General features: G+C 42.5%; 3 protein-coding genes and 9 long non-coding RNA genes across 21 annotated transcripts; 1 reads left to right on the top strand and 11 right to left on the bottom strand.

Moving 5' to 3' along the window:
- Positions 1-31,122: 31,122 nt before the first annotated feature.
- On the top strand, positions 31,123-68,503 carry LOC105358390 (acyl-coenzyme A thioesterase 5-like). 4 transcript variants are annotated; one of them, XM_078934196.1, is made up of 5 exons: positions 31,134-31,394; positions 31,586-31,760; positions 50,164-50,625; positions 64,194-64,381; positions 67,318-68,503. In XM_078934196.1, the coding sequence occupies exons 3-5, from the start codon at positions 50,169-50,171 to the stop codon at positions 67,903-67,905; spliced, it is 1,233 nt and encodes a 410-aa protein (XP_078790322.1). In that variant the 5' UTR covers positions 31,134-31,394; positions 31,586-31,760; positions 50,164-50,168; the 3' UTR covers positions 67,906-68,503. The 4 variants fall into 4 exon arrangements, with proteins under 4 accessions (XP_023821045.1, XP_078790322.1, XP_023821046.1 ...); XM_023965277.2 differs by lacking the exon at positions 31,586-31,760 and having other exon boundaries at positions 31,123-31,223; XM_023965278.2 differs by lacking the exon at positions 31,586-31,760.
- Positions 54,086-56,270, bottom strand: LOC111949069 (uncharacterized). Its single transcript, XR_002875098.2, has 4 exons — positions 55,165-56,270; positions 55,007-55,086; positions 54,587-54,683; positions 54,086-54,459 (listed from the first exon to the last, which is right to left on the bottom strand). It is a non-coding gene; the product is annotated as an uncharacterized LOC111949069 (long non-coding RNA).
- LOC144986635 (uncharacterized) lies at positions 56,526-63,586 on the bottom strand. The gene is made up of 2 exons (XR_013650467.1): positions 56,695-63,586; positions 56,526-56,577 (listed from the first exon to the last, which is right to left on the bottom strand). It is a non-coding gene; the product is annotated as an uncharacterized LOC144986635 (long non-coding RNA).
- Positions 68,504-74,521: 6,018 nt separating the features above from the next.
- On the bottom strand, positions 74,522-83,535 carry LOC144986634 (uncharacterized). Of its 5 annotated transcripts, XM_078934195.1 has the most exons (8): positions 83,450-83,535; positions 82,634-82,739; positions 82,402-82,472; positions 82,297-82,323; positions 80,295-81,017; positions 80,043-80,213; positions 76,497-76,589; positions 74,522-75,691 (listed from the first exon to the last, which is right to left on the bottom strand). In XM_078934195.1, exons 5-8 carry the CDS (start codon positions 80,905-80,907, stop codon positions 75,459-75,461), a joined length of 1,110 nt encoding a protein of 369 aa, XP_078790321.1. In that variant the 5' UTR covers positions 80,908-81,017; positions 82,297-82,323; positions 82,402-82,472; positions 82,634-82,739; positions 83,450-83,535; the 3' UTR covers positions 74,522-75,458. The 5 variants fall into 5 exon arrangements, 3 of the variants coding, with proteins under 3 accessions (XP_078790321.1, XP_078790320.1, XP_078790319.1); XM_078934194.1 differs by lacking the exon at positions 82,297-82,323; XR_013650465.1 differs by lacking the exon at positions 83,450-83,535 and adding an exon at positions 76,712-76,738 and having other exon boundaries at positions 75,466-75,691; positions 80,295-82,323; positions 82,634-82,829.
- Positions 83,536-83,920: 385 nt separating this feature from the next.
- On the bottom strand, positions 83,921-84,843 carry LOC144986632 (uncharacterized). The gene is made up of 3 exons (XR_013650463.1): positions 84,758-84,843; positions 84,287-84,364; positions 83,921-83,998 (listed from the first exon to the last, which is right to left on the bottom strand). It is a non-coding gene; the product is annotated as an uncharacterized LOC144986632 (long non-coding RNA).
- Positions 84,844-85,697: 854 nt separating this feature from the next.
- LOC144986633 (uncharacterized) lies at positions 85,698-86,723 on the bottom strand. The gene is made up of 3 exons (XR_013650464.1): positions 86,638-86,723; positions 86,167-86,244; positions 85,698-85,775 (listed from the first exon to the last, which is right to left on the bottom strand). It is a non-coding gene; the product is annotated as an uncharacterized LOC144986633 (long non-coding RNA).
- Positions 86,724-87,106: 383 nt separating this feature from the next.
- LOC144986631 (uncharacterized) lies at positions 87,107-88,132 on the bottom strand. Its single transcript, XR_013650462.1, has 3 exons — positions 88,047-88,132; positions 87,576-87,653; positions 87,107-87,184 (listed from the first exon to the last, which is right to left on the bottom strand). It is a non-coding gene; the product is annotated as an uncharacterized LOC144986631 (long non-coding RNA).
- Positions 88,133-88,517: 385 nt separating this feature from the next.
- On the bottom strand, positions 88,518-89,545 carry LOC144986630 (uncharacterized). The gene is made up of 3 exons (XR_013650461.1): positions 89,460-89,545; positions 88,989-89,066; positions 88,518-88,595 (listed from the first exon to the last, which is right to left on the bottom strand). It is a non-coding gene; the product is annotated as an uncharacterized LOC144986630 (long non-coding RNA).
- A 385-nt stretch (positions 89,546-89,930) lies between these two features.
- Positions 89,931-95,813, bottom strand: LOC144986629 (uncharacterized). The gene is made up of 6 exons (XR_013650460.1): positions 95,674-95,813; positions 94,407-94,527; positions 91,122-91,284; positions 90,729-90,921; positions 90,559-90,636; positions 89,931-90,008 (listed from the first exon to the last, which is right to left on the bottom strand). It is a non-coding gene; the product is annotated as an uncharacterized LOC144986629 (long non-coding RNA).
- Positions 95,814-115,552: 19,739 nt separating this feature from the next.
- Positions 115,553-120,999, bottom strand: LOC144986628 (uncharacterized). Of its 2 annotated transcripts, none has more exons than XR_013650458.1 (7): positions 120,898-120,999; positions 119,227-119,445; positions 118,988-119,156; positions 118,216-118,272; positions 116,961-117,028; positions 116,763-116,806; positions 115,553-115,705 (listed from the first exon to the last, which is right to left on the bottom strand). It is a non-coding gene; the product is annotated as an uncharacterized LOC144986628 (long non-coding RNA). The 2 variants fall into 2 exon arrangements; XR_013650459.1 differs by lacking the exon at positions 120,898-120,999 and adding an exon at positions 119,577-119,963.
- A 10,531-nt stretch (positions 121,000-131,530) lies between these two features.
- LOC144986626 (uncharacterized) lies at positions 131,531-134,078 on the bottom strand. 2 transcript variants are annotated; one of them, XM_078934190.1, is made up of 10 exons: positions 133,898-134,078; positions 133,733-133,820; positions 133,283-133,630; positions 133,084-133,201; positions 132,928-133,019; positions 132,729-132,843; positions 132,433-132,522; positions 132,180-132,341; positions 131,893-132,072; positions 131,531-131,817 (listed from the first exon to the last, which is right to left on the bottom strand). In XM_078934190.1, the coding sequence occupies exons 1-10, from the start codon at positions 134,050-134,052 to the stop codon at positions 131,618-131,620; spliced, it is 1,548 nt and encodes a 515-aa protein (XP_078790316.1). In that variant the 5' UTR covers positions 134,053-134,078; the 3' UTR covers positions 131,531-131,617. The 2 variants fall into 2 exon arrangements, with proteins under 2 accessions (XP_078790316.1, XP_078790315.1); XM_078934189.1 differs by having other exon boundaries at positions 133,084-133,630.
- Positions 134,079-135,028: 950 nt separating this feature from the next.
- LOC144986627 (uncharacterized) lies at positions 135,029-141,944 on the bottom strand. Its single transcript, XR_013650457.1, has 3 exons — positions 141,898-141,944; positions 135,574-135,669; positions 135,029-135,139 (listed from the first exon to the last, which is right to left on the bottom strand). It is a non-coding gene; the product is annotated as an uncharacterized LOC144986627 (long non-coding RNA).
- Between the last annotated feature and the right edge of the window lie 2,235 nt (positions 141,945-144,179).

The following is a 144,179-nucleotide window of genomic DNA, read 5'->3' as shown; positions in this document are numbered from 1 at the left end:
TTGAGGTCCCTCGCCGAGAGCCAGACCTTCTGACCGGGACGGCGGTCAGCAGCCATTTTGACCCTGTCCTGCTGTCGAACCAGGACCTGTCGAGCGCCCGCCCAGATGCGATGGCAGCGACGGACAAGGCCGTGAGCAGATGGGATGGCGACCTCAGGTTCCAGAGCAGCAAACAGAGGAGGCTCATAGCCGTAGAGGGCGAGAAGCCCGTGGCCGAGGTGGGTAAGGTGTTGTGGGCGCACTCCACCCAAACCAGGTGCCTGTTTCAATGTTGAAGGGTTCTGGGAGACCAAGCACTGGAGGCCAGTTTCCAGCTATTGGTTGAGGCGTTCAGTTTAGCCTTTGGATTCCCAATGGTAGCCTGAGGTCAGGCTGACCTTAGCACCGATGAGCCGACAAAACTTCTTCCAGAACCGGGACACGAACTGTGGGCCCCGGTCCGACACAATGTCCTTCAGGAAACCTTGGTATCTCACTATTTGGTTCAGGATTATGTCAGCCGTGGCCTTGGCTGAAGGTAGTCTAGGCAGGGCGATGAACCTGATCATCTTCGAGAACCTGTCTGCGACCGTTAAAACAGTGGTGTGACCACGTGAGACGGGAAGGCCTGTGACGAAGGCCTGTGATGAAGTCCATGGAGACGTCAGCCCACAATCTGGAAGGGATGGGAAGGGGTTGTAGGAGTCCCATGCGACGTCTGATTGATGACTTGTTCCGGGCACAGACTGAACAAGCGGAAACGTACTCCCGGACCTCCTGCTCCATACGTGGCCACCAGAACCTCTGGGAGATGGCATGCATAGTCCGCTGCACTCCCGGAAGACAGGAAAGAAGTGAAGCGTGGGCCAAGTGAATCACTCTTGAGCGTAGGTTCGGAGGAACGAACAGGCGATTCCTCGGGCACCCACTGGGCGTCTGCACCCCACTGTTAGCCCGCTTTACCTCTGATTCAATCTGCCAAGATACTGCTCCAACCACACAAGTCAGCGGGAGGATGGGTACCGGTTCTTTGGCAACAGGCGTGGGGTCGTACCAACAAGACAGGGCATCCGGCTCGATGTTCTTGGACCCCTGCCTGTAAGAGAGGGTAAAAGAAAAACGATCAAAAAACAGTCGCCAACGGGCCTGGCGAGAATTAAGTCTCTTCGTGTTCCGGATTTACTCAAGATTTTTATGGTCCGTCCAGACGATAAAGGGGTGCTCTGACCCCTCCAACTAGTGCCGCCACGTCTCCAGAGCCACCTTGACCGCTAGCAGCTCCCGGTTGCAGATTTCGTAATTGCCGTGGAGACAGGCTCCACAATGAACTGACGGTGCAGGTCAGGCACAGTGAGCAGCGGAGCCGATATGAAGCTCGGAAGTTCGGAAAGCGGCCTCGGCCGCAGGCGTCCATTGGAACTGCACACATGGAGACGTGAGGGCATGGAGGGGCGCAGCAATGGAGCTGAAGCCCCGGATAAAGCATCTTTAAAAGTTTGCAAACCCCAGAAACTGGTGGAGTTTCTTTTTTTTTTTTTTTTACTTGTCCTGACCAACAGCTGGGCAGGCAGATGAGAACTGAGGGCCTCTTGTGTTGGACATATTTTGCTTTAGCAACAGGGGTTATTAATCTTCAGACAAACCAAAGTTATGTCTGAATAAACCCCTTTTGTAATTGAGGCCAAACTTTTTTAATTTCAATCATGTTTGAAAATCTTTGGTGTTGGACCGAATGGAAAAGGAAAGAAGGGAAGAAGAGAGAGGGATGTTAAAGAGGGGGGGGGGGGGGGGGGGTAGGAGGGTGATAATAGGAGGGGAAGGGGGGTGAAACCATGAAGCAGCATAAAGCAACAAGTTTACTGGTTGTTTATCATTACGGTAAGGTTCAAGTGTAGTACAAATCTCCAAGGGCGGGGCCTGTCCACACACACACTCAAATGTTATCAACACACCTGCTAGCTGCAAAAATGTCCACATGTCAACATGTACACAAAACAGATAGTGTTCACACACATACTTATGCCTTAAAACCAACTAGTGTGAAATATTTCATTCATTCAATCATGCAAACTATTAGTGCAAAGGTGAGCTAACATCTGTGCTCAGGTGAATGTTTATGTTCTTCTAAAGTGGATGGAGGAATGTGAAAAGAAGGAAGGAGAGCCCAACGCAGGGCCCCACCAGAGAAGGGCGCCCACAGCCCCAGACGAGCGCCCCATCACCACCCAGGAGTTCCGGGCATTCCCCCGCCCCAACCCCAGGTACGAGCCAGGACCCCCCAAGGGAGACCCGCTCCGCACTCCAGGCAGCCACCCACCCGGCCCACGGTTGGTCCAGGGAGGAGCAACGCAGGGGCCCGCCGCCCCCGCCCAGGAGGGGGGCAACCCGGGGAAAAAAAGAAAAAAGAAAATGGCAGTTGGCCCCTACAGCTTCACTTAATATAACTATAAACCAAAAGACTAAACAGAGTGGGCACAAAACCACAAAAACTACAAAGAACTAATACAAAATACTTAACCACAACACTAAAGTTCAACACAACTAAACAGGTGGTGAATTACAAAACAAAATGGAGAAGAGGGTCAAGCTGCAGTGGAGACTGTTGCTGCAAGGCTTCCTTCTCACAGACTGGAGTTCCAAGTAGTGCTTTAAAGTCTGCCTCCATCAGCTTGTCCAAATGGAGGCCACACACTTTCATGCACCACACCTGCAAATAATCATAGACATACAAACAAAGATCCACAAAAAACACAAGTCCCACTCTGATACAGAAATAACACGCAAAACACAGAACAAACAAACAAAACAAAACCAAATACGGCCACAGACGTAACAGCGCCTCTCCTATCGGAGATTGAGCAGTTTCCGGGAGGAGCCGTGGTACTTTTCTGGTGTTTCAAACACTTGTTTGAAATGCCCCGAAAAGGCTTGAAAATACAATGGAGCGGAGCTGCGATTAGCAAAGAAGGGTTCTGCCCATTCTAGAGCCCGACCGCGCAATAATCCAACTACAAAGGCAATCTTGGCTTCATCCGAGGAATACATGGCAGACTGTTGCGAGAAGACCAGAGTACATTGCAGAAGAAAAACATGACAGTGATCGGTTGTTCCGGAATATAGATCTGGGTTAGGAAAACGTGCTTCATGGACGGGTGAGGAACTCACAGGAGTCGGCTGAGGAGGAGGACCAGCTGAAGACGTAGGTAGGTGCGTGGCGTCAGCGATTGTTTGAAGCAGGGACTGGAGTTGAGCTAATTGCTGGGAGATGGTCTGTTGATTGTTAGACAGAGCGTTAATCATCTGTCCTTGTTGGTCCAGGGTGGAGGCATGGGTAGACAGAGTCTGGTTAATGGGGTCTGAGCCTGCTGGGTCCATATTTGGTCAGTCCGTTCTGTCAGAATTAATGAGGCTGGACCCAGAAGCAGGACAGAACAGAGAAGGTTGAAGGGAAAGTGTCTTTATTTAGTCCCAGTGGTGGTGGAGAGTTCTGGCTTTGACAGTTTGTGGCTTGGACGTCTGAAGGAATGAAGATCGACTGGTCTTGAGGGGGTTTGTAACGACTGGGAAGTCTTGTGGTGTCTTGCTTTGTGTCCTGATCCTGGAGAGCAGATGAGATCAACGGTGAGGATGACGCTAGAGGCAATTTCTGAAGGAGCAGACAAACAGTGGATTAGGGTTCTTGGCACAGGCATAGAACTTGTCTTAGACGTTGTCTAGAGTTTAGCGTGGGTCAATACTCTACCGCTGAGAGCAGACGGACTGATGTCGGATGGAGGGTGAGCAGTCCATAAATAGGCCTGCTAGCTGCAAAAATGTCCACCTGTCGACATGTACACAAAACAGATAGTGTTCACACGCATACTTATGCCTTTAAAACCAACTAGTGTGAAATATGTCAGTCATTCAATCATGCAAACTGTTAGTGCAAAGGTGAGCTAACACCTGTGCTCAGGTGAGTGTTTATGTTCTTCTAAAATGGATGGTGGAACGTGACAAGAAGGAGGGAGAGTGCCCAGCCATCCCCACCCCAAGACCCCCACCGCAGCAGCAGCGGCAGCCGGAATCCCCTCAACGCCACACGGGAACCGGCAGGGAACAACCCACCCCCGGAGGCGCCGACACCCCAGGCCCAGCACCACCCACCCCACACAGAGAGAGAGGAGCCAGAAAGCGTCGCCCCCCCCCCCGGAGCAAGCCCAGGCCCCCACCCCCAAGCGCCGGCCTTAGAAGAGCTCTGGTCAGGCCTCGACGGGACCGAGGCAGCCAACCGGCCGGGGAAACCGCCGATGGCCTCAGCGGAGACCCCGACCCGTCAACCCCCCCTGCCCCGTACCAATAGTGCCCCGCCCCCAGAATGCCCCCCCACAGGACAGGGCCGACAAGACCCCCCCCCCACCCCACCCCAGACCCCGCAGCCGAAGCGGATGACACCCAGAGCAACCGGGGGCCCCAAGAGGGCTGTCCCGTCCCGCCCCAGAGCCAGGGAAGGGCCGATCCCAGCCCCAGGTGTAGATGGACAGCCCATCCGGCGCCGCTGGGCCCCCCCCGAGCAGGGCCCCCCGCCAACCCCCCCAGCACAGGCAAAGGGACCACCCCCCCACACCCAAGCCCAGAGGACCACGCAGCACTCCAGCCCGCCCCACCCAGGCGCCGGACCCGACCCCCCGACCAACAGAGCCCCCACCACCCCCCGCCAGGCACCGGAGGCCCCGGCCCCCACCCCGGCCCACGGCAGAAGGGCAAGGAGCAACGACGACCAGGCCCCCCCACCCCCTAAGTCATGGAGTTAGCTATGGGAGACCAGAGAGACCGAATTCTTTCAAAGTTACTTGAACCTTGGGCTGACATTTTTTTTCCCAAGCTGATATGATCAAGCCGCAGATTTCTGTGTTGACTTATATTTATATTTTTCTTGCTTTTCCAATTTATTAAAATAGTTTTTTTAGCAATGCAAAGAGAAATGAAAATGATAGAGCCTAATCCTCCTTCTACATCGATGGCACTCATGTCACCAAGCACACAAAGTGACGGTGAAGCCGTGATTGAAACCTTAAGCCAGACTGATAGATCGGCACATACCTGCTGCCAGAGAGCCTGGACAGGCGTGCAGAACCATAGTGCATGCATGTAATTGTCGGGTAGATTACTGTCACAGTGCTGACAAATGTCTGAGTTGCTGAAACCCATCTTGAAAAGCGCTGAGCTGAAGGTTCTTAATGTTATCTTTTGGAAGACAAGCAAGCAAAGCGTTGAAGTAATCAGTTTTACTCATGATAAAAGCGTGCATTAGCATCTCCATATTGATAAATGATAAAAACCTGTTTTGACCACCTGTTTTTATATGAGGGAAAAAAGTTATCTGAAAGTCGAAGATAACACTCAGCTTTCTGACTGTCAGGACTTGCAGGTGAGGACACAAGCGCAGGACGCAGGAGATCATAGACAAAATTGTTTTAATGCTCGTAGCTGAACAAATCACTAACAAAGTAAGCAGAACAATCCCGTGATGAGGACAGGGGAAACACAGGTTAAATACTTTCAGCGTAATTTGCCACAGGTGTAAATAATGAAAGAACGTAAAGACAGCAAAACGAGAACAGCACGAAAACCGGAAACGTCAAAATAAAGCCCAGTAAACCCGGAAGTGCAAAAACAAAAGCCTAACCAAACCGCCCTGGCCCCAGTACCTGACACTAACTGTTTCTGAATAGCTTAATGAAAGTTCTTTTAGCTTCAGAAACTTTTTCTCTCTCTCTGGGCTTCAGGTCCGATAACTAAAATTATTGTTTTTTCCTGGTTGAGCAGCAGAAAATTGTTTGCCATCCATAATTTCACATCTGAAATACAGGTAAAGTGTGCTTTTATTGGTCTTGTGTCATCAGGAGACATAGCTATGTACAGCTGGGTATCATCAGCATAGCTATGAAAGCTGATGTTGTGGCTTCTGATGACATTCCCGAGTGGAAGCATGGAAATGGTTAAATAGCAAGGGGCCAAGAATGGAACCTTGAGGCACACTACAATTAATTTCATGGACCCCAGAAAAGTGTGTGTCCATGCTTACCATATATTTTCTCTCCTTGAGATAAGATTCGATGCACTTGAGAACAGTCTCTGAAAGGCCAAGACATTTAAGTCTGTTTACAAGAATCATGTGATCAACAGTATCAAAAGCAGCACTTAGATCTAGTAGAAATAGTACTGACATCTGACCTGAATCCAAGGCACACCTGACATCATTAACAATTTTTAACAAGGCTGTCTCAGTACTGTGGTTCGTTCTAAAGCCAGACTGGTTTATCTCAAAAATGTTGTTTTGTAAGAGAAGCTCATTCAGTTGAATAAAAACAAGTTTTTCTAAAACCTTGCTTAAAAATGGCAAGTTGGACACAGGTCTGTAGTTATTAAAAACTGAACGGTCTAAATTTGTTTTCTTGAGTAATGGTTTCATCACTGCCGTTGTAAACCTTGTGCTATCTGTAGGAAAGAAATCTTCCGCTTTTCAGTTCTTTCCATCAATGCGTGTTCGGTATTCGAGAGTGGTAAAGCAACCAAGGATTCAACCGGATTAAAAATACACAAAGTTTATTGATCTGACAACAGTTCTAACACAGATTAAAAGATATCTGGATTCTCAAGTTAAAAGACCTACAGACGCATAAGTTGCATGCGAATTACTCGTGGGGTATTTCTGAGAACAATGGAAAACTATCAAAACAGTCCTTTTAACATGTGTGTTGAATCTCCTCCTCTGGTTGCTTTGATTCGTCAGCCGATAGCCCGCCTGCTTCCTCTGGCCAATTAGTGGAGTATCAGCCTCTGGATTCGTTCCGCCCTGCCGTCGCACCACATACGAGGGTGCACTCGGTTCAACGATGAAAAGAGTCCCCATCATTCATTCCTGGATAACGTTAGGTTCCATTACCGGCATCCAGAGCAAAGGTCAACTCCAAACTCCACATGAGAACACGAATTTGAACACTTTCCCAAGGATAAGATGTTCAACCCAGATGGTAGAAATGTAGTCCATGGCATATTTATTGCTTCTCTGGATAACTCCTAGATTTGCACAAAGAACATCCTATTTCTTCACAGGGGTTTGCAGGAGGAAAGTTTACTGCTGCAACCATAAAGCATAAAGGAATGTCACAGGAGTATAAGTCTTAAGAGTTCAAAATGAGTTCACTTCACACTAAAGATTAAGCTGCAACCTAATAATGTATAAGACATAAAAACATACATTTCCTATATATCTTAGATGACCCCACCCTTGTATTGACGTGTTCTCCCTACCATGACAAAGGTGGATAAAGGTGGAAAGATTTCATGTGATCCATGGACACCATTGAAGATCACAAATCATTGAAGAAAAAAGGTTCAGAGCACTGTCTAGTAGGTCTAGATGACCCAACTCCCAATGTTAAAGTGCCTAAGATAGCACAAGGGTTAAAGGCAGCAGGAAAAATACCCGTCTGTAGAGAGGAGTTCATGACATTTAAGATCTCACTCTCAAAAGATCCGTAAAATTATTTAAAAAGTGATGTGTGGATGGGATCTAAAAAACAGGTTGTTGGATTAACTTAGGAGAAAACTCGACCAAGTGTTGCAGCTTCAACCAGATCTAAACTGTCCAGTGCTTCCTCAGGTAAAATCAAGCCATCATTACCAATAAAAAGGCTTTTCTGTCCATTTATGATGTTAGATCTGACAGAATTGATCTTGCTCCTGAAGTGGTCTGCAAAGTCCTCACACAATGAGGCGGAGGGATGGTCCGTTTGACACGATGCTTCGGCGCGCGTTTCACCTTCATAAAACAGAGTGGTTCGGCACAATGTTTCGGGGCGTGTGTCAACCAGCGCAGATCACGTGATTGATGGCGTGTGAAGCGCCAAATGTGCTGTTTGGTCGAACCACGGTTCAGATGTCACTTGTGTTCGATTCTCAAGCAGTTGGGTGCACTATTCTCTAGGAATATGAAATGAATCCCGAACGTTTCCCGACCAGTTCTATTTTTTCCCCTGCATCGGAATCAGCTTCAGTTCATTGCACTTTACCATGACTCCTTGTAAAAAAAACGTACTGTGGCTCAGGATCGTTTCAAATCGATTTCTCCTAATAAAACAATACTTTATGAACGTTAAGTATGACAAAAAATATTTCAATGAATCTACAATGGCACTGCACACCAGTTGCAGTAGGGATAGCTCAGTGGAGAAGTCAGTGAAATGTGCATCATGAGGTACAGGGTTCAAGACCAGCATATCAGTATTCCTTTTTCTTTTTGCTTTGCATTTATTTTCTTCATGTGATGTGTGTTTTGCTGTGTCAAGCACTTCTCACAGAAAAGGTTGTTTTGTTTTACATTTTTTCATCATCATTTTCACATTTTGAAGTGTTAAAAGGGTTTTCATCCGATCAATACAGAGGGCCAATTCTACTGGCAGTATGCCCTCTAAAAGATCGAGGGCATCAGGTGGGAAGCCAGTGACTGGATGAAAATAATCAAGAGTGCTTCGCAAAATACAGTCCCCTTTAACACCACACAGACTGGAATGATTACCCCACATCACATCCTGTACATCTCTGTCATGGGTGGGTTTTCTCCTGGGACTAAAGTCGCCCTGGAAAACATCAAGAGACTGAATCTGGTTGTGTGTTTCTTTGCACAATCTACACACATAGCCTACTCTGAAACACTGGACAGCCAGCTAATGAATGAGCAGCATGATTATCAGAAACGATACACAAAACAGTGCCATGAACAGTACAACCAAGGGGCTCAATATTCAGGCTGTCATGGTTTTGAGTTTGTTGTCTTGTTTTTCGTCTTAGTTCTTGTTCTGTCTTGTTTTCTGTTTCCTGTTTTATTTTGAAAGGTTCCCTGTCCTGTCTTGTTTCTTGAGTTTTACTTCCTTTGGTCCCCATCTGCCCTGATCGTGTTCACCTGTGTCTTGTCTGCCCTGTCTGTATTTAAGTCTTGTCTCTGCCTTCCTCCTGGGCTGGTCCATTTACCTCTGTTATGGTGTTCATGTGCTGTCTAGTTCCATGTTCCTCGCCACGTTCTCGTTTCATGTTCCTCGCCACGTCAGCGGAGCGGGACATGCTTCTTCTTGAGGCCTCCTGCCGGGAAGCAGAAAGGACTAGAACCTTTTGGATTTTCGATCAGGCCCAGTTTCCCTCATCTCCCTGGAGTGGGAGCCGCCCGGACTACACTGGGAGCCGTCTCGCCATGAAGGGGGGTCGACGTCGCCGTCGCCCCCGCCGTCCCCTTCCTGTTCCAGAGGTGGTCCGGCACGCACCACATCCCTTTCCAGTGGTGGTGCCGGATGCACCCCATCCCCTTCCTGTTCCAGAGGTGGTCCGGCACGCACCACATCCCTTTCCAGTGGTGGTGCCGAATGCACCCCATCCCCGTCATGTTCCGGTGGTGGTCCCGGATGCACCACAACCACCTTCAGTGGTGGTCCCGGACGCACCCCGACCCGTCCCGGCTCCCAGGGGGGTGCCGCCAGCGCCCCGACCCGTCCCGGCTCCCAGGGGGGTGCCGCCTGCGCCGACCCGTCCCGGTTCCCAGGGGGGTGTCGCCTGCGCCCCGACCCGTCCCAGCTCCCAGGGAGATGCCACCTGCGCCCCGACCTGTTCCGGCTCCCAAGGGGGTTCCGCCTGAACCCCGACCGACCCCCGCTGCCAAGGCCACGCCTGACCCGCCAGAGCTCGGCTCCACGCCTGACCCGCCAGAGCTCGGCTCCACGCCTGACCCGCCAGAGCCCGACTGCTGGCCCGACCCGCCAGAGCCCGACTGCTGGCCCGACCCGCCAGAGCCCGACTGCTGGCCCGACCCGCCAGAGCCCGACGACTTGCCTGACCCGCCAGAGCCCGCTGACTCCATGCCTGACCCTTCAGCTGCCTCCAAGCCTGACGACGCCTCCAAGCCTGACGACGCCTCCAAGCCTGACGACGCCTCCAAGCCTGACGACGCCTCCAAGCCTGACGACGCCCCCAAGCCTGACGACGCCCCCAAGCCTGACGACGCCCCCAAGCCTGACGTCGCCCCCAAGCCTGACGACGCCTCCACGCCAGATCTGCTTCGCCGGATGGCACGGAACCCCGGCTGTCCTCCGGACCTGCCTCGCCGGACCGCTCGGCCCCCCGGCCGTCCTCCGGACTCTTTGGACCTTTATGCCCGTCGAGATTTGTCCTCCGGGCCCCCCCCCTTCAGTTGACTTTTGGAACCTCGGAGCGGTTCCTTGAGGGGGGGTACTGTCATGGTTTTGAGTTTGTTGTCTTGTTTTTCGTCTTAGTTCTTGTTCTGTCTTGTTTTCTGTTTCCTATTTTATTTTGAAAGGTTCCCTGTCCTGTCTTGTTTCTTGAGTTTTACTTCCTTTGGTCCCCATCTGCCCTGATCGTGTTCACCTGTGTCTTGTCTGCCCTGTCTGTATTTAAGTCTTGTTTCTGCCTTCCTCCTGGGCTGGTCCATTTACCTCTGTTATGGTGTTCATGTCCTGTCTAGTCCATGGTCCTGTCTCTTGCCTCGTCTACATTTCATGCCTCGCCAAGTAAGTTTTTGTTTTTGTTCTGTGAACCTGCTCTGCAGCGCTTTTTGTTTGTTTTCTTGTATTAAACCCACTAGTCCCTGATCCTCGTGCCTCCGCCTCTGCTTCTGGGTCCAACCGGCTGTCGAGCCACCCCCCACGTCGTGACACAGGCCATCTTTTTCAAGAGTACACAGAAATCCCGCCAGAGGCAACAGTTTCTAGCAAAATGGTCACAAATGGCTTGTTGGCCTCTCATCGTTTCAGAGATTTTAACAAAGGTTGACAACGTCAAAGACAAAGACGCACAGGCAGTGACGGTCATTATTAAAACTGCCCAATATGATTTAAAGGGGAGTGTTAATGCCTTAATAGAGGAGAACAAATTACCAAAACAAAGAGCACTCCGGAACTTGGCCCCATTTCTTGACAAAGATGGGCTATTGAGGGTTGGTGGCCGTATTTCCTCGACTTATATGACCTTTGATGAAAAACACCCTCTCATCATTCCCAACACACATACTGCCACACTCTTGGTCAGAAAATATCATGAGCAGTCAGCACACCATGGACGACATTTTACTGAAGGCACTGTTAGAGCAGCTGGGCTATGGGTTATTGGAGAAAACTTGTGTCCAGTGTTATACATAAATGTGTAGTCATTAAAAGACTAAGAGGTAGGTTGGAAGATCAGAAGATGTCAGAATAGCCCTCCAACAGGCTGTCTATGGAACCACCATTCTCTCATGTTGGCTTGGATGTTTTTGGACCATGGACAGTTACAGCTCGGAAAACAAGAGGAGGATAAGTTTAGAATAAGCAATGGGCTATCAGGTTTACATGCTTAAGCACCAGAGCCGTGTACAGTGGCGGTTCTACACCAACTTACTCCCTGGTCGAGTAACCCCATCAGCCCCCCGCACACATACAAAATTTGACAACATCCCGTTGTGTTCCCTATCTTCTATTTAGCCATTTTACACAAAAAATGCATGAATTTTCTAGACTCGTATTACAGGGGGGTCAAACTCAGTCACACAGGGGGCCTAGATTAAAGACACGCTTAAGGTTTGGGCCAAAGAAGATAAACATTAACTGAATACACTAAAGCTAAACTTTTAAACCTTTTAAACTGAACTTTTTGAACATAAATATGAATAGAAACAGGAACATTAATCCAGAGTAACTCAAGTTAAACCTTAAATAAATTATAATATTTTGCTCTCCATAGAAATATATTCTGTCAAAATTATACAAATATGAACATGCTGCAGAACAAAACAAAGAAAGCCTGGAAATAATAATAATAAGAAATAACAGATCAAATAATTCTGTTTTCTTTGCTCTTTTATCATTTTTTAGAGCATTTTTTTAGAGCTGGACTCCTGCTTCATTTTTAGCAATAATTTCTTAATGTGTGACGTCCTGTGTGTGTTTTTGAAACATATCAGAGGGATGAGATCTAAAAAAAAACTCATTGTGATTAATATGTTTAGGTCTTATAAAACATTAAAAACTAAATCATAGAACTCATCAGTGGGATTACTCCAAAAATATTAGGCATTTCCCTAAATTTGTGCAACACCAACAGCAGAAATCCTCCAAAAAAACTCAATCCATAAAAAATGGTCTGCGCCCACCACCCCTCCCCTTCCCTCTGACACACGCAGCTCCGTCTCTATGACGGGAGGCGCAGCTGCAGCCCAGAGTTGATTGTCAGATAGAAAAAGACTCCCAATCACCTGTTAGTGTGATTCACCCAGCCACCGGTGAGTTGCGCCCCCCTCTCGAGTTTTTTGACTTGTTATGTTCCAAAGACTACCACAAAGAGGTGTGGGCGCAAGCGTCTTGCAGCAGAGGGCGGTGGTCACGTGCGCGTCGGGTCTGCTGTGTCGGAGCAGGGAATTGTGGGAAATAATCCCCATTGCCTGCTTTTGTCGAAATTGGGTTGAGCACGGGTGTTTCTTCTGCCTAATTCCTTTTCATGTGCCTGTTATTTCATCCTTTTATTTTTTTGCACCATAAGTGTGAAGAGGGAATAGGATGAAGACATTGTTAAGAGTCTGATGTGTCAAGATAAGAGCGCAAAGTCTCGGCAGCTGCAGGCATGGCAAAATAAAAGCTCAAAGCTGCCTCTTTGAATTTAGCAGCACATTATGTGTAACGCAACGGGCACGGAAAATGCCGCCGCCTGGGTCCACCGCCCACTTCGCCCATATCAAAAACCGCCACTGGCCGTGCACATTGAGGTAATAGCGACAATGACACCTGTAAGCTTCATCAATGGCCTCAAACGTTTCAGCGCCATAGGGAACCTGTCATAACACTGAGGTCGAACCGAGGCACAATTTTCATTGGAGCCTGCAAGGAGCTTAAACTCAACACAGGGGGAATGTGAAAATAAATGTTAGGTTTGAATTGTAAACTCCCCATCTGTGCGCTTTCATTCCAACAGAATCTCCACGCTTCACCACCAAAAAAGCAAAAATATCTGCCATGTTTTTTTGTTCAGGGAAGAAACTCAAAAGTCACGTGACCCTGCGAAGGCTCATAGAAGATGAATGAGAAAATGAAATGTAGCAAATCACACAATTTAAGGCAGTGTTTTGTAGAGTTGCTACCTTTGTCCCTATAGACAAGTAGCTACTACTAGTAGCCGATCCTTTGCTTGGAAACAGTTCTCCTGGGAGTTCTACTGTGTCCAGCAGCTCGCTCATGCAGAGCAGCCAGACAGATTGCAGTCCGAAGCACAGCATTACATTTTTTGTCTTTGCATGAAAGCCAAAAACTTAAATGCTTAAAAAAATGGGAAATGTTTTTAAACAGAAATACTTTTTTCTTTTTTAAAGGAAAAAACAGGATATTCACACAAAGGAAACTCACCTCCCTCCCCCAATACATCCCTCCACCATGCCCACAGTTCTCCCAGTTTAACCCTTATTTTAAAACTAAAGAAAGACTTAAAGCTGCAGCTCTAAAGAAACAGACTGGCTTGGTACTGCTTTGATGTATTTTGGGGATCCATTCATTCCCGGGTCTAACCCAACCAGAGGGGCCATCGCTGTACCACAGGCGAAACAGGGAAGCGCTGGAAAGAGGGGGGCGCCAGCCACTCGCAGCTCTGTCCAAACTCTGGGTCATTACAATATGTTTATAAAAATTTATACTAAAACGCTGTGTGGATACTAAACTAAGGAATACTTGTTATTGTTATGGATTCATTGTGCAGAACACCTGCCAAGATGGCTGCCACCACTGTGTCTGTGTCCACCTCCACTGCCGTGACTGCACCAACAAACCCTGACACACAGATCACTAACCTAAAAAAGGACATCCAGAAACTCTCTGATGAGTTGAGGTCGAAGAATGATCTGTTGAACTCTTTGCTGGACCTGGCGCATCAACAGTCTATGCATATCGCCTCTCTGAAAGCGGCTGTGGAAGACGGTTCACTGGGACCGTGACACCTCGCCGCGGCCTTCTTCGAGCTCCACACCAAAACTGCTTTGGTCTGAGGTGGTGTGCCGCAGGAAAAGACCCTTGGACCGTGATGGGCTCATTCTCTCCAACCGCCATGATGTTCTGTCGGGTCCAACATCTGACGATGTTCTGGAAGCTGCTCCTCCACTCAGCGGAGAAAACCATCGCCCTGTCGCTGATTATCGGCCCGAGAAAGAAAGCCGCCTGGCATCTGGAGGATCATCGTCCGCCAAACGCCGACAGCTACTGACAGTCGCAGTGAGAGGATGCCCTGACAGCCGCCGCCGCTCGAATGTAACCCACGTCCTCGTGGGATCAAACAATGCGGGGTTTCCATCTGCGGTCGCGACCGGGGCGTCAGGGTCAAAGTCCGCTGCATCTCCCCCCGCGGCAGGTGTCGCGGTGACCGCCACCTCTCCTCTTCCTGGTGGCTCGCCCCCCTTATCGGCTGCTTCGCCGGCTCGCGCAACAGGTGTTACGCCAACTCCCGCCTATCCTCCTGCTGCGACGGGCCCGCTCACTTCGGCGGCCAGATCTCGCGGCTGTGGGGACCCCCCTGGTTCCTTCGTCATGGGAACATCTATGGTCAGGCATGTCCGCGTTAACGGGAGCCGCACCTTCTGTCACCCAGGCGCCCTTGTCCGAGACATCACCAACTCTGCCCACCAGCTCTCCCTTCGCAACCCCTCCACACACACAGTAATAGTCCACGCAGGAGTGAATGACCTAAAGTTTCAGCAATCTGAGACCCTCATCACCCTCATCCACTCCATCAAGCGGTTGGAAAAACAATGCATCATCTCCGGTCCGCTTCCATCTCCCCGCTTTGGAGACATTAAATTCAGCCGTCTCCGACAACTTCACATCTGGTTAAAAGGACACTGCATTTCTAATAATATTCCATATGTTGATAATTTCACCGCCTTCTTCAATAGACCAAATCTCTTTAAACCAGACGGCATCCATCCAAACCAAACAGGATCTCAAGTTCTATCCATGAACATTGAACTCACACTCCGCTCTGCTAAACTGCTCACTGACTGACTGGACCACCTGCACCCATCCTTAGTTAAAACAACAGTTATCACACAACATATCCCAGTTCACATAACAACCAGATCTCACAAACATCCCCAGCTCAGATCCACCAGCTCCACAGTTAGATATCTCCATCACATTCACACATTACCGGACAAAAAAGATAAATCGATCCATCTGCACACACACGGTTTTGAACTTTGCTGTTTTAAACATTCGCTCTCTTTTAAACAAATCTTTTATCATGAATGAGCTCATTTTAGACAACAATTTAGATTGCCTTCTTTTAACAGAGACTTGGCTGGGTACTGATGCTCCTGTTGTTCTCACTGAAGCTTCTCCACTAAATTTTAACTTTTTATTTTCTACCATGGGAGATAAAAAAGGCGGTGGCACTGCATCGATTGCTCGTGGCTCATTTGCAACCAAAACAATCACGCTAAATAGCTACTCTTCATTTGAGCATCATGCATTTTCTTTTATCGGCCTGTCTATCTTATCTGTTACTGTTTACAGACCACCAAAGCCTCCCTCCTGTTTTATTCAAGTATTTCTGAATTTTTATCAATAATACACTCCAAATACAGTAGAGTTTTAATAACTGGTGATTTTAACCTACATGTTGATAAAGATAGTGATGCTCATGCAAAGGGGTTTCTCAACCTTTTGCACTGTATGGATTTCACACAGCATGTCACACAGCCTACCCACAGCAGGGGGCGCACTCTAGACTTGGTGATAACCTATGGCCTGTCCTGCAGTGTGTCCTCTGTTGTTGACATGGCTCTGTCAGATCACTATTGTATATTTTTTAATATCACCAGTTTTACTCAACAGGAAGCTCCAGCGAGAACTGTGAGGAAAAGATACATAACTCCTGATGTGGCTGCTAATTTTATTAATATTTCACATCAAACTCCTGCTCAGATTTTACCTGCATCATGTGATTTTATGGTTGAACATTTTAACAATAAACTACAGTCAGCCATTGATGCTGTAGCTCCACTTAAAACTAAAACATTGAAAACTAAAGCTACAGCACCATGGAAGAACGAACCAATCAGAGCCTTGAAACGTGAATGCAGGAGAGCGGAGAGGGCGTGGAGAAAAACAAAATTAACTGTACATCGCGACATTTTTAAAGAACAGCAAATGATGTACAGTCATGCAATAAAAAAGCCAGAACCCTCCACTTCTCAAACTTGATTTTACAAAAAAAAATTATCCTAAAGTTCTCTTTAAAACAATAGACTAAAAGAGATTCTCAAAGGTCCTCCATAGCAGCCTCAGATGCTGTATGTGAGAGTTTTGCAGACCACTTCAGGAGTAAAATCAATGCTATTAGATCTAGTCTCTCAACTCAAAACGATGTTGATTTTAATGAATCTATAGCATTGCATTTATCAGAGGAAACACTGGAAAGTTTTGTCCTAGTTGATGCTGTGGCACTTGGTCAGGTTTTCTCCCAGTTAAAGCCAACCACCTGCCTTTTAGACCCAATCCCCACATCGTTGTTGAAAACATTTTCTGACTTCTTTGAGTTTGAGCTTTTAAATATAGTAAATTACTCTCTTCAGACAGGTGTCTTCCCTGCTGCCTTTAAAACGGCAGTGGTGAGGCCTCTTCTGAAGAAGAGTAATTTAGATCCAAACAACCATAACAATTATCGTCCAGTATCCAACTTGCCATTTTTAAGTAAAATGATTGAAAAAACTGTTTTAATCCAATTTAATGAGTTTTTAAATAGAAATAACATCTTTGAAAAATATCAGTCTGGTTTTAGGACCAACCACAACACAGAGACGGCCCTTGTTAAAATAGTAAATGATATTAGATGTAACCTGGATTGTCAGAAACTCTCAGTTCTGGTACTACTGGATCTCAGTGCTGCTTTCGACACTGTAGATCACAGTATTTCACTCAACAGGCTGAGAGGTTTGGGCATCTCTGGTACCGTACTAAAGTGATTTTATTCCTATCTCACAGATTGAAGTTTTTACATAAGTATGGATACTTGCTCCTCAAAGGTCTTTGACATCAACTGTGGGGTCCCCCAAGGTTCAATTTTAGGCCCACTACTTTTTAATCTATATATGCTGCCACTGGGGGATGTCATCAGGAGGCATGGCGTTTGTTTTCATAGCTACACTGATGACACTCAACTCTACATCGCTGTGTCTCCTGATGATGAAGAGTCGGTCAACACACTCTTAAAATGCATTTTAGACATTAAGTCATGGATGGCAGAGAATTTCCTACAGCTAAACCAGGAATAAACAGAGGTTTTAGTGATCGGTTCTGAGGACAAGAGAGAGATTGTTTTATCTAAACTAAACATTTACAAAACTTCTCAGTGTGTGAGAAACCTGGATGTCATTTTTGACTGAGATGAATTTCATCCCACAAATTAAAAATGTCACGAAAACAGGATTTTATCATCTAAAAAATATAGCCAGAGTCCGCCCATTTCTCTCTCTTGCCAGTACAGAGGTGCTAATGCATGCTTTTATTACCAGCAGACTAGATTATTGTAATGCCCTGCTCTCTGGTCTTCCTAGAACAAGGATAGCAAATCTTCAACTGCTGCAAAATTCAGCAGCACGCGTATTGACGAGGACCAGGGGGCGGGAACGCATTACACCAGTTTTAAGATCGCTGCATTGGCTCCCTGTGCAATTCAGAATTGATTTTAAAGTTCTTTTATTGGTTTATAAATGTTTTTATGGTCTCGGGCCTTCATATTTATCTGCCATGATTTTAAAGTATGAGCCCTCGCGGACCCTGAGGTCCTCTGATACAGGCCTTTTGGTTATTCCAAAAGTTAGAAGTAAAACATACGGCGAGGCCTCATTCAGTTTTTACGGACCTCGACTGTGGAACAGCCTCCCAGAGAGCCTCAGGGCCGCAGAGACAGTTCATGTTTTTAAAGGAAGGCTCAAGATCCACTGTACCTTTTTAATTTAGCTTTTAGTTGAATTTTAGGAATTTATTTGATAATTAAATTATTTATTTTCTCTTCTTACTAGTTTTATGTGTGTATGTACATACTTAGATTTATTTATTTGCATTTATTTTATTTTTAATTTTTTAGTCACACCTACCATTTTATGTCTATTAAGGTTTATGTAATTATTTGTTTCTTGTTCATGTTTTAAATATATTTCAATTTTAATTTTATTTATTTTACATTTTATTTGTAACTCCAATGTTTTCCTCTAAGGGATCCTCCACATCAGTGACTGACCCTTCTCAGTTAACGGCGTCACTGCAGCGGGATCTCGGGTCTGACTCTTTTGATCGGATCTGGGGGGATCTGTGGTAGTGTTCTCCGTGAACTTTGGTGGGGGTCACTGATGTGGAAATGTCCCCAAAATATCGTTTCCCCACTTCAGGAGGAAGCCAGGTCTCTACATTCCATCATTTTATCCCTTTTTTATCATGGTGTGTGTCTGTGTGGGTTTGGGGGGGGGGTTGTCGGCACTGTTTGTCTTGTTATCTTCTTTTTAAATTTTATTGTATTTTATGCACAGCACTTTGACTGACATGTGTTGTTGTAAAAGTGCTATATAAATAAAGGTTGATTTAATTTGATTTGGAAACAAAGAAGGCCAAAGAGTGGGACCCCAACCGCTCCAGTGAGGACAAGTGCTGCAGCAAACCCCCCCCCCCCCCCCACACACACACACACACACAAACACACAGATGGAGCTGCCAGTGCTCCAGAAGAATGGTTCCCCATGAGGAAGCACCAGAATTTAAAAAAGCATTAAACAGGATAATTAAGGTCTTTAGAGAAGGCTGGACTAGACTGTGTGGCCTTCATGCAACACGACTAAAACTACCATGAAAATCTTTCTTTATTTCCTTTCTGTCAGTCTCAGCAATGGTGATTAAAAATTGTGTGTTTTCACATGGTTTCCTTTAAGTGAACAATACAATGATTTTGTATTCATATTTAAATAAACTAAACCCTACACCAAGGAAAGAAGGGTAAAATGCCAGAAAAAATTCAGAGGACTTTGAAGTGGTGCATGTTTTATTGTAACTACCTTGGCTGACAACTATTCCTTTATTACATACTTGTTGGTGAAAGAGCAAGAGAAGTTAAACATTAGAATGATTTTTAAATTGTTATCAAGTTGGAACCAAATTAAACTGCTGGACATTGAGCTGCATCTGTAACAAGAAACCTCATTAAGGTGAAGGAAAAGAACAACCTGTTCTTCAGAGTATATCACATATCAGTACATATCAGTACACCGCGATCCCAAAGTTTAATGTTTAATAAGATGATGTCAGATGAAGCTCAATTTAAAAAAGGTAGGTGCGTAGAAAAATCCAGCGATGCAGTGGCTAAAGCTCTTATGTTAAAGGGTTGAAGCCTATTTTAACATTATTTCTGCCACATAAACAATGTTTTTTTTAAAAAGGACAGAAAATATGATATGCAGGATTTTTAAAAATAAAGATTCCCCGATCAGTTTCTTTGGCCCCAGTCCAATTCTGAGTCATTTAATTTTGAGTATCTACAGAATCTGAAGGACAAAAACTATTATATATGTGATTAAATAAAAACAGGATGTACGTAAATATGAAATGTGTGGGAATAATATCAGCCTTCATTTTGTCTGGACGCGATTGGAAAATTTCACGATCGTTTACAATGTTTGTCAGGACTGCAAAGTGGCACATATTATTTACACACACACACACACACACACACAATATATATATTATGGAAAGTGGGCTACTGGAACACAACAGAAATTGAATAGATGTGACAACAAAGTTCTGTTAGAATGCTACTACTCAAGTAATCCCACCCAGAGTGGTTACATGTGGAATGAATGGATGCTTCGAGGTGACAGTGGTGCCTGTGGTAATTGGAGCACTCGGGGCAGTAACCCCCAAGCTGGAGGAGTGGCTACAACAGATCCCTGGAAAGACCTCAGACCTCTCAGTCCAGAAAAACGCAGTGCTAGGAACAGCTAAGATACTGCAGGACCCTCAAGCTCCCAGGCTTGGCCCAGGAGGGGCGTTTATATACAGTATATATATATATATATATATATATATATATATACACATATATATGAACAGAATTAGTAGCAAGTCAAGTGCAACTGCCTAAAATACCTGAAAGAATCGTAGAAGAAGATATAGGGAGTTCTGTTGTGAGAGATGATCTTCTAAATATGCTTTTATTATTATGATTATTATTAAGTCTCTGTTTCCTCATAATTTTTATAGTATCTGCACGTTCACATGTGGGAATAACATCAGCCTTTATTTTGTCTGGACACGATTGGAAACACAAATTCACAAACTCACATTATTATTTACACAGTTTCTGTGCGGATTGGCTTTTCTGCCTTCAACAGCCGCCTCCACCTGCTCACACACTGTGCCGAAGCCGCTCTTCTGCTTGGAAATAGTTCTCCCAGGAGTTCTACTGATTCCGGCTCCTCGCTCATGCAGAGCACCCAGACAGACTGTGGTCTGAAGCCTCCTCCAAAGCTCACATAAATAAAGCACCCTCCCCTGCTCGAAATACAAACTACGAGTCCAGGTGCATTGCTCAGAGACATGGTTTTGCTCGCACGGAGCAGCCAGCCAGTCCTGTTCGCGTTTCAAAGCCTCCTCTGGAGCTCCACACCATCTATGCATGACATAACAGCCAGTGCAGTAATGATTCACAATCTGAATAAATTGTTTACATGCACCGCGATTTGATCAACAATCGGCATAACCCACCTATCTCGACTGGAAGGAAATTAAATGAGTCTGATCGGGGCAGAGTATTCCGAATGCCGTGTTTACATGACACATTTTTTTTCTGATAAGGTGTTTAATCCAATTACTTTTGTCCATTTATTCCAATGTTTATCCGATATATTGTTTGAATTTAGTATTTGGTGTATAAACTCAAGAATTTGTTTAGACACATCACTAGAAGAAAGAAAAGGAACAGTTGCAGACTTTAAATGAAAAGTAGACCACTGAACATTATCTGTGTTTTACTCACGGGTTTTCCTACCTACAGCCGTGTATGCAAACACATACATGTGGCTTTTTCAAAACACTAACTGTCAGCGCTCCTCAAAACGCTTTCCTTTTTCTCTCATTCACGCTGCTGCCCTGTGCACTCCAGCATGATGTCAGTCTTCGTCGACGGCGCTGGTTCCACCTGCTGGCCATATCCAGTACTACAAGATTTGTAATGAACCCACAAAACAATAAACAGCTTTTAAATTAAACAATTGTAAAACAACTAACAATGAGGTAGCCTATTTTACTGTCCTTACAGTAGTGTTCCTTTTCTAAGCACTCCTGCGCACCAAGGGGCCCTCCGTCGTGAAGCCAGCATGCAGTCAGGCCAGCAGAGGCTCTCTGATGGCAGGCAGAAGGTGTACTCAGTGTAGTTAAACACTTATCTGCAGTGACGTTTGTGTATCATATGTTTGACTGGCTTTTCTTCATGTTAATCAAATGACATACTTCATGCAGTGACGGCAATTTTTGGTATCTGTCAGTCAGTCTGTCTGTCTGTCTCTGTCTATCTATCCTTTTGTTTTTGTCATGGTTTGGGTTTCTTTGCCTTAATTTTTGCTTCCTTTTGTATTTCAGTCATGTTTGAGTTCTGTTTCCTATTTTGAAAGGTTTCCTGTTATGTCATGTTTTTGGGTTTTACTCCCCTGGTCCCAATCTCTCCTGATCATGTTCACCTGTGTCTTGTCAGTCCTGTTTGGATTTAAGTCTGGTTTCTGCCTTCCTCTAGTGCTTTTTTTGTTTTTTGAGAACAAATCTTTGGCCCTGGAACCGTGTGCTTCCCGTCCCTTCATTGTGGGTCCTTCATGCTCATCAGCCTCGAACCTGACAGGTTTTTTTATTTCTGAAGGCCCACGATCTACCCCCACATGCTTCAAACGCGATCGACATCCCTACAGGCATGAAATCCTTCTAATTTTACTCTATAGACTAACTGATAGTGATCAACATTTGTGTTAGTTCTCATGGATACACTTTATTTTATTTTCCTTATTGCATGAACAAACACTAAACAGAGGGAAGAAGCTCATTTGCTGTATCAAAGAGATGTTTCTTGTGTTCACACTGATGCCAAAAGAATTACGGAGAATTTTCAAGAGTTGCATGTTTTATGGTTTAAACTAGGAATATCCTGATCAGGATTTTTTCTCCCATCACTGCACTCTAAAAAAAAGAGTTGATCAAATTTAAATGATTCACTTCAATTCATTCATCCAACTCAATTTAATATGTTGATCTAACTTAATTTTTTTTTGTTGATACAACTTAAATCATCACATTTTTCTAACTGAATGTCATACATTCATCCTACTCAATACAATGTATTTCTTGCTTTGGTTCTTATTTCTTCATTTTTTCACTATGATTTTATTGATTTTACATGCGATAAAGTTTAGGCCAATAGTCTGTGGCTACGTTCACACTGCAGGGCTTAATGCTCAATTCGGATTTTTTGAAAAAATCTGAATTGTTTGCTAGACCGTTCACATTTCCAAGTAAATCCGAACTTTTGTGATCTCCAGTGTGACCGTGACACGACCCAAACGAGCCCCGCATGCGCAGAAGCCAGAAGAATACTCAACAGTGAACGACGTCACTTGTTGTTTGCGGAGCAAACGTTAACAATGGATGTCAACAACAGTGTTGTCAAAAGCGGAGCTCTTTTTGTAATATTAAATTTATTTTCACGAAGAAGCAGCACAATTACAATCTTCTCATTTTAAGAAGGCATTGGAGTCGGGATCGTCTGTACCCACTGTAGTGGAAGAGGAATGTGTATGTGTTGGGGCCGCGCCCCCGCGTGTGTGTGTGTGTGTGCAAGCGCGTGCCGCAATAGATAATAGGGGGGGGGGGGGGCAGTGTGGGCGCGCATTCATGTTGTGTGTTACGGAGGACGGTAATAAAAGAAGGTTCCCCCCAGAGTAAATGCTATGGACTCTTTATTAACCCGTTCTGGAGAATCTAAGGATCAGAACAGGGAAGAGGAGGAGGATCGCCTCGGGTCCCCTGCGCTTGAGCACGGTCGGAAAGGGGAGAAAGAAAAAAAAGTTATCGCGGGAAATGTTCAACACCACGCTCAGCCATTTAGCTGGAATTTTTTCAAAAACCGCCCAGTTGCGATAAGAGCCCTGGAGTTTGGCCTGAAAAGAGCGATCAGCCCAAATAATAATCCAATCAGTGACCTCCCTTCCCTTCCACTGACTGGTCTCAGCAGCATCGTCCACCATGGTTGATGTTTACGTTCTCGTTCCCGCCTACTTCAACGCAAAATGATGACGTTTGTTGCGTGTCGATGACGTACGGTTCGGAATCAAGTCGCCTGGCCGGTCAGACGGCGGTCGCAATTGAAAAGAACGGCTACAATTCGGAATCAGGACGGCAAACCCACGGGGCCTGGGTCGCAATTGAAAAGATCGGATCTGTGTCATTCAGACTGTCATGAAAAGATCGGAATTGGGCCGCTTAGGGGCAAAAAATTCGGAATTGGGTCGTTTCAGCCTGCAGTGTGAACGTAGCCTCTGTAATTTCCAAATGAAAGACATGAATCACTTAGCAATGTCTCACATTACAGGACAGGAGGTCACATATCATGAGCTCTGTCTTTAATATTTGGACATACGGTGTCTTTTTGCACAAGGGGCTTGGTCATCATCCTGTCCTACACTCTAACTCATGGTGCAGAAAGAAAGAAATATAACAGTTTAAATTACAAGTTAAAACAGAGTAAAACAGCTAGCCAACAAAACACATGGACAAAAGCTCACACTGAAACCCCAATCTGCCCAGACAGGAGAGGAAAATGGTATCCCACAATTCGTTGCACCACCTTACATTATGGCTGTGTCCGAATTCCTACCTTAATCCCTAACTACTAAAACCCTATATAGTGCGGCACTATATAGTTCCCATGATTTTTAAAAGCAATTCGGACACCCATGCTCATTTCTTTTCTCTTTTGGGTGTTGTTCATTTGGCGCTTGACCAGAAAACAAAGTGGAGCATTACCGCCACCACCTGGTCTGGAGGCGAACTACTTCTATTTAACACCTATTAGGACAAAACCAATTTTCCAAAGTAAAAACCCAATAAATATAAGCATTTTACGAAGACTATTTTTGAATCTGCTGTGTTCTGATGATGGAAAATGTGGTTTAGATTTTATGTATTTGTTCAGAAAAACTGAACCCTTCACTGTCTCGTGCAAGGAGGCATTTGTTCTGTGTTTGTCTCCTCCACCTTACTGAAAACGGCGAATATTAATCTGTCTGTCTTCCTGTTGCCAATTATCCGATTGGTTTTTGTGAGATCAATCTGAAACGAGCTGATATACAGCAACCTAAAGAAAGACTCAAAATGCAGCTCTAAAGAAACAAACTGGCTTGGTACTGCTATGAAGAATCTGTATTTTGGGGATCCATTCATTCCAGGGTCTAGCCCAACCAGAGGGGCCATCACTGCACTGCAGGCCCAAAACAGGGAAGCGCTGGAAACAAAGAAGGCCAAAGATTGGGACCCCAGCCGCTTTCTCTGAAATTCTAAAAAAATATCTGAATCATGTGTTAATTGTATTTTGTAGATGCATACTCATTAAATTATTCCAAATGGATTGTTCATTGCATTTTTTGTGTTTATGATGGTTATGCTGATTCCTTTCATCCATCCATCCATCTTCTTCTGCTTATCTGGGACCGGGTTGCGGGGGCAGTAGTCTAAGCAGAGATGCCCAGACTTCCCTCATCCTGGCCACTTCCTCCAGCTCTCTGGGGGGGGACCCTGAGGCGTTCCCAGGCCAGCCGAGAGACATAGTCTCTCTAACGTGTCCTGGGTTTTCCCCAGGGCCTCCGCCCAGTGGGACATGCCCGGAACACCTCTCCAGGGAGGCGTCCAGGGGGCATCCGGACTTGATGCCCGAGCCACCTCAGCTGGTTCCTTTTGATGTGGAGGAGAAGCGGTTCTACTCCGAGCTCTCCGCGGGTGACCGAGCTTCTCACACTATCTCTAAGGGAGCGCCCAGCCACCCTACGGAGGAAGCTCATTTCAGCCGCTTGTATTCAGGACCTTGTTCTTTCGGTCATGACCCATGGCTCATGACCACAGGTGATTATTGGAATGAACTGGAATGAAAATTGTTTTTATTGGATTTTAGAACAGCAATATGGAACACGTGATATGGAACAATACATACATTTATTTTCCTCCCCCCCCTTTTCACACGCATTAGAACCAAAAACAAAACTAAAGAACCCCAACAGAAAGGTGATACACATCCCATCACCAGTTTTCCAGAAGAAAAAAGGGAAGTACAATAGATGTGATATACCAAGAGCAACTCTCCAGGGACGAATGTACGAATAGGAGATGAGTAAAGCGAAATAAAATAAAAAAGATGACTAAAAGGACATTTTTTGGGAAACTGAGAGCCAGCTTAGGTGGGTATGTTACATGATTGTAAAGTTTTAACATGTCCAAAAAAGTGTTTACAAATTTTTAAAAACATGCCCGTGGCGTCCGACCGGTAAATTGAGAACTTTGCTTTTTGGGCCAGCTCTCTCTTCACCACAACGGACCGATACAGCAACCGCATAACTGCGGATGCTGCTCCAATCCGCCTGTCAATGTCACGCTCCTGTCTTCCCGTACTCGTGAAGAAGACCCCAAGATCTTTAAACTCCTCCACCTGGGGCAGGGACACTACACCCACCAAGAGATGGCAAACTACCTTTCTCCGGTCGAGAACCATGGCCTCAGATTTAGCGGTGCTGACCCTCATCCCAGCCCCTTCACACTCGGCCGCGATCCGCCCCAATGCACGCTGGAGGTCTTTGCTCGATGAAGCCAACAGGACAACGTTATCTGCAAAAAGCAGAGAGGAAATCTTATGGTCCCTAAACCAGACCCCCTCCGGCCCCTGGCTGCACCTAGAAATTCTGTCCATAAAAACTATGAACAAAACCGGTGATAAAGGGCAGCCCTGCCAGAGTCCAACGTGCACCGGGAATAAATCTGAGTTACTTCCGGCTACGCAAACCAAGCTCTTACTCCAGTCATACAGAGACCGGACAGCTCTCAGTAAGGCTCCCCGGACCCCATACTCCCAGAGCATCCTCCACAGGATACCACAGGGGACGCGGTCGAACACCTTTCTCCAAATCCACATAACACATATGGACTGGATGAGCGAACTCCCACAAACCATCCAGCACCCTGAAGAGGGTTTAGAGCTGGTTCACTGTTCCACGACCAGGACGGAAACCGCACTGTTGTTCCTGAATCTGAGGTACGACTATTAGACAGACTCTCCTCTCCAGTATCCTGGCATAGACTTTCCCAGGGAGGCTGAGGTTCCCCGGTAGTTGGAACACATCCTCCGGTCCCCCTTGTTAAAGAGGGGAACCACCACCCCTGTCTGCCAGTCAAGCGGTACAGTTTCTGACTGCCAAGCGATGCTGCAGAGACGTGTCAGCCAAGACACTCCAACAGCATCCTGAGACTTGAGGTACTCATCCACTCCCGGAGCCTTGCCACTGAGGTGCTCATTGACTACCTTAGTGACTTCAGCCCGTGTGATAGTCAGCCTCACCCCAAAGTCCTCATTCTTTGCTTCTTCAAAAGAAGGTGTGTCAGTGGGATTGAGGAGATCCTTGAAGTATTCCTTCCACCGCAACAACAATGTTCCCAGTTGAAGTCAACAGCTCCCCACCTGCACTGAAAACGGTGCCTGTAGAGAACTGCTTTCCCCTCATGAGGCGCCGGATGATTTGCCAGAATCTCTTGGAAGCCTACCATAGTCCTTCTCCACGGCCTCGCCAAACTCCTCCCAGGACAAAGTTTTTGCCTCTGCAACACTCCGGGCCACAGCTCGCTTAGACTGCCGATACCAATCATGTTCATACCATATCAGCTGCCTCTGGAGTCCCACAAGCCAGCCAGGCCTGGTAGGACTCTTTCTTACCACCGCGACAGGCACCAGAGATCTTGCGACCACAGCTCTGAGCAGCAGCAGAGACAATGGAAGTGCAAAAGATGGTCCACTCGGACTCAATGTCCCCAACCTCCATTGGTACCTGTTTGAAGTTCTCCCGGATGTGGGAGTTAAAGACTTCCCTAATGGAGGGCTCAGCCAGACGTTTCCAGCAGACCCTCACAGTGCATTTGGGTCTTCCAAGTCTTTCTGGCCTTCTTCCCTGCCATCAAATCCAACTCACCACCAGGTAGTGATCGGTGGACAACTCTGCCCCTCTCTTTACCTGAGTGTCCAAGATACAAGGCCGAAGGTCTCCTGAAACAACTACAAAGTCGATCGTTGACCTCCTGCCTAGGGTGTCCTGATTCCACGTGTATTGATGGACAACCTTGTGCTCAAACATGGTGTTTGTTATTGTTGTAGTATGATGATGAGTTTAAATGCCTCGCTCATAGCAATGTAACAATTTATATATTTGGTTGTTTGTGAGCAATTATGGATTTGTTATGTTTTCATCATCATCTTCTCCCTTTGCAGTCGTCTCTTGCTGTCTCTCTGTCAGCAGCAGGAGAATGCTGTTCTGATTCAAAAAACAAAAGCACAATTCTTTTTCTCTGGAAATGCCTTTTTTCTCTATTTTGTTACTCTATTAAAGGTCTATCAATAGTGTTCTGAAAGAAATCCACATGAAGAGGTCTCCTACACATCTACTTGTAGCCATCTAATCTTTGGATATTTTCAATGTCTTTTAGAGTAATTTTCAAACTTTTACTATTTAAGGCAAAAAAAGTGACATTTTACATCCATCCACTCTGGTACTTCAGAACTGCGTTCCCCAACCTTTATGTGGCTTCGGTCCGGTCAACCCCTGGAGATTTTACTGCGGCCCTACGGAAAGGTGTGGGGGTTGCCGGGGATGCCTAATTTTGGCCTGGTTTTAAAAAGAAAAAAACCTCTGATCATCACAAAAAACAAATCTTTTAATAATAATAATGACAACAGATAACAACAGTGGAACATCAATCTCTAGTAACATATTCTGCCAATGAATGTTTTGAGTACTATATAAACTGGCCCCGTCTGTGGGAAATCACCTGTTGCAATAAATCCATATTTTAAGCAGAACTCCTGGTGGCCTACTGTTGAATTATTTTTTGTCTTGAAGTCGTAGCCCGTTCCTCCATCTGTTCTTCTGTCCCTGCACTAATTCCTTATCCATTTGCAAAGAAACTGACTTTTTTTGTAGCACGCCTTCTAACTACTTTTTAGTGCTCTAGTGACTGAAATGTAACAAACAGAACCCTGTTGACCTTTAAAACCTTTTTTTTTCTCAGAATAAAAGATTGTTCAAATGTAGTCATTTTTCCTCCCCTGACCAAACTTTACAGCTCAAGTGATCGAAGGTGTAGCTGAGAGCATCCATCCATCCATCCATCCATCCATCCATCCATCCATCCATCGGTTATGTTTCAAAATAAAAGATCTTTTAAAGTAAAAGATTGTCGAAACTTAAAAGAAAAAAAAAAACAGAACCAGGCATAAAATATTATTCCTTCTGCGGCCCGGTGCCAATTGATCCACGGACCGGTGCCGGTCCACTGTTTTAGAACACTGTTTTTGTTTCACAGGGTTTCTGGTTCTAATCCTGCAACTGTTGGGCAAGGTGGAGTACACCTTAATCAGGTCACAGGTCTGTCACAGGGGACACTCACACTCAGGGGTAATGTTTCATAGCTTAACAGCCTATAAACCTTTTATATACCCTATAAAACATGTTTTTATACTGAGGGAGGAAGCTGGAGAAAATCCTCACGTACAGGATGAATCTGAAAACTTTGCAAAGAAAGGTGCCAGCTGGAACAAGAGTCTCTCGCTGTACGGCAAAGTTTACCACTACGCCGCTTAAAGTAAAGAATTACATTTACATGGATAGATTTGAAAAAAAGTGGAGTCTACACCAATGTTGTCATGTTTGTTTAAATTTGATAATAAAAGGAGAAAAAGGATGACGGCACGCCAAAATCACAATGATAGAAACATGTTTGACTTGGCTTTTCTAACTGTTTTATTTCAAGTTAATTTGCTGCAGCAGGAAAATCTTATTTGGTACAATTATTTGGCTGTAATTTATTTTAAATGAACTTGAATATGCTGTTGTTAAAATAGAAGAACCTGTAATTATTATACACTGATCAAAAGATGAAGGGAACGCATCATGTACCTGAATTAATTAAATACTTGTTTTCTTTCTAAATGCTCTTTAACAAACATTTTAGCTAGCAGTTTATGGAAAATAACAATTTAAATCTAAAGGACTGTTCATCAGCTGATCAACAATTAAAGACCCCAACCTTTAAAAGCCAGAATTTGAGCCAAAATTGACATTCAATAGTAATGTCTAATTAATTAATTAATCACCCTGTTAAGGTCTCCTGATGGGAAAAAAGCTTAATTTCTTTGAATGTGACAGAACTGTTAAGTTACATAAGCAAGCCCTCTCACAACGTACCATCGCTGATGAGGTTGGATGCTGTAAAATGGTCATCTTGAATTTTTTAAAGATTTTAATGAATATATGAATCTTTATTTATATAGTAATTTACAGCTTTGTTAGGAGTGCCAAAGTGCTTCACAATAAAATGAAGACTGAAGAAAGTTAAAAAGTTAGACAAACTAAGAACAAAATTGAAAACAGCATAAAATTACAAAAAGCAGTCAGTAATAAAATCCATTAAAATAAATAAGAATGCAATAAAAACAAATAAAAGAAAACAAAAATGCCTCCTACTACTGAGCATTAAAAGCCACTCTAAAAAGCTAAGTTTTTATTTAACATCTAAAAGTGGCGAGATCAAATATGATGCACAGTTCTGCAGGACTGTTTTTCCATAATTGAGGACTGTTCAGATCATGAAAATAAGTTACCAACAAGCTTTTTTGTCCATTCACGTCTTCATTTCAGAATGTTCTTGATGTTTAAGGAAAAACAAGGAAGGGGGGGGCAAACGCAAACTCCGGTTTGATCTCCTGTGGTCGTTGTTGAAGATCAAAGGAAGTGGGTCCACTATCGGCACAGGACCTTAGTGGAGATCCCAACCCAGCAAACCACCGAGAATCGGTGGTTGCCTTCGGGATGTGCAAGCGGGCTGGAGGAAGAGAGCAGCAGGAGGGGGCGTGTCAACGGCGGTGAACGTGGAACAGAGTCTGTTATGGGATGGAAAGTTCTTCTAAAAAGGCAGTACATGTTGAATGAAGCTGAATGAGAAGTAAATAAAGGCCTCATCATGCAGAACCTGTCCAGGTCGTCTGTCGACCAGCTGTTGTACTTTTGTGAGCAGGTCTGAACCGGGAGCGGGTCAGAACCAGGCGAGCTGCTCGTCCCTGGAGCGGCTCCCCTGTGCTGACGACTACGGTTGGCAAGCGTTAAGCAGGAGAGGTTCATAAAAATGATTTTAAAAAACAAAACTAAAACCAACCGGCTAAGAATTAGGTTTAAAAAGAAAATCTGAACATAGACATTTTCTCAGAAAAGTTCTATGTGACTATCGACCTGCGTCACCGCCACGATCCCGCCGGCGTGTAATCCCTACAATGTTTCAACCCAAGTAGGAAAACGATGGAGAACTTCCAGAAAATTGAAGTTCCTGAAGAAAATAGTACGTTTAATGGCACCTGGTGGATTTGTCTGCCTCCAAAGGCTTTCAGGATCTACCTCAGGATCTACCTCATTATTTATCATTACAAGACTGTTTTGTTTTACTTTATCTGCCCTAGAATGAGGTGCACCTAAAAAGACTGTTTATTCTGTCTTTTTTGAAATTGTCCATTGTAATCTGTTGTGCCTTATGCATCAAATAATATGGCATAGTGTTTTTGTGTGTGACCCGGAGCTAGGTGACCCATAGACCGGGGCCGGTATGAAGATGTGTGTGCATATGTGTCTTAGAGTTTTGAATTGCTTGGGTAGTCACTGAGGAATGATCTCTGCAGGGAACCGCAGCTGCACATGGACCCGCCTCCTGCACCTGACACTCAGGATGTCATCCACATAGACCAATGATAATGGATCCAGGGCAATATAAAAGAACTTATGTCCCTGCATAGGTAAGGACCTTTGTCACACCATTTCTGATAATCAGTTTGCTCACAAAGCTCTTGTCCTCTTTGCTGTGGATTTTGATGTAAGTGTGACAAAAGACTGGATTAAATAGTTTTGGATTGAAGTCTGGGGCCCCTTGTGGCTACACAGTTTAGGCAGCAGCGTGAAAGGACTTGCTTAGGGTCCCAAACTGGATTGAGCTCATGGCGCCCTGTGGGAACCCAGATTTCCTGTGTGCCAGTTACACTATGGGGTAAGGAATATGTCAAAATGAAACGTAAGATAAAGTTGTGCAAATTCATACTTTGTGCACAACTTTGCAGACAACTGTATAAAACATTTACTTTTACGTTTAACATGTCTGTTGTGAATATGATTTGTCACTGTTTTGAATACGACTTTTTTTTGTCTTGAATGTAAAATTTACACGTGCTAATTGTTCAGATTTGAACAAGGTACAACTGAACAGGGGCGAGCGAGCCCGTCCTGCCTGTACAGGGAATAAAATGGCTGGCGAAGCAGGGATTCCCCACCCCGCTTCCCTGCGGCTGCCCCCACCGCCAAGCAGATGGGAGAGGAGTTAGCAGGGAAGCAGACAATCCCTCAGCCGCCTACTCAGGTTTCATTTTGTTTTATCATTCTCTTATTATCATCTCTTTTTCTGACAATGTTGACTTTTTTACACTTAATAAAAGGGATGTCTGCTGCTCTTTTTTCCCACCAATTCTTGGTCCGGTGCATTGTTTATTCTATCAGCTGTTATCGCCTGGTAACCAAAAATGTACCAAGACGTTGCTGTTATAATCTCTTTTTTTAATTCAGCGGTGCTAAAGATATTTTCCCTTCCTGGGGATCAATAACATTCTAAATGGTTTAGTTCTGTTTGAGTTTAATAAATAAAGCCCAAAGCTCATGCTCACTCAGTTGAATCTATGTTTCGGGACTCGATGTAAATGTCTGTGACCACATGACATATTTCTGACCTTGAGTTAACGGGGAAATTTCAAACAAAGACAAATCCTCTTCAAAACAGACATGTCAAATGTAAAACTAATTGTTGTATTCATATTTTTTTGTTTGATTTGTGCACAATGTTTGAATTTATGCATACGTTTCTAATTGACAATTATCTTACCCCATGCTACATCCAGCCAACTGAGCCATTCAGCTGCTTGCTACAACAGAATATTAATGTAAATATCAATTAGAAACCTGCATGCCTTTTTATACTTACAATTAGTTTATTTAAAAGTGGAACAAACTCATATTACCTAATCTCTCAAAGTTGATTCTAATCTGTGGAGATACTCATTCATTCAGGGAGAATTCATAGCAGTTCCTGTTAGACAGTAGCTGTGCCTAAAATAGAAGTTGTCAGACAGTAATGTGCAATGACTTTTATTAGACACTTAAATTAGTCACATTTGACATTTTAAGAGCTAAAGAGAGGATTTTGCCTATTTAACAAACGACTGGAAATAAACAGGGATTTTCTGGCAAATAGGAAAAGTTACAACTGGTCAGAAAAGTTCCAGGACATTTAGCATGCATATCTAAATGTGGCATTAAATATAAATTCATATCAACTTTATTATCATATGTAAAAAGAACAGCTCAAGGTGCTATCCATAAAAACAAAAACACCAATCCCTGCACATGCAATAAAATAATGCCCCCATAATAAAATACACAAAAACATACACAAATAAAAGAAAAATAATTATAAAAAGCTAAAGAAGAGATAACCCAGACATGTAAAGGGTCAGCAAACAAAAACTAGTTGACATGTTTGTCAGATATAATGACATTTTCTTATAATTGTATGGTAGTTTTTCTCAGATTCTGAATTTTTTCAACCTTTGCATTTTGTTTCTGAATTTTTTGAAGCCTTGATATTCAAACAGCAAAATGTTATGCCCCGAAATATTATTTTCCATCTTAGATTTTTCCGTATTTTTAATTTCGAGACTCGAGAAAAATGAAATGGGAAAGAAGTAGCTTTAATTGTCTCACTAGAACAACTAGAACACATCGATATCCAGCCAATCAAATCGTGACGTCAGCGTTTGCTACGTTCTACTGAAGGCCAAGAAGGCAGCAAACTGGGCTGGTGGTTCATTGGTAAGTAAATAATGCTTTATATCACTCTATTATCTTCTCATTGACATCGTTTAATAGAGCACAAAAACGTGCATCTTTTGTTGTTGTTTTAGTTTTTTACTTTCCATGCCATGCACTATGTTTTTGTGGTAAGATAATAATCACAGTCATCACGGTGAAACTGTGCAGCTTACTTCACTTGGTCACATTGGCCAGACATTTAACTCTGGTGTGTGTAAAAGAAACAATACGTGTGTCATTCGTTCATCTGTTTTTCAACTTAAGATCAAAAATAAAACAACGATTTACATATCGTTCATCTGATGTTCAAATAAAAAAAAAAATGATAAAGATTTTTTTATTTTCCCGTCGCGTTAGCTTTTCTGCTAACATGATGGGAGTGACCCCGGATAGCCAGATAGCAAGTACCATCTCCTTATTTACATTTTTTAATTTATTTATTTTAACTGGGCAGACAGATGAGAGCTGAAGGCCTCTTGTGTTGGACATATTTTATTTTTACAACAGCGGTTATGAATTTTCTGACAAACCAGAGGTATGTCTGAATAAACCCCTTTTGTAATCGAGGCCAAACTTTATTCGTTTTAATCATATTTGAAAATCTATTGTGTTGGACCAGACGGAAAAGGAAAGAAGGGAAGAGGGATGTTAGAGAGGGGGGGTAGAAGGGTGATTATAAGGGGGGGGGGGGGGGGTGAAAAACAAGAAGCAGCATAAAGCAACAAGTTGCTGGATGTTTATCGATACGGTCAGGTTCAGATGTAATACAAATCTAGAAGGGGCGGGGCCTGTCCACACACACACTCAAATGTTATAAACACACCTGTTGGCAGAAAAAATGTCCACATGTCAACATGTACACAATACAGATAGTGTTCAAACATGCACACTTATGCCTTCAAACCAACTAGTGTGAAATATTTAATTCTATCACACAAAGTGTTTGTGCAAAGGTGAGCTAACACCTGTGCTCAGGTGAGTGTTTATGTTCTTCTAAAATGGATGGTGTAATGTGAGAAGAAGGAGGGTCAGCAGGGTTTATGACATCCACCCACGATTCTAAATGTTCTCCTTAACTTTGCCATCAACAACTACTAATACAAAGAAATACAAAAACATTTCTAATAGATCTGAAATGTTGCTGAACTCACAAAAAGCAGATCAAGTATCTATTTCATCAGTAGGATTGGATATGTAAAAAAAAAATAAAGATATTTCCAAGAACTTCACAACCATCAACATGAAAAAGTAAGTTTTTTTTTATTTTTTAAATCTTTTGTTAAATATCAGACAAGAGCCGGTTTAGCTCGTGCTGGTTTGCAGCGCCTTCCGTCCGTGAAACCAGGGTTCGAATCCGGGCTGCTCCCTGTTCCCTTTTCTACTTCTGTGCCGGTCCCAAGCCCGGTTGCTTTGAGAAGGTTGCGTCAGGAAGGGCATCCGGTGTAAAACATTGCCAAGTTTACTATGCGACTTGTTCGCTGTGGCGACCCCTGTTGGGTAAAGCCGAAAGAGAAAGAAGTTAAATTATGAGACAAGACCTGAATAACTTAATGCAAGTACATTCTGTGACAGGGCTTTTATTGCATGTACAATTCTATTAATATTAGTTTATTTAATTATGGTCATTTACATTTTTCCACTATTGAACAGCGTTGTGATCAGCTGTAATATTATTATCAACTTTAAAACTTGTTCACAGTTCATATTGACATTTGGCAGAAAGGAAAGTAAGTCTGAGTTGAATTTGACCTCGCTTGGTTATTATTCAACAAACTCGACTTGTAACTTAATAAATGTCAGCCCAAAAACAAGACCAAAAAACCTGCTCTACGGTCATAAACATGTGCAACAGCTTGTGGATCAGCTTGGCACTTTTCCACTCATGCATGCACTCACGTTCCATTCACAGACGCTCATGTCATCCCACTCAAGTTTCAAAACAAAGGCTCAATGCTGTTTTGTGTCACCTCTGGCAAATTACGTTTTTTGTCGTACTTTTTTGTTCCACTGTTGTGGGGACAGCATTCATTTAAATCACCAGTTCATGAAGGCTGATGCAAAAAAAGTGGCAGTATTTAGATAGGTGGGTGGGGTCACAGTAACAGGGTTGTGTGAATAGACCCTTTCTTTATAACGCCACAGGGTAGAAAAGATCATTGTGAGAAGAGCTGATCACTCAAACCTGTTTTTTTTTCAAATTCTAAAAATACTAGCAGGCGACAGATCAAGTGCTTATTGTTGTTAAAACCCCGGATACCACTGTCTTTCCCTCCACGTGCCAACGGTGGCAGGTTACCGACTCCTAATCTAGACATTTCCATTCACCATTAAAAGTACACATAATTAGTTCATTCAGGAGAAAATGATGTATATGCCCTTGTACTGTTGTGTGACAGTACCTCAATTTCATTGTACTTTGTGCTAAGTATGGTTGTGCAATGAAAATAAAGATTTGTCTTAAGTTTTCACTTGTCACTATTTTGTGGTTTGCTGTTTATGGCACCTAGAGTTTACTAAATTGGTCTATCATTTTTTAAACATTCCTGTTTGTGTGCAGGTCATTGGGCTTGTCACAAGGCAAATTAAGCAGCTGAGACAAGGACTTAAGGAGACTCCAGTGTGGACAGTGCTTACTAAGCGACATGAAACTGCAGCCTTGATTTTTCCAAGTGAAGGAACAGGCGAGATTTGTCCTGAGGTACATATTTACCAGAGACCTCAGTTAGGATTTGTACTTCTACCATGTTCTAAAAAGATGCACCTTGTTGAGAATTGTCGTGCTTTTTACAAAGTAAATGTTGTGGTGAAAAAGGATTGAGGGCAGATGTGATCAACAGTACAGTGTTCCCCTGCATATTCTTTTGCGTCCGAAGGATTTGCTGCTGGAGAGGAGGAGAGCGGAGATGAAGAGCACGCCGGCCCATTGGCTTCATTGCAGGCTGCTAAAGAATATTTTACAGCTATTTCCCACCCGCTTCCTGAATCACTATAACCAAAGTTTGTGCTCCTGCAAGGAGAAATGGCATCAGCTGACTCAGAAATGGTCGGGAAATATCCTGACCAGGGGCCTCATTTACAAACATTGCGTACGCACAAAAGAAGGCGTACGCCACTCTCTACGCAATAATTGAGATTTATAAAAAGCAAACTTGACGGGAAAATGTGCGGTCCTTCACGCAAGCTCTGACCCAGGCGTACGCACAAAAACGGGTGAAATGAGAAACGGCGACACCGTCGGCAGATGGAAGAAACACGTGAAAGTGAAAATGACAATCCTGCCTCTCAGAAATAACATGAAGACTTCACAAAGCAAGTCTGACAATTAACAGCTACACGAACACCCGTTTGATCGATCAGCAGTGAAACAAACAAAAAAATCAAACGAAAATTACAACAGAAATTCAAATGAACACTTATTTGCAGAAAGAAAAGTGAAACATGTTCTGCAATATTGGCATGTTGTGCAATTCATCCTCATAAATAATATAGTCAACAGAACGAAATAATGTACAAAACTGATATTCTCGTCAGTGTGTCCGTCTGGAGGAGCAGACAAAGGTGCGGGCGTGCGGACGGACGGACAGACGAACTAATTGTCCACTGGGGAAAGTTGTTTTCATATTAAAACATTTCTTCATAAGCTATGGAATTATGGTATTCATGCATATGTCTTTAGTTTTTTTATTTTTGATAAAACAATGTATGGCGTATGTCTCAACCATTCAGAAAGCAACAAGAAATTACATTTGCGCTGAACAATTTCCCATTTCCACGTGGATTATTCCCGACATCTGTAGCTTGTCAGATGTAATTAAATGGAGGGAAATAAAATGCCCCATCACAATGCGTAATGACACACAATGGCTGATCTTACGCTCTTAGAAGATGTGGCAAATGGAAGAATTCGGAGTGAACGCAACTTTAGACAGCAAGAAGACTTGCTGGCAAACAAGGACAAGTGGCTTATGAGCCGGTTCCGACTTCCTCGAGCCGTCCTCTTGGACCTCTGCTGGCTTTTTATTTCGGCCACGGTCCGAGGTTGTGAGGCTACAGCATTTACAGTGTCTGCCACCGTTTGCCACTCAAGTGCCTTTTTGGCATTAGTAATGCCCACACTGTGCCCTCCAAACAACATTTTTCTCCTCTTTTCCACCTCGCCAACGATAACTTCTACTTCACATTGAGTGAAGTTACGTTTTTTTGATTTCCTCTCGGTGTTTGCCATGGTTTCGCAATCAATGAATATTCATTTGTGGGCGTTTCACGGACTATTTATTGGCAACTATGGGCATGTAATGAAGCCGCAAAAGCTGCGCTGCATTTAGAATTGGTTGTGATTTATTAAGGGAAAGATGCGTAGGATGTGCGTGCGCACGGTTTTATAAATCTGAATATTTCTGTGCGTACGCACGTCCTATGTTTCATCCGTACGCCACTTCTGACGCAAATCCTACGCAAAGTTTTATAAATGAGGCCCCTGGTGTTTAATGCCCTTAACTGATGATGGAGGAAGCACAGGCTCCTGGTTTTAAGGCACAGAGAGACAGAGACACACTCCTAGCGTGCGTTATAAAGTACCCTATTGCAGTGTATTGCTCGGAATAAAAAAAAAACGTTTTGCGTTGAGCAATATGCTAGTGTTCTTCAATAAATGTTTCACGAAGCATCAGAAAATATTTCAGAGGGGTTTTTGTTGAGTAAGGATTGGTGACAGATTCTTCGGCTGCGGGTGGGGGGGGTCTCCTTATTTGGGTATTTGCGGGTATCTCTGGTCCCTCACCTCTGAGAATAAGGGGGGGAATACTGAACACTAAAGTTAAAACGGCCCTAACATGTTTAACACTTTTATCCTGTTACTTATATTTGTTCAACGCATCAATTGGCCAAAGGAGGAGGAAGATGATGATGCTGCTGAAACCAAAACCCACATTTTAGGGTATCTTCAGGAGTTCATTAAAAATGGTAAGTTTACCTTTCATGTATGGAAGTGCTATAAAAGTTGTGTTTGGCTGTTACTAAATTGAATTTATACAACAATCTCAATTCCAGGAAGAAAAATATAATTATGTTACTCTTATCAGTTGAGTAAGTGTGATTACATCAGTTAAATACATACTTGTCCAAACTAGCCTTAAAGCTAGACTGACATTAAGTTGGTAATCTGGTAAAGTTACTTTTGTTTTGTTTGACTAATAAACTGAAACTAATTTACTGAAAAGTAATCCCTTTTCTGGATTTTGCTCTTTTTAATCCTCACAGGAACCGCAGGTGAACTGATGAACCTGGCAAAATACTGGATGGGATGGGAGATTTTGACGAAGAGCCTTTAGAGATCGTCAGAAGCAGCTATCCCACAGCCTCCACCTGCTATGAGACCTAGAAAATTCCAGGTCATTACAAAGACTACACATCTTTCAGATGTGATCTCCTTGCCTGTATTGGGACATGTCATACAGGATTTGGGCTCCTGTGAATTCATGGTTTTATTTTACTGTTCTTGTAAATACATTGAGTTTTCTGCTCTCAAATAAACCACTGATGCAAAAAGATGTTTATGTATTTTTATTTTATTTATTTTTTGGTAATGAAAAGGTTTTGAAGTCACACTGTGGTCGTTTTTTTTGTTTTGTTTGTTTGTTTTTTGTTGTGTATGGAAGTTTTCCACATTAGTGTTCATCTAAAACTCTGGTATATTAAAAATACACTAATAACTAATTTGTATGACACATTTTTAAATTATTTCTCAGGTTTCCTCACTAGCCTCTTCCCAGAATGTTTCTTTTTTCTCTTATTGAAGACAAAATGTTCACAAAACTAAACAGCTGCAATGTAAACATCACAGCCAAAGGAGTCTGATTCAGCTCTTGGGTCAACTGCACTTCTTAACCCTTGTGCTATCTTAAATGACCACCCTTGCATTGACGTGTTATTCCTACCACAACAAAGGTGGATAAAGGTGGAAAAATTTCATGTAATCCATGGAGACCAGTGAAGATCACAAATCATTGAAGAAAAAAGGTTCAGAGCACTGTCTAGTGGGTCTAGATGACCCAACTCCCAATGTTAAACAGCCTAGGATAGCACAAGGGTTAAAGCTGCCATTTGTTCATCTGTCAGTGGGCAGTTGATGTTTGGCCCAATACATCTGAATAGTCCTGATGTGGAAGTCCACTCTCCTCCCACTCAATATGGGGAATCTTCATGTCCTGAGGAACACAAGCCACACAAAGAAAAAAATAGTAAAGAGCAAACAAACCAACATCATAAACTATTCGATATATTTGTATATACCTCCATGTTCTCTGGTTCAGGAATAGAATGACGTGCACAACCCAGGACCCACAGCGGGTCATGTTACTCTGGGTTCTTGAAGGACGAGTATCCCAACAGTGTCCAGGTCATCCTGTAGATGTGACAAAAACACATAATAATAATAATAATAATAATAATAAATTTTATTTGTATAGCGCTTTAAATGGCACACAAAGACGCTTAGTGGCAGCAGAAGAGGTGTTGAACGCTGGAAGCCCTCTTCCTCAAGTTGGTGGAGAACATTGTAGTAGATGTTGGTCACAGCAACCCACAGATCTCTCCAAAGCAGCTCAATCTTGGTACATTATGAAAACAGTGATTCAGTAAATGGTAAGAGCGTTTCACTACAAGCCTTGTAGGAAATTGGGTTATCTCAGCGTCGGCATACAGGCTCATTACAAACACACAAACAATGGGCGACAATCAGAAAATCAGTTTGCATAACGGCTCTGGAAAAACATCAAGAGTTTATCAGCAAATGGATATTGAGTTATAAAGTCGGATGGAGTGAGGTAGGAATGAGCTTCTTATATAATATATCTCATATTATATATATTATATACCTCCTTATATCTCCTTATATATGTAATGATGCTTAGAATAAATTGCTTAAATGTCAAATTAGAATAAAAAAAAAACACCTCCTAACGTCAGAGGAAAACTAAACTTTTCAACTGCCCCTTGGAAGAAGGATAGTGTTGTTGCTGCCAGATTGTTGGATGCTGTACCAAGATACATTATCTGAAGAACAGTAAAAACACCATCATGTGACATAAGCATCTAAACTTGTGCATTCGTATTGACAAGCGTGCTTAACTAAAAAGGAACCAAAAAAAGTTGAAAACAACTAAAATGTGTTTTTCTTTGTGCTGCATGTTAAGTAACATGAAGAAAGCACATGATCAAATAACATGCATATCATTTGCAACTGTATTTCGACGCAAACTTTGTATTTACTTTCAGATTTTTAAGAAAAAATAATTCCGATACAACATCCCGAATTAGTTTGTGGTTGGTCTCTATGTGCATCAAGGACTTGGGGCCTTGAACAGAGAACGTCCGTTGAACAATGCATCCTAGATGGACCATACGTAACAGGACCCTGAGGTGTCTAGACAATGTATGGATGCTCTGACTATCTTGTACTGCACTCTCTGTCCTTGGGCTAGCAGCAGAGCCTTCATCATTCGATACCCAGAAATAGGCTGCCTGGATTTTACTTCTCTGACACACTGATCCAGGTCTTCATCTGACATGGTTCTATATAGTCCTGTCACCGAAAGATCAGATTCATTCATAGGTCTGTGAACTGTGCTTTTGCACATACTCCAGAGCAGGGATGTCCAAAGTTTTTTTGGTGAGGGCCAAATACAGAAAAAAAAAGCGAAGGCCCGGGCCACACACAAGAGGTGACATATTGACACATGATTACTGTGTGTGTTTCTAACTCATCTAAAATGTGAAAACATTGGTCTCAGTGGGAGCAGTGATGCTGTGCTTTGGATTGAAGGATGGCTGGGATGTCAGGGGTAAAGTTTGGTGGTTGAGACACGAAGGACTTCACAGATATGGCTATCAGTCATTGTGGATCTCAGTCTGCTTTTGTTCTGATTTAACAGAGAAAATGTTTGTTCACATATGTATGTTGAGCCCAACAGGCTAATCATTCTTTTTCCGTGGCGTCTCATCAGAGGAAACTTGGCATGATCCAAACTCTGATAGAAGTCAGGGAGGGATAGAAGCTGATATTGACTCTTCAAAGAATCATCACATTGCATTTCAATCAGCTCTAACTGCAGACTCTCTTCCACTTCTTCTGCATCCACCAGGAAGGGGGTCGAGAACAGCTTGATTTGTTTTTCAATGACAGAAAAATCTTTAAAACGCTGGTTGAATTATGTCACGAGAGATGTAATTACAGAAGCATATTTCTCCTTTTTAGAAGAAATGTCTGCCTTTGGAAAAGCAGACTTGATTTCAGAGGAAGTGTGCAGCATTAAAGCTTCGTATTTGTGTCTCAAACAGGCGGAGCTTTACACAGAAGGCTTTTATGTGCGCATACAGGTGTGACACCAGCTGTTCTTTGCCTTGTAGGTTCTTGTTCAGTGTATTCAGATGATGAGTGAGATCAACTACAAATGCCAGGTCTGCCAGCCACAGAGGGTCACTGAGTTTATGAAGAGGTCGACCCTTCTCTTTCAAAAACTTGTCGATTTCTGATCTCAGCGAAAAAAACTGCTTCAGCAAAGAGCCGCGGCTGAGCCAGCGCACATCGGAGTAGTCGAGTACATCCCCCGTATTCAGCATCCACGTCAGATAAGAAAGCTTGAAATTCCCTGTGGTACAGTCCTGTAGCTCGAATTATGTCGACAGTTTTTACAACAGTGTTCATCACATCGCCCAGCTGGACAGTCATGGCACACAGGGCTTCTTGGTGGATTATACAGTGCATCCTAACAGCCTCACCTCCACTCTTTTTTACCTTGATGCACACCATGGATGCCATTCCTTTGCGCACACCCGTCATGGCTGGAGCTCCATCTGTTGTTACTCCACAGAGCTTGTCCCAAATATTTTCAAAATATTTTCACCTGTCATTCTGCTTTTTAGGCTCATCATATGAAGCAGCTCCTCCGTACAGAAAAAATTATCGACTCCCCGCAAAAAAATTAAAAGCTGTGCGGTGTCTGTGTGTGTCTGTCTGTGCTCTCATCGCATGCTATCGGGTAAAAATCAAAAGCACAAGATTTTTCTCTTAGCTAAAGTTTCAGGTTAGCTGACAAGTCCTCAATTCTCCGCACCACGGTATTTCTGGATAAGCTCACGCTGTTGAAATCCTGCACTTTTTTGGGGCACATTAATTCTGTGACTTTGATGAGGCGCTGCTTTATGAAATCACCGTCTGAGAACAGTTTGCCATGCTGGGCAATAAGTTGTGTGACTTCATAGCTTGCTGCTGTGGCGTTTTTCTGTATTTTGTTTGCATGAAAAAAAAAAAAAAAACTGTTGTTGAGCTTGCAGGCTAGCTGCCATTTGCTTGAATTTCTGTGCTCGTTTGGCACCTGTGTACGATGCGTAGCTCTGATGCTTGGTCTCATAGTGCCGACAGACATTATACTCTTTCATCAGGGCAACATCTTCATTGCAAATCAAACAGACAAACTTTCCGTTGATTTCTTTAAAGAAATATTCATTTTCCCACAGTTTGAAATCTTCTACACTCACTTGCTATTTTGCGTTTCATCGGTGCTGCCACTTCTGGTGACTCATGGTAAATATTCTTCTTTGCTTAATTTTGTTTGGTGGAGAAGCACCTTTTCTGTGACTGGCTCTATCTAGTGTTGAAACTAAGAAGTGTAACACAGTTGAGCTCAAGTGCCATGTGCGGGCCATATTCAATTATATTTTCAGAATTTAATAAAAACTGACCCGTGGGCCACAGTTTGGACACCCCTGCTCTAGAGTTTGGCTATGCAGGTGACTGGAATATTAAGTTCCAGAAGGCTACAAAGGTAGTCTGAAGATAATGCTATTTGTTGTCGTCCAGCATGACCCTGCTCCCATTGCACAACAGCAATAGATTCATCTGTTCTCTCTTTTTCAGAACTAATAAGTTTTTGCAAACGTGTCAGTTCATCTAAAGTAGCAGGAAAGACTGTTAATTGACTAGACAAGGCGTTAAAAAAACATTCTTAAGTAGAACTGAAGTCTAGAAGTCCAGATTTGATTTGATTTGATTTGATTTGATTTATTGATTTATTTCAAGCATTGTAGATAAAGCAATAAAAACAATTACACATATTTATCAAACTCATTACAGAAATGATGAAATGCATAGATTAAAAAGACAGAAAACAAAACAAAAATGTCACTTAAATCACATTTGCTTAATTAAATACAGTGATCATTAACTGAAATATAAGTAGAGTTTGATATATTGCTTGAAAAGGAGTGGGAAGAAGCAAGCTTATATAATCCCACCCCTACTGAGTTCATTCATTCTATAGTTTTACAGAGTTTTAAATCCGGTTCTGATCAGATAGATTCTCTTCAAGTAACAAAATCCAGTGCGTAGAAATGATTGATGATCTTCAGAAAACAATCATTCATGATTTCAGTAAACAGTAACGATACCGATATGTAATAATAATTGATTATCATTAGAACACATGATAAGATTAAACCAGAAATTATTGCTACACATTGCAGATCAAGTAAATAAAATCAATAGCTTATTGATTGTAATTTAAACATTTCAGTAATCATTATTGCACATTACAATGTAACACTCATTGGTTGTAATTAAAAGAGCTTTGATTATTTCACCACAATCAAGTTCACATATGTATTTGGAATTATTCAAGCACCTGTTGATCCTTGAATCCTCTTATCTTCATATCCTGAAATAAGAGTTTCTTTATACATTTTCTTGAATATTTGAATATTTGAACATTGTTTGAGCTCATTACTTAAACTGTTCCAAAGTTTAGTGCCACACACAGACACACAGAAACTTTTCTTTGTGGTTCTTATCAATTTGATCTTGAAGTTCCTACATCCCCTCAGTCTGTAGCCTCCTTCATTTTCAAAGAATTGTTTTTGGATATTGAATGGTAACGATTTCCCACTGGCTCTGTATAAAAGTTGCGCAGTGTAAAAATCCACAAGGTCATACAGTTTTAAAATTCTAGATTGATAAAATAGTTTCTTTGTATGATCAAGATATCCGGCTTTATGTACAATTCTGACGGCTCGTTTTTGAAGTAGACAGAAAGGATGTAGTGAGCTCTTGTAATTAATCCCCCAAAGTTCTATACAGTAGGTGAAATATGGTAATATTAAAGAACAGTACAATAAATATCTACTGTTGTATCCTAATATATGTTTAGATTTATTTACGATTGAAATACTTTTTGAGACTTTAGTTTGTATGTGTCTGATGTGTGGCTTCCAACTTGTCATCGATACAAACCCCTAAGAATTTGATTTCTGTAACACGTTCAATCGAGACATTATTTATTACAATTGAGGGCTCTTTATTTGTGTTGTAGTTTCCAAGAAACATCACTTTGGAGGTATGTGCTCAAGAACGTGTTCCGAGTGAAGTCTCTCAAAAATATGCTGTAGAAGTTCCTACAAGAGAGATAAAGAAAAAAAGACAGAATTAGAGTCATGTTAAATCTGACAGATATTTTCAGATTCCCAGCTTCCACCATCAATAATTCCTAAATATAGAAATAAAAAATAAATAAAAAAAATTCTGCCTTATCTGAAAGAGAAACTTGTGGCACATTGTTTTGGGGTATGCCCCCACCCCGCAACCGCAGGCAGTGTACATCAACAACAATCCGTGTATCCTTCGTTTTTGAAAATTAAAATAAAAAAAGAAAAACTATTTGTTTTTATTTTCCTATTTGCGTAATTTTGGTTATCCCATCCGTAGGTCTCTTAGTCTCCGTTTACAGTCGCAAAAAGAGACTTCTGACTTTAGTCCATCCGGCTGCTCTGCGTGAGTGAGCTGCTGGACTCAGGAGAACCGTGTCTCCGAACAGAGGAATGCAGTAATGCCACTCCACACAGTCCTGAGAAACCATGTAAGCAATCACGTGAATTTGTGTTTCCAATCGTGTCCAAACAAAATAAAACCTGATATTATTCCTACATGCAGCCAGATGCACGTTGCAGCATTGACCACATACATTTTAAGTACATTAAAGGCAAGACGTTGTTGGGAAATATTAACCTAATCCTAACCCTTCTTCCGGTTCCGTTCCGCCAATAATAAAGCACTGGCCGCAGAGATTTAGAAAATTATGAGCGAACACCCCTTAATAATAATCATAAAAGCTATACTATCCTATACTGTTCATAATTAAATAACTAATCAACCAAAAAATCTCTTATAAATATATAAAAAGATCATGAAATTGTGAAAAACCTGGACACCGATTTTAAATAAGCCATTATATTATTCAATATATTTCATTTTGCTTTAAAAACCTGTTCATTATTTTAAAACAGCATTTTAAAATATTCATTTTTAATCATGTGGAATATTATTATAATAAAGTCTTTTTTCAGAACCTTGGATTTCAAAATCAATATTTTCCAAAGTAGCTTTGTTTTTATTTCATGTTGCTGTTTTTCACAATGGCGTATTTATTTCATGGAGAGCTTTTTCAGGAGACTGTGTCTGTCTGTCAATCAAACTAGACAAGGCGGAGACACTTTTGTGATTGGCTACTCATTTACTCCTTTACATGAGCAGCAGCAGCCTAACTACATCCATCGAAGATGCTTCACCAAACGTGACGGCGCAATGCCACCCCTCACAACTAGGGGGAGTATGCACCTCAACACATCCACAGTGTTACACGAAATTGGGCAGTTTTGGTTCTAAATTTGCGGATAAATGTGGCTTTAGGCGAGTTTGCATAATTCAGTTGGTCTGTGGTCGGTTGGGCAATTTTCATCTTCTCATTAACATCTAGTAGTGTTCTAAATTAGGCTGGGTGGTTGTTGGAGTTCCACAAAGCTTCTATGAACTCGAGTTCCATGAACGCAACATGCCGCGTGTGGGAGGGGCTACCAGCTAATGCTTTAGCCTGATAGCCACATGGAGCGGTTGCCTGTGCTTATCTCAGTAACAATGCATGGATGCACAATGTACATGGAGTGTTAAAAGATTAGGTTTATTTATTTTGAATAGTTCCACATGATAACAATGTTTCCATGTTTGAGTTCATGAGATCATCCCAGAGAGTCTCTGCTTCAGCTCCTGCAGTCAAACTACGTCTTGAATTACGTGTAAATCTGAGCGCCCAAGCAGCGCGAGAGTGAGTGTGTGAGCGCAAGTTAAGGGTCTGTTGCCCTGTTCCCCGGAAAAGTAATAATATAAAAATGTTTCCTCCAAAGTACAGAGCCTGATTCTTGGAGTAAACCCTGGCTGCAGAATTGCTCAATCAATCCCGGATCTCCGCTGCGTTTTCCGACCACGATCAGAAACGTCATCGCAGGAACTCCTGGGTGGTGGTGGGGTGCTCGTGTGGGGCTGTGGGCGTCCTTCTCCGGTGGGGCCCTGCGTTGGGCTCTTCCGGCGCGGCAGGGGGGCTGCTTTCCTGGCTGTGCTGGGGTGGCGCTCTCTTTCCCTCCGCGCCTCCCTGCTCTCTGGCTCTGGGGGCCTCGTGGCGGTCCTGCTGGCCCTGGCCTGGGTGGCGGTCTTGGTCGCCCGGGGGGGAGTTGTTCCCTGCCTGTTCCCATGTGGCGTTGGGGGAATTCCGGCTGCCGCTGCGGCGGGGGTCTGGGTGTGGGGGTGGCTGGGCGCTCCTCCTCCTTCTTTTCACATTCCACCATCCATTTTAGAAGAACATAAACACTCACCTGAGGAACACCAAACACCAAAGATTTTCAATCATGGTTGAAATGAATAAAGTTTGGCCTCAATTACAAAAGGGGTTTATTCAGACATACCTTTGGTTTGTCTGAAGATTCATAACCCCTCTTGTTAAAGCAAAATATGTCCATCACAAGAGGCCCTCAGCTCTCATCTGCCTGCCTAGCTGTTGGACAGGACAAGTTAAAAAAAAAAAAAATAAATAAAAGAAACGTCATCGCAGAAAAGGTTCAACATATTCCCAGTAGGGCAAAATAAAATCAGATGACCCGATTATAATCATTGTCTCAATTAAAATAGAAAGTTATCATAAGGTTCAGGAGGCCTGAGCAGGCTTGTCCCGCTTTGCGCAGCTGCCTGGTCTGACTCTGTCGGTCCGCCAGCTCACCTCCTGTGAGCCAACACAGTGTGAGCTCTGAGTGAATGGCGTAAGAATGAGGAGTGTTTCAACGGGGGACTTATAGACGTGGACGACAGGAGCTCCTCCGTGGTTTGGTCCACACAAACCCTCAAACTACAAAAATAGAGTCGTCCATGTTTGCTGCAGCAGACAGATAGTTTGTCTCTATTTGATCTCTAATGTCAGCAAAGCCGCGCGGATATCGCTGAAACATGTCACCTATCTGACTGGCACACCGCTGAGCAGGTATCGAGGAATAAGAGTCGATTTCCATGGATGAGCCAATGAGCGTTTCGATCCCGCCCACTTTCACTGATTGACAGATAGACTCATGAAAAAGCTCTTCATGAAATAAATCAGTCATTGTGAAAAACAGCAACATGAAATAAAAACAAAGCTACTTTGGAAAATTTTGATTTTGAAATCCAAGGTTCTGAAAAAAGACAGAATTATAATAATATTCCACATGATTAAAAATGAATATTTTAAAATGCTGTTTTAAAATAATGAACAGGTTTTTTAAGCAAAATGAAATATATTGAATAATATAATGGCTTATTTAAAATCAGTGTGCAGGTTTTCCACAATTTCATGATCTTTTTATATATTTATGAGAGATTTATTGGTTGATTGTGTTTTTGCATGAGGCCATATTTAGTTATTTAATTAAATATTTATTTATTTAATTATGAACAGTATAGGACTCCATATAGGAGATCATCTCGCTCTGTGACGCAGCACTGTTCGTTTACAACGCGAGTTTACAACTCGCCATTTCTTCTTCTACTGCTGTTTCCGGTATTTAAGATAGTTCTGCACATGTCAAAATGATTAATTGTGGTTAAAAGTGTAGCATATGTAAACGTTTGTTATAATGGGATAAAGTTTTTCTGGGCCCATGTACACAGTTCAATTCTAATCCGATCGTTGATCCGATTAAAGACATTTTGTACATGTAACCGCAGCTAGTGTGACCAGGTGCAGTAAGCGCCAGACTGACCACAGTTTCACAGTGATGACTGTGATTATCATTCTACCACAAAAATATACTTCAAATATACCACAACAAAAAAATACAAGTTTTTATATAAGGGTTGATGGCCATTGAACTGTGCGTTATTATATTATACGCCGTGGAAGCCTGAACCGTTCGATGCGAAGGGGAAGACGGTTGCTTTCACGAAGTGCGTTAAAAAGTAATAATACACACTTCAAAGGCCATTAACCCGCTTATACTATGGTCACTTACAAAAGCAATAGATATTAACAAGTTTTTAGTCCTTAATTATTGTTTTTTTTCCGATTTGGATCGCTTTTCTCACAAAAGGCGGACTTTTTGTTACGTGATGCGGCGCGAGACAAATAGTCTGCGTCGCGCCTCACCACCCATGCAGTCAAGATTCAGCGATATATATATGCTGATCTTTCCGATGGGTTGAATAAAGCATCAGTTCACCTCTTACCGCTTGTTTTTGTCCAAATAAGGAAAAGGTTGTTTTAAAGAAGCCGGAGCTTCTTTAAAACAACCTAGCTTAAAACCTAGCTTAAAAACAATTAAGCTAGGTGACCGGAATTTCTTTTTTCACCGTGCGGTTATCAGGTTTTAATGCACACCCAGCAGCCATTCAGAATCGAGTTTTCACCCGGACCATGGAATAAGCTCTATTAAACGATGTCAATGAGAAGATAATAGAGTGATATAAAGGATTATTTACTCACAGATGAACCGCTGGCCGTGCTTGCTGCCATCTTGGCCTTCAGTAGAACGTAGCAAACACTGACATCATGTCTGTTTCACAATTTTATTGGCTGGATATTGATGTGTTTGTAGATTGACTAGCTTTTCCAGTGAGACAATAAAAGCGACCTGTTTCCCATCGAATTTTTTTAAATCGAATTTCGGAGCCATCAAAATGTTGAGTCTCGAAATTGAAAGTACTGAAATATTTAAGATATTAAAAAAAATTTGGGGGGATAAAATTTTGCTGTTTTATTAATTTAGGCTCCAAAAAAATTGAGAAAAAATGCAAAAGTTTAAAAAAGTCAGAAAGAAAATTCAAGGTTTAAAAAAGTCAGACAGAAAATTCAAGGGTTAAAAAAATTCATAATCTGATGGAACAGAAAAAACTTCCATATAATTGCTACAATTCTCTTTACCCTTATGCTAGAATTTGCCACAAACAATTGTGCAATACATCTTAGAAAAAAGTATACAGATTTAAAGACTGAATGTAAAAGTAAACACACATGTTAAACATAAATACCAAATATTACAAATAAAAGATTAAATTGTTCACTGTTTAAAAAAATGTGAAAACAATTTTTTTAACCTTTTGTTTTTTTAAATAAACTATTCTGTTTTTTTCTGCTTGTTTACATTAAATAGAAGCTTTGTAGACTAGTGCCAGTGGGTGCTGTCCATTACAAACACACATGAATGCGCACACAGAAACACACACATTATGAAAATATCACATTGGAAACTTACTATGAAACAGAAATGGTACAATGATCCATTTTGTGAGGGTTCAGGCACTGAAAGGCAATCAGGTGAGGTTTCTGCTTTACTTTGGGTTTCTCTAGTTGTTTAACAATTTAACCAGTAAATCCAGATAATTTTAAAGAAAATATCCAAATTCAGCAAAATCCTCCATGACACAGATCAATGAACAGGGAGGAATGTTTAATGAAAGGGATCATTTTTAGAGTTTAATATTTTCCTGAGAGGTGTGGTAAGACTGTCTCACTTTCCTTCCCTGACTGCCACATGAATGATCCAAATATGTTTTTCCTCAGACAAGATGAGCTCTCAAGTCAGACTGAGGCTGCTCCCAAGTGAAAGGTGTTTGTACGACAAACCCATTCAGGTAAAAGTGTCACATCTGAAATCCAGGCAGGTGGTCAGCATTAAAGCCAGCTCGACTGATGAAAGAGGAGTTCTGTTCAGCTCTTCAGCCACTTACAGGGCTGATGGAAATGGAGAGATTGACCTGGTCAGAGACGCCTCACTCAGCGGGAGCTACGTTGGAGTTGAACCTATGGGTCTACTGACGACACTGAAACCAAACATTGTTAACAAACTTTTTGTTAAGGACAAAGCTTTAGAGCCACACATGGTGAAGTTCTCTGTGCACGATGAGGAGGAACAGGACCGGATGCTGGCAGAGGCGACCAATGAGAGGTATCTGATGGCAGACGGGGTCAGCCGAGTTTCTGTGGAAGAAGGGAACTTTCATGGAGCTCTGTTTACTCCCCCAGGTATGGATAGTTACCTAACTCACATAACGTTCTGTTGGGTTAAAGGAAATCAGTAAAAGGCAATAAAAAAATGTTGTTTTGGGGCTACACGGTGATACAGTGGTTAGCGCTCCTGCCTCACAGAAGTGAGAAGGTAAGAAGGCTCTGGTTAAAATCATGTATCTATGGGACCTTTCAGTGTGGAGTTTGTATGTTCTCCTTGTTACTCTAAAAGTGCTCATATGGTCTACATATATTAAAAGAAAAAACGTCCCTCTCACCCTTCCGCCGGTGGTTTCTCACCCAAGCTCGGGTCCTCCACGAGAGGCCTGGGAGCTTGAAGGTCTTGCGGAGTCTCTTAGCTGTTCCTAGCACTAAGCTTTTCTGGATTGAGGGGTGGCCGAAGGAGGTCAAGGACTAGTGGGCATGGAAGCCACTATCCAGGATGAAACATCCAAGATGCATGAATACAGAAAGCTCAAGGCCCCAAATGACAGTGTGCTCAGTGAATGTCTCAGGCAATGGAGGGCAGAGGATACAGTGCTGGAGGACAGATCCTCATGGGAGGACAAACTCCTGCATGGGACGTACCACCGGACCATAACTGAAGTGGCTGATATCAAGAAGTCCTACCATTGGCCAGAAAGGGCTGGCCTACAGGACAGCACTTATCCTGGCAGCTCAGGAACAAGCCCTGAGCACCAGAGCCATAGAGGCTCAGATCTACCACGCCAGACAAGACCCAAGGTGTAGGTTGTGCAAAGAGGCACCTGAAACAATCCAGCACATAACCGCAGGGTGTAAGATGCAGCAGGTAAAGCATACATGGAACACCACAACCAAGTGTATGTAATATTATACAGGAACATGTGAGCAGAAAATGGACTGGAAACCCCAAGGTCAAAAGGTCAAAATGGGAAACACGTCCGAAGGTGGTAGAGAATGAGAGGGCAAGATCCTGTGGGACTTCCAGATCTAGACTGATAGGATGGGCATGGTGAACCAACCAGACATTGTAGTGGTGGATAAAGAACAGAGGAAAGCCGTTGTGGTGGATGTGGCAGTGCCACAGATAATGGGAACATCAGGAAGAAGGAACATGAGAAACTGGAGAAATACCAGGGACTCAGAGAAGAACTGGAGAAAGCATGGAAAGTGAAGGTGACAGTGGTGCCTGTGGTAATTGGAGCACTCTGGGAAGTAACCTCCAAGCTGGAGGAGTGGTTACAACAGATACCTGGAAAGACTTCAGACCTCTCAGTCCAGAAAAGCGCAGTGCTAGGAACAGCTAAGGTGACCCTCAAGCTCCCAGGCCTATGGGAGATGACCCGAGCTTGGGTGAGAAACTTCCCGCGGAGAGTGGGAGGGGCAATTTGTTATATTGGTTTATTCATTCATTCATCTTCTAAACCCATTTTGTACCTGTGAGGAAACTGTTTTTTCTAATTAGGACTGTAAAAAGGAAGGTTTAAGGTTTGTACCCACAGTTTTCTGCACACATAAACAAATCAATAATGACTCAGAGACAGATACGTATCTGTTGTGGAAGTTTACTTCGTACAAGCAGCACAGACAGGTTGTACGAGGGATACAGACAGATGAACAAGATGCATTCAAAGTCCATACACCAAGGTTCAGGAAGATGGGCTTGGTATAAAAACTCTGCATTTGCATATTTAGAAGATTATACGATGGACAATGATGTGAAAAGCACACCCACAGGCTGTTGCAGGCGAGGTGCTTCAAGGTTAGACAAAGATATCTCTGAGGCTTTCACGGATGCTTAGCAGAACACATACACTAGCACACACAAAAGAAAAAAAAGGGAGGATGGGAAGAAACTGTGAGAAAATAGTTGGCTGTGCTGTCTTTAAATGTAATATAATTTTGAGATGATAATATGTGCTTAATGAATTAAGTTTGAACCATTAGTTTAATAAAAATTTAAAGGGAGTTTCTAACTATTCTTAACATACCCCTCTGTTTGTCATATCAAAATTATATGGAAAGTCAGCAGAACTCTTCTCATCATCAACCATATAACATTTCACTCAGATTTTCAGTATAGGCATTATTTTGGCTCTGCATCGAAAACAAAAGTGTATATATATGTATGTAAATACACAAGGATACACAAAATCAATGTGATTAAATGAACATTACAAAGGTGGTAGGTGACCCATGAGTGTGCAAGCGAAAAACCAGTCAGGGCAAACTTAAACCTTCTTTGAGAATCATTCAGTGAGCAGTCGGACAGGAAAAATCTTGCGACGACTCCGTGCCCCTCGGCAGCCATTCCTAAGGATACTCATGCATCACCAGATCTTACCTTGGCACAATTTTGTTAATAAAAGTTACATATAACAAGAAATAAAGTAGGAAATAAAGCAAATAAACAAATTCAAATCCAATAAAAAAAAAGGAAAAATAACACTTTAAAGACCTGTTTCAACCACGAGCGGAGGTGAACCGGGTGAATTGTAGGCACAGTGCTGATAAAGAGTATTGACATACCACTGCGCAAAAGCCCCCAGAATCAGGACATATATTTGTCTGGATATCCTCAGAAATACCCCATATCTGGTGATATCTACGGTGGATACTCTCCGGACATGACTGTCTCTAAGTTCATGTCCTGAGCATATCAACTCCGAGTATGGGACACTTTTATTCTGATAGAATCTGGAGATGAGATTCTCTCCAGATATGAGATGCGTCACTTGTGATATCCAAGGTCAGGATATTTCCAGATTCTATCCATGTCAAATCTGTTGATATCTGATGTCCGTATACCAGTCATATCTGAAGTTAAGATTTAGAACATATGGCCATCAGGCATATCTGAAGAACCAACACCATTGATATCCGAGGTCAGGATATTTCCAGATTCTATCCATGTCAAATCTGTTGATATCTGATGTCCGTATACCAGTCATATCTGAAGTTAAGATTTGGAACATATGGCCATCAGGCATATCTGAAGAACCAACACCATTGATATCCGAGGTCAGGATATTTCCAGATTCTATCCATGTCATATCTGTTGATATCTGATGTCCGTATACCAGTCATATCTGAAGTTAAGATTTGGAACATATGGCCATCAGGCATATCTGAAGAACCAACACCATTGATATCCGAGGTCAGGATATTTCCAGATTCTATCCATGTCATATCTGTTGATATCTGATGTCCGTATACCAGTCATATCTGAAGTTAAGATTTGGAACATATGGCCATCAGGCATATATGAAGAACCAACACCATTGATATCCGAGGTCAGGATATTTCCAGATTCTATCCATGTCATATCTGTTGATATCTGATGTCCGTATACTAGTCATATCTGAAGTTAGGATTTGGAACATATGGCCAGCAGGCAAATCTGAAGAACAAACACTAGTGATATCCGAGTTCAGGATATTTCAAGATACCAGTCATCTCCAAAATATATAAGAAATAAAACGTAACAGAAAACCGGTATTACTCAAAAATATTTTATTACAAAATAAATAAATAAGTCAAAAACCACAAACAAACATGCATCCTTTTTTTCTCTTCTGCCAGATAGCAGCTCTTGACTGGTGGTGGGTTTCCTTCAGTAAAGTCAGCTGAGTGTCTCGTGCGTAATTTTGGCTCAATTCCACTCCTCCATTTTTCATCCCAGGCTTTATGGCATTTCAGCATCACCATGGTTAGCCTAGTGGAGCGCCACTTTGGCGAGGCTTGATAATAAGATGGTTTGTCCTCGTCACTTTCCTCGTCGCTGACATAGTTTGCATTGGCTCTTTTTATTTATGACAGATCCTCTTGATTGAGAATCTTCTCAGCAATTTTGACCCTCTTTTTGAAGAGCTGTGGACCAACAGGAAAGGAAAATATTATTTTAATTATAGGAAACAACATACACACACATACACAGTTCAACTGGACCATGCACGACCTGAGTAAATGAAACAAGGTCACAAATAGGACAACTCACCTGATCATGCTGACTGGTCCTCCTTTTGACCTCCTCCTTGCTTCTATCTTCATTCTCTCTTTGCACTTGAGACTGTCAATAGCTCGACTGCAAGCTCCTAGTCGATGGAAATATGAAATGTACAGAAGATGAGGTCAACATATTGCAAACTTGTTTCCAAAGTGGAATATTCAAAATGTGCCATGCAGACTGTCACAGAGGCTTATCTTAATTATCCATTGTCAATGCTATATCGTTATTGTAACTTAGTATTTGGTCTTAAGACATGGAAACACTAAATGAGCTGTCTATCACACTAATACAATTGCAATCCTATTCAAAAAATCTCTGAAAAGAAAGTAACACTGATTATTGACATTGAGTCTCTCACATTATCTCTAACTTATGGCGAGTTGTGTAAATCCAACTTCATGTGCTTACTTCTAACTTGGTGGAAACTCCAATTTGGTTCCACATCTTTTTCACTGCTGCCGTCATCTCCTCATTGTGGTGTTCTGAAGCTAAAAAAAAGACAATATTTTATAACTGACTGGAGTTCTTGTCAAGTTTCCTAAAATGATAGTGAGAAAGAAACATACTTGTCATCTGCCCGGACCTTCCACTGGAGCTGCTCTCCGAGGTTCTTGTGTTTGTGATGGACAAGAGTCTGAAAGAGAGAAGAAGTCTGTTAGGTTACAGTAACATTGCTGTTCTGGCCAATGTTCTAGAATACAGGCACCTGCCCAACACAAAACCCCCCAGCGGCCGAGTGGCAAACTCAAGAACGCATGTAGCTTATAACCCCAGAGGAAGATCGGCCGACGTTTTCCGACCACGGTCAGAAAGAGAAAAGTCCTCGCAGGAAAGGTTCAACATAGGCTAAACATGAACAACCTTTTTTAAAGTGCAAAAAAAAAAGTGAACACGTGTTTGTCTGTTTGGCTGCTTTAGTGAATGGTGCTGCTGCTTTTATTCGTCCGTCTTCATGTTACGTGACCGGAACACCAACATGATAACCGCGTCAGCTATCAGTGAGGATCTTAACGGGGTGACGATGTTTCCTGTCGCGCTGAATTCACGCTCCCATGAGGAGCTCGTAGCGCATTTAGACGTGTATTTTCCTGCCACTTTTGACAGAAGTGCAGAGACATCGGGGCGCCTGCGCTCCACCCTCGCCCCGCAGGCTCCTCGCCTCTCCTTTCCCTCCTCCGGCGCCCTTAGCGAGAGGGGAGCCGACGTTCGGACCCTGTGCAGCCGGTTCGGGCGCAGCTGCCGGTGGACCCCCGGCGTGTCTCCGTGCTGCCCGCGCTACACAGGCCCCACGGCGGTGGGGGGCGACGTCTGCCGCTCCAGCGGGGGAATCGGGAGGAGTGACGCCGCGGCCGCCCACCACGTAGAACCTATGAAACCTAATTGACATAGTGCCCTGGGTCTCCAACATGTGTCCATAACCGCACGAGAATACACAATAATTAGCAAAGATGAATATGTTTAGTTCAAATCACACATCATATGAGTCCTCTGTGTCTTCAAATAAATAAAGTGTGGGTCCGCGGTGATGACGTCCCGCGGGTGATGAGGTTTTACGGTCTGACACCGAATCCCAGGAGAAGCTACTAGGCTGCGCGGATGATCCATGATCCATACGGATCACAGGCCCCGGTTCTGCACAGACGTGTGCCGCGGATTCCACCCCCCAATCCCCCATCCCCTCCACGCACTTCATCTAATCTGTACGGTCACGTCCTGCTGTTTACCGCGTTAAAGTTGCTGCTCGACGTTTGTCCGTTAGGTGATGACATGATGTTTCTGGGTTACTTGAAGTTTTATACAAAAGCGAAGTTTTTCAGCACAAAATATTTTTACACACGGAAGATACATATGGAAACTTCGGGGGGGGGGGGGGGGGGGGGGGGGGCGTATCCGGTGTTCTTGTAGCTTCTTCTTGGTTTTTTCCACGTCGTCCAGCCTCTGTGATTCTGTTTCAATCGCTTCAGATGAAGACTCTTTTCCTGAAAAAAGGGAAGGATGTGGTTTTATTTTTGCTATTTAAAATAGCCCCGGAATTGGTTAAATATAACCCCGTAGCCTCCAAGCCCCGAATAATGCCCATAGATCAAAAGTTTTACCTGAACTTATTGGCTCGGCCGGGTCACTGCCGCCAACTCCCGGATCCTCTGAGGTCTTTTCGCTGTGAGGACGCGGCCGGCCTCGCTTACTAGAGGGTGTCCATGTCTCCTACGGTCAACTTTTATTCTTTTTTTCCGTCTTCATCTTCGGACCTAACGCTCCGTGCCGCCATTGTTTTCAAACAGACTGCGTCATGGCGGCGCGGAGCGCTGTAACTCGACAGCTGATTGGTCGCGTTGCAGAACGTGACCAATCAAATTTCACTTTACTGGAGCTCGGGTAAGACGTCACGGTTGTTCGTTCTCCTCGTGTTATTTTGCGGCTTCGAAACTACTGAAGACGTTTTGTTCCCGGCAGCATTTGGAGATAGGGCTGGAGTGTGACCCAAAAATCTATGATAAATAAAATAAAAAATGAAAGAAGTTTCTTTTAAAATCATTCACAAAATTTACCCCACTAATCAATTCATGCTAAGATACATTAAAAAATTGATCCTAACTGTCCCTTTTGCAAAGAACATCCAAAAGCAATTAACCATCTTTTTTGGAATTGTACTGAAATTAGAATTTTTTTGGAAGAAGTGTTTACAATTTATCAGTAATCATATTCACCCCAACTTCACTCTGAAATTCGAATATATAATGTTTGGGTTTTATAATAAAAACTTGGACTCAAATAAAAACTAATAATTAATGTTATAATATTTATATTATATTTGGCAAATTGTATATTCATAAATGCTAATTCTATTCATCTTCTATCCCCCCCCCCCCCCCCCCCCCGGCTGTTAATCAAAGAAATTGAAATGTATCTCAGTTAAATCTCTGAAAGCCTTAAGAAAGCTGTATGTTTGTATGAAAGTTGTGGAAACTTGAATGTTTTTGTGTAAAATGCATGTAATATGTTTGCTCTCATGGCTGTACCTACATTTTGAACAATAAAGTTAAAAAAAATAAACTTTCTTCACCCACTCCCTGAAAACACTAAACAGAGCAGCAGTTATCATTGATTTCTTACCAAAAAAAGATCCTAAAGTTTTTTAAAAGGTTTCTTATGGGTTTTTTTTTGGTATAATATGAGATACTGTTTTACAAAACATCACAAAAGACTTTCCTGCCACTTGATACATGCTCAGGAAGAAATTGGCTGTTGAAAATGACAAAATTTGTTGTATGCCCGAAGTGCCATTGTATTTATTACCTTTGATGAAGCAATGAGGATATTACTGTATATCTTAATCAAACTTGGGTTGACCTGTCAATACTCTTCACACCTGTTTTTAAACATTTGTGGGAAAATATAAGTGCAGAGCAAACTCTCAAATATATGTGCTTTTGAAGTATCTTGTGCACATAAATTGCTAGGCAAGGCACTTATCAAACAAGTGATACATATAATATCCAGAGACAATACATGTCCTAATGCAGTATCGCCTTTGCACAAATCACAAAATACGGTGTAGGTACCATAACCTTTCGGCCTGGAACTTCCGTTCGGGGTCCTTTCGACTGAGTATAACGTCACACTACGGTAACCCCACTTGGACAAACTACGTAGCGTTGACATCTGCCTGGGCTCTACGTATTTGCATTTCACGTTCCTTTTTGTAACCTAAAGGAGTTTTCCCCCATAAATTGTGTATGACAATATTCTTTGTCATTTTTATAAAGACATGTTGTCACAATCCGCTCGTTACTCCAGTTTAAGTTCAGCCGTGGCTGAAATTTTTGTCAGCACGGCTAAATGTTGCCCTTCCGGGTCCGTTCTGTCAATAATAAAGCAACGGGTGCACAGATTAAAAGAACTATAAGAGAACATGAATTCAATAATAATCATAACAATAATAAAGGCACCTTTCGAATACTATCTCCCAGCTCTGTTCGTTTACAACAGACGTCATAATATTATTTATTAATATTATTAATATTAGTATCGTAAATTGGTGAATAAGGGAAAGAGTAAGGTGATGAGGTGTACGAGGTTAAAGGGTGAACGTAGATTGAATGTGGCATTAAATGGGGAGTTGTTGGAAGAGGTAGAGTGTTTTCAGTATTTGGGGTCGTGTGTCTGTGTGGATGGTGGAATAGGGGAAGAGGTAGAGTTTAGAATGAACGAAGTACGAAAGATATGGGGGGGGGATGAAGAGAGTGATTGAATGTAGATCACTGGAAAAGCATGCGAAACAGAGATTCTATGAGGGTGTGGTGGTGCCTGCAGTGTTATATGGGGCTGAAACAGAGTCTGAAGGTGGCGGAAAAGAGGAAGCTGAATGTAGTTGAGATGAGATGTTTGAGGAGTATGTGTGGTGTGACGCGTATGGATCGTGTGAGAAATGAAGTTATCCGAGAGAGAACTGGTCTGATGCGAGAGTTGGCCTATAGAGCAGAGCAAAAGGCACTGGGATGGTTTGGACATGTTGAAAGAATGGAAAGGGAGCGTTTGGTGAAAAGGGTATATGAATCTGATGTGAGTGGAGTGAGAATGAGAGGAAGACCACGAATGGGATGGACGGAGGGTGTAAGGAGAGCGCTGAATGCAAGAGGGATGACTGTGGTGCAGGGGAGAGAGGCTGCTCAGGACAGGGATGGGTGGCGAGAGTTTGGGTATGAATGAATGGATGGGTGTGGTAGAGGTCTGGTCTTGGGATGAAGCGGCAAGGGGAAACCAGCCTTGGTTGAGGCCCTGCTGTGGAGGTGCCCACACTGGAGTGTGCAGCTGACCCTGGTGCAGTGTGGTGTGGCTTAGACCAGGCCTTAGACCAGTGTCACACACACACACCAGCGCACACACCCGCACACACTGAAGGCGGAGGGTTTGGGGAAGAGAAGGAGGGAGTTAAAATTGTCTGCCCTGTCTAGGCTACCCCACCTTGGTGGGACACAGCCTTGGTAAATAGATAGATAGTATCGTAAATTGTCCAGACCAATCACTGTCTGACACGTCATCAGACCAACACACAGCAAATCACATAATGTAACGTCAGCACTAGTCGAAGGACCCCGAAGGGAAGTTCCAGGCCGAACGGTTATGGTACCTACAGCGGCAATGGTAACTGCGGAGGATATGCACCAGAAATACCTCAACACTTAGATAAGTATACACTACAGATACTACAGGATATTTACCTTCTTCAGTATCTTTACTCCAGATATTTCCAGATTTGACTTCAAGTCATATTCGGAACTTGGAAATGGCCAAAATAAGACACAACCAGTATCTTCTGCCCGGATATCTTCAGATATGCTGCATGTCTGGATATGCACCAGAAATGCCTCAACACTTAGATAAGTATACACTACAGATACTACAGGATATTTACCTTCTTCAGTATCTTTACTCCAGATATTTCCAGATTTGACTTCAAGTCAAATTCGGAACTTGGAAATGGCCAAAATAAGACACAACCAGTATCTTCTGCCCGGATATCTTCAGATATGCTGCATGTCTGGATATGCACCAGAAATGCCTCAACACTTAGATACGTATACACTACAGATACTACAGGATATTTACCTTCTTCAGTATCTTTACTCCAGATATTTCCAGATTTGACTTCAGGTCATATTCGAAACTTGGATATGACCAAAATAAGACACAACCAGTATCTTCTGCCCGGATACCTTCAGATATGCTGCATGTCTGGATATGCACCAGAAATGCCTCAACACTTAGATAAGTATACACTACAGATACTACAGGATATTTACCTTCTTCAGTATCTTTACTCCAGATATTTCCAGATTTGACTTCAAGTCATATTCGGAACTTGGAAATGGACAAAATAAGACACAACCAGTATCTTCTGCCCGGATATCTTCAGATATGCTGCATGTCTGGATATGCACCAGAAATGCCTCAACACTTAGATAAGTATACACTACAGATACTACAGGATATTTACCTTCTTCAGTATCTTTACTCCAGATATTTCCAGATTTGACTTCAGGTCATATTCGAAACTTGGATATGACCAAAATAAGACACAACCAGTATCTTCTGCCCGGATACCTTCAGATATGCTGCATGTCTGGATATGCACCAGAAATGCCTCAACACTTAGATAAGTATACACTACAGATACTACAGGATATTTACCTTCTTCAGTATCTTTACTCCAGATATTTCCAGATTTGACTTCAGGTCATATTCGAAACTTGGATATGACCAAAATAAGACACAACCAGTATCTTCTGCCCGGATACCTTCAGATATGCTGCATGTCTGGATATGCACCAGAAATGCCTCAACACTTAGATAAGTATACACTACAGATATTACAGGATATTTACCTTCTTCAGTATCTTTACTCCAGATATTTCCAGATTTGATTTCAGGTCATTTCGGAACTTGGATATGACCAAAATAAGACACAACCAGTATCTTTTGCCCGGATATCTTCAGATATGCTGCATGTCTGGATATGCATTAGAAATGGGCCAGATTCTTAAGATATCTAAGAAAGTATCCACTACAGATATTGAGGATTCTGGCTCTTTTCGCGCAGTGTACATTGTACGGCATGACAGCATCTTGTTGATCATTGATTTGAAACAGGGAATCACACAGATGACGAAAAGAAAAAAGAAAAACAACACACAGAGGACAGGAGTGACTAGTTTCATCAGCACACTCCACTAAGGTCCAGAAGTGAACCAATAAAGTGGGGACCAAGACCAGGAGGTGTCAGTCATCCGAGAAGAGATGTGTGATTTAAGGTTCTTGACATCATTAATGATGTGAGTGAGATTTGCAGAGGAAGAGGGGATAAAAGTAGAACAATAATCATGGATTCGTCGCAGGGAGATAGCAGGGAGATGCTCGTGTTGGCAAGTGTCATGATGTCATCTGGACAGCTGAGCAATAGAGGAAATAGTGTCAGGGTCAGTCTTTCGAAAAACGAGAGATGCTGGAATAATTTCAGCCAGGTTGCAGGTACCACACCAATTTTCAGGAAGCCACAAGTAAGTGTTAAGACCGCAGGTCCAAACATACTCAGGAGGACAGGGAAAGCCTTGTGGTCCGGGAACATATGTGAGGGCAGCTGAAATTGAAGCAGGTTTACGTAGACCAGCGCGGATACGAATGGCAGTGTAATTGAAGATCAATCTGTGAGAGAGAAGTCTGTGTTTAGAAAGCATGGACGCGTTGTAGCTCCAGTGCATTCCACTTAAAGAAGCAGTAGTTGAGTTGCAGCCAGGAACGACAATAGTGTCGATACAGTGGGAGTGTCCCAAAAAATGAACAGCACATTTATCACATTTACTCTTAATGCAGAATGGTGCTGTCCCGGGCCACCTAGCAAAAGCCAAACCCTTTAAATTGTTTTTTTGAGATGTTTTGGAAAATTGGGTAGGTCGTCTCCATGTTGTCTCGGCAGAAAAGGAAATGGTAACATCAGGAAAAATGTTTTTCTTATCGATCTTAGTTAAACCAGTTGAAAAGCGAACAAAAAACATGAGCATCTGTAGTACAGTGACAGGCCTGGGTGAGATCGTGGGATTGTGATGTCCATGGTGAGGAACAAAAGAACAAACATAGCAGTCAGTGGCATTGTAGGAAGAAGCTGTGACTTTAACAGTAATTATCCTGATGATCGACGGGGTCCACTAGGTATCTTTTAACCCGGGGAACCCAGTCACGTGGTGTCGGCATCAATGTTGGTTCAGTCTGGGAGTGGATTTGTGGATCTGATTCACAGTACCAGAGAAGAAGGATTGCGCATATGAGCAGAAAAGCAGTCCACAGACAGATGAGACCACGAAGAACAGCTGGACCCATGTTAACTGGTTTGAAGCTCACTGTAGCTGGAAGAGAGCAGTGCCAGAGGAGACACTCCAGGGGGCGCCCTTTGCCAGAAGTAGTGTCACACTGCGGCTTTGTAGTTGGACTTAACCACTGGTGTGTCTCAAAATGTCAGTCTCGTAGTCTCTCAACAATATACAGTGGCTTACGTGAATCCAGGAGGGTCGTTCAGCAATGCGGACCATAGTTGGCGTGGCGAGGATAACTTGGAGGGTCCACCTCTGTTGTGACCAATCAGTCCGTTGAATTGCCTTCAGGAAAACCAGGTCACCGACAGAGATCTTCTGGTCGGGATTGAGAGTTTCAAGTCAATAACCAGATTATTTGATGAGGGTCCGACGTCGCTGAGGGCATCACGGGATCCGGGGGCAGGGCCGCCGATTCTGAAGTCGGATGAGTCAATGCTGAGGTTGTGGTCTCAAACCGTGCGCAGGTTTCGGATTACCACCTCCCAAAAGGGTTCCAGCGATGTCCAGGGCACCCGCTGGCCAGCTCGAAGGACCAAATGTAAGGGAAACTGTTTTTTCTAATTAGGACTGTAAAAAGGAAGGTTTAAGGTTTGTACCCACAGTTTCCTGCACACATAAACAAATCAATAATGACTCTGAGACAGATACGTATCTTTTGTGGAAGTTTACTTCGTACAAGCAGCACAGACAGGTTGTACGAGGGATACAGACAGATGAACAGGATGCATTCAAAGTCCGTACACCGAGGTTCAGGAAGATGGGCTTGGTATAAAAACCCTGCATTTGCATATTCAGAAGATTATACGATGGACAATGATGTGAAAAGCACACCCACAGGCTGCTGCAGGCGAGGTGCTTCAAGGTTAGACAAAGATATCTCTGAGACTTTCACGGATGCTTAGCAGAACACATACACTAGCACACACAAAAGAAAAAAAAGGGAGGATGGGAAGAAACTGTGAGAAAATAGTTGGCTGTTAAATGTAATATAATTTTGAGATGATAATATGTGCTTAATGAATTAAGTTTGAACCATTAGTGTAATAAAAAGTTAAAGGGAGTTTCTAACTATTCTTAACAGTACCTTTCGGGGTCATGGGTCTGCCTGAGCCACTCGTTGACAAAGGCATCCTGGACATGTCTAGAGTCTTTCACACGGCCACACAAATCACACACCATTCCACACTCACATTAACAACAAGGGAAAATTTGGAGTAACCAATTAACCTATGGAGCATGCTTTTGGACGATGAGAGGAAGCCGGAGTCCCTGGAAGAAACCCACGCATGCATTGCGAGAACATGCAAACTCCACACAGAAAGGTCCCCCATTGGTGTTCTGTCCCAGGTCCCCCAGCCGGGACTTGAATCGGGGGCCTAGTCGATTTGACTTGACAGATCCAGTTTGATAAAATATGAATCACTTAAATGACAATTTTTCTTGTTTGAAACATCAAAACCATCAAACACTAAACAAGCTACAAAGAAGAATTAGTTGGTTGGCAAATAATTATTTTATGAGCACAACCCACTTGCTCAGCTCTCCTGCTAACGCCACACGGGCGCTATCCTCTCTAACGTGGTTCCATTCAAAATGGGTGATAAACAGGCTTTCAAATTGTAAAACATGAGACTTGAAGATAGATGCATTAAAGCAGTGTACATCTTTTCAAAATAAAGGCAAAAAAATCACAACTATTTTCAAAGCACCTTTTCTGTTTCTTGTAGGAAAAGGTCCATTCCCTGCTGTGTTGGATCTGTGCACCATGATGTCAGAGAAAAGAGCAGCTCTGCTGGCCGATAAAGGATTTGTGGTTCTCACAGTTCCAGTAACTCATAAAAAAACAGATAACTTGAAAATGATACACCTGGACCCTTTTGAGGAAGCAATTAATTTCTTGCTGCAACAACCAAAGGTAACAAATTTCATCTAATAATGACTCACATGTTGGAAAGTATTTCAAACCAATGAGGAACAGTGTGATCTTGGAAATATAGAGTTACATTAAAATATGAATGTTATTAATTTGACATTAAATGTGTGATTAGTTTTTAATAATAATAATGGGTTCGATTTATCTGCGCTTTTCCAGATGCTCAAAGTTCTTACAAAGTGTCCATTATTCATTCACTCCTCATTCAGACTTGGTGATGACAGAGGCATGGCTGCCAGTTCACTCCTACGGCCCCTCTGACCATCACCAGGACATTCATACACATTCACACACCAGTGGAGTCACACTGGAGGCAGGGAGGGTTAAATGTCTCGCCCAAGGACACAACGACAGTTGGCTGAGGGGAGCGGGGATCGAACTGCTGACTCCTTTGACAACCTGCTCAACCACCCGTGCCACTGTTACTGTGTGTTTTAAAAACCCTCCAAAAATATTTAAATCACAATTTCTTCCAGGGTATGTAAAATTAAGAGCACAACTGTACCTCTATTTTTACTAGTGTTATTTGAGTTACTGTTGCGTATCTATCTGCTGGAACCAGTCTGGATATTTCAACTTTGGCATTTCTGGCCAAAGAACTGGATAATAAACATGAACTATTATCACTGGATAATTTCCCTTTTTTGGACCACTTTCTGTAAACCCTAAAGATGGTTGTGCATGAAAAAGTAGATCACTAGTTTCTAAAATACTCAGATCAGCCCGACTGGCACCAACAACTATGCCACGTTCAAAGTCACTTAAATCACCTATCTACCCCTTTCTGATGCTCATTTTGAACTGTAGCAGATTAGAGATTTGTGTTAACAAGCAGTAGGACGAGTGTGTCTAATTAAGTGACTAGTGTTTTTTTGGGGTCTTCTTTCTTTGTTTTGATTGCTTGAAATGTACAAATTCTAAAAGAAAATGCACCTGTCAGAACTGTAACATAGAGATTACTCCCACGTGTGAGAGATAAGTACACAAGTCAAGATTTTAAAAAAAATAATAAAAATGATTATTCTTCCTGCAAGGGATGTCCCGCTCTGGGGTTTTTTGGCCCCATCCTGATTCACATTTGACTTTGAGAATTTGGTGATACAGAATCCCAATCTAATACTTTGGTAAAACATTTTCAAAAATTGAAAACAGCAAAAAAAAAAAAAATGGTTGGCCCCTATTTTTATTTTATTCACACTCTGTTGTCATTTACAAATTAAACAGTGTGCTTATGTGGAGTAATTTGAACAATCAGATAAAAAATGTGTAAAACATTCTTAACTAATAAATAGTAGAAATTGGTGATAAGTAGTCATGTGAGAAAGTATGGTCACTTTAGCTTTAATATCTTCAGAGTTATTGGACATATTTGATCATATTTGGTTTAGTTATCAAAAATTATCAAAACTTAAGAGCAATGAGTTTCCGTTAACAGCAACAGTCCCTTGGCAGCTGTCTCATTGCCATTTCTTTTTTGGTGTTACAGAGAGAGCCAGTCTTATTAAAACAGACAAAAACCTGATCTTTTTGATTCAGAAAGGTCTTCGTAGGTCGTTGTTTGAATCAAGGCATAGCCTAAGACACTTTCTGTCAATTTGAAATCTTTATCAAAAGATTTATTGAGCCAGGAATCAGAGTCTGTGACAGTATAGCTAAATGTTTTTGTGCACCTCTTGCTGAAACTAGTGCAGTTTTCTGCTGTGCTTTACAACAAATAAAATATTGTGATTGTTCATAATATGCAGAATTCAAGTAGAGTATTTATCCATTAGGCTTGAAATCCACTGATCATATTAACAGGAATAAAATATAGTTCCGATCTATGATCAGGATCCGATTTCATTCGAGTCTGCAAACTACCTGATTAGGCCTGATTTTCCATTGATTGGGTTGTGACAGCCTCACTTTGTGCCCTTAACCCTCGTGCTATCCTAGGCATTTTAACATAGGGAGTTGGGTCTTCTAGACCCACTAGACAGTGCTCTGAACCTTTTTTCTTCAATGATTTGTGATCTTCACTGGTGTCCATGGATTACATGAAATCTTTCCACCTTTATCCACCTTTGTCATGGTAGGAGAACACGTCAGTGTAAGGGTGGGGTCATCTAAGATAGCACAAGGGTTATAGATAGTTTTAGCATGAATTGAGTTTTCTCAGGACTACAGTTTTTCTCAAAACTTGGACTAACAAGATCTTCTATATGAAAAAAAGGAAAGCTACAAATTTGCTTTTTATGCATTTTTACAAATCAGAAAACTTTTTCACTTACATGTATATTTTTTATTATCTGTTACATAAATATGGAATGTCTAATGTGACTTTTTTGTTTGATTATCCAACTTCAGGCCTCCAAAGTTGGATTACTTTGCACTCTCTAGGTAACTGACAGTTACTGAAATGATTTGGTTTGATGAAGGACTCATTTTTATTGAGTTTACCATTTATTACTGAAAAGTTTTGGCTTTTCAGCGCAAAGCTGCTTTTCTCAACTTTCAAATCTACTTGAAATATGTTAATCGAGTAAACGGTTGGAAAAGTAGTTCAAGAAAAATCAACACTAGAGGCAAAGCTCAGACATTAAATGGTTAAATATTAAATAGCTCTGTTGGTAAGGTAGAGGGCTGCTACACAGGAATCCAGGGTTTGATTCCTGGTATGAGCAATGGTACTGGGGGCAATTGCCATATCAATGGTGAGGAATAAACCCATGCAGTGGGGGTCCTTGGGCTACTGGCTCCTGACCACTGCCCAGCTGCTGCTCACCGCTCCCCCAGGGGATGGGTAAAATGCAGAGAACAAATTTTGCACACCAAGGTGTGTGACAGATAGTGGGACTTCAAATGTATGAAGTTCAGTTTGATTAATTGCTTGAAATGTTCATTTTATTTATGTGTCTTATCTTCTGCTTTGATTGCAGGTGGGCAGTAAACGGATTGGTATTATTTCAAGATCAAAGTCAGCAGATGTTGCCCTTTCTCTCGCTGCTTTTGTCCCGGGTGTGGAGGCTGTGGTTTGGATCAGTGGCTGTTCAGCCAACACTGTATTACCTCTGTTCTATAAGAAAAAACAAATTCTCCCTGCATTAATGATTGACATGGAGAAATTAATTCCTGCTGAGTCAGGAATTTTCATTGCAAAGTACGCCATGCATGATCCTCTAAAAGAGGAGAACAGAGCTACTTTAATCCCCATTGAACAAGCAAACACACATTTCCTTTTTGTGGCCTCAGAGGACGACCTTAATTGGGACAGCAACATTTACATGATGGAAATGATGGAGAGACTGAAGCGTCATGGGAAGAAAAACTTTGAGAGTGTGTGTTATCCAAGAGCTGGACACTTGCTAGAGCCCCCTTATGGACCGTTCTGCCACTCCAGTTTCCACATATTTTTAAAAACGGCAATACTGTGGGGGGGCGTACCAAGGGCCCACGTGGCAGCTGAAGTTCACCTGTGGAAGAAGATCCAGGAGTTCTTAAGAAGTCATGTGACTTGTGAAGAATAATGTCAAATGATAGATTTAAACGAAGTGAAAAATAATTATGACTTTCAACATTAAAGTCATTGTAATTTTATTGATTACTGTAGTCACGTCAATCTACGTTGATATTGTAAATCTACGCTTCTTTTCAAGAGTACAATGGGGAAGAAGTCCCAAAATCACTTAAGCCTCGTCTCTTTAAGATATTTCCATTTTACCCTTTTTCTATTTGCAAGATTTCCAATAAAGTGTGGCCTTTTGTGTCAGTGGCTTATTGCTCGTTGATTTCTTTTCAGACACAATCACTGCTTATGCCAAACTTGAGTTTGTATATAAGAGAATGTAATGACATTGCCCAATCTGCGGAAAAATTGGCGAGAGCAGGCGGTGAGATGAAAGTGAACGCTGAGCTGACGCGAGACTGAATGAGAACACGAAGTTGGAGTTGTTTTAACATTTAAATGAGTCTTAATGTGGGTCTACCCCTTAGTATGATCTGTATTGTTATATATTTTATAATTATTTTAATGTTTTGTAATGTATGTAGCCTTTTTCTTTATCAATAGGCCTTTTAATTGATTATATTTGCAAGTTTTCCAATAAAGTGTGGTCTTTTGTGTCAGTGGCTTATTGCTCGTTAATTTCTTTTCAGACACAATCACTGTTTATACCAAACTTGAGTTTTTATATTACAAAATGTGTAGTCAGGTGTAGATTGATGGGTCAGACACAAGCAGCGCCAAAATAATGTGCTTTTTTTTATTTCCAGAGTATACTAACGAAAAAGGGGAACAGCATTACTTAGACTAACACATGTGAAACATTTCATTCAGTCACACAAACTATTTGTGCAAGGGTGAAATAGCACCTGTGCTCGAGTGAGTGTTTATGTTCTTCTAAGATGGATGATGGAATGTAAAAAGAATGCAAATGAATTCACCATGATGGCGCTGTGGATGGCTGCCTCTGTGCTGCACTCTCTCGTACTTTTTATTTCTTTCCCTTTTGGCGTTGCTCTCCGCTCTGCCTCTCCAATTACATTTTGCGGAGAAGAGCTTTTGCACATCGGGCAATCCAGTTCCAGACTTTTTTCTCCTGTTTTCACGCACACGGGTAGATTTTTGGAGATCCTAATCGGAGGTGCAGCAGCCCTGTGCGGACTTAGAAAGCAGCATCAATGCGGTAAGCGGGCAGGCGCGCTCGTCAAACGAAGGCAGCGTCGTTTACGCACCGCTCTTGTCATGGATAGCTCGACGAGACAGACCCAGGCGCTGAAACCCGGAAGGAAAACAAAGTTGAGTTAAGGGGTGAGTAATAAAATTTATTTGTTCTTGGTCCAGAGGTTGTTGGCGAAGCGGGGAGACCAGATGGTGACTCGTGGCGTGACTGGAGGTTAGTCCGTGGCACGTGACTTGACTGGAGGATACGACTGTGGCTCGTGACGTGACTGGAAGTTCGGCAGAGGCTCGTGGTTTATCTGGTGGCAGGCTGAGGCTTGAAACGTGGCTGGTAGATGGCAGAGGCTTGGATCCGGGAGAGCTGATGACTCACAGGCGACCACTCGTGGTAATGAAGTCCTGGGAATAATACAGAGAGCGAGACTTAGGCATAGGCATGAATACAAGAGTGAGAAAACTAATGGTCAAACTATGCACCATCAGGGGTAACGAACTAGCGATGAATACTGGAGCTGCATCTCCTTTTGAAGCCAGGCAGGTGATGAGGTGAGTGGTCGCAGCTGTGTCGCATCAGGAGCCAAGCAGAGAGGGGAGGGGGAGGAGAGCTGACAGAGGCACCATGACAGCTTTGCCGGCAATACACCTTGGAAATGTCCGCTCTCTGGCTAACAAAGTGGACGAACTGCTGCTTCTCCTAAACAAAAACTCGGATTTTGGCTGCTCCTCCGCCTTGTGCTTCACTGAAACCTGGCTCAGTGAACACATCCCGGAAAACGCACTACATCTGCCGGGCTTCCAGCTGTACCGCGCGGACCGCGCTGTCGGGGAAAAATCAAAGGGAGGTGGAACATGCTTCTACTTAAACGAAGGTTAAGGTGTCACTGTGCTAAAGAAGACATGCAGCCAGCACTTGGAGATTTTTTTCATAAACTGTGGACCCTTCTATCCTCCATGGGAGTTTTCCTTGTTCGTGCTGGTCGGTGTTTACATTCCACCACAGGCGTGCGTAACGGAGGCGTTACAGCAACTCGCTGACCATATTACAGACGTAGAAAAAAAACACCCGGACTGTCTGCTGATTATACTCTGGGATTTTAACAGAGCTAACCTCAAGGTTGAAATACCCAAATACAAACAGCACGGGACTTGTCCCACCAGAGGCTTGAACATTTCTGACCACTGCTACATGACAATAAAGGACGCATATCATTCTGTTCCCCTCGCTGCCCTGGGACTTTCCGACCACTGCCTAGTCTATCTAATTCCAACATATAGGCAAAAGCTGAAATGAGCTAAGCCCATAGTGACTACCGTGAAGAGATGGTCGAATTAAAGATGCAACTGCAAGCCTGCTTTGACTGCACTGACTGGAGCGTCTTCGAGGCTGCTGCTTCAGACCTGGATGAACTCACTGACACTGACATCCTACCTCAGTTTTTGTGAGGACATGTGTGTGCAGACCAAAACCTTCTTCACATTCAGCAACAACAAACTTTTGTTCACTGCTAAGCTGAGGCAACTACATCAGGACAAGGAAAAGGCCTACAGGAGTGGTGATTGGGACCAGTACAAGCAGGCCAGGAATAAGCTGACAAAGGAGATCAAGGCTGCAAAGAGGACCTACACTGCAAAGTTGACGGACCAGTTTTCTGCCAACAACTCTACTGCAGTTTGGAAAGGCTTGGAGACCACTCCCCCGCCCCTCAGACAGTTAACACCTGGCTGGGGAACGTACCGACTTTTACTCAAGGTTTGAAAGAACTTCACCTTCCCCCTCAGCCATCATTCCCTCCTGCCTGAAAGTCTGTGCTGACTAGCTAGCTCCCATCTTCACCAGGATCTTCAACAGCTCCCTGGAGATATGTGTGGTCCCTGCTTGTCTCAAACTCTCCACCATCATCCCCGTCCCCAAGAAGTCCCCAGTCACAGGATTAAATGACTACAGACCAGTCACCCTGACCTCGGTGGTCATGAAATCTTTTGAACGACTGGTGCTGGACCACCTGAAGGTCATCACTGACCCTCTGCTGGACCCCCTGGAGTTTGCCTACAGAGCAAACAGGTCAGGGGATGACGCAGTCAACATGGCTCTCCACTACATCCTGCACCACCTTGACTCTGCAGACACGTATACACAGGTCCTATTTGTGGACTTTAGCTCTGCATTTAACACTATCGTACACCTCATAGTACTTTCTTTTTATTATTTATCCTCTCTTGTCTTACTCCTTACACTTTTTTATATCTTTCTAGTTTGCACGAAAGCACAAGACACCGAAGCCAAATTCCTTGTACATGCACTGTACTTGGCCAATAAAGCTGATTCTGATTGTACCCCTCCGTTATCCACAGAAGAAAAAAAACAAGCAGCAAGTGTAGGATTGTTTTGTTGCGCTGTTAGCAACATGTCTCTGGTAACATTCAAAGTCATATTGTTATTCAGGCAACCTGACTCAGTCTCGCTTCTAATTGTCGACTCACGCTTTAGGGGTGACTGAAGAGTATCACTTTCATCAAGAGTGGTCATAAATTTGCCTAATAACATTGTTCATTCCCCTCTAGGAATCGAATCCTGGATTCCTGCTTGGCAGCCTTCCACCTTACCAACCGAGCTACCCAGCCGTTTTTTCTTGTCTTGCCCTTTGTCTTTGTTCTGAAGGCAGCAGTTCAAACAGAGAATGTTCAGGGTGTGTTGGATCCTGCAGAATTTTCCTAGCCTTTGTTAGGCAGCGGGAACTGTACAGTTCTTCCAGGGATGGTAAAGGGCAGCCGATGATCCTCTGGGGTCTCATGGTGACTCTCTGGAGAACTTTCCTAGCCGCAGCTGTGCAACTGGCATACCAGGCACAGACACAGTATGTTAAAATACTTTCTATTGAGCAACGGTAGAAGGACACTAGCAGTTTCTCACTCAGGTTTTTTTTCTTTAGAACACTGAGAAAGGACAGTCTCTGCTGGGCCTTCCTCCCCAGAGCAGTGGTGTTGGCGCCCCAGGTCAGGTCCTGCTCAATGGTGACGCCCAGGAGCTTGAATTTAGTAATTTTGTAATTTAGGCTAAACCTATTCATCTTACTCACATCTGTAACAGTCTTTTGTTGGACTGGACGGAAAAGAAAAGAAGGGAAGAGAGAAGGATGCTAGAGGGTGGGGTGGTGTAGGGTGATAAAAGAGGGGGGGAGGGGGTAGAACCATAAAGCAGCATAAGGCAACAAGTTGCTGGATGTTTACAATCATTACAGTCAGGTTTATAAGTAATGTAAATCCCAAAGCGGGTGTGGTCTGTCCGCACACACACCCAAATGCCACAAACATACCTTTGAGCTCCAAAAATGCCCATATACAAAAGATGTTCACACACGCATACTTATGCATTCGGATCAACACGTGAAATATTTAATTTAATTATTTAAACCATTTGTGCCATGGTGAGATAGCACCTGATAGCACCTCGAGTGGATCTTTATGTTCTTCTAAAGTGGATAATGGGATGTAAAAAGAAGAAGGAAGGAGAGTACCAAGCCATCCCCACACCAAGACCCCCACCATAGCGGCAGACAGGACCCCCCCCCCAAACACCTGCACAGCAGGGAAATCACATCCACCACCCAGGCCAGGAGGACCCCGCCCCCCATCCCCAGACAAGCAACCCACCGCTACCCAGGAGTTCTTGGCATTGCCCCGGGCCAGGGCCCGCTTAAGGAAGACCCGCCCTACGCTCCAGACAACCTCCCACCCAGTCCACGGTTGGTCCAGGTGAGTGCAAGGCAGAGGCCAGCCACCCCTGTCCAGGAGGAAGATGCCCCAGAGCGGTGGGGGTCCACCAGGAGTGTTGTTACCATGGCCCGACCAGCCTCACTCATAGATGGAATTTGGAGAAGGCCAGCGCTCAGGAGCAAGGACCAGAACCCACACAGGGACACGGACACCTCCAGGCTTAGATGTGATGTAAACCCCGGCCCCAGGTCTTTGCCAGAGAGCACAGGGATCCCTCTCGCCGCGTGCAGAGAGGGCCGCCGGGCCCAGGAAGCAAGCATACATGGAACACGGCCGCCGTTGCCAAGGTCCTGGTACCCCCTACCAGGGATGGGGTAAGGGACAGATGATCTGAGGTCCCACCTTCCTTGTATAATGTATGTTTGTGTATTTGAATGTGTGTGCATATATGTGTGTTGGAGAGTATATTTTTGATGGGTAAAGGGTGTGTATACTAAGGGGGTGGAATTAAAATTGGCAGATGGGGCACTGAGAGGACATCTCCTGATTACTCACTGTGATGTCCAAACACCCTCCCCACCAAGGGTCCCTAAATGTCTATGGTGCAGTTAAAATTGGTAGGTAGGGCACTGACAGGACATCTGCTGCTTGCTGCATCCCATTTTGTTGTCTGGGTTGAGATATTATTATCTAGATTGCATAAGAGTTTATATATTTTGGAGAGAGTTTTATTCACTGAAACATAATCAGAGAGGTAACTGGTTCTGGTAGTTGTAGGTCATTGTCTTTGTATTTAAACTTTTTAGTAATTATAGATTTAAGTTGTTGATATTCTAAGAAGTTATTTAATCCATGTTTGTCTTGAAGTTCCTGGGATGTTATAAATCTTCTATCAATGATTAAATGCTCTAGTAGTGTTACGCCCCCTGCTTGCCAAGCTGGGAAGTGTAACATTTTTTGTGTACATGAGGATGTCTGGGTGATTGAAGATGGGTGTCCTTTTGCACTGTAAAAGCGACTAAGAAATTTCCACCAGGCTGAATTTTGGAAGCAGTCCTGTTTTTTTTAATGTTTGGCTAATAAATGGTAGATCTGACAGGTTGATCTTCCCACATAACGCCTAACGCCTGTTCCAGGTCTAACCATGAGTTGGATTCTGGATTGTTTTTTAACCATTTTAAGATTTATTGTTTTCTATTGGTAAGAAAACAATTGTGGAAGTTAGGTAATTCTAAGCCTCCACAGCTTTTTGCAGATTTTAAAGTTTTTAGACTAATTCTTGCAGGTTTATTTTCGAACCTTGATATGGTGTAATAGTGTAATATTTTCAACCACTAGAGTGGCGCTTGTGTGGGGATCCTCGAGAAGAGATAATTGATTTTAGGCAAAATTTTCATTTTCACTGTGGCTACCTTGCCCATGAGGGACAGAGGCAGGGTGACCACGCGGGTTATTTCATCCTGTATGCTCTTTAGTAATGAGGTGTTGTGATGGAGCGCCTCTAGATGCAGCCACCTGCGCACACGCACACACACACACACACACACACACCCATACTGGTATTGGTGGATTAAAAGGACAGTTTTTTCAAACACGTTTGTTACTACATTATGGGGACACCCCTTTCTGCTTGATTTCTAAGGACAAGCAGTATCTCAAAAAATCTATTTGTGGCGGTACTTCACATAACCCAGTTCAAAATTTGAAAAAAGTTATTACAACAAGAAATAATAATATATGACAAAACACAACATTACCAGGACACTTTAATGAGCTCCATTAGCCCCGCCTCTGACAAAAAGAGTATTTATGAGGTCCACAGTATACAAACACACAAACATGTCTAAAACGTGACTTCAAAGGACCCAACGACCTTGATGGGTCCTCCCACCCAAAAATCCTTTTATTGAACTTTTATACTGTGTAGTTCACTGTAATCATTGTTTTTATAAACATAAAAAAGTACATTTAAATGCTTATGACAGTTCTATTTGTGAAATGAAAAGCAAATACAGCAAAAATGTTGAAAAAAACTTAGTCTTGTCAAAAAGGTGACAAGAATATGCAGTTTTAAATGGAAAAACATTCAAGAATCTAGTGCTTATTTATTGTTAATGTTCTGTCTAATGTAAAAGATAGTTTTCAGAAAAAAACTACATAGCCATAAGTCCTTACTTCAAAATTATATTCTTTCTAATGTAAAGGCAAATAAAGAAATAACCTTTTGACAACTGAACAAAAAAACAAAATTTAAGCCTTAACTGCTTATTCATACTTTTATATACTATATATCAAAAATCTTCATTTAGCAAACATTTGAATGTGAGCCCCACATGGCTTACCTTTGGGCTGAATTGTTGAGCCCCAGGTGGGTTTGTTCACAGGTTCCACAGTGGCCCCATCTGTGTTTGCCCACACTAGCTTGAATGGGCACTGAGTAATCTGGCTCGCTAGACAGTGTAGCTCGCTAACTCGCTACACTATCCGTAAGGCAGGTTGTTGGCACACAATGCTTTCCACAGAGCAGCTGGTTAGCGTTGGGAACTCAGACCACTGAGTTTCCTTCTAAGCCAGTGTGTGCAAACACAGATGGGGTCACCACGGAACTCGTGGACAAACCCACCCGGGGCCCAGATATTCAGCCCAAAGGTAAATCATATGGGCCATATGGAAATGTTCGCTGGGTTACTTTTTGTTTTTCATGGTAATACCACGATTTCTCACAAAGTCTCTGATGTTCTGTAGGGTACGGTTGTCAAGAACAGGATTCTCTGCCTTTTTGCACTGCCCACATTCTATCATGGAAGCAAGTTTTCCCTTCATTATATGGTCCTTGAAGTGTCTCATGACAGCGTTTACTTCCTCTTTGGACCAGGGTCGTTTTATTTGCTTCATTCGTTTCTTTTCTTGCTCAGCAGCTAAAAAAGATAAAACACAGTTTGAAATTAGACACCCATTTTAGGAGATTTTTAGGCCCAATCTAAATTCTTCCCTTCTCCCCACATCATAAATGTAGCACTCCAAACAGACACTAATGAAACTAGTGTCTCAAAACTTGGACGTCACCATTAGTCGATAGTCAGCTTGCAATAGCGCAGCGCTTCCACTGCTCAAATATACATAACAGCGGTTGTCTAACTTCAAAAGGGTCATGCTACAACAAAGTCATTACTTTAATTTACATTTAAACTTCTGTGCTCCAGAGCGCACCCACATTAAGAAAAGTGCTTGCACAGCACAGCGGAACCCCTTCGCAAGGGAGGGGTCAGTTTCCCCCCACATGGAGGGTAGAAAATAAAAAAATATATTTCGGACACCACTTCAAAAGCCCCTTCAAATGGAGGGGTAAGGAGATGGGAAAAATTTGGATTAGGCCTTAGATACAAATCCCACTATATGTGGTTTTACAGTTACATCTTATGTGAACATTCTTAGTATTCCAATTATAGGTATAATTTCGTCAGTCTTAAAAGAGTGTAACGAGTGGAAAAAAAGAGATATTCAGTCACTTTCTAAATTGATTTTCTGTCAATTTGTGGATTAGTTGTCATCAATACTATTTGTACAAAAGGCATATCCTTACTCAGAATGATGAAGCAGTGTGAGGGGAGAAACATAAAAAAATACTATTAGTCTTTTGGACTTTGAATTATGTTTAATGTTGATCATAATTCAGTTTTACTTGTGTGCGCATGTGACTTATGTACGGGTGGCTGCACTTACCAGATTGTTTTTGTTTCTTTCCGTCAGGCTTCCTCCGCTTCCATTTTAATGCCTTAAGTTCCTTGTCCTTCTCATCTTTGTTTTGACTTTGTGCTGAAAAAGTAAAATAGTATTAATAAAAATACTTCCCAGTAAGCATTTATTTGTTGAAAGCATGTTTCTCATATTGTGATGCACAAAATGGATAGACAGATAGATAAGGGATTATTAAATACCTTAGGAAATTTAAATTTGGTCATCTGCTGACAATCATAAAAACATACACACATAAAAGGACATAAAAGCAATATGAGTGGTGGATTTAAGAATAAAAATACATTAAAAATACAGGAATAAATAAGTTAAATATCAATACATTAAATAGATTAAGAATTAATGATATAAAAATAATTAAACGCTTCTAAGAGGTTCAGCTAAAGAGTTGTATTGCAAGATGGCGCGAGGAACAAAAGAGTTCTTCAGTCTGTCCGTGGAGCAGCGCTGGGACAGCAGTCTGCTGCTGAATGTACTCCTCCTGCTGGTGAAGGCCTCATGTAGTGGATGTGAGGGATGCCTCATGATGGACCTGAAGACGGTCAGAGTTCAGCCACCTCCTCCACAGGAGCCAGCTTCAGCCCCACCACAGAGCTCTTGATGATTTTGTTGAGCCGGCAGATGTTCTTCTTGCTGGTGCTGCTCCAGCAAATAGCAGAATCGAGGAGAGCACTCGCCACCACAGACTGAGAAAACACCTGCAGCAGCTTTGTGCAGATATTGAACAAGCGCAGCCTCCGGAGAAAGTACAGCCTGGACTGATTCTTTTTGTAGAGCTGATCTGTGTTGGCGGTCCAGTCCAGCTTGTGGTCCAATACGACCGCCAAGTATTTGTAGGTTTGCACCCTCTCCAAGCTGTCTCCCTCTATGTGCAGCTGTTGAGGTGTTGCAGCTTTCCTCCTGAAGTCCAGAACCATTTCTTTGGTCTTCTGGAGGTTCAGCTGCAGCTGGTTTTTCTTGCACCCGCCCACAAAGTCCTCCACCAGCTGCCTGTACTCGCTGTCCTCTTCTCTTTTTATGTAGGCCACAACAGCTGTATCGTCTGAGAACTTCTGCAAGTCGCAGGTTGCGGTGTTGTAGTGGAAATCAGATGTATACAGCGTGAAGAGGAGAGGAGATGGCACTGTCCCCTGCAGTGCCCCCACGCTGCAGCGGAGGGTACTGGAGAACGATCCCCCCATGCAGACGTATTGCAGCCTGTTAGTGAGGTAGTCCATGATCCAAAAAACCAAGGGTGGTTGTACTGCCATCTTGGTTCATTTTTCCTGCAGTAGGTGAGGATGAATGGCGTTAAAGGCCCAGGAGAAATCAAAAACAGTTTTTTCACTGCACCACCTCCTTCCTCCAGGTGTGAGTAGGTATGGTGTAGCAGGTAGAGGACCGCATCCTCCACCCCCACTCTCTCCTGGTACGCAAACTGCAGTGGATCTTGGACATGCTGGACCTGTGACGTCAGCTGCTGCAGCACCAACCTCTCAAAGATCTTCATCACGTGTGAAGTCAGTGCTACAGGCCGGTAGTCTTTGTTCTCTTTTGGGTGCTTGACTTTGGGGAGTGGAATGATACATGAGTTCTTCCACAGAGATGGCACCTGTCCCAGGTCCAGGCTCAGGTTAAACAGATGCTGAAGAGGAGCCCCAAGCTCGTATACACACGTTTTCAGGAGTCTGGGACACACTGTCTGGACCCAGGGCTTTCCTCATGTTCAGTCTCTGCAGTTCCCTCTGCACCAGATGATCTGTGATGTGGTGGGAAACACATTCTGCAGGTGGAAGGCATGGATCACATGGCGAGGACACTGGAAGAGATGGATCATGGTTGATGGAGGAAGGAGCAGTCTGAGGAGCTGGCCCTCCTCTGGCTAAGGGATGAGGACAGGCAGTGAGAAGGGCACGGTGATGGGTGTGGTGCAAGACAGGGCTGGTGTTGGAATTGGGTGTGGGGGGGGGGGGGGGATGTGAAATCTATTAAAATAGGTATTCCATACATTGGCTTTTTCAGCACTTCCCCCAACTACTGTTGTCTTGTTGCAGCCTGTAATGGTTTTCATTCATCGCCACACCTCCCTGATGTTATTGTTCTCCAGTTTCTTCTCCACTCTGTCCTTATAGGTGTTTTTTTGCATCTTTCAGGCAGCTCCTCGGGTCTATCTGGACCCTTTTAATTTCCTCCTGATCCTTTTTGAGGAATGCTCTTTTTATTTAAAACCACTTTCACTGTCCTTGTTATCCAGGGTTTGTTATTTGCATAACAATGGACAGTTTTGTGAGCACAACAGTCTACATGCAGAAGTTCATATAGTCTGTTATACATTGGGATGCTCCTTCGATGTCACTCCATTGGGGTCCAGCAGGGCGCTCCAGTCTGTGCATCCAAAGCAGTCTCTGAGTTCCCCCTCAGCCTCAGGTGTCCACCTCCTCACGCTCTTTGTTGCTGCAGGCTGCCTCTTCACTAAAGGCGTGTATGTGGGCTGTAAGGAAATCAGATTTTGGTCTGATTTGCCGAGGGCAGGGAGGGGCGTGGCCTGATAGGCATCTTTGATGCTGACATAAAACAAATCGATTGTCCTGTCGCTGCGAGTGGGACAGTTCACGCACTGATGCATCGTTGATGGTGGGGCATCCAGGGAGACGTGATTGAAGTCCCCTGAGACGACCACGAGAGCCTGTGGGTGCCTCGTTTGCAGCTCTGAAACCGTTTGGACCACTACCTCAATGGCTGTCTTTGCGCGCTCTGGGCGGGATGTAAACACAGACGGCAAGGACGTTCGTAAACTCCCGAGGTAGATAATACGGCCGGATGCTAACTGCTAAAAGCTCACAGTCTCTGCAGCATATGGTCTTTTGTACAGTGAAATGGTCCAGGATTGCACCACGTATTGTTTATAAACAAATGTTATGTTATGTGACTAAACAATTAATGTACCCTTTAAATCCTGAGTTTGATTTCCAAGATTAAAACCTGAACTCATAATTTACACAGACATAAAATCACTGTGTGCTATTTCTAAAGATAAAGTTGGGCTGAGGGCATTGTCCCCACCGATCCCTCAGCCATATCTGACGGAACTCTTTCAAATACATAGTGGAGAGTTAGATAAGCTAATTCCTCTATAACAGTCCTGGTAAATCGCATGTCTGTCCTGGGATAGGATCTCGCCCTCACGTGGGCATTCCTGAAGTTTCTGCTTTTTTTTTCCTGAATCAGATTTTTTTTACATTTTTTTAGGAGTTTTTCCTTACCAGGAATGACTGTCTAAGGATAGGGATGACCAAATGTATTCAGTCTTTAGTTTGTAGCTATTGTTTATATGTTATGAAAAACCTTGTGCCTCTTTATAATTACTTGCATTCAGCCCAATGAGGCAAATCTTTTGTGGTATAAATAAAATTGAATTTAATTTAACGAACAGGTGTCCACATCCTCTCACTTCCCAGAGACTCTGTGATGACGTTTATTAGTCATGTGGTTTCATGAACAGAACAATTTCAAGAAAAATCATTTTGTGCTTACCAGCCTTTGGATTTGAGAGATTTTCTTCAACCTCGCCCTCTTCAACAGTGGCGTTGGTCTCTTCAACGGCGACGTCGGCCTCTTCAACGGCGGCGTCGGCCTCTTCAACGGCGGCGTCGGCCTCTGTGTCGCTGTCGCTCTCTCCACTTGACTCTGTCAACTCTAGCTTATCTAGTAAAATTAAATTGTGTTAAGATATAGTTCAGTTCAAGTTCTGGAAAGGTCCAACTCTTAGCTTAAATGCAACTTCACCTTCGATTTCAATCTCTTCCAGTGTTTTGCCTTGTAGGTTTTGAAGAGACCCTTTCTCCATGGCAATGAGTAGTTTAGATATCTTAGCCAGCTGTGTAGTAGCCTCTGGAAGTCTATAATATTCACGATGAACGCGAATATCGTGACCAAGAAAGTTGGCAACTTGATCCAACTCGTGATTCTTGAGATTCAGGATCTGAGACAAAGTTGCAACATGTTTGCGCAACTGAGTCGACCTGAGGAGCTCTGGGTTTTTAGCCCCACATTCTGCTGCATAAAGCCTTAAACAGTCCTGTCCTCTGTAAGGAGTCAGACATTTAGGCCTGGCAAAAAGAAAGGGGTTTTCTGCCAGTACACCACAGTCTGCTCTCTTCTCAGTCAGCCGTGTTATTGCACTCACCATGTCCGGTGAAAGTAACACTGCAACCTTTCGACCACGTTTACCCCTCAATTCCACGCGACTGAAGTGTTGACAAAGGTGACGTTCAAATTTTGTAAGTCCAAATGCAATATCCTTGTGGAGGGCACTTGAGTCTCTCCCCTGAAAGCCACATAATGTCATCTTTGAAACTTCTCCCCCTCGTCTTCTGTTGAACAGTATTACTTTTGCCATGGTGACTTTGCAAAGTTCACTGTATGATTTGGGTGAACTATGCTCCTCCAAGTCCTTCAGTGCTTCGTCAGTAATCTTCTCCAGATGTCTATGAAGACATTGAACATCTTCTGTGAAGGGAAGAGTGGAAGGCTTGTTAAAGTGACGCTCGTTTAGTGTTGACAGTGCAGTATGGGAAATGAATTCAGACCACTTTGTAGAAAAGAGGGTTTTGAAACTTTGGGTCGACTTGATCAGTGTACTGTCTTGAGCCATAAGTGCTCGACAATGTAAAATGTCATTAACTTTCTGCAATGAGTGGCCCAACTTCAGGGCAAGGCTTGGAGTAGAGTAGCAGTTCTTTTCTCCATCATAGCCAGACACTTTCTTGACAGCTGTAATAACCACATCAAAATTTGCAGGCCTGACAGCATCCTCAAAGGTGTTAATTGAAAATTCTTTCCGAAGTACAAGCAGAAGTCTTCCACATTCTCTGAGTTTCTGACGAATGTAGTCAAATTTGGTGGGATCTTGTCCATGTTTGTTAAAGAGTGACTGGGCAAGCTGGAGAATAGAGAAGTCACTTCGCACAGTGGATGTTATGTCATCATCTTTCATGACAGCTAATATTTTCCAAACACCTGGGGAAACTTGCTGACAAAGAGCTGACTCATTCATAGAGGCCAAAGACAAGACTCTTTTGTCATGTCCCTCTGAAGTGGCTTTTCCTGGTTTGGAAGAACATTTTCGAACATGTCTCCACAGATCTCTTCTGAGATATAATGCCTGACAGTAAATGCAGTGAATATAGTCTTTTTCTTTGTAGTTTTTCTTTGATGTGCGTTTTGGTTTTAATGTTCCTATGCCACTTGCTAAGACCTCTGAGTTATGGTCATAGTTTCCCTTGTTGCGCAGCTTAGCAAGCATTTCCAAGCGCTTTTTGGACTTCTTGGGAAGACTTAAAACTTGGGCAACATCAGCATATTTTTTCTCATGCCTTTTCAAATGGCGTGTAAACTTTGTCTGTAGCTTTCCACAAATATAGCAGTAGTTTCTGTTTCTGAGTAAGAGGGATGACTTGGGTAAATCTTCAGGCCGAGCATTATAGCTATCAGTCATGCATTCATTGCGAGCATTTCTTTCATTTGAAGTCGCATCAGATTTTTCAAATCGTCTTTTTCTGAGTTCATCTTGAGATAATGACCCTGCAGCTTCAGAAGAACTCAGTCTTTCTCCCTCTACAGAATCTTCTTGGTGAAATCTTTTCTTTTTGGAAGCAGACTGACTGGTTGAAACCTCCGAGATCTGTACTCGTTTGCGATTTATGCTTAAAATCTCTGATTTATTGACAAATGAGCTGTCTGAATCAGCTGTGGAATCAGGCACGTATTCCTCTTCTGATGAACCCACCTCACTTGAGCTTTGTTCATTTAAAACCTGCCCACAATTAAAAACAAAAAGTAAACTTTATGGATTTGGAAGACATTTCACTGAAAAGAACAAATAAAAACGTACCAGTGATTGAGGTTCTGAGATGTCCACCATGTGAATATTGTAACACCTTTTGTGCCAGGTCTGGTTGCAAACTACACAGAAAATTAAAAGTACATAAAATGAATACAGCTAATTTGCACTTGTAAAAGCTCAAAAAGATATACCATAGCAATAGATGTTTTTATGATGCCCCAATAGAATCACATTCAAACCAGAAATGTACATATCTTTACATTGTTAAGCAAAAAATTACCTTCACATCTCACACCACTCCATTTCAGAGGAGTAAAAGGTCCTCCACATATGACACATTTCTCCAAAGGTGACATTTCGTCAGCGACTAAATCATGATCACAGTCCTGTAGACAAAAACCAACAGCATTTGTGTGATGTCACAGCACTGGGGAGAGCAAAGCTACACAATTGTTCAAAAAAATTCAAAAAGCCAGACACAGAAGTGTTTGAGAAACTTGTTTGATATTAAAAAGATAAAATCAACACCTCAAAACACAAAAGGTTTTTTTTTTTCGATAAATGCAAGTGTTTTCAAAATTGAGGTGTTACCTATAAGTTCATTTCTTTATAAAAAAAATCCAATTTGTGCAATTCTGTGGTTAATGGAAATGAAGCTACTAAAACATTGCCAAAGTCATGTTATTTTACCAACTTTTGACAAAAGAACATCTATGGCGTGACATGGTCTTAGTATTTCATGAAAGGAAAAAAATTCAATTTAACGCTGAACAAAGAGTCTCAATGTCTATACTTTCCAATTAGGTATTTCTCAATACTAATTAAGCAAAAAAAACATGCAGTTTTCCATTAATGTGGCTAAGCTAAGTGGTCGCACTACGGTGACCCAATATGACGCGCTGGCCGTCTTCATCATGCATGGGCCGTGAAAACACATCACTCAGAGGGACCAAAGCATAACTGAGTGGAAACAATGCCCAGAATTTACTGGCCGTAATTCAGTAAATCCAGTGATCCATGTACCTTCATACTACTCAATATTTAAATGCCTAAATGTTTCTACAATTACTAAATAGGTATTTAAACTGAAATTTACCTGCGGTGTGTCGTCTGGATAGGACCCGGAAGTGGGTGGATTCTCTTCTGCTGATTGACTTGGCTTTTCTTTGGATTTCTGAGATGAAAGGATGGAGGCTGAATTAGATTCTTTGCTTAAACACTGAGCACATAGTCCTGCTAAAACCTGGACCTGTCCAGTTGAGTATTACACAGGACATGTGTGTAAGAGTGATCATTAGGACAACTTCACTTCCAGTATACTAGTTTTAACACTATGTCCTGCTAATGTCAGAACCTGTCCAGTTGAGTATTACACAGGACACGTGTGTATGAGCGCTTAATGGGACAACCTGCTTTGTCCTGTTCATTCTTCTAAAGGAATTTGTATCAAATACAGGCATCCTTTACTGTAGATGTTACCAGTGATCCATGTACCTTCATACTATTCAATATTAACATGCCTAAATGTTTCTACAATTACTAAATAGGTATTTAAACTGAAATTTACCTGCGGTGTGTCGTCTGGATAGGACCTGGAAGTGGGTGGATTCTCTTCTGCTGATTGACTTGGCTTTTCTTTGGATTTCTGAGATGAAAGGATGGAGGCTGAATTAGATTCTTTGCTTAAACACTGAGCAAATAGTCCTGCTACAACCTGGACCTGTCCAGTTGAGTATTACACAGGACACGTGTGTATGAGCGCTTAATGGGACAACCTGCTTTGTCCTGTTCATGCTTCTAAAGGAATTTGTATCAAATACAGGCATCCTTTACTGTAGATGTTACCAGTGATCCATGTACCTTCATACTACTCAATATTTAAATGCCTAAATGTTTCTACAATTACTAAATAGGTATTTAAACTGAAATTTACCTGCGGTGTGTCGTCTGGATAGGACCCGGAAGTGGGTGGATTCTCTTCTGCTGATTGACTTGGCTTTTCTTTGGATTTCTGAGATGAAAGGATGGAGGCTGAATTAGATTCTTTGCTTAAACACTGAGCACATAGTCCTGCTACAACCTGGACCTGTTCAGTTGAGTATTACACAGGACATGTGTGTAAGAGTGATCATTAGGACAACTTCACTTCCAGTATACTAGTTTTAACACTATGTCCTAATAATGTCAGAACCTGTCCAGTTGAGTATTACACAGGACACGTGTGTATGAGCGCTTAATGGGACAACCTGCTTTGTCCTGTTCATGCTTCTAAAGGAATTTGTATCAAATACAGGCATCCTTTACTGTAGATGTTACCAGTGATCCATGTACCTTCATACTACTCAATATTTAAATGCCTAAATGTTTCTACAATTACTAAATAGGTATTTAAACTGAAATTTACCTGCGGTGTGTCGTCTGGATAGGACCCGGAAGTGGGTGGATTCTCTTCTGCTGATTGACTTGGCTTTTCTTTGGAGTTCTGAGATGAAAGGATGGAGGCTGAATTAGATTCTTTGCTTAAACACTGAGCACAGTCCTGCTAAAACCTGGACCTGTCCAGTTGAGTATTACACAGGACATGTGTGTAAGAGTGATCATTAGGACAACTTCACTTCCAGTATACTAGTTTTAACACTATGTCCTGCTAATGTCAGAACCTGTCCAGTTGAGTATTACACAGGACACGTGTGTATGAGCGCTTAATGGGACAACCTGCTTTGTCCTGTTCATTCTTCTAAAGGAATTTGTATCAAATACAGGCATCCTTTACTGTAGATGTTACCAGTGATCCATGTACCTTCATACTACTCAATATTAACATGCCTAAATGTTTCTACAATTACTAAATAGGTATTTAAACTGAAATTTACCTGCGGTGTGTCGTCTGGATAGGACCTGGAAGTGGGTGGATTCTCTTCTGCTGATTGACTTGGCTTTTCATTGGATTTCTGAGATGAAAGGATGGAGGCTGAATTAGATTCTTTGCTTAAACACTGAGCACATAGTCCTGCTACAACCTGGACCTGTCCAGTTGAGTATTACACAGGACATGTGTGTAAGAGTGATCATTAGGACAACTTCACTTCCAGTATACTAGTTTTAACACTATGTCCTGCTAATGTCAGAACCTGTCCAGTTGAGTATTACACAGGACACGTGTGTATGAGCGCTTAATGGGACAACCTGCTTTGTCCTGTTCATGCTTCTAAAGGAATTTGTATCAAATACAGGCATCCTTTACTGTAGATGTTACCAGTGATCCATGTACCTTCATACTACTCAATATTAACATGCCTAAATGTTTCTACAATTACTAAATAGGTATTTAAACTGAAATTTACCTGCGGTGTGTCGTCTGGATAGGACCTGGAAGTGGGTGGATTCTCTTCTGCTGATTGACTTGGCTTTTCTTTGGATTTCTGAGATGAAAGGATGGAGGCTGAATTAGATTCTTTGCTTAAACACTGAGCACAGTCCTGCTAAAACCTGGACCTGTCCAGTTGAGTATTACACAGGACATGTGTGTAAGAGTGATCATTAGGACAACTTCAATTCCAGTATACTAGTTTTAACACTATGTCCTGCTAATGTCAGAACCTGTCCAGTTGAGTATTACACAGGACACGTGTGTATGAGCGCTTAATGGGACAACCTGCTTTGTCCTGTTCATTTTTCTAAAGGAATTTGTATCAAATACAGGCATCCTTTACTGTAGATGTTACCAGTGATCCATGTACCTTCATACTACTCAATATTAACATGCCTAAATGTTTCTACAATTACTAAATAGGTATTTAAACTGAAATTTACCTGTGGTGTGTCGTCTGGATAGGACCCGGAAGTGGGTAGATTCTCTTCTGCTGATTGACTTGGCTTTTCTTTGGATTTCTGAGATGAAAGGATGGAGGCTGAATTAGATTCTTTGCTTAAACACTGAGCACATAGTCCTGCTACAACCTGGACCTGTCCAGTTGAGTATTACACAGGACATGTGTGTAAGAGTGATCATTAGGACAACTTCACTTCCAGTATACTAGTTTTAACACTATGTCCTGCTAATGTCAGAACCTGTCCAGTTGAGTATTACACAGGACACGTGTGTATGAGCGCTTAATGGGACAACCTGCTTTGTCCTGTTCATGCTTCTAAAGGAATTTGTATCAAATACAGGCATCCTTTACTGTAGATGTTACCAGTGATCCATGTACCTTCATACTACTCAATATTTAAATGCCTAAATGTTTCTACAATTACTAAATAGGTATTTAAACTGAAATTTACCTGCGGTGTGTCGTCTGGATAGGACCCGGAAGTGGGTGGATTCTCTTCTGCTGATTGACTTGGCTTTTCTTTGGATTTCTGAGATGAAAGGATGGAGGCTGAATTAGATTCTTTGCTTAAACACTGAGCACAGTCCTGCTAAAACCTGGACCTGTCCAGTTGAGTATTACACAGGACATGTGTGTAAGAGTGATCATTAGGACAACTTCACTTCCAGTATACTAGTTTTAACACTATGTCCTGCTAATGTCAGAACCTGTCCAGTTGAGTATTACACAGGACACGTGTGTATGAGCGCTTAATGGGACAACCTGCTTTGTCCTGTTCATGCTTCTAAAGGAATTTGTATCAAATACAGGCATCCTTTACTGTAGATGTTACCAGTGATCCATGTACCTTCATACTACTCAATATTAACATGCCTAAATGTTTCTACAATTACTAAATAGGTATTTAAACTGAAATTTACCTGCGGTGTGTCGTCTGGATAGGACCTGGAAGTGGGTGGATTCTCTTCTGCTGATTGACTTGGCTTTTCTTTGGATTTCTGAGATGAAAGGATGGAGGCTGAATTAGATTCTTTGCTTAAACACTGAGCACAGTCCTGCTAAAACCTGGACCTGTCCAGTTGAGTATTACACAGGACATGTGTGTAAGAGTGATCATTAGGACAACTTCAATTCCAGTATACTAGTTTTAACACTATGTCCTGCTAATGTCAGAACCTGTCCAGTTGAGTATTACACAGGACACGTGTGTATGAGCGCTTAATGGGACAACCTGCTTTGTCCTGTTCATTCTTCTAAAGGAATTTGTATCAAATACAGGCATCCTTTACTGTAGATGTTACCAGTGATCCATGTACCTTCATACTACTCAATATTAACATGCCTAAATGTTTCTACAATTACTAAATAGGTATTTAAACTGAAATTTACCTGCGGTGTGTCGTCTGGATAGGACCCGGAAGTGGGTGGATTCTCTTCTGCTGATTGACTTGGCTTTTCTTTGGATTTCTGAGATGAAAGGATGGAGGCTGAATTAGATTCTTTGCTTAAACACTGAGCACATAGTCCTGCTAAAACCTGGACCTGTCCAGTTGAGTATTACACAGGACATGTGTGTAAGAGTGATCATTAAGACAACTTCAATTCCAGTATACTAGTTTTAACACTATGTCCTGCTAATGTCAGAACCTGTCCAGTTGAGTATTACACAGGACACGTGTGTATGAGCGCTTAATGGGACAACCTGCTTTGTCCTGTTCATTCTTCTAAAGGAATTTGTATCAAATACAGGCATCCTTTACTGTAGATGTTACCAGTGATCCATGTACCTTCATACTACTCAATATTTAAATGCCTAAATGTTTCTACAATTACTAAATAGGTATTTAAACTGAAATTTACCTGCGGTGTGTCGTCTGGATAGGACCCGGAAGTGGGTGGATTCTCTTCTGCTGATTGACTTGGCTTTTCTTTGGATTTCTGAGATGAAAGGATGGAGGCTGAATTAGATTCTTTGCTTAAACACTGAGCAAATAGTCCTGCTACAACCTGGACCTGTCCAGTTGAGTATTACACAGGACATGTGTGTAAGAGTGATCATTAGGACAACTTCAATTCCAGTATACTAGTTTTAACACTATGTCCTGCTAATGTCAGAACCTGTCCAGTTGAGTATTACACAGGACACGTGTGTATGAGCGCTTAATGGGACAACCTGCTTTGTCCTGTTCATGCTTCTAAAGGAATTTGTATCAAATACAGGCATCCTTTACTGTAGATGTTACCAGTGATCCATGTACCTTCATACTACTCAATATTAACATGCCTAAATGTTTCTACAATTACTAAATAGGTATTTAAACTGAAATTTACCTGCGGTGTGTCGTCTGGATAGGACCTGGAAGTGGGTGGATTCTCTTCTGCTGATTGACTTGGCTTTTCTTTGGATTTCTGAGATGAAAGGATGGAGGCTGAATTAGATTCTTTGCTTAAACACTGAGCAAATAGTCCTGCTACAACCTGGACCTGTCCAGTTGAGTATTACACAGGACATGTGTGTAAGAGTGATCATTAGGACAACTTCAATTCCAGTATACTAGTTTTAACACTATGTCCTGCTAATGTCAGAACCTGTCCAGTTGAGTATTACACAGGACACGTGTGTATGAGCGCTTAATGGGACAACCTGCTTTGTCCTGTTCATTCTTCTAAAGGAATTTGTATCAAATACAGGCATCCTTTACTGTAGATGTTACCAGTGATCCATGTACCTTCATACTACTCAATATTAACATGCCTAAATGTTTCTACAATTACTAAATAGGTATTTAAACTGAAATTTACCTGCGGTGTGTCGTCTGGATAGGACCCGGAAGTGGGTGGATTCTCTTCTGCTGATTGACTTGGCTTTTCTTTGGATTTCTGAGATGAAAGGATGGAGGCTGAATTAGATTCTTTGCTTAAACACTGAGCACATAGTCCTGCTAAAACCTGGACCTGTCCAGTTGAGTATTACACAGGACATGTGTGTAAGAGTGATCATTAAGACAACTTCAATTCCAGTATACTAGTTTTAACACTATGTCCTGCTAATGTCAGAACCTGTCCAGTTGAGTATTACACAGGACACGTGTGTATGAGCGCTTAATGGGACAACCTGCTTTGTCCTGTTCATTCTTCTAAAGGAATTTGTATCAAATACAGGCATCCTTTACTGTAGATGTTACCAGTGATCCATGTACCTTCATACTACTCAATATTTAAATGCCTAAATGTTTCTACAATTACTAAATAGGTATTTAAACTGAAATTTACCTGCGGTGTGTCGTCTGGATAGGACCCGGAAGTGGGTGGATTCTCTTCTGCTGATTGACTTGGCTTTTCTTTGGATTTCTGAGATGAAAGGATGGAGGCTGAATTAGATTCTTTGCTTAAACACTGAGCAAATAGTCCTGCTACAACCTGGACCTGTCCAGTTGAGTATTACACAGGACATGTGTGTAAGAGTGATCATTAGGACAACTTCAATTCCAGTATACTAGTTTTAACACTATGTCCTGCTAATGTCAGAACCTGTCCAGTTGAGTATTACACAGGACACGTGTGTATGAGCGCTTAATGGGACAACCTGCTTTGTCCTGTTCATGCTTCTAAAGGAATTTGTATCAAATACAGGCATCCTTTACTGTAGATGTTACCAGTGATCCATGTACCTTCATACTACTCAATATTAACATGCCTAAATGTTTCTACAATTACTAAATAGGTATTTAAACTGAAATTTACCTGCGGTGTGTCGTCTGGATAGGACCTGGAAGTGGGTGGATTCTCTTCTGCTGATTGACTTGGCTTTTCTTTGGATTTCTGAGATGAAAGGATGGAGGCTGAATTAGATTCTTTGCTTAAACACTGAGCAAATAGTCCTGCTACAACCTGGACCTGTCCAGTTGAGTATTACACAGGACATGTGTGTAAGAGTGATCATTAGGACAACTTCAATTCCAGTATACTAGTTTTAACACTATGTCCCGCTAATGTCAGAACCTGTCCAGTTGAGTATTACACAGGACACGTGTGTATGAGCGCTTAATGGGACAACCTGCTTTGTCCTGTTCATGCTTCTAAAGTAAATGGTAAATGGTAAATGGCGTATACTTGTATAGCGCCTTTCTTCCTACAAGGACAAAGTGCTTTACAGTCACAGACCCATTCACCCAGTCACACACACATTCACACACTGGTGGCGGCTCCGCTGCCAAACACAGGCGCCTGCCTACCACCAAGGAATTTTTATCAAATACAGGCATCCTTTATGGTCGATGTTACCAGTGATCCATGTACCTTCATACTACTCAATATTTAAATACCTAAATGTTTCTACAATTGCTAAATAGATATTTATACTGAAATTTACCTGCGATGTGTCGTCTGGAGAGGACCTGGAAGTTGATGGATTCTCTTCTGCTGATTGACTTGGCTTTTCTTTGGATTTCTGAGATGAAAGGATGAAGAGTAAATCATATTCTTTAATTTAAATATAGAATTATACATTATTTTAAAGCATAACAATAACTTTACAGATACCTTGATTCTCCATGGCCATTCGGAGTCACCATAATTATAGGTGATTTCTTCTCCAGGACCAATATCCTTGATTGCAAATAAACAGAGATGGGGTTCTCCATTCACTCTGGTAATGGTCATTTTGCTGTTTGGGCTCACTTCATCATCATTTATTAGTCTTCCAAGTGACCCGTCCTCTCTAGCAGCATCAATACTAAAATATGAAGCAGACAATAAGTTATGCTACATAGGGAAGTTATTGAGCACATTGAGTATTTAAGACGAAATAACATTCCTGCTACAACCTAAAACTTCCATGGAACATTACAAATGTTTAACCTTGTCTTAGACTAAACTACTTTTTACCAGTAAGAGAGTAGAGATGACATTACCATTAAAAAAGAAGATACATACCATAACAACTTTCCATTGAACTGGAAATCAAACATAAAAACCTTCAGGGCGTCATGGTAAACTTTCAGTCTGCTTTCTTGTTCCTTTTTTGATATGAGCTGTCCTCTGTATTCAAGAAGGAAATCTCCCTTTTGAAAGGGCCGGGAGCTGAACACACCTCGACCTACAAGTAACAAACACATCACAAAGAAAGGAGAGTAATAAAAAAAGAAACAATGCAAAGTTATCATAGAGCAGGGCTCCAGACTGCGACCAAAATTTGAGAGTGTGCGACTGAATTTTACACCCAGTCGCACATGTGCCACCAGTAAATTTGCCTCCCCCGCCCTCCGTATTTTGTATACATTAAACGTGGAAGGGGCACATCAATCATCAATGAAATAATCAATGAGACGCGAGGACGGACGGACGGACGGACAGACAGACACACTCGCGCGAATACTCATGAGACCGGAGCACATGCGAGCGCACACTCGAGTGTCATTGAGGGATGCCTGAGGCGGCCAATGCGTGTGAGAAGAATAGGGAAAGTTACTGTAAGTGGCTAAAATGCGTGGAGGGGGAGGGGCCTAGAGATAATCGAGTGCGCGTTAACATCTGTGGGAAGGAAACAGAGACAAATATCATCACAACCTGATATGTGCGTCTGAGCTATGAGCAAGCAAACTATTGATTCGTTCTTCTGACCTGCGGCTAGTGTACCAGTGCCAGTCTACAGCAGGGGTCTCTAACTCGCAAAGCAAACCACGGCTCTCATCATGCACGGCTGTTACGGCAGCACACCACTCCCGCGGGAGATGGTCAGCTGAGGAGAATAAATGTCCCACACGTTCATGCCTGACAGCTAACGGGGCTCTAGCATTAAACACGTGTGAGCGACAACATGATTTAAAAAACCGGCGGGGAAAGTGCAACAATAGACGTGTTTAAGATGAACCAGTGCCCTGGGGGGGGGGGGGGGGGGGGGGGGGGCATGAGGGCAAAGCTGCAGCAAGACTGAAGGACAACAGGAATTAGGAGTTGTCCTTAACATTCAATTTTGATTTGATTTGATTTTTTTTTATTTGAAATGGTTTATTTCAAGCAATCAAATAGAAGTTATACACAGAAGCAATATAATCATCAGTTATACATTCATACAGTAACTAATCAAACTTAGGATAATTAGACATAATTAATAAATATTGCTTGAAAGGGAGTGGAAGGAAGCGAACTTATATAATTCCACCCCGTTATACTATAACCATTTTATTACATGATTTATCAATATCCGGTTCCTAGGTTTTATCAGACAGAATTAAGAATCATAAGGTATCAATAAGGCACATGCCAAAGATGAATTACTTAAGTACTACGTCAAAAATAACTATTTTAGAAATTAACATGGCAAATGCAGCATCTGAAATATATGCAAATTATGTTACTTTTAAAAGTCATTCATATGCTTTAAAAAATAATACTATACCAGTAAAATAGACAACACTGTTTCAGGAATTTTCATGGCAAAATTTCATCAAGTATCAAAAGTTAAAAACATGTGCAAAGTTATGCTACATTAGGAAAGATTTTTGAATCAATTTATCAATTTTAGGAGCTAGTGAAGTAATATCATCAAAAGTCAATCAATTTAAAAATTTTCAAAAGTGATTAATCATTTGTTTTACTCTTTTTATATATATATATATATATTTTTTTAATAATAAAGTAATACTGTTGGGGAAAAATAAAAAGGGTCCATAAACTGTCGAATTGTCCAAGGTTGGCATTTCTTCTTTTACTGATAACAGCTGATCTCCTGGGTTCAAAACAGAGTTTATAGTTCTCTTCGATGTTATGTCTGCAGACATTAGATTCAGATCCATATCCTTCTTCAGCTGATATCAGCTGCGGTGAAAGTTGAGGTCAAGTTGTCTGCAGGTCAGAACTCTGCTGTTATTCAGGTGACGTCAGACGATGGAGAAAGTGATGATTCCTGGTGTCATATTTCTTGAAATTATTTGGCTTTAGCTAATTTAGTTTTAATATGCTTCCCCCCCTAAATATGATCTGTGATATTGCACCTTTTATAATTATTTTAATGTTTTGTAATGTATGTAGCCTTTTTTTAATCAGTTGGTATTTTAAATTATTCTAATTGATCAGTGAACTACAAAAAACCCATCAGGACACATGTCCCATAATGCAGTGTTTTTCAACCAGTGTGCCGCGGCACACTAGTGTGCCGTGGGAGATGGTCAAGTGTGCCGTGGTAAATTGCCCTCATTAACTGATTTAACAACATTTTCCATCTCCAGGATTTCAGTTCTTTGTTCATCCCTACAGGCCCTGATAAAACACTGAGTAGTTAGGAATATGAAAGATCGTAAAATACTTTTTTCTTTGTGTTTATTTGATTCTATTAAATACATTTTGATAAGAATGACGATACCACGATTTAGCCCCAGCTTCAGCTGTGTCAGGAAAAGTTCCGCCCCTTTAACTGTTTCCACCAATCATTCTTGGGATCTTAATCACATGTCATCAGTCTGACCAATCAGAAGTGGTTAAAGTCTTCACTTCCTTGCTCTAAATTCGCTGATAAAGTCTATTTGGTGTCGCCAACATGAATTTCCATCCTCTAATGTGTACATACATTTAAGTATTGTTTGAAACTGTGAAATGACTAAAAGGTTACTACGGTAATCACTTTGCTGCTAAAAACTTTTTTTATTCTAAATTTATGGTATTTTGTTTGCTATTTGTACTGTCATGACAGCGATGGTGCTGTCAGTTTAGCTTGTTGCATCTTTAAAAGTGCAGAATAAAATGTGACAATGAATTTGAAACAGCGCATTGTAATTTCGGCATCTATTATTAAAGTATTTATTCGTAATACAGTGGAGATTAGTAGATTTGGTTAGAATGTTGATTTAAGGTATGCCCCCTAAATTTTCTGGTTGTGCCCCTAAAATTTTAGTTGGGGGCCACAGTGCTCCTAGTGAAAAAAAGTTAGTCTGGAGCCCTGTATAGTGGGAACTGAATAGTCTATTTAATTCAGTTTTCTGATTGTAGGTTTTTGCTTTTGGGAGTGTGTGTGAATTAGGTTGCGCAATATAAATGAAACACTTAACTAATACACAATGACCATGCCAAAAATAATCTAGATAAAACTTAATTGAGGATCTGATTTGGGATCAATATCACATACTGCAAATAATGCTCTATGACAGAAGAACCTAAATTATGTGTTTTTCATGTTGATTTCAAACATTGAAAAAAAATTGCATAAATACTTCAGTGGCTCACCTTTAAATGAATCAATGTATCTAATATCAAATCCTTCCTTATCTTCACCCAAGGAGCAATAATACAAAGCATCTTGTCTGGGATTTCTTCTAGCCCTCTGTGGCCTCTGTGCTGCCATCTCCTGCAAAGACTATGTGTTAATTCAGATTTATTTATATAGTGCTTTTCCTGCTTTCAAGCATCTCAAAGTGCTTTCCACAGTAACATAAATAACAGTAATACGAAAAAGCATTCATAAATAAATAAAATAAAAACAAACAAATACATAAAAACATCAAAATCCAGCAACATGCACATCCCGCAAGTAAAATATACAATAAAATCATGTGGGCATGTAAGAACCAAGTAAAAGCTACGCTAAAAAGATTAGTTTTGAGCTTTTTCTTAAAAACCTTAATGGCTTCAGCGACTGCTATTGGGACAAGAGTCACCGTGAGACACTTATTTTAGGGATGTCTAACCAGCACCACAAAGTCCTGTAAAGACAATCATGCCATAAAGGTTGCACTGACCGGATTACATAATTATGCAAAACAGTGAAATTAAGTAATTAGGTAGGCGTGGGATTTTATAAGTTTGCTTCTTCCCACTCCTTTTCAAGCAATCAAACTCTACTAACTTTAGTTAATTATCACAAAAAATGAATGAACCATATGTGACATAAGTGTGTTTTATTTTTTTCTAATCAATGCATTTAATTGTTTCTGTGATGAGTTTGAAATAATTGTGTTTTGTCCTGTATTTTTTACGCTTGAAATATACCAATCAATCATTATTGATATTAGCTAGTTGACAAGAACCTCAGTATTTACCTAAAAGTTAAAACCCCAGTCATACAGATGAACACCGAACACAGAAAACCGCACTATTTAAAGAGCACTTGATGAATTTAATGGTTTTTAAAAGGTACACATTAAACCAAAGCCATTCGGTAACATCACAAAATGAAAGTCAATGCAAAGATGTAAGCCGGCGGTCCTGGCTGCAGCGCAATGAAAAGCGGACAAGCTAGTTCGAAAGAGAGGCGGCGAAAGTCCGCGAAAGTGAAAAACAACAAACATTACTTGAAAGGATGTTTCTTACCTGGTCCACAGTCAGGTGATACGACATTAAACCAAGCAATTCACACCACAAAACGAAAGTCAATGCAAAGATGTAAGCCGGCGGTCGAGCGCAATGAAAAGCGGACGAGCTAGTTCGAAAGAGAGGCGGCGAAAGTACGAGAAAGTGAAAAGAAACACACATTACTTAAAATGATGGTTCTTACCTGGTCCACAGTCAGGTGATACGTTTTGCATTAATTCCTTTCCGCTAGAGAATCTGGCTGCAGAAGAAATTATTCCGCTCGAGGATCGTTAGCCGAAAGTTCTTGATCAGATCAGATGAGGCGTACACGTGCGTACCAACCAGCGCAAACGTCCGCTACTGCCCCCTACTGCTGTGGAGTGTGAATCTTTAGTGAACCATCAGGTCTCCCAGAAGTCTGCAAGCTTTAAAACTCCCACGACTGCAATTTTGACGGGTGGCCTTCTGGCCAATGGAAGGCCAGACTAAATGATGATGTTATGTATTGATGAAAAATTCAGCTTTTTATAGACAACTGGCTTTTTTTATCCACTCCCTAAAATGACCCCTCTCTTTCAGCTCCCAAACAGTTCTTCAAGTTGCTTCTCAATTATTTTTTGCCAGGCCCCCCCTAGGAAAAAGAAAATGTTTCGCGCCCACCTAACCCCCACCCCCCCACACACTCGTGCAGTGACAATATATATATTAGGTAAATATCTATAAAAATTGTGTAAGTATACTTAAAATTGTATCTTTTAACATTAACAAAAGAAAAAAGAAAAATGAATCCTTTTTCAAATTTCAAATCATATTAACTTTATTTTGTCACACAGAAACCCTGTTCTAGTCTTAAGCAGAAAAGAAGTTTAAAGTGCCTGTATTAAAGTACTATTTGAGAAGCACTGATTTACTGATTATGACTGACAATTTTTTTATACTAAATACTAAACAAATTCAAAGTGAAATACTGGGCATGCCAACCAAAATACAATGGGCAAAAATAAATAAATACATAAATAAAAAATGTTTTAAAAAAAAAGTTTTTTATTTGTATTTATCTATTTTGTCACAACCAGGGTTGGCATTGAAAATTACCAATTCCCTTAGCTTGGAGGAGCTGGTCTGAATTCTTCATTGTGTGAATGCTTCAAAGCATTCGCACAATAGTGACCCTGTTTACCTTTAGTATTGTTCTTTATATCTTTTTCTGTATTTTTTTTACATAAAATCTTGAGTACACTTTTAGCAATTTATGCAATCCTGGTATCAAAATGTTCAGCACGCTCAGGAGAAGGATGCTTAGTCTTTTGGTATTGGTAAAACCTTACGGTCTTTACGATATTACACAATTTACACCAATTGTAGCTCCCTAGAAAATGAATAGGATTTTCTTTTTAAAAACCTTTAAAAACGGTGTTTCCTTTTAAACCCTTTGGTATCAAAACACTCAGTAAGTTAAAGACATTTATGCTTGTACTTATGTTATTCGTATTTTTTACGGTTTTTAAAATTTAGTCAATTTATGCTAATTTACTAGCCTCATTGAAAATTATGGGAATTTTTTTAAAATCCTTTACAAAATGTGTTCACTTTTGAAGCGTATCCAATATTTGTATCAAAACATTCAGCAAGTTAAGCACATTTATGCTTGTATTGACAAAGTAGAGGTTGAAGCATTCATCAGTGGATCTCTTCCTAACATCGATGGGGTGTCACTCAAGTTTAGCCATCTGTTTCAGCTGAACAATTGGCTCTCCAGAGAGTGTGCTTCCAGAGGATTCCATTACATTGAGAACTTCAATACATTCTGGAAACGAAAGGACCTATTCATGGGAAGAGGCCCACACCTGAACAGAGGTGGAGCAAGAGAGTTAGTGAAGAACCTCCTCCACGCTCTGGGGCATAGAGGCCAAGGCAGTAAGGAAGGACCGAGCCAGTGTCCCAGGAACCACAGCACAACAGCAACAACAATTACCTCCACCACCATCGGTCAATGACTTGGATCCAGCAGCACCAGCACCACAACCACCTCCATCTAAGGACTCAGCTGCACCAGCATCACAACAACCACCGCCAGCTAAGGACCCAACTGCAGAACCACAACAACAACCACCAGATTTGGCTCCAGAAATACCAACATCTGACCAGCTGTGGGCGCCGCCTGCTACATTTACTCCCAGTGAAGACTCACTTTCCTTTTCGTCCCCCCCACTTTCACCCATGGCCCTACCTAGCCATTTTGATAGCCTGATTAAGTCAGGAATTAAGATGGCTCCCCTAACACCTGTGAGCCTCACACCACACAGGAGCTCTCCTCCTACCCCTCCAGCGCCCCCTCCTTATCCTTCACCCAAAGTCCCTCCAACACGTCCTTCATCCAAAGCCCCTCCAACACGCCCCCTCCGTCGTTCACCCAAATCCCGTCCAGCTCCCGCTCCTCCTGGTCCATCACCCAAACTACCCTCAACTCAACCTCTCCTGCGCACCTCTAGACGTGCTATCCCCCAGAGCTAGGATGAAACGGGCCCCCAGTGTCCTAGGAAAGGTTATGTCAAACTGGGGCCCTGTGATGAACAACTTCCTTCTGGTGCTATACCTGTAGTTGCACTATGTAGAATGCAAAAAAGGGCAGTTAGACTGTCCAATCAAAGAAATCTAGTTCATATCCCCTGCAAGAAGGTTTTGACCAGTCCCAAGGAAACTAATCTCAAACTTGCTGCACTCAATGTCAGATCTTTATGCAACAAATCTTTTAAAAAATTTTAAAAAATTTTTAAATCAATAATCTTATCTCTTCTTTTAATCTTGATTTTATGTTATTAACTGAAACATGGCTTGACAAAAACACAGGAAACATAGTTCTAGGTGAATCAACTCCCCCCAACTACAAACATGAATCGGAAATACGAGAAAATAAAAAGGGTGGAGGCGTTTCTGCACTGTTTAGAGATAATATTGCAACCCGCAGACTATCATTTGGTGTGTTTTCATCATTTGAGTATGTGTCCTTTAAGATTGAGTTAAAACAAACTCCTCCCTTACTCTGCATAGTCATGTACAAACCTCCTCAGCACAGCCAAAGTTTCATTGATGATTTTACTGAAATGCTCTCAGTTGTGTGCACAGACTTTGATGGTCTAGTCATTACAGGTGATTTTAATGTTTATGTTGATAATGTCAATGACAGAAATGCAAAAGAGCTCAATGCTGTCCTTGAAACCTTTGATCTAATTCACCATGTGAGTTGCCCCATCCACAGCAGAGGGCACGCTCTGGACCTGCTCATCACAAAGGGGGTTAATATTTACAACGTCAGTGTGGTTGATGTTGCCCTCTCTGATCATTTCTGTGTATTCTTTGACCTGTCTGTTGCTCCCAAACCACCGCCTGGCCCTGCAGTTGTCCAAAGGAGACAAATAAATGAGAGCACTAGGGCACAGTTTGTAGAAATGATAGACCCTGAAAACACCTCTGGTGCCAATGTTGATGAAATGCTGAATTCTGTTACTTCTAGCATCTTGAATGTTCTGGATGCCATTGCCCCTATGAAGGTTAAATTGAGAAAACATAGACAGAAAGCTCCCTGGAGGAACGATGATCTAGTCAGGGCACAGAAACAACAGTGCCGCAGACCTTAGCGAAAGTGGCGCAAGTCAAAACTCCAGGTTCATTATGAAATGTATAAGGGGGAGTTGTACGCTTACAACCAGATCTTATGCAGAACAAGGGAAAGGTACTTCTCTGAAATCATTGGAAGTTGCAGCAGCAACTCTCGTGTCCTGTTCAGAACAGTAAACAGATTAACTAACCCTCCAACCCAGCTACCAATAGAACTGGTTTGCACACCAAAATGTAATGAGTTTGCTTTATTTTTTAATGACAAGGTTCAGGGCATTAAAAAAGCCATCAACTCCACAACACATATAACTATCCAACGGCCACCTACTCACTCTAAGCTGACTCACTTTGTACCTGTCACTGACCAAACTGTCCAAGAGACCATCACCCGTCTGAGCTCGTCTACATGCTGCCTTGATGTGTTACCCACTAGATTTCTAAAGTCTGTCCTGAACAGTGTGTTGCCACCAATTATTCAAATAGTTAACATGTCTCTTCAATTTGGAATATTTCCAGAGGTCTTAAAAACTGCAGTCATTAAACCTCTCCTGAAGACAAGCGGTCTTGATCCCACTGTACTGAATAATTACAGACCTATCTCTAATCTGCCATTTTTAGGAAAAGTCCTTGAAAAAGTTGTCTACCAACAGCTCACTGATTTTCTCTTATTAAACAATTCATTTGATGTTTAACAGTCAGGTTTTAGACCCCATCATAGCACAGAAACTGCTCTTATCAAGGTAACCAACGACATCCGCCTGAACAATGATGATGGCAAAGTCTCTGTCTTAATCCTGTTAGACCTGAGTGCTGCCTTTGATACTGTTGATCATGGGATCCTTTTTCACAGACTCCAAGACTGGGTTGGCATCTCTGGATCTGCCCTAAGTTGGCTCAAGTCTTATCTAGAAGACAGGAAATATTTTGTTGAAATTGGGAGTTGTGTCTCAGACTACATGGCCTTGACTTGTGGTGTGCCCCAGGGATCGATCCTGGGACCCCTTCTGTTCAACCTCTACATGCTGCCACTAGGGCAGTTAATACACAGTAATAACATATCTTATCACAACTATGCAGATGATACTCAGCTCTATGTGTCACTGACAACAGGTGAATATGGGCCGGTGGATACACTCAGCCACTGACTCCAACAGATCAGTGCGTGGATGCAGAACAACTTTCCCCAGCTAAACTCAAACAAGACCGAAGTTATTATTTTTGGCCCACAGAAACAAAGAGAAAGTGTCAGCAGCTACCTTCATTCTCTGTCTCTTAAACCCTCAAATCAAGTCAGAAATCTAGGGGTAATCATGGACTCTGACCTAAACTTTAACAGTCATATCAAGTCAGTAACATCAGCGGCATTTTACCATCTGAAAAACATTGCCAAAATCAAAAACATAGTGTCAAAGCCAGACCTGGAGATATTTATCCATGCATTTGTCTCCAGTAGTCTAGACTACTGTAACAGCCTGCTCACCGGCCTCTCCAAACGAGCTGTAAAACAGCTTTAGTACATCCAGAATGCTGCTGCTCGAGTCCTGACCAGAACCAGGAAGTATGATCACATTAGTCCTGTGCTCAGGTCTCTGCACTGGCTCCCTGTACCTCAAAGAATAGACTTCAAAGCAGCTCTGCTTGTGTACAAGTCTCTCCATGGCCGAGCACCAAAGTACATCTCTGACATGTTAGTGCCATATGAATCATCTCGTACTCTGAGGACCTCAGGGGCCGGCCTCCTGTTGATACCCAGAGTCAGAACTAAACAAGGGGAATCAGCGTTTCAATATTCTGCAGCTAAAATCTGGAACAGACTCCCTGAAGTCGTAAGACAGGCCTCTTCTGTGTTCATGTTCAAATCTAGACTTAAAACATTTCTGTTTAGCCGTGCATATGACTGAAAGGTCCTATCTGCACTTTTCTTTCCTCTCCTTCCTTTATTTTTAAATCAATTTTCAAATTTTTTCTTTTCTTTTAAAGTAAATTTTACGTTGATTATTTCTATGATGTATTGTGATTTTAATGCATTTTTCTGTTTTGTGAAGCACCTTGAATTACTTTGTGTACGAATTGTGCTATACAAATAAACTTGCCTTGCCTTGCCTTATTAATGGTATTTGTATTTTTACAATTATGATTTTTCGCAAGGTATGCCATTTTTATTTTTTATTTAATTTTTATTCATTAATAAAAACATATAATATAAACTTAAGTTGTAAACTCAAGCATGATAGAGAAGGAAAAAAAATGAAAAGGGGACAGAAACAGGAAAAACTAATTTTGTCTGGCCCTTTAACAATCAATAAATCAATCAATAAAAAAAGAAAGATACAGACACACAAGCATTCGGCTGATTCAGTATACAATAAGAGAAGATTGGGAAAGAAAAAAACAAAATCTTATAATTACATCAACCAGTGTGAAATGAACACCGTACCTCAGGGATGAGTAATTGTTATTTGTCTTAGTTTTCATTTATTTAATTGATTAAACTGGTTTTAATGTAGTTTTTAAGACTTGATACCGTTGTAGCATTTTTAATTTCTATGCTTAATTTATTCCATTTATCAACTCCATATATTGATACACATCGTTCTTTTAGCAGTATTCTGTGTTTTGGTTCAACAAATATCTCATGTCCTTTTAGATTAAATTTACTTTTTTTCATGTATCTTTTCATTCAATTAGGAGGAAGGCATTTCATATTTACTTTATACATACATTTCAAAATATTAAAGTTTATAAGATCAAAAAGTTTTAATAGTTTTAATTTAATAAATAATGAATTAGACAGGTCCGTATAATTACTTTTTGTAATAATTCTTATTGCTTTTATTGCAATATGTAGATTGGATGAATATATGTTTTATAAGTTGTACCCCAAATTTCTATACAGTAGTTCAGGTATGGCATAATCAAGGAATTATATAATAGATATATTATGAACTACTGTCTGAGAACCATTTTACTTTGTGTAGTACAGCAATTGCTTTTGCTATTTTGGATTTGACATTGTTAATTTGTGGTTTCCAAGATGGCTTTTTGTCTATAATAACTCCTAAAAAATTTACTTCTTTAACTTTTCTGATATTAATATTATCTATGTTTAATTTAACTGTATTTGTATTTTTATTACTAAATATCATATAATATGAATTGTCACTATTTATTGATAGTTTATTTCCGTCAAACCACGATTAAATTTTTCCTAACTCAATCTGCACCACCTCTATCATATGTTCAATATTGTCTCCCGTGTAATAAAAGGTTGTGTCGTCTGCAAATAAAATGGAATCAATTTTTTGGGATATTGAGTTTAAATCGTTTTTATAGATATTAAATAGTTTGGGCCGAGGACTGACCCTTGAGGTACACCACAGGTGATATGAGATAAATTAGATTTGGTGTTGTTTATTTGTACATATTGTTGTCGATCTTTTAGATTTTAGGGCCACCCCTTTGATCCTGTACCTGCTAAGTTTTTGAAGGAGAACCTGGTGATTTATTGTGTCAAATGCTTTTCTGACGTCTATAAAAATGCTAATGCGATGGTTCTTTTTGTCAATTGATTCTGATATTTCATTAGTGCCATTGTTGTTGAATGTTTTGCTCTAAAACCATATTGACTGTTGCATTTAATATTTTCTTTATTCAGGAATCTGTCTAGTCTATCTACATATCTTTTTTCTAGTATTTTGGAGAACTGGGACAGCAGAGATATTGGCCTGTAGTTGGAAAAAACATGTTTATCTCCATTTTTGTAGAGTGGTAAGACCTTGCCAATTTTCATCTTGTCTGGAAAGACTCCGAGTGTGAAAGATAAAGAATAAAGAATAGCTTAAAGGATGTATAACATAGTCAATTATGTCTTTTATCAGTGTCATATCTAGGTCGTCACAATCAGTAGACCTTTTGTTCTTACTCCCTTTTACACATTTTTTTATTTCTTCACTAGTTACTGGGTATAATAGCATGGTGTTTGAATTATTCTTTATATTTGAAGTAATATTATAGTCCGGTTTGTTTGGAATACAGTTTGCCAAGTTTGGTCCAAGATTTACAAAATAATTGTTAAATTCATTTGCTATTTTATTTATTTCATGGATTTCCATTTGTCCATTATCAAAATAATTAGTTACTGGTGGGCCTGTTTTATTCTTTTTTATTATTCCACATGTTTCCTTGATGTTGTTGCTGTTGTCTTCTAATAATTTACTGTAGTAGTCTTTTTTTTCACAGTTTACTAACCTCAATGAAAATGAATAGTAATTATTTCAAATCCTTTAAAAACTTTATGCGCTTTTAAAACCTATGCAATATGGGTATCAAAATGTTCAGCTAATTCTAAGTTAATATAAAAGTTTAGCAATGAGTATTCTAGCTTTTCTATTGTCTTCCTTTTTTTTGGGCGAATTATGAGTTAAGCTAGGATTTTAGCAACGTGTAAGTTTTTTTTAGCTAATTTGGGAAATATTTAGGTTCTTTGGATTAATTCTGAGTTGAGATATTATTTTAGCAACATGTTAGCTTTTTTGGCTAACATGCTGAGGTATTTTGGGCTAATTCTGAGATAATATTTTAGTAACCCGCTAGCTTTTTTTTAGCTAACCCTTCCGCTCTCTTTGGGGCCAGCCCTTACACTTCTGCTCATCGCAAAATGTGACATTTCTTCTGATCAATCCGGACCGGACTGGTCCTCTCTTGGCCAGTTTAGTATGGTCCAGGCTATTCAAGTGAGCATTTCCATTGAGTGTGTGAAGGAGCATCAAGGCGTATACCATAGCATGACATAGCTTTGTGTTTAAACGGTGTGACTACAGTGATAAGCAACAATGGCAGTTGTGCACAAGTGTGTGAAATAAACTGCTACAAACGGTGCCATAATTTGGTGCTTAATTTGATTGACATGTCAATCACTTCTACTCTCGTCAGTACTTTGAAGTTATAGCCAATCCTTTTGCCTTTCCTGTGATTGTAGGTCACTGACGAGGCGAGCACGAGAGCGCATGCCGCGCAGAGCTTGAACGTCTGGCTGTATTTCACAGCAGATCACAGAAGTTAGATAGAAAAAACAGAGAGCATTGTTTTTGGTGACACCTCTACAGCAGACTATACTGCTGTTAGAAATATAGGGGTTATATTTGACAGTTGCTTTAAATTTGACAAACAGATTGACATTGTCTTTAAAAGTTGATTTTATCACTTGCCCCTTTTAACTAAAGCTAAACCTTCCTGGTGCAGTAATCTTGAAATAGTTACTCACACCATGATCCCCTCCTGCATAAATTACTGCAACTCTCTGGACTTTGGTGTCAGCCAGCATGTACTGAACCGCCTCCAGTTAGTCCACAATACATCAGCACAACTGATAACTAGAACATCCAGACATGAACATATCACTCCAGTACTCAGGTCACTTCACTGACTTCCTGTTCTTTTTAGAATTTAGTTTACACTTTTAATGTTAAGCTCTTCGTGGTTTTGGCACAGTTTACGTAACTGAGCTAACTGTCCACGGCCATTCTTGAGTTTTAACCAGTATCTGCTTAATGTGTCCAGGTCAAAACAGAATTGCTGGGGTGAATGTACTTTCCCCTTTGTATCTTGCCCTCAGTTATGGAATAAAATTCCTGCAGAAATGTGCATGATATCTGACCTTAACAGTTCAAAATGTAAATTAAAAACATTCTTTTTTAGAAGTTTTTTTTAATGATTAGAAGTTGGTGTTTTTTATTTTCTTCAATTTGCTCTATTGCATTATTGTTAGTCTTTTATATATTTTATTGTTGCCTACTTTTTGTAATTGTATGCTGTTTTTATTTGGTTTTTAACATTCCTAATTTTAAGCTTTGTTTTTTCTTCTATTGCGATGCACTTTGGTTCACCTAAAGGCATTGTAAAGAGCTATAGAAATAAAGCTTCATTATTCAAGCAAAACAAGACAGAATTTGCAATGTGTTGAATACTTTTTCAAACCACTTTGTATATTTAATTTCCTTTGTGTGATAGTTAATAATACTTGAAACCTATGTAAAAATAATATAAAGCTTTATGTGTCATTTTAACAACAATTGAAAGGCTAATTATGAGCATTTCTCAGTATTCCAGCTGACAGTCACCATACATGAATAAGAAGGACAGTGTAATAATTACCAGGACATAACTCATTAATATTCACACATGTGTGAATATTAATGAAGTCCTGCTATACCACATGCAGCCTCTAGGGGCGTAGTGAGTCATACACAGGTGAGACACAAAAACGGGTATATATGTACTAAGAGGTCTTTTTCATTTTTTTGTTTTTTTTTGTTCTATAGGGTTAGTAGACCAATAGGAACCCTTCTACAGTCTTAGATTTTCTTAAGAATTAGGAGGACACTGGCCCTGTCCTACTAATTCAAAATGTCCTTCCAGTGTTGCGTGTATTCTGATCATTTGTCCTGCTAATGCAGGAAAACAAACGCACACACACACACACACACACACACACACAAGCATACCCACGTAGTTTTTCCAGTCATATTAACCTCTCACCTCATTTGTGTGTCAAAAGTGTCAAACAGAGGCGACGCTTAGTCAGCTGTTAAGACGCGACCGGGAGCAGTGGGCGGAAATGACGTCATCAGATAGATGTGTGGGAAAAACAACTTTTTCATGTAAATATTCTGTATTATTGTTTGTAGCATTTTGGGATGAAGGGATTTATCCCTAAAGGGTGTGGAATTATTATATGTTTTTTTTTCTTTATTTATTTTCTTTGAAATGGTTGGCAGAAATGGCCATAATGACAGGAAAATGCATAATCAGAGGTCTATCGAGAATTCAGCCTAATGGGAGGGGCTTAGACTATATGAGAGGGAGAGGTTAGTTGCCGCGGGCGGGCGATGAGGGAAGACATGAATGTGCTCCTCTCCTGTGTAATGCTGTTGAACGTATGTAAAATTTCACTGAGGATTATTGCACTTGGGGAATTGTGGAGAAAAATAAACCAGTTGCAATTGGAACACGACTGCCTGGATCTGTGAAACACCCATCCTCTTCACAAGTGGTGTCAGAAGTGGGATGGCAAGTCGTGGCAAGAAGGTAGCTCGCCATCCCAGGCGTACTGGATTACGCTCACAGCCCCAAAGAAAACCAGACCTGGCCACAGGTGCGGAAGCCGAGTGGGACACAGAAATGACCTCGGAAGAGGAAGAAGAGAAGCCCCACCCCGGCCTGGGATCATCAGGTGGAACAACTGACCTGGTTACCATGATGAAAACCTTCCTGGAGTCCCAGCAGCAGAGAGAACAAGGTCTCATACAGGAGTTACAAAATCTTAGGGCGGCCCTCCAACCTTGGCTGCGTGTAGTACCTGGGCCTGGGCTCAGGTACTACACGCAGCCAAAGATTCCTCCCTACCAGGAGGGAGAGGATATTGAAAACTGTTTATTACATTTTGAGCGGATGGCCAAGACTTGGAAATGGCCAGAGACAGAATGGGCATGCAGGCTGGTTCCTCTTCTCTCAGGAAAAGCCCTAGATGCATACACAGCCATGGATGAGGACAAAGCTGATTCCTACAAAGACCTGAAGGAAGCTTTGCTAACAAAGTTTGACATCTCTCCTGAGACCTATCGACAGAAGTTCCGTTGTGCATCTGTACCTCGTGGAGAAACACCTCTGGAGACATATCATCGGCTGAAGGGACTCTACCGGCGTTGGATCCAACCGGAGCGGCGGACCAAGGAGCAGGTTGGGGAATCCATCATCCTGGAACAACTCCTCTACGTGCTTCCGCCGGAAGTGAGAACCTGGGTCAAGGAGCATGAACCGGGGGATGGATCAGAGGCAGCAAAATTGGCTCTTCAGTGCCTCAATGCTCGGAGAGGAGGACCTTCTACACGATCCACCACGGCAACTCGACCCATAAACATGGCCCAACCCACCACAGACGTACGTCTCCCAGTGTTTCCGACACCGCAGCTTGGGACAGAGCGAGAAGCATCGGTGAGACACCGTCCAGGTATTTCCAGCTCAGTGACTGCACCGCCTGGAACTGGTAAGCCACTGATTTGCTATTATTGTCAGCAAGCCGGACACAAGGCTTCAGTTTGTCCACTGAAAAAAACAAAGGTCACAGGGGCCTGCTATGTACCCAGAAATGAAGTGGAACCATCAGCAAATGACAATGTCCGAAAGAGAACTTATAAAACAGTGACTGTGAATGGTGTATCGGTATTGGCTCTAATTGACAGCGGTAGCTTTACCTCGCTGATTAGCAAACGTTTGGTACCCATTGGTAGTCTGGACTATGGTCATCTTACAAATGTGGTGTGTGTTCATGGGGACAATCATGCTTATCCTCAAACTGAAATAACTGTGTACATTGATGAACAGCCCTATCTTCTGACTGTTGGAGTGGTTGATAACCTGCCTGTCGACCTGCTTTTGGGTAGAGACATACCAGTATTGGTACAGTTACTGCAAGGGGAAAGGTCAGGTGATACTAATCAGGTTCATCCCCAGAACAGTGTATCATGCCCAGTAATTACCCGAGCTCAGGCAAAAACTGGGGTTCTGCCTCTACCAGACTTGGATGAAAGTTTATGCCAAGGGGGTAGCAAAGGGCCAAAAAAGTCTAGACGACAACGGCGCTTTGAAAAGCAACTGGGCATAACGGAACACAATGTACAAGGTTTGAATGCTGATAAAATGTGGGAAATATCTGAAAACTAAGGAGAGTTACAAAAACAGGATGACACATTGAAATAGTTGTTTAAAAAAGTGAAGAATATTGATGAAGTAACCAGTATGGGGATGGATTGCTTTATTATTGAAAATGGGATGTTGTATATGTTGAATGACAACCATAAACGTCTTGTCATCCCGGTAAACTGTAGACCTATCATCATGCATTTAGCACACACAGTTCCGTGGGCAGGACATCTTGGGCGCCACAAAACATACATGCGCGTTAGCTCCCGATTTTATTGGCCTGGTATGTACACAGACATTCAATCATACTGTATGACCTGTCCAGTATGCCAGAAAACAGCAGTTCCTCGCCGATTGGATCGGGCCTGTCTTCAGCCGCTTCCCGTCATCTCCACACCCTTCCAGAGGATAGCGATGGACATATGTCGGGCCCCTGGAGAAAGGCAGCCAAGGACATCAGTACATTTTGGTCGTTTGTGATTATGCTACTCGATACCCAGAAGCATTTCCCCTACGTACAATCACTTCATCAGCAATCATTCATGCACTAACTGAACTGTTTTCCAGAGTCGGGATCCCTGATGAGATACTGACTGACCAGGGAACCAACTTCTGTTCACGCTTGATGCAACAGTTCCACAGACAGCTGGGAATCAAATCCCTCAGAACTACCCCATACCACCCAGAGACTGATGGACTGGTGGAAAGGTTTAACCAGACTTTAAAGCGGATGCTGCGAAAATTTGTGTCTGAGACTGGTAAGGACTGGCATCGCTGGCTACCTTTTCTACTCTTTGCTTACAGAGAGGTTCCTCAGGCATCTACTGGGTTCTCACCGTTTGAGCTGCTATATGGGAGGAATGTTCAAGGACCTCTGGATCTCCTCAGTAAAGCATGGGAAGGATCGACCAGCAACCAAAAAGAAACTGGTGTGGTGCAGTTCATCCTAGAGATGAGGGAGCGTCTAGCAAAATATCAAGCAGAGGCTGAAATGAACCTAAAGGAGGCTCGAAGAGCACAGAAGACTTGGTACGACCAACAGGCACGTCACCGGGCCTTTAGACCAGGTCAGAAGGTTCTGTTACTCCTCCCTTCTTCAACCAGCAAGTTACTGTCCAAGTGGCAAGGGCCATACACCATCAGCCAGAAGATGGGCCCAGTCACTTATGAAATTCATCATCCAGACAAGAGGAAACAGTACCAGATGTACCATGTCAACCTACTGAAGTACTGGAAAGAGCCACACCACAGCCCACCAGAACCAGTTGGTCTGGTAGTGAAAGAATGTGAGACAGAAGAGGACCCAAGTTGGCATAACTTCACTAAGATGACGACACCTGAGCTGTCTCATCTCACCAAGACCCAAGAGACACAGATACAGCAGGTGTTGCAGGCAGTACCATCATTATTCAGAGGCAAGCCAGGCCGTACCAACCTTACAAAACACGTAATTCGATTGAAAGACAACAGACCCATCCGTCAACGGCCATACCGTGTCCCGCAACAGTTTGTGGGAAGACTGGGTGAAGAAATTACTAACATGCAGGAGTTGGGGGTGATTGAACCATCAGACTCCAAGTGGTGCAGTCCTATGATCCTACTCCCAAAGAAAGATGGTTCGCTTAGGCCCTGCATAGACTTCAGGAAGCTGAATGCAGTCTCTGAGCTTGATGCGTATCCTATGCCAAGGGTGGATGAATTGCTCGAAAGGATTGGAGCGGCCGGATACATCACCACCCTGGACCTCTGTAAGGGATACTGGCAGGTGCCTTCCAGCCGGTGAACCCTATGGAAACTGATCTTCTGCACTTCGTCCTTGGGGAGTTTCAGGTGGGCTTCCACGAAGGACTTCACTGTTGCCTCTGGGTCTTTTCCTGCCTCCTCTGGAATCCCCTAGATCAGTGCTTTTCAAACTTTTTTGAGCCACGGCACACTTCTGTCATTGAAAAATCCTGCGGCACACCACCCACTGATAAAGTGAAAAAAAAAAAACTTATGGCAATATAAGTGTTATATTATTTATATTGTAACGACCCAGCTGGTGTGTCACTTGTAGCGGGGAAAACGAAAGCCTGAATGTGAATCAACTGAGCTGTCAATCAACTGGCTGCGCTGGAGAGCTGTCCGGGGGCGTGTCCCGTACACCGCACGACTCCGCACACTCTCAGAGAGGAAGACGCAGTAAGAGTAACTGAATGCCTAATCTCTTTTCTGGCATAAAGCCCATTTATTTTGAACCACACAACGTTGAACATCGCACATCACACATGGGTCATTTTATAATTGTTCATGTTTGTACTCAGTGTGAGGCCTGGGCCGGTTTGGCAGAGCACAGAGCTGATATCCTGGCAGGAATTGAGGAAAGACACACACGAAGCTCTTCCTCCACAGCTCTCAGTCTTTCTCTGTTTTTACTTTTTACAGCAGTCAGGCTTGAAAAGCTCATCTCACACAGATATGTTGTGGAAAATGGGAGCAATGTCAAAACAGCTTTGTTGGCCAGCATGGGGAACTCCTTGGCAGCTGCCAACCAAAAACTCTCCAAACGTTGATCAGCAAAATTTAGCTTGAGACCACAATCTTGTCTCAGTTCAGTAAGTTCCTCCTGCTCCTGTAAAGTCATGTCCTTTCCAACAGCTGATGCTGAGCTGAATGGGTCCCTAACCCAGTCAAGGCAGTCCGTGGAGGTTGAAGGAAATAAAATGACATCTTCTCCGTAAGAGTTTTCAGATGTTTAACTACTATCTCACACAGTGCTGCAGTATTAACACCTTGCCATTTATTGGTGAGTGGGAACATTTCAAGATTGCCACTTTCCACATGTTGCTGCCAGAGTTGCACCTTTGAACGGAATCCGTTTATTTTATCTGTACTTGTAAGCAGATTTTCATTTCGGCCTTGCATTCGTGTGTTTAGTTCATTCAGATGATGAAAAATATCTGCCAGATACGCCAGCCTTGCACACCACTCATCACTTGCGAGCAGCTGTGCGTAATCAGACCCCTCATTTGTCAGAAACACTTTAAGTTCCTCATACACAGCAGCTCATACACACGCGCCAGCACCTTGCCACGCGACAACCATTGGACCTCCGTATGAAACAGCAAGGCTTTATGCTCCGCTCCCATTTCCTCACACAAAGCCGCAAATATGCGACTTTTCACGGGTCGTGACTTCACAAAGTTTACCATGCGCACAACATCGTCCAACACAGGAACAAGGTCTGCTGGGAAAGTTTTGGCTACGAGGGCTTCGCGATGTAAAAAACAGTGCGTGATGATCACATCTGGGTTTTTTTCTTTCACTCTGCTTACAAAGCCTTTGGCGCGCCCGACCATGGCTGCAGCTCCATCAGTGCAAACACTCGTGCAATTTTCCCACTTAAGTCCTCCTTTTTCCAGATATTCTGATGTCACCCGAAATATTTCATTTCCAGTTGTTTTCTCTGGCAAAGCCTTGCAAAATAGAAAGTTTTCCCTGATTATGTCTCCGTCCACAAAACGCACATTAGACAAAAGTTGAGCATGTCCACTTATGTCAGTAGACTCATCAATTTGCAACGCAAACTTATTACTGATACGGATCTTGTCCAAAACCACACTTTCGATGTCTGCAGACATCTCATTAATTCGTCTGGAAATTGTGTTATCGGAAAGAGGGACTTGGGCTATTTCTTTAGCCGCTTCAGGTCCGAGCATCTCATTTACAATGGCTTTGCAGGCAGGAAGTATTAATTGCTCTTCCACAGTGGGGGACTTTTTGGATTTAGCCACAAGTTCAGCAACATGGTAGCTAGCTTTAAGGGCTCTCTCATTTACCTTTGCAGTTTTTCTCATGAAAGTTGCCTGTTTATCTGTGTGTTCACGCGGGCGAACAAAATATTCCACATTTTTGTTTTGAAGTGAAGGGTGTTTCGTTTGGAGATGGCGTTTGAGTTTACTTGGGACCATAGCCTCGTTGGAGATCTTTTCCCCACATACCAAACACAACGGAGTCTGTGCCGTTGCATCACCGGTAAAAGTAAATCCAAATGAAAGATAGCTTTCGTTATATTGCCTCCTGCTAAAAACTTTCCTGGACGTCACCGTCTTTGCTTTCTTTTGACCTTCAATCATACTAGGGCCTTCATATGGGTCCGGATTTTGTCCAGGGTCCAGTTCAGAGCCAGAATTTTTCCTCTTCAAAAACTTATCCATCACTTTCTCCGCTGTCCTGTCTTTCACAATGTCACCGTCAACGCCACCTGCCGCTGCATGCATGTGTCACTAGTTCGCTTGACTACAAGCACAAAGCAATTAGTTATCTGCTGCTGCCACCTACTGGTATGGAAGAGTACTGAAGAGTAATGATCATTCTGCCGGGCGCTAGAATGCACATGCACGCAAATGAATAATTTTCCATGGCACACTTGACAATATCTCGCGGCACAGTGGTTGAAAAACACTGCCCTAGATCACTAGATTGTCCCTCATGCTCCTCGCTCAAAGATTCCGGAGAGTTTCCTTGATGGAGCGGTTCTCCTCAGAAAGACGAGCGGTGTCGCTGCCCAGGATCTTAACGGTCTCTCTGAGTGCCTGGTTCTCCGCTGCGAACTCCTACAGCAGCTGCTGGCTGAACTCCAATGACTATCGCAGGCCTTGGAATTCTTTATGGAGAATCTCCAGCAAGTTTAAACGGCAATCAAGGCTGGAGAGCTTTTTTTCTATTGAATCAAGAATGTCACTCATGTGGCTGCCTGGAGAGGAGGCAGCCCCGGGAGACAACCCAGTCTCATCCTAAAATGTGTAGTAGCTACATTTGTCCACATGGAAATACGTGACAGGTTCACAAAAACGGCCCGTAACTTGTGAGACACTTACGTTTCATTTTCCTATTCATTTTCTATTAGCCTTCTCAGGATCACGTGACTTCTGAGGTTTTGCCTGCCGTGAAAAAAAACATGGCGGATGCTCGTTCATTTTTCGGTAGAAAATCCCACAAAACAGGATTTTTTATGGACTAATCTTTATTCTGACAACATTTCTAGTGAGAAATATACCATTTACTTTCAGAAGGCTTTTATAAAAATGCAGTTTTTTGTTATCTTTTTTCGCTCTGTGAAAACGTTTTTTTAGGGGCTCTAAATTGTGAAAAACAAACGTTTACACCTACGTTAGTCCACAGGGCGAAACGTCTTTATTTTACAACAGTGGTCCCAAGCCACCGGGCCTCGGGACACTTGGCACCGGTACCGATCCATCCGCGGAACACTTGGCACCGGGCCGCGGGACACTTGGCACCCGGCTGCGGGACACTAGGCACCGGTACCGATCCATCCACGGGACACTTGGCAACGGGCCGCGGGACACTAGGCACCGGTGCCGATCCATCCGCGGGACACTAGGCACCTGGCCGCGGGACACTAGGCACCGGTACCGATCCATCCGCGGCACACTTGGCACCGGGCCGCGGGACACTTGGCACCGGGCCGCGGGACACTTGGCACCGGTACCGATCCATCCGCGGCACACTTGGCACCGGGCCGCGGGACACTTGGCACCGGTACCGATCCATCCGCGGGACACTTGGCACCGGGCCGCGGGACACTTGGCACCGGTACCGATCCATCCGTGGGACACTTGGCACCGGGCCACGGGACACTAGGCACCGGTACCGATCCATCCGCGGGACACTTGGCACCGGGCCACGGGACACTTGGCACCGGTACCGATCCATCCGCGGGACACTTGGCACTGAGCGGCGGGACACTTGGCACCGGTACCGATCCATCCGCGGGACACTTGGCACCGGGCCACGGGACACTTGGCACCGGTACCGATCCATCCGCGGGACACTTGGCACCGGGCCACGGGACACTTGGCACCGGTACCGATCCATCCGCGGGACACTTGGCACCGGGCCGCGGGACACTTGGCACCGGTATCGATCCATCCGCGGAACACTTGGCACCGGGCCACGGGACACTAGGCACCTGGCCGCGGGACACTTGGCACCGGTACCGATCCATCCGCAGGACACTTGGCACCGGGCCGCGGGACACTAAGCACCGGTACCGATCCATCCGCGGGACACTTGGCACCGGTCCGCGGGACACTTGGCACCGGTATCGATCCATCCGCGGAACACTTGGCACCGGGCCACGGGACACTAGGCACCGGGCCGCGGGACACTTGGCACCGGGCCGCGGGACACTTGGCACCGGTACCGATCCATCCGCGGGACACTTGGCACCGGGCCGCGGGACACTAAGCACCGGTACCGATCCATCCGCGGGACACTTGGCACCGGTCCGCGGGACACTTGGCACCGGTATCGATCCATCCGCGGAACACTTGGCACCGGGACACTAGGCACCGGGCCGCGGGACACTTGGCACCGGGCCGCGGGACACTTGGCACCGGTACCGATCCATCCGCGGGACACTTGGCACCGGGCCGCGGGACACTTGGCACCAGGCGGTCCACAGAAAGAAAAAATAATTTCCATTTTATTGTTTTATTTTTATTTTGAAATTTATTTTATTTTGAAAAGTGACCGGATAAAGTTGCACATGATTACACAGTGGATTTACGTTCATTATTATTATTGTTATTATTATTACTTAAGAGAAAATACCCCCCCCCCCCCCGGTCCACGGTAAACGTGCCCCCCACCCCCACCGGTCCGCGGTAAACGTGTCTTGCGTTTTACCGGACCGCGGTTGGGGACCACTGTTTTACAACACTTGCGCATTCTTTTCTCGTTCATTTCTGTGGGTCACGTGACTGACAGGTTTCCTAGCAGGAGCCAGGACCCAAAATATAGCGGACATCGCCTGGGTTTTTGATGTGAATTTATTATTATTGGCTTTATAAACACTTTGTTTTGATGCATTTTCTAGCGAGAATCATACAGTTGTTTTCAACATTATGTAGCTTCCGATTGTATTTGATACCTATATATTTTTTCTACGTACATTCCTTCATATCACTCAACAAAATAGTATCGACGGAACATTTTTATGTTGCTATGGTGGTAGCTACGGACGCTACCGGCGAACCGGAAGGAAGCCACGGTTAATTTGCGGTTATTATTGTGTCAAATTATTATTACTTTTACTCGAAAACAGCTTTTCACAAGAGGAATGCAATTAGATTTCACAAACTCAACTCAACCCACTAAAACGGTACTACCCATAAGTCTTGCGTTCGGAAGTAACTTTTTGTTTTGGGGGAAAACGCTATTTTGATTATTCATACTGACTTTTGATTCGTTTTAATTGCTTTACTGAAATAAACTGACAATCTACGTTTACCACTTGGTTTATGTTTATGATTCCAAGGTTTTTCTTTTATAAATGCTATTTCTTTTATCTGTCTTTGAAATTGTAAAGAATATACGTCTGTATAATTAATAAATGGGGGAAGCTAAAAAGGCAAATGACGACCTGGAAGAACAGTGTGTTTTGGTTTTTTTTTACCTCAAATATACATTCATCTATTTAGGTTGCACAATACAGCTCCATGCATTACATCTTTGCTCTTATTTCATTATACTAAATACCAAAAATGATTTACGTATCATTATAACTTGAGGTATGATCATTTGCAATTGCCATAGCTGTGACAATCCAACACAAAAACCTGATATCTGGTTATATGACAAATTTTTTGTATGTTTTTTATTGTAAACTTTTGTTTAGAATTTCACAACAAATGTGTCCTACCTCTATGGTATATCATACATGTGAGCATGTTGAGCAATAAAAAATGTAGATCAAACCCTTTCATTTGAACATTTTTATTAACAACAATTAGAAAGCAGTAACACAAACAACAATAATAATTTAAAAGGTCAATCTGATCAACAGAGGTGCCTTTGGGGTTTACTTTTTGGTGTTCCTTTTTTCCACCCACTGTGGAGACCATGTTTTCCCACTGCAAAAAATACATAAATCAATGAATACATAAAAACAGTTAATGACAACATTACAATAAAAGACAACAAGCTCCAGTGAACTCCAGTTTGTACTTTATGCTACCATGCACACAGTTATGTTACTGCAAATTCATTTATCATTTTCTAATTTGACTGACACATTTGTATGGTCATATGTATATTATATATTGTTTATGTCCTTGTTTGTTCCCCTGAAAATATGTCCCTGCGACAATTAAGTATCCTTGCCTAATTTGTTAATTAACTCTTTAGTCAGGAACCTTGGGGTAACCCTGGACCCTGTCTCTAGAGTCTCTAGAGCAAATGTGACAAACTCCAGGCCCGCGGGCCAAATGTGGCCTGCCTTGTCATTTTAAGTGGCCCCCAAAAGCATAAAAGTTTTAAATTTCTTAAATAAAAAATAAAAAATTGGTGTGTATTTATTCATATCTAGGGGAAATCTGACTTGAAATATCAGATTGGGCTATATATTAGGACTTAAACACTTTCCATATAACCTAACCTGATAGAATCAAATTTAAAAAGATTTATGCTGGAGTAACAAGCAAACATATGTTTTCTATGCAACTGAAATTGTCATTTTAAAAAGTTATACTAAATACATAATAAGTTATTCCACATTAAGGAGTAGCTAAATTTATTTTTTATTACATTTACTTACATGTATAAATTATATCTGGCCCTTTGAGGACAACCACTATGCTGATGTGGCCCTCGGTGAAAATGAGTTTGACACCCCTGGTGTAGAGTCTTGTCTCATGTCTCTGGTTCAGTGTTTGTCTTTTAATCATATAAGAACTATTGTCAAATTGAGTCCAACTGTATCAAAATCTAAAAGGGATATGATTTCCCATGCATTAATTTTATCATGCTGTATTATTTGTAACTTAATAGCTACATGTTTAAATAGGAAATCACATGAATGTTTTCAGGTGGTCCAGAGCACTGCTACAAGGCTAATAACTACACTGGCTCCACATCATGCACAGCCTCCTCTTATACAATCTATAAATAAACAAAAAAAATTATACATACCACATGGAACATGGCTCCCATTCAACAAACTCCATTAATTTCCCCTGATAAAAGTAAATTTAAAAAATGATTTTTTAAACATAGGCCATCATATTATTACACTTAAGAATTGTGATGCCGTAAATTGTATTTCATACATTCATATGAAAGGCAGATGAAAAGTACACATTTCTACTTCAGATAAGAAATAAAAATAACCTTCTGCTTTTTTGTCTTCAAGACCTGCTTCACTGGGTAAAACTGATCTTCTCCCCCATGGCTGCACTCTGAAAATATAAAAAGCACAAGATAAAGGTTTCAAAGAAAGTAAACAGTAGGAAAATGTTTGGGAAAACATTTGTATGATGAATTTCCAAATGAAACTTCATGTTGTCTGTGGTTTTGCAAAAGCAAACACTAAATGCTGTAATGTATTTTATACATGGACACATAGTCTGTGACAACTAAATTATAAAAAATTTCTTTTTTAAAGCTGTATAGCATCAAATAACTAATTACTATCTCAGTTCACTGTCTTCTTATTGTCTTCTTATTTTGAAGCAGTAATGAAGTCTGGCCAGCTGATTTTCATTGAGACAAATGCTTCTCAAACACTAAACTTTTTTTTTGAAACAGTTGAATTTAGAGCTTTGGGAAGCTTTGTTTTCTCCATCACTAATTAGAAGCACTTATAGCATGCACAGCTTCACCATTTAGTTGTGGTTATAAGCTACTACACAGTATTTGTATATGTTCAAAAAAAACAAAGAAATGGCCAGATCACAACAGTTTTTCCTTAGGTCATTTATAACTGTTGCTGAAAATTAAGTCAAAACCTGTAAATCACTTTTTGAGTGATTTTGCAAACATTTCACACAACATACTAACAAATCCTAATGATAACATGACCTTCTTCGCAAAAGTAGATTATGAATGTCACATTTATTTTTTCATGAACAAGTTACATGTAAAAATAATGTCAATTAAATATATGATATTAATATAGATTTGACAGTCAAACTATCAAAAAGTTAAATTAATCTGCTGCAACATAACTGAAAGTATATTTTATATATATATATATATATATATATATATACACACACATATATATAAAAAAGCTAATGTTCTATTAACAAAAAAGAAATTGCTGCAACATAACTGAAATTATATTTTATGTATATATATAAAATATAATTTTAGATATGTTGCAGCAATTTCTTTTTTGTTAATAGAACATTAGCTTTTTATTTTCTTTTTCTAGTCTTTTTGTTATTACTGTTTGTCAATTTTTTGCTGCTAGCATTTTAAGTATCCTTGTGAGGAACACATAACTCTGTTAAGTCCACATAAAGGTAACCTCAATTTTAAATAGTTGACTAAGGTCATTAAGCATGTCATTTAGAAGATACAATAACATTGTCTATGTTTGTATCTGAAGCTGTTGATAGCAAATAAAAGATAACCCATTTACCTCCAGGTGAATCTTTCTTGTTATCTCTTTTTTTCTTTTTCTTTGCTGGAACACCTGCTAGAAATAAAGAACATTTTCTGTAAATTATATTGTTGATTTCAATTAATATTATGCAAACATTTAAGCCCACAGTTTTTCCAGTGTGATTTAAATAAACAAAAAGAATGCTCTTTTGACACCATTTCAACATCTTACAATATGTTGTGGTTTTAACATGTATTTCAGAAGACTACGTCACCATATTATCAAAATGTTATGAATCTGCATACTGGCTGAAGGCTGGATGGATAATGCAGTTGAAGGTTGAATGGCTGGTGAGGTTGAAGGCTGGATGACTGGACCAGAGGGCATTTGAAGGCTCGTCCAACCTCAATTGGGAAAATAAATTAAATAATCTAAATGCAGTTGTCTTGTTATGCATATAATTTTTTTTGTCTTGAAATACATTTGCTAAAATTAAACATATCACAATTTTACAACTTGTTTTACTTTTTTAGATCAGATATACATTTATTCCAACACATTGGATAGATTTACTGTACTACAATTCCCTCTACAGAATAAAATAATACCGGTACTATAAAAACTAAAGTTAATCAAATCAAAAGTGACAAATAAAGCAGCACAATAACCGTGAAAAATATATCACTATATACTCCAAGTGTTTTAGATTAGTCAAACGTTATTATTTTTTCTACCTCTAGAAATAATGACAAATTTGAATGCACTAATCCTAGGAACAAACTGGGCTGAAATTATAAACAATACTTACCATTGATCATTAGCTCATATAGGTCTTTCATGCGGTCCAGACACTGTCCAGCTTGATCGGTTAATTGCCACCTAGGGTGAATGACATGTGTATGCCACGTAGATGTTTTCTTTCCAGGTCTGGCAATAAACACAACGGCTTTTTGTCCCAAAGTATTCAACTTTTCCACCTAAAAAAATTGTTACATCATCAGTAATAACTAAAATTATAAAATACAATTGCAGACATAAAACACGTACCAAAACCGATGCCTCATCCAAAACATGTGTGGTGGTTTTGTTTTTCTTGTGTTTTTGCAACCAAGTCTCCTTTTTGGATTGAAACTTCTCCAGTTTTTTGGCAAGCCTTTGCCTCATTGGCTGGATTGTTTGGCATACTTTACATGTCTTAGTTGCCACACCAATCACAGCTTTGCAGCTGACACAAAGTTTTGTTGTAGATCCTCGTGGCATCTTGACCTGTGAATATATATAAAATATATATAGAAAATATGTTTTGAAAATAATTAACACTGAAATTGAATTTAAAAAACCCACTTAAGTTCAATAGTATATACTATACATTTGATCGACTAGTCAAACAAACTTACATTTGTGTTCTGGAGTCGAACCACTGGATTTGCATTATTTTCCAGCATAAAAAACATATAAACAAATAAACTTAATGACATGCTGTTTCTATCTAAGGTGTTGAAATTGGGGCACAGCAGAAATTCCATTTAATTGTTTGTTTGTAACCTATTAATTTCGTGGGTGTTTGCTTTCAATAACATAAACCTACAGAGGACCTAGTCTTAACTTTAGTACTTCATATTTTATTCAAAATATTCATTCATGAATTGTAGAATACACTTCTTCATATCAAATTTGATATGACAATAGAAAAAATAAAGTCATTGTTAAATGTGGTCAAGTTTAACTTTATTTAGTACCCCTGTTAAATGGAAAATTAACATGAAGTCTTTTAAGTCAAAATAAACTGCAATTGCTGCACTCTTTTACTATATGTAAATAATAAACAGAAATAGAAATTATCTTCAGATATACATTGACTTTATTTTGTATGTTCCACAATTAGTCAAAATGAAAGATGTTCTATATAATGATTTACTTAAAATGTAAAACTTAAGAGAAGGTGTTTAGATAAATTGTAGTGTTCACATTGAAATTCACAACTAGCTGTAAATTTAAACAACCAAGCACATGTTTGTGGTAGGTTGTTATTGGTTATTGACAATTATATTTTTCACAACTACGTACTACAAAGATCCCAAAAGTACATAGCATTTACATATAGCAGAAACCAGATATTGTGTTGTGGCAGTACTGTCAATCAGCAATCAATGGGCAGTTACTTTGTTTGTAGTAATTATCAGTTATGACATATTACCAAAATGGTGCTAAACCGTTCCACCAGCATTTCAAAAACATTACTACTCCGAAACCGGAAAAACAATTTCTCATTACATTCTTCTCTTTATGTTAGAACTAGTTGTCGTGTCTTACCCTGCTGCCTACGTCTTTGTTTAGGTTCTGACCAACAAAGAAGCACCCTTGCGATCGATATATGAGGTAGTTTCATTAGCTGGCACCGACCGACCCGCGTGCTGCCAGAACCCGGGCCAGATTAGCTAATGTCATTCAACAGTATGACTCCGTCTAGAGATGTATTAATTTTATAAACTAAAATTCTAAATTACAAAAGTAATACACCGTCATTAAAGTTAACTGTCACTGAAAATATTGTTCGTGGGGGGGGGGAGTTAGTTCTGCTTGACTTGTGTCATGCGTGGGTTAGCTGAAATATTAGCTAAGAGGTAAAGCTTGCATGACCAGAAAAAATTATAGATTATTGGTATTTTTTTTAAAGTTCAAATAGTTTAGATTTCCTGATGTAAGTTCATTTCTTACCGTTTGTAGTCTTGCATCAGCTTCTTGGCAAGCCAGTCCTTTAACTACTCACGCGCAGTCATTGCCGCCCCTCCCCCTCTTCAAAGCAAGCGCACAAGAACAAAGCATAGTGTCATGACTATAGAACGACTGAGACCCAGATGCTGAAACCCGGAATGAGACACAGGACAGAGATGTCTTGGCGAGAAGGTAGATTTAATATGAGGGCCAGACAGGTAGGTATCTGTTACTGGAGGTCCGAGAATGTAACTGCGGCTCGTGGCGTCACTGGTGGAACTGCTCGTTCGGGTCTGGAGTCGGCAGCGTGTGTCCGTCTCGTGAGGCAGCTGGTTCGGCAGAGGCTCGTGGTGAGGATGAAGGGAACAGACCAGTAGAGGAGTCCGGATTACGGCTGCTGTGGGTGACCACTCGTGGCTGAGGTTTCCTGGAGACAGGTAAGACAGCATATGTTAACTACTTGGCTTAAGGCAAGGCAACAAAGCATGAACTTGACGTGAGGCCAAATATGCACCATCAGGGGCAACGGACTGGCGTTGAATGAAGATCCTGGAGCTCCTTAAGAAGGCAGGTGTGTCGATGAGGTGAGTGGAAGCAGCTGGGGATAATCAGGAACCAAGCGGAGAGGAGAGGGGGGAGGAGTCTGACAGAGGCACCATGACAGTACCCCCCCCTCAACGACCGCCTCCAGGCGGTCAAGGGCGGCGATCTGGGTGGGCCCGGTAGAAATCCTCAATGAGCGAGGGGTCCAAAATGAGAGAGCGGGAAATCCAGGAGCGCTCCTCCGGGCCGTAACCCACCCAGTCGACCAGGAACTGGAATCCGCGACCCCGACGGCGGACATCCAGGATCCGATTGACGTCGTAAGCCGGAGCACCGTCGATGAGCCGGGCGGGTGGCGGGGAAGCGGACGGCGGGCACAGAGGACTGTCCAGAACTGGCTTGATCTGGGAAACATGAAATGACGGGTGAACTTTCAGAGCCTTGGGAAGACGGAGTCGGACGCAGGTGGGGTTGATGAGTTTCTCTATGACGTAAGGTCCGATGAATCGTGGAGCCAGTTTCTTGGAGGTGGCTTGGATGGGGATATTACGTGTGGAGAGCCAGACCCTTTGGCCAGGTTGGTACTCGGGTCCCACCACCCTGTGACGGTTGGCGATGCGGCAGTTGCTCTCCTTGGTGCGGAGGAGAGCAGCCTTAGCCTGTGCCCAGATGCGTTGGCACCGCTGGATGTGATGTTGTACGGAAGGCACCGCCAAGTCCAGTTCCTGTGACGGAAACAGAGGTGGTGAGTACCCGAGGGCGGCCTCAAAGGGAGAGAGCCCAGTGGCAGTGGAGGGATGAGCATTATGGGCATACTCAATCCACACGAGATATTGGGACCAGTCCTGCTGGTTCTGTGCCGCCAAGCAGCGGAGAGCTGCCTCCAGTTCCTGGTTCGCTCTCTCCGCTTGGCCGTTGGACTGAGGATGGTAGCCAGATGTGAGGCTGACCGTGGCCCCCAAGGCCGTACAGAAGGCCTTCCAGACCTGAGAAATGAACTGGGGGCCACGGTCAGAGACAATGTCCAGGGGGATGCCATGGTGACGGAAAACCTGCTTGGTCATGATATCAGCAGTTTCGGTGGCAGTGGGTAGTTGAGGGAGCGGAATGAAGTGGGCCATCTTGGAAAATCGATCTATGACTGTGAGTATGACGGTGTTACCTGCTGATGGGGGTAACCCGGTGACAAAGTCCATTGCCAAGTGGGACCAGGGCCTGCTGGGCGTAGGAAGTGGGTGGAGCAACCCCGCCGGAGCCGAGGAGGACGTCTTGGATCGGGCGCAGGTGGAGCACGCCGAGATATACTCCCTAATATCCTTCTCCATAGACGGCCAATAAAACCTCTTATGAAGTAAATGGAGGGTACGGTGGACCCCCCCATGGCACGCCAGACGAGACGCGTGACCCCAAGTGATGACTTCGGAGCGGAGATGAGCGGGTACAAACAGTGTGCCCCTGGGAGCGGGTGGATGGTCAGAGTCCCCTTCCAGGGCTTGAAGAACCTTGGCCTCGATATCCCAGGTGACACTTCCTATGATGCAGGATGAAGGGAGGATTGATGATAGAGTGTTCTCAGACGGACTGTATTTCCTGGAGAGGGCATCGGGTTTGGTGTTGCGGGAGCCTGGTCTGTAGGTTATGGTGAAGTGAAACCGGTCAAAGAAAAGACACCAACGAGCTTGCCTGGAGTTGAGTCTTTTCGCGGAGCGTAGGTATGCCAGGTTTTTATGGTCCGTCCAGACGATGAAAGGCTGCTCGGCTCCCTCCAACCAGTGACGCCACTCCTCCAGGGCAAGTTTGATGGCTAAGAGTTCCCGGTTGCCAACGTCGTAATTCTGCTCAGAAGGGGACAGCTTGCGAGAGAAAAACGCACAAGGTTTGAGTTTTCCAGAACTCTCCTCCTTCTGTGAGAGGACAGCGCCCACCCCTGAGTCAGAGGCATCGACCTCAACGATAAATTGCCGTGAGGGGTCAGGTTGGATGAGGATCGGGGCAGAGACAAACAGTTTCTTTAACCTGTTGAAGGCCTGTTGGGCTTCGTTGGACCAGACAAAGGGATGCTTTATGGAAGTGAGGCGTGTAAGGGGAGAAGCAATACTACTGTAATTGCGTATGAAGCGTCTGTAAAAGTTAGCAAAGCCCAGGAATTGCTGTAGCTTCTTACGGCTGGTTGGAGGTTCCCAGTTGGTAACAGCTTCTATTTTGGATGGATCAGGGCGTATGCAGCCAGCCTCGATAATGTAACCGAGAAACTGTACAGTGGGGGAATGAAATTCGCACTTTTCATGCTTAACGAAAAGCTGATTTTCCAATAGTCTCTCCAACACCAGCCGAACGTGATGCTCGTGTTGAGCCAGATCGTGGGAGTAGACAAGAATATCATCTAAATAGACAAAGACGAATCGATTAATGAAGTCCCGAAGGACATCGTTAACTAGCCTTTGGAAAACTGCCGGGGCGTTGGTGAGGCCGAAAGGCATTACTAAATATTCGTAATGCCCTAACGGGGTGTTAAAGGCAGTTTTCCACTCGTCCCCTTCCTTAATTCGGACCAAGTGGTAGGCATTGCGGAGATCAAACTTTGTGAATATGCGAGCCTTCTGGACGGCATCAAAAACAGAGGTGATTAATGGCAGTGAGTATTTGTCTTTTACGGTGATTTGATTTAGTTCGCGATAATCAATGCATGGTCGGAGGGACTTGTCTTTTTTCTGCACGAAGAAAAAGCCTGCTCCCACGGGGGAGGAGGAGGGTCGAATGTGCCCCAGGGCGAGGGCTTCCTGTACGTAGTTCTCCATGGCTGTCTTTTCTGGTCCAGATAGATTAAACAAATGGCCCTTGGGCAATGGAGCGCCAGGCATCAGGTTTATGGCGCAATCATAAGGTCTATGAGGTGGGAGAGCACTAGCTTTGGTTTTGCAAAATACTGCTTTTAAATCATGATAACAACGAGGAATGTTGGACAAATCGACTTGGCTATGACACTCAGCGTTAGGAGAAGTAACGGAAGGGAGAGCAGAGAGAAGGCAATTAGCGAGGCAATATGGGCTCCACTGGATTATAGTCCCTTGAGCCCAATTAAACTGAGGATTATGCAGTTTTAGCCAGGAAAACCCGAGTACTATGGGAGTATGGATGGACTTGGTGATGAGGAAACGGATAGACTCACGATGGTTGCCAGAAGTAATGAGCAGGATGGGTTTGGTGCGGTGGGTGATGCGGGATAAGAGTTGACCGCCTAAACCGGAAGCCTTGATGGGGTTCTCCAGGGGTTCTGTGGGAATCGACAGTTCATTAACAAGTTGCTGGTCAATTAAACTCTGCTCGGCCCCGGAGTCGACCAGGGCCCGTAACTCATGCACTTGGAGATCGTGACTTAACTTGACAGGGATTAGTAAAAAATTATTACCGGCCAGGTAGATGTTTGTTACCCCTCGCAGCCTGTCTCCTAGCGAGGGGTTCGGGTGTTTAAACGAAGCGGGCAGGAGATGACAATGTGGCCCTTTGCTCCGCAATAGAAACAGGCCCCCTCCATGCGCCGTCTGCGGCGTTCCTCTTCAGACAGTCGAGAGTGTCCAACCTGCATAGGCTCGTCTGGAGGTCTAGAGGGGCTGAGGGAGTCGAGAGGGGTGGCGTGAACAGCGTGTGAGAAGTTGGAGGATGTAGTGGTTGCGGCACGCTGGAAAACGGGCCCTCGTTCCCTTTGACGCTCCCGCAGGCGTACATCAGAGCGGAGTGCCGCAGAAACCAGTTCCTCAAATGACCGGGCTTCGGGTTGAGAACACAGATGATCCTTAATTTGTTCATTTCTTCTTTCTCTTTCGGCTTTTCCCATCAGGGGTCGCCACAGCGAATCATCCTTTTCCACCTCACTCTATCATGGACATCTTCTACCCTAACATTAGCCAACTTCATGTCTTCTGTTAAGACATCCATGTATCTCCTCTTTGGCCGTCCTCTTGCCCTCCTGCCAGGCAGCTCCATCTCCAACATCCTTCTACCAATATATCCACTATCCCTCCTCTGAACATGTCCAAACCATCTCAGTCTGGCTTCTCTGACTTTGTCGCTAACACAGGCAACATGAGCCGTCCCTCTGATGTACTCGTTCCTTATCCTGTCTAACCTGGTCACTCCTAAGGAGAACCTCAACATCTTCATCTCCGCTACCTCCAAATCATCTTCTTGTCTCTGTCTCACTGCTACCGTCTCTAACCCATAGAGCAGAGCTGGTCTCACCACTGTCTTGTACACCTTTCCTTTGAGTCTTGCTGACACTCTTCTGTCACACAACACTCCTGACACTTTCCTCCACCCGCTCCAACCTGCCTGCACTCGCCTCTTCACCTCTTTTCCACACTCCCCATCACACTGAACTGTTGACCCCAAGTACTTAAACTCCTGCACCTTCTTCACCTCAGCCCCCTGTAACCTAACGCTTCTACCTTGATCCCTCTCGTTCAGACACATGTATTCTGTCTTACTACGACTGACCTTCATGCCTCTTCTTTCCAGAGCAAACCTCCACCTCTCTAGCTGTTCCTCCACCTGCTCTCTACTCTCACTGCAAATTACAATGTCATCCGCAAACATCATTGTCCAGGGAGATTCCTGTCTTACCTCGTCTGTCAGCCTGTCCATCAGCATAGCAAACAAAAAAGGACTCAAAGCTGATCCTTGGTGTAGTCCCACCTCCACCTTGAACTCCTCTGTCTGACCTACAGCACATCTCACCACCGTCATACTTCTCTCATACATGTCCTGAACTACTCTGACATACTTCTCTGCCACTCCAGACGACCTCATACAGTACCACAGCTCCTCCCTCGGCACCCTGTCATACGCCTTCTCTAAATCTACGAACACACAATGCAGCTCCTTCTGACCTTCTCTGTACTTTTCCAACAACATTCTCAAAGCAAAAATGGCATCAGTGGTGCTCTTACGGGGCATGAAACCATACTGCTGCTCACAAATCTCCACCTTCTTCCTAAGCCTGGCTTCCACTACTCTTTCCCACAGCTTCATTGTGTGGCTCATCAACTTTATTCCTCTATAGTTGCTGCAGTTCTGCGTGTCACCCTTGTTCTTAAAGATCGGAACCAGAACGCTTCTCCTCCATTCCTCAGGCATCTTCTCACTCTCTAAAATCCTATTGAACAACCTTGTTAGAAATTCCACTGCTGTCTCTCCTAGGCACTTCCATACCTCCACAGGTACGTCATCAGGACCAACGGCCTTTCCGCTCTTCATCCTTTTCAGAGCCTTCCTAACCTCATCCTTTCCAATCTCTGCTACTTCCTGCTCCACAACAACCACATCTTCCTCCCTTCTTTCCCTGTCATTTTCCTCGTTCATCAGCTCCTCAAAATACTCCTTCCATCTTTTCTGTACACTCTCCTGGGTTGTTAGCACCTTTCCATCTCTGTCCTTAATCACCCTTATCTGTTGCACGTCCTTCCCATCTCTGTCTCTCTGTCTGGCTAGCCTGTACAAGTCCTTCTCTCCTTCCTTTGTGTCTAACCTGTCATATAGCTCATCGTAAGCTTTCTGTTTGGCCTTTGCCACCTCTCTCTTCACTCTACGCTGCGCTTCCTTGTACTCCTGTCTACCTTCCTCAGTCCTTTCTACATCCCACTTCTTTTTAGCCAACCTCTTCCTCTGGACGCATTCCTGTACTTCCTCATTCCACCACCAAGTCTCTTTACCGTCTTTCCTCTTTCCAGATGACACACCTAGCACCTTCCTACCTGTTTCCCTGATAATTTCTGCTGTAGTTTCCCAGTCATCTGGAAGCTCATCCTGACCACCCAGGACCTGTCTCAACTTCTGCCTAAATTCCTCACAAGTTTCTTCATTCTGTAGCTTCCACCACTTGGTCTTCTTTTCTGTTTTCCCTCTCTTCTTCTTCCTGACCTCCAGAGTCATCTTACACACCACCATGCGGTGCTGTCTGGCTACACTCTCTCCTACTACCACTTTGCAGTCATTAACCTCTCTCAAATGACCTCGTCTACATAGGATGTAGTCCACCTGTGTACTCCTACCTCCACTTCTGTATGTCACTCTATGTTCCTCTCTCTTCTGGAAGTAAGTGTTGACTACAGCCATTTCCATCCTCTTCGCAAAGTCCACCACCATCTGTCCCTCCAGATTCCTTTCCTTCACACCAAACCTGCCCATCACCTCCTCATCACCTCTGTTGCCCTCACCAACATGCCCATTAAAGTCTGCTCCAATAACAACTCTCTCTCCTCTGGGAAAACTCTCTATGACCTCATCCAACTCACTCCAGAATCTCTCCTTCACTTCTAACTCACAGCCAACCTGTGGCGCATACCCACTGACTACATTCACCATCACCCCTTCAATTTCTAACTTTAGGCTCATCATCCTGTCTGAGACTCTTTTCACCTCTAGAACACTGTTTACAAACTCCCCCTTCAGAATCACTCCTACCCCGTTTCTCTTCCTATCAACACCATGATAGAAAAGTTTGTATCCTCCTCCAATACTACGTGCCTTGCTGCCCTTCCACCTTGTCTCCTGCACACACAGTACATCTACCTTCCTTCTCTCCATCATGTCTGCCAGCTCTCTGCCTTTCCCTGTCATTGTGCCAACGTTAAGAGTCCCTATTCTCAAACCTATGTTCCTGCCTTTTCCCTTCTCTCTCTGGCCACGGGCCCTTCTGCCTCCCCTCTTTCTTCGACCAACAGTAGTCAAATTTCCACCGACACCCTGTAGGTTAACAGCATCGGTGGCGGTCGTTGTTAACCCGGGCCTCGACCGATCCGGTATGTCTAAAGTGTTGTGGATGATTCGCATGGTTATTTTGGCAATTTTTACGCCGGATGCCCTTCCTGACGCAACCCTCTCTATTTATCCGGGCTTGGGACCGGCACAGAGGCAACTGGCTTGCAACCCCTGTGGCTAGAATTTGTTAATTTGTTCATTTAAAGACTGGTAAAAGATCCCCTTCAAAGCTGCGTCGGGCCAGCCTGCCTCGACCGCCAGAATACGGAAATCTATAACGTGTTCACTCACCGAGCGGTTACGCTGCCTGAGCGCGAGTAACCGACGGGTTGCTTCGTCCTGTTTGCGTGGTTGGTCGAAAATTAACTGGAACTCTCTGAGAAAACGTTCATAAGTGAGGTGGCTTATGGGATTGGAGGAGAGGAAAGCCTGGGCCCACTGGAGGGCTTTATTGCGTAGAGAGTTGACGATCAGTGATATTTTACTGTGATCCGACTGATAATGACGGGGGGCTTGTTGGTAAATCAGCTCGCATTGGAGGAGGAATCCTCCGCAGGCTTCGACGTCACCAGTAAATGGTTCCGGTTGCAGCCGGATGTTTTCGTGAGCGGAGGGTGATCCGGAAACGGAAGTAGCCGAGTTAGCCGTAGCTTGAGCCGTATCTGTTGGAACATGGGAAAAATGTCCGGTTAAATTGTTCAATGTCTGTGTCAAACCGTCCAGGCGGTGAAAAAGGTCCTGTTGGGCCGCGGCCATCTGGGATAGGGCGTCGGCCTGGCGACCAAGCAATATGCCTTGCTGGGATACGGCTAATCTGAGTCCCTCCGGGTCAGCTGGGTCGGGATTATGGCCAGTCCGTTCTGTCATGACTATAGAACGACTGAGACCCAGATGCTGAAACCCGGAATGAGACACAGGACAGAGATGTCTTGGCGAGAAGGTAGATTTAATATGAGGGCCAGACAGGTAGGTATCTGTTACTGGAGGTCCGAGAATGTAACTGCGGCTCGTGGCGTCACTGGTGGAACTGCTCGTTCGGGTCTGGAGTCGGCAGCGTGTGTCCGTCTCGTGAGGCAGCTGGTTCGGCAGAGGCTCGTGGTGAGGATGAAGGGAACAGACCAGTAGAGGAGTCCGGATTACGGCTGCTGTGGGTGACCACTCGTGGCTGAGGTTTCCTGGAGACAGGTAAGACAGCATATGTTAACTACTTGGCTTAAGGCAAGGCAACAAAGCATGAACTTGACGTGAGGCCAAATATGCACCATCAGGGGCAACGGACTGGCGTTGAATGAAGATCCTGGAGCTCCTTAAGAAGGCAGGTGTGTCGATGAGGTGAGTGGAAGCAGCTGGGGATAATCAGGAACCAAGCGGAGAGGAGAGGGGGGAGGAGTCTGACAGAGGCACCATGACACATAGGCCCCTTTTTATACTTTCATTTGATATAGAATTAAACTTTAGCTTTGAAAACTTTCAGAGCCTGTCACATTAAAATATATAATTTATGAATTTCATACATTGTTTACCTATTAACATCTAAATTAATTTACACCTGCGGAAAAAATTTAAATATATTGGAATGGATATGCATATGTGCATCAATGGATATCAAGGGGTTAAACGTTTTCGGTATGATCAAAATTTTATGTGGATGTGAGAGATGAGGTCTGGAGATCAATTCAAATTGCATATTGACATTTACTCCCAAAAAATAATGTACGTATGTTCAGCTCCTGATACTTAGCTTCAGGTTGGACCCAAGGGGATGGATCATACATCCTATGTGTGATCCATTGTTTTCCAAGAAAAACAGTAACATTGATACTTATATACAGTGAGGTCAATAAGTATTTGATCACCCTGTGATTCAGCAAGTTCTCACAATTTTAAAACATGGACGTGTCTAAATTTTTCATCATATGTGCATTTCCACAGTGAGAGACAGAATCTGAAGAAACATTCAGAAATCACGTTGTACAATTTCTTTGTAAAAGTCTGTGACAAATACGTTTTTGATCACTTGAGTTAAACAACTTTGATATTTGGTACAGAAGCCGTTGTTAATCAATTACAGAGGTCAAACGGTTCATTTATTTCTTCACTAGGTTAATACACACTGCATTAGGGATTTTGGCCCACTCCTCCACAGATCTTCTTTAGATCTGTCAGGGTTCAGGGCTGTCGCTGAGCAACACGGAGTTTCAGCTCCCTCCAAAGATTCTCTATTGGATTTAGGTCTGGAGACTGGCTAGGCCACTCCAGAACCTTGATATGCTTCTTACGGAGCCACTCCTTGGTTTTCTTGGCTGTTTGCTTCGGGTCATTGTCATGATGAAAGACCCAGCCACGACCCATCTACAACGCTCTGACAGAGGTTAGGAGGTTTTTGCCCAATATCTCACAACACAGAGCCCTGTTCATCCTCTCCTTAATACAGTGCAGTCGTCCTGTCCCTTATGCAGAAAAACACCCTCAGAGCATGATGCTTCCACGTCCGTGCTTCACTGTAGGTATGATGTTCTTGGGATGATGCTTCTTCTTTCTCCTCCAAACACACTGAATAAAGTTGAGACCAAAAAGTGCTATATTGGTCTCAGACCACAAGACTTTCTCCAATGACTCGTCTGGATCATCAAGATGGTCATTGCCAGACCTCAGACGGGCGTTGACATGGGCTGACTTCAGCAGGGGAACCTTCCGTGCGATACATGATTTTAAACCATGACGTTTCAATGTATTACTTATAGCCTTGGAAACAGTGGTCCCAGCTCTCTTCAGGTCATTGACCAGCTCCTCCCGTGTAATCCTGGGCTGATTCTTCACCTTCCTTCGCATCATCCATACCCCACGAGATGAGATCTTGCGAGGGGCCCCAGTCCGAGGGACATTGACAGTCATCATTAGCCTCTTCTATTTTCTGACAATTGCTCCAACAGTTGTCCTTTTCTCACCAAGCTGCTTGGCAATTGCCCTATTTAAAAGCAGAACTGCAAGTCTTTGCTGGTCAGAAATCTCTGATAATTAAGTGCTCAAATACTTATTTGTAACAGTAATATACAAATAAATTGTTTACAAAAATCGTATGCGATTTCTGAATGTTTCTTTAGATTCTGGCTCTCACTGTGGAAATGGAAAAATTTTAGACCCCTCCATGTTTCCTAAGGGGGAGAACTTGCTAAATCACAGGGTGATCAAATACTTATTGACCTCACTGTACATACCTACATATATGTATACACATATACATACATATAGTATAATATCCATATCAGAACTAGTTTAATAATACCTTTAAATTATGCAATGTAAAAAGAGTAGTGCAAAATTAAAAATCCACCAATTTCATTCAAGAGAATTTATTGGTCAATTATCACAGTTTACTTATGTTCTTCTGGAGACATTTGGGGGTGGGGTGGGCATGGCGGTGTCAATTATCTTCATCCGAGGAACTACTGTCTAAGTTTTCCTCATCTGTGGAAGAGTCATCTAAACACAATGCTTGCAATCCTAAAACATTCTGGTATATTTTGCGTGCAGCATCCTGTCGAGCACGGAGTTCTGTCGACCTTCTTTTCAGCAAACACAGTAGCCCCTCTCGTCCTTGCTCTGTCAAGGCGTCAGTGTTGCCTGACGATGACAAAAAGACAAATTAAAATCAAGTGTCTTTCCATATTTTCATTTATAAAAGAATGTTTTACCAACTTTGCTCAGTGATCCCTTCAGAAATCTGAGAAGAAAGCTCTTCAAGCATCCCAACCGCATTCCTTAGGTACTCCCAGTGCTGCTTAACTTCCCGAACCACAATGACCTCCTCTTCTTTCAACCTGGTCAGCAGCATTACCTTGTCAAAAAGCTGCTTTTTCTTAACCATGTCACCATGACCTAAAATTCGGCACAGTTTCAGTCATTTCAAATCCCCATTAAAATTCATCTAAAGTTAGGTATTAAAGTTTTTTGTTGAATAAAAAAACAAAACAAAAAAAACGTACATTCCCAAGGCCAGAAATAGTTCTCATGAGCCAAAAGCACATCAGAAGAAGGTAATTTCTCTGTTTCAGACAAATCAGTGTTTCGTTTTGTGATGGCATCGTCTAAGGCTCTCTTTTCTGTAGCAATCTTCTTTCGTAATAGATGACGCCGTTTGTTGCCATCTAGAGGGAAAAAAAAGTTCATGCATACCCAGCTTTATCTTACAAGAGTATTTCAGACATTTTCAATAACTTTTTATTTTTTTCCCCTCACCAGCCTTGCGATACAATTCATATTTCCTCTGTTTGATGCTCAGATACAGTCCTTCAATGGTTTTTTCAAGGTCATTATGACCAGTTGAATCTTGTGGGGAGAAAAGTAGAAGTAATTAAAATTATTTTAAGAACACAAGGTGCTTTGACAGTTTGACTTGGGCCAAAATTCTATAAAAAGGCACCTCATTTGGAGGTTTACTAATATAAATGTCATTGGAATTAAAAAAAAAGAACAATTTTTGTGTGTCTGTCTGTCTGTCTATAATTTTTTTTCCCCAATAAGCTTCACAGTACCTGCAGCCCAATTTTTTACATCAGACACCCATTGCTGGACAGTGTCTTCTTGTATCGACAGCTCTTTAGTTAGTTGGTCAAGATCTGCCAATGCTTCAGAAATCCTTTGTGCGGTCTGTCAAAAATATTGCAACATTGTTGAACAGTGTTTGAATGAAAGAAGTCTAAGAGTCATGGAAAATGGATGTCTAGTTTTTACCTTGATGTATCTTTTTGCTAGCATCTGGTCAAGCTTTTCCACCTTCCGCTTGTTCCATCCAATAGCCTGTATCGTAAGGATATCTGTGCGTACTTCAAGCACAACATATATTAGCCCAGCATAACAAAAAACAATACATTTTTATAATATACTTACCAGCTTTGGACATGTATTTAGAACATATGGCTGCCCGAGACAGGAAGCTGTTCACTTGCTCAACCTCCTCCCCCATTGTTATTCCTGCTCCATCTTGGTTTCGACCTCCCCACTGCAACTGCAACAAATGTGATTTGTTTCCGTTAGCATTGAGTTTAATATCTGGAGTGATAGTGCAAAAGAGGTTGGCAATCATTACCTCACACATCCAGGAATGTGCTTTAGCATGCATGATTGAGAGGAAAGGACGCATTGTCAACAGCCCCTGTAGTTCAGGACAGTGGCGCACAACCTTCTGCAGATATGGCCAATATTTGCACACCACATCGGAGCAGAAAAACCCTACATTCTGAGCAGCAAGTTCTTTTTGGAGAAAGAGAGGATATGCAAAAATTTCTCCACGGAACATATTGAGTCCTTTCAACAAGCCCCCGTGACGGCACACAGCAACCTCAACACCTTCCTCATCCACTTTGCTGGCAGATTTGTGAGAGGACTCTCGTGCTGCTAACCACTCGCCTCCTCCACATCTTCCCTTTCCAGGATTCTATTACAGATGACCAAAAGATATACAAATTTGATTGTTGTATATTAAGATGCATGGAATATTTTGAGAAACTTAATACACTTTTAAAAAAGTCGACCTTACATGTCGTGTTGCACCATGGATATAGTCCACAAAAGAGGCCACCTCTGTATCTTTCGCCAAAAAAACACCGTCAAAAAATCCATCAGGTCTAATGGAAAAAAAAAAACATGTTAAAATTACATCCATAGAAAATTCAACATAACATTGAAAATGTTTACCCCATACCCTGGTTGGCTTCTGAAGCGGTAAAGTTTGCGGTTCCCATCCACTGCAACAGCCAACATGGAGGGGGTGCATGCTGGGCACTTAAAGTGATGCACCAGTGACAGCCTCTCAACTTCAAATTTGGCATAGGACCACTCCAGAAAAGATTTCTGCATGGTGTTGCCACATATTTTTCCACTCGAAAAAATAACAAACGAAAAGAAAACAAAAAAAAAGACAAAAGTTAAAGATACAACAGTCAATGTAAAACACAGTTGTTGCCTCAATTATGTAACTTACTCGACCAAAGACTTTAGTGCGCTGTTCAAGCATTCCGACAAAAGCATGCCTTGACATTCCTGGTGCAGTAATTTTAAGATCTTCATATGATGTGAACAAATCCACTGTATATAAAGTCTCAAAATGTACTGTGGCTGGCCAATATCCACTTTCAACCAAATCACCAATGCCAACATCCCAGGTTTTTCCACAGGAACAGGTAACATTTGGCAGGGATAGGTTGTATCGTCCTTTAAAAGAAATAAATCACATTTTATTACAGTATAACTTTGAAAGACTATTATTTTGAAAAAAAGAAGAAAGGAACATTACCGTTCATTCCAATCAGAATCACTTGTTTTCCTGCAGAAACTTCTGTTTGACCAGTAGAGCAGTCACAGCAGGGAAGGACGACAGGCAAAAGGCATGCTTGTAAAAGTAAACAATTCATATTAGTTAAAACATAAAATATTATCTGCAAATGTGTTTTATTTCTCAAAGGAAAAAATAATGCATCTTTTTTTTTTTAAAAAAAAGATTTTTAAACAAGCATTGAGGGTGGTTTTGATTTATTTAACAAATTTAAAAGGCCCATGTGATTTTAATGAGAAAAAGTACCTCTTTCGTGGAAAGTAAGTTTTCCTCCCTCTTCCTTGATGAAAGTGGTTGGTGGGAGTGGCCTATAAAATCCCTCCACCGTCGCTGATCGGTTGTGAAGTACTCTGTTGTCATGTACAGCCAAATCACATGACGCACAATATAGTGGTCTTGGCAAACAGTCGTGACACACTATTACTGCAACCTGAGAGCGACAGTGATGGCATTGTCCCCCTTTTGGCTTCCCAGATTGCAACATCTGATCGACCATAAAAGGTCTCAACACTGTCCACTTTTCCAAGGACGAAGCTTTCCTAGCCGTCCAGTGTGAGGGAGTTGGGTCTTCAGCGGGGCCCAGAAGGTCTTGAACCTCTTTGATGAGGGACCCTATTGAGGAAAAAGAAGAAACAGGGGGGGTGTTACAGTATGTAAAAGTAGATTCTGAAAATGTGTTCCACGTGATTAAGAATTCCAAAAGGCTATGAATACGTGACAATGTTTTCATCTTCAGAGCACAATGGATTTATAAATGGCAGTCGCAAAATGGTTGTATCAATTAGATTTTCACTTTGTGAAATTGAGGACTTTCTTCGCCTTTAAAAAAAAAAGTAGTGAGCATGGTGCCCGAATTTTAGCATCCAACCACTAGATATTCCTGCATTATATAGTTTTTTAGCAGTTATGGATTGAGGGGAATTCATGCAGCAACTGTTTAGACAGAAAAAAATTGAGGTAAACTATGTAGATCAACTACATTTTAATATACTTTAAATTGTTCTCAGAAAAAAAAAGTTCTGAGGACAACTGTATCAATAACTTACCTATATCGTGAGAAGGTTCTGTCACACTCTGCTGTCCACTAGTAGATGGCATGCACAATTGGTCTACAGTTGGACTTTGAGCCATTGTTGGAGTTCCTGAAATAAATAAGAGCACGAGTAAAGAGAATCATCTGCCAGACATACAGGCCTTTCACTGTTCTGGTTGCTTAGCATCCTAGAGCTGAAACAAATGCTTATTTTTGGATAGTGCACTATGGAGAAAGTTATAGCAGTTTTTCAATTCTAGCCACATTACTCAAAATCCAGAACTTCCTAATTGAGACAAGTTTAATAACATATTAAAGGTAATTATTGTGGTCCTTGGAATGGTGTACGCATAGATAGCCTTGATAATACCCTGCTAACATCTTGGCCTGTTAGGCATCATATAGACTAAAACAATCTATATGTGTTTTATAATACAGAAAACGCCCATGATAAAAAAATAAATAAAAAGACACTGAAATGAACTTGCCTTTCACTAAATTCCAGTAATCCCTCGCCAAATTCCCGTTCACCCTTTACAAAGACAGTGGAAAGTAGGTTTTCCATATTTGTATTGTACGACTAAAAAGGATTTAGAACTAGTGGGGTCTTGTTATTAGAGTGGGAGTAAATGGAGGCGTTTCACACAGCCTTATCCCCTTCTATCATGATTGGCTATTTTTTATTATTAATATTATTATTATTATTATTATTATTATGATGATGATGATGTCCCCCCACCCCGTCACTGGCCTTGTGGGCAGCGGGAGCGCCAGGGGGGTTGGGCCACTTAGTCTAGTTCTCTGAATGGTAGCCCAAATTGTTTCACCATTTTCACCCTAAAGTGCTATAAGCTAACCACTTTTTCCAAATCTAAATTCCAAAAGCCAGTGCCCTTTAACTCCCCTAGGAAGTCTGCCAAAACGAGTGTGCGTCCATGCTCACCACATTGGCATGTTTAGACCACAATGCATTGCGTTTGAATGAGTTTTTTTTTATTTAATGTAAATATAATTTTTCAAAAAGGATGGTGTCCGAGTACTTTTTAAAAATCGAGGTATCAAATTCTGGTTCTGCCAAAATTACAAAAACAAATCTAGACTTGTACCGCGAAAGCCACGTGTGTGCCTGATGCCAAACCTTGTGTGGCCATCTTGTCAGCAGCTTCCTACTTCAATTCAATTCAATTCAATTTTATTTGTATAGCCCAAAATCACAACAACAGTCGTCTCGATGGGCTTCGAAGTAAAACATTAAATCAAAAGGATCACGAATACAAAGAGTTCAATAGAAAAATACTAAAATGAACTAACAAACTGACTAAGCTATACTGGCATCCCTGCCCTTAGACCCCCCTTCGCGGTAAGGAAAAACTCCCAAAAAAACCGGATTCCGGAAAAAACGAAGAAACCTCAGGGGTGCCCACATGAAGGAGGGATCCTCCCCCAGGACGGACAGGCGATTTACCAGAAATCTTAGAGAAGAATTAACTTATCTAAATCTACAACTACATATATAAAAGTCCAGCAGACGAGCTTCATCCAGCCGTGGTTATCGGGACAGTCAAAGGCGCGAGTCGAGCCGGAGACAGGAACCACAGCCAGGTGTAGGAGCAGGAGCAGAGACGAGGTACTCGGTCAGGTACAGAGCAGAGACGAGCGAGAGATGAGCCAGAGGCAGGATCCACAGCCAGGTGTAGGAGCAGGAGCAAAGGCGAGGTAAACGGTCAGGAACTGGAGCACGGATGAGCCAACTGGAGTCTGGAAGCACTCCCACTCCCCAGGAGGGGAGAGGAAAAGAGGGACAATACATGAATCGCACTGCACCAAACAGAGGCATGGAGAACTAAATGATAAATTATGATCAAGAATAGAGGAGAGGAAGGGTAGAAGTAAAAAAGGAAAGAGGAAAGAGGACAGAACCCCAGTGTACCATAGTTACCCCAGCTTCAACTTCTAGCAGCCTTTTAAAAGAAATAGTTATTATTAAGTTTAATTTAAACAAACTAACATTAAGTTAAATAATCTCTGAATACTAACTAGTCTGACAATAAGCCTGTCCAAAGAGGAATGTTTTCAGTCTAGCTTTGAATGTAGAAACTGAGTCGGCCTCTCTTATATGAGCTGGGAGTTTATTCCATAAGACAGGGGCTTGGTGGCTAAACGCTCTACCTCCAACCGTACTTTTACTAATTCTAGGAACCACAAGCAGTCCTGCATTTTGCGAGCGAAGTGTTCTGATTGGTTGGTAAGGGACTATGAGGTCCTTAATATAGGACGGGGCCAGTCCATGTAAGGCCTTATAGGTTAACAGGAGGATCTTGAACTTAATTCTAGAATCAACTGGGAGCCAATGGAGCGAAACTAACACAGGAGTGATGTGATCTCTTCTGCTGGTTCCAGCTAACAATCTAGCAGCTGCGTTCTGAACAAGCTGGAGACTTCTTAAGGAACTCTTAGGACACGCTGCTAACAAGGAGTTACAGTAATCCAGCCTCGACGTAACAAATGCATGGATGAGTTTTTCAGCATCACTCTTAGAAATTATATTTCTGATCTTAGCAATATTCCGCAGGTGAAAAAAGGCAGTTCTACATGCCTGAGATATGTGAGCCTTAAATGATAAATCCTGGTCAAGTAAAACCCCAAGGTTTCTAACTGTGGAATTGGGGGCTATACTTATACCATCCAGGGAGACTATCTGAGCAGACAGAGCATCTCTGAGGTTTTTAGGACCAAGTATAATGACCTCAGTTTTTTCTGGGTTCAAGAGGAGGTAATTAATTGTCATCCAGGTCTTGATGTCACTGATGCAGGCGTTCAGTTTCTCTATCTGGTCATTCTGGTCAGGCTTCATGGATAAATACAACTGCGTATCGTCGGCATAACAATGAAAATTAATGCTGTATTTCCTGATTATGTTTCCTAGGGGTAGCATATAAAGCGTAAACAGGATCGGTCCCAAGACTGAGCCCTGTGGGACTCCATAGTTGACTCGAGTGCACTGAGAGGAATGGCCATTTACATTAACGAACTGATACCTATCAGACAGATAGGATTTAAACCACTGGAGAGCAGATCCTCTGATCCCTATGTCCTGCTCTAATCTATGGAGTAAAATACCGTGGTCGATAGTGTCAAAGGCAGCACTGAGGTCCAACAGGACCAGAATAGAAAGTAGTCCCTTTTCTGAGGCCAATAACAAGTCATTAGAGACTCTAACTAGTGCAGTTTCCGTACTGTGGTGAGGTCTAAACCCCGACTGAAAGTCTTCAAAGTGGCTGTTGTCCTGTAGGTGGCAGTAAAGCTGCTTAACTACAACTCTTTCTAGGATTTTAGAAATAAAGGGCAGGTTTGATATCGGTCTATAGTTGGCCAAGATGCTAGGATCCAAACTGGGCTTTTTCAGAAGAGGTTTAACAACTGCATATTTAAAAGACTGTGGCACGTAACCCGTTTCCAGAGAGGCATTTATCATTGTTAATATGGGATCATTAATTAGGGGAAAAGTTTCTTTAAAAAGTCTAGTGGGAATTGGGTCTAACAGACACGTTGAGGATTTGGAGGACGTAATAATTGATGTTATTTCCGCTTGATCCACAGCAGTGAAGCAGTCTAATGTTACAGAGGTTTCTATGGATGCCTCCATTTCTACCGCTTCAGCCTGTTCTGGGCTGATAGTAGGAATAACTTGATTTAACTTATGTCTAATATTTGAGATTTTACCATCGAAAAATGTAAGAAAATCATCAGAGCTGAGAGAAACAGGAACATGTGGTTCTACTGAGCTCTGACTGCGAGTTAATTTAGCTATAGTGCTAAAAAGAAATCTTGGGTTGTTTCCATTCTCTGATATTAAGGTTGAATAGTACTGGCTTCTAGCTCTACGCAGAGCTTTTTTATAATTTAATAGGCTATGTTTCCAGATATCCAGAGACTGCTCTGAACCGGAGCGGCGCCATTCTCTTTCCAACTTACGGGTTTCTCGTTTAAGAGAACGAGTTTCAGCGTTAAACCACGGTGCTACTCGGTTTTGTCTGACGAACTTAGGTTTCAAGGGGGCAACAACATCGAGTGTACTCCTGAGGGCTTGTAAGGCATCATTAACAAAGTGGTCATTTATACTAGGACTGATACTATGGGAGCTGGTCTCAGAGTATTTTCTCAGAATATCACTAAGTACTGGCTGAACTGTGTGTTTAAACTCAGACACAGAACGGTCAGTTAAGGTTCTTCTAAGCTGTTTCTTATTCACTGGGGCAGAAGGATGTCCCAGTGTAAACTGGAAGGTAATCAGAAAGTGATCAGAAATGATGGGGTTAAGAGGAAGGACACTCAGCTGGCTGATCTCTATACCATGGGTTAGAACAAGATCCAGGGTGTGCTTATGACAGTGAGTGGGTTCATTCACACTTTGGGTGAAACCAACATCATCTAATAAAGCTGCAAAAGCCTTTCCTAGGCAGTCACTGGGGTCATCAACATGAATATTAAAATCCCCTAATATTATAATTTGATCAGAATCTAAGACAATAGTCGATAGGAAGTCGGAAAACTCAGTTAAAAATTCTGAATATGGGCCGGGGGGGCGATAAATAATTATGAGTAAAACAGGTTTTCGAGTTTTCCTGTTTGGGTGACTTAAAGACAATATGATGCTTTCAAATGAATTATAAGCATTTTTAACTTTAGGGCTGAGAAGTAAGCTAGACTGTGATATTACTGCCAAACCACCTCCTTTCCCTGAAATCCTGGATTTCTGATAGTTAGCATAAGTGGGGGGGGTTGCTTCATTCAATCTAACATAGTCATCCTGATGGAGCCAAGTTTCTGTTAAGGCTAAAAGACTAAGATTGTTATCAGTAATTAACTCGTTGACTAAGAGGGACTTGGAGGAAATGGATCGAATGTTTAATAAACCGCATTTAATGACATAATTCTGCTCGTGAGAACTGCTGTCTGTCACTGTAAGGTTTCTATGACGCGCTCCTTTCATTTGTCTTTCAGCACATAAGCTAAAGCTAGGACCTGCTTGACTTTCCCTGCATGGGTTTTGCACCGGCACTAACCCTAAGGGAGGCTCAGAGGAGCGTTTTACACTGCTGCTCTGCGCCCGGGTCTCGTCTCTGGATTGTCAGGTTAACAGACTAAGGCTAGCAGAAATGTTTCTAGAAAGAAGAGCGGCACCGTCCCGAGTGGGATGGACGCCGTCTCTCCGCATGAGACCGGGCTTCCCCCAAAACGCGCTCCAGTTATCCACAAAACCAATGCCGTTTTCTGGGCACCATCTAGAAAGCCAGCGGTTAAATGATGAAAAGCGGCTGTACATTTCATCACTGACTAAGTTCGGCAGGGGACCAGAGAAAATTACAGTGTCGGACATCGTCTTAGCCAGTTTACACACCGAAGTTACGTTTAACTTAACCACCTCTGACTGTCTCCGTCGGGCATCATTACCGCCTGCGTGAATCACGACTCGACGGACTTACTCTGAGCTAACATCCTAAGGTTCCCCTCGATGTCACCAACTCTGGCCCCCGGATAACACCTGACAGTAGCCGCTGGGAGCTCCACGTTTCTAACTTCAGAAGAGCCTATAACCAGAGTTGAGTGTTCAGCGGGTGTGTCGCTGAGGGGGGAGAACCTATTACTAACGTGGAGTCTCGGGTGCTCTAAGTTTTTGCGTTTAGCACTATGTTTCCTCCCAACCGGTACAAACCCCTGACTGTCTCCCGGCTGTTGGGAGGGCGCTGGGGTGCTAACTAAGTTAGCCCTGGTAGCGCGGCCCGCGCTACGAGTAACGACCTGGCTAGCCGGCTTAGCTTCCACTGTGCGGAGCCGCGCTTCTAACTGCTCCAGCCTGGCCTCCAAGTCTAACACAAGACTACACTTAACACACCTACCCCTATCTTCACTAAAGGAGGCAGGATCATCACTAAACATATGGCACATGGGGCAGGAGAGAGGAGGAGAGGCGGAAGGAGTGGTGGTGGCCATACTAGGTTCTAGGCTAAGGCTAGCGGTGTTTAAGTAAAGAGAAGTGGTTTATTTAGCAAAATGAGAAAAGTGAACAGCAAGCGGTTTAACAGTGGTGAATTCGCTAATAAAAGGTATTAGATGTGAATATTAACCCAGATAACCCTTAGAGTAAGCAATAGTAGTAAGGCTAATGCCAAACAAGAGGACAGCAGTCACACAGCTAGCACTGGGAATAGCTCACCCGGAAATGACGTCACAGGAAGTCCAGCCAGTGGAGTGCTTTGCCACTTTTCCCTTGATTCCATCCCCTTTCCTTTGTTGTTTTAAAAGTGCAACAAGCAATGTGACCAGGTTTACTCACTTTTGGATGAAACAGGTTTCCGCCGCTCTCCTGTTCTACGACGTTTAAGGCCTGTTCACACCGGGACGAATTTCGCCGGCGATTTTCGCCGACGTTTAACGCCTCGTGACTAAACAAAGGGCCCCAATGAGAGTGTGCACACCGACGCGAAAAAACGCTAGGCGTTAAAGCGTCAAAAAAAAAAAACGCCTCGGGTTCGTTTTTTTTTTTCGACGCGTCGCGTCGAAATCTACTCGACCAATGAGAACGGCGCTTTTGCTCACGTGTCTGGAGCTTCTGAAGTTACAGTAAAACACAACTTGGGGGCGCTCAAACACAAAACTGCCTTGCTGAGCACACATACCAGCGAAGAAGATGGACGCCGAGTAGCGTCTACACAGCCGCGAAGCAATAATGACGGACATTCTAAAACATCCCCGAACCAAGCACCAGTTGGAGCTACTGGTGCTTGAAATATTCATGTTTTCTTTGTTTGATTCTGACAAGCGTGTAAATACTTGCTCTCTTCTTCTGAGTGAAAAGCGACTTTAAGAAGCGTAAAGTTGCGCAGCGCCACCTTGTGTACAGGAGTATTTCTGTTTTACATTAAGCGCCATCTAATGTCAGGGAATGAAATTGCATGTTCACTCCACTCATCGTCAGCGAAAATCGCCTGGGTGTGAACACAAAAAACGTGGCGAAAAACGCTGGCGAATAACGCCTGGCGAATATTCGTCCCGGTGTGTACGGGCCTTTAGGCAAAGGATTTCCATACTCGTCCTCCTCGTGCCTAACAAAGGTCACTGGGCCTGTTCCCGACGGTTGTACAGCTGCAGGCTGTTTACGCTACAAAATAAAGTTATAAAGACATACACGATGTCACTGGTTATATAAATAAACGTTTGTTTTTTTTTTTTTTCATTTTTACAAAATTCAATGAAATCGAACCCACCTTGAATTCTTCTATAAGCGCGTCTGCGAGAAATAAAGCGTCATCGACTTTGTCCCCTACCGGCTCCATCGCGATCCACAAAGCATGTAAAACTCCAGGGGGTTTAAATAGGTAGTGGGTGTCACCATTTAGTTGCCCAACCCGTGGACTGACGAAACAAGCCTGCTTTGTGTAAATATTTTTTGTTTAAATTACTCAAAAGACATGTGGCTACACTAAAGTTTAATTTATTTTTCCTAGAGATGGATCTGTAAATATGACAAAGAAAAAATCGTATGAAGAAAAAAAAATGTAGCTAGGACGCCGGTGTAAAGGACGCCGGTTTTGGCTGGTCTTGGTATTTTCTATAAAAACATTTAGTAGAACTCATTACTATAAAACTAATAAATTTAGTGTCCATTTCTCGCAGTAAAAGCAATTAAAACGAATCAAAAGTCAGTAAATTGTCTCAAACGTTAACCTCAATTGTCTTTTTCAATAAAAAAAGAAAACCGTGGCTTCCTTCCGGTTCGCCGGTAGCGTCCGTAGCTACCACCATAGCAACATAAAAATGTTCCGTTGATACTATTTTGTTGAGTGATATAAAACAAAGTGTTTATAAAGCCAATAATAACAAATTCACATCAAAAACCCAGGCGATGTCCGCTATATTTTGGGTCCTGGCTCCTGCTAGGAAACCTGTCAGTCACGTGACCCACAGAAATGAACGAGAAAAGAATGCGCAAGTGTTGTAAAACAGTGGTCCCCAACCGCGGACCGGTAAAACGCAAGACACGTTTACCGCGGACCGGTGGGGGTGGGGGGCACGTTTACCGTGGACCGGGGGGGGGGGGGTATTTTCTCTTAAGTAATAATAATAATGAACGTAAATCTACTGTGTAATCATGTGCAACTTTATCCGGTCACTTTTCAAAATAAAATAAATTTCAAAATAAAAATAAAACAATAAAATGGAAATTATTTTTTCTTTCTGTGCGTCCCGGTGCAAAAATTTTCCGCGGACCGCCTGGTGCCAAGTGTCCCGCGGCCCGGTGCCAAGTGTCCCGCGGATGGATCGGTACCGGTGCCAAGTGTCCCGCGGCCTGGTGCCTAGTGTCCCGTGGCCCGGTGCCAAGTGTTCCGCGGATGGATCGATACCGGTGCCAAGTGTCCCGCGGCCCGGTGCCAAGTGTCCCGCGGCCCGGTGCCAAGTGTCCCGCGGCCCGGTGCCAAGTGTGCCGCGGATGGATCGGTACCGGTGCCAAGTGTCCCGCGGCACGGTGCCAAGTGTCCCGCGGATGGAACGGTACCGGTGCCAAGTGTGCCGCGGATGGATCGGTACCGGTGCCTAGTGTCCCGCGGCCCGGTGCCA

Source organism: Oryzias latipes, chromosome 17, assembly GCF_053564925.1.
Source record: "Oryzias latipes strain Hd-rR chromosome 17, Olatipes_Hd-rR_3.1".
NCBI lineage: Eukaryota > Metazoa > Chordata > Actinopteri > Beloniformes > Adrianichthyidae > Oryzias > Oryzias latipes.
The sequence above is the reverse complement of the archived record's forward strand: the minus strand, read 5'-3'. Positions and strand labels throughout refer to the sequence as shown.

Bases quoted from the DNA above. Each gene is read 5' to 3' on its own strand.
- LOC105358390 (XM_023965277.2), top strand. From the start codon at position 50,169: ATGAGCTCTCAAGTCAGACTGAGGCTGCTCCCAAGTGAAAGGTGTTTG. The intron at 50,626-64,193 runs GTATGGATAGTT...TGTTTCTTGTAG, and splicing joins AGCTCTGTTTACTCCCCCAG to GAAAAGGTCCATTCCCTGCT. The intron at 64,382-67,317 runs GTAACAAATTTC...CTTTGATTGCAG, and splicing joins TCTTGCTGCAACAACCAAAG to GTGGGCAGTAAACGGATTGG.
- LOC144986634 (XM_078934193.1), bottom strand. From the start codon at position 82,709: ATGTCACCTTTGGAGAAATGTGTCATATGTGGAGGACCTTTTACTCCT. The intron at 82,324-82,401 runs GTACGTTTTTAT...AATTGTGGGCAG, and splicing joins TCTCAGAACCTCAATCACTG to GTTTTAAATGAACAAAGCTC. The intron at 75,692-76,496 runs GTAAGTGCAGCC...TATCTTTTTTAG, and splicing joins AAAGAAACAAAAACAATCTG to CTGCTGAGCAAGAAAAGAAA.
- LOC144986626 (XM_078934189.1), bottom strand. From the start codon at position 134,052: ATGCAGAAATCTTTTCTGGAGTGGTCCTATGCCAAATTTGAAGTTGAG. The intron at 133,020-133,083 runs GTAAGTATATTA...TTGTGCTTGAAG, and splicing joins TAAATACATGTCCAAAGCTG to TACGCACAGATATCCTTACG. The intron at 132,523-132,728 runs GTACTGTGAAGC...TCTCCCCACAAG, and splicing joins TGTAAAAAATTGGGCTGCAG to ATTCAACTGGTCATAATGAC.